Here is a 127,747-nt window from a genome sequence, read left to right as displayed (position 1 = left end):
GTCATGCCATCCCGTTCTGCCGCCTCGGCGTCTCTCCTAACATCGGAACTCTTGTCCTTCTGTTGCCCAACCTCACTGGCCAAGGTGGTAAAAATCCCCTCATAAGTCATCGTATACTTGCATGACGGAGAGCAACAAGCCTTTGACAAGTTGAAAATATCGATCCGACAGGTCAAAACAATCACCATTGTTGTTGCAGCAATAGGTTTGTAGAAAGTTAAATATGATGGAGGAGAAAAATAATTGTGGGATTATGAAGGAGAATGGCACGATGCATTATATACATTAGATGCAGAATCAAATCCAAATCATGGTTGCTCTCTGTGGAAGCAAAGGAGTTGTGCAACGAAAGAGGGAATAGCTCTCGGCCATAGAATTTGGTTGGTAGAGAATTTTCTTCGATTTTCGGTGGTTTCTGAAGAAGGTTTCAACTTGTGTTGGCTTGTTTCTAAATCCAAATTTTTTTACTGATATCTCCGAAAGTTGAGAAGACGGTAAGCTAGGAACATGATTTACCGGTTGACGAGATGAAGACTTCGCGATGTCCTACAAAACCAAGAATGTTAGTACCGAACTAAGGAAGGGGTCCCGGCGTTAACTTTCCGACGTTCAAGTCAGTCCTCGGTTCAGTGGAGAAAAATAATAGAAATGAACAGTAGCATAAAGCGCGTAGAATAACGAAGCATTGTTTACCTTCGTTTGTGGATGAAGAACCTCTTTTATAGTGCGATTATAGCCTCTGTGCACGTATCCCAAAGTATATGTATGTTTTTCAAAGCATCAATTAGGAAAAGACAAGTCAAAAAATGTCTCTTGACACATTTCCTTAAGCGAGCACATAAATTTCTGATGTGATAGGCTAGAAGATTCTAAAATACTATTTGCTTACTAGACATTCTTTGTTATCGGTGGCACAAACGTCTAAAAGAGTACGATAAGATATGTATATGAGTCCCGCTATAGGCCGACCAAGGACCGCTCGGCAAGGACGTCACCAACTAGGCCGTATTGAACAGAACTATCGACTTGTTCCTCACTTGGGTTTACTATTGTCGGAGAGGCACATTATACCCAATCGGACCTATGGTCTGATCGAGCAGGGCGATGAACTGGATAACTTAGTATTTAGCTTTGGACCTCGGCTGCGAGTTGTGGAGGCCGACTGCTCGGATGGTTCGGTAGGCCTTGCACGTCCAACCGGCTCTAAGGCCCGCTCGACCACTCACAATTCGTTGTTTCATAGTCCACTTAATCCTGCGACTTTGACCGTTTAACTTTGACCTCCACATCAATCAGTCTTCATTGTTTTGTCTGATTTTTAGAGGTGTTCATCTTTATCACCATATCAATTATCCTTATTAAAAGAAAAAGTAAAAAAAAAATCCTATTTTATATTTATTCTTATAACAATATGGATATCTATTTAATTATGATAAAAATTAAAAAGATCTTTAATTCTATTTATTCTTTCATTATGTTATTTTTTTAATAATAAAATATGATTTCTTTCACCTGATTTTTTTTTTACTTGGGAAGAAAAAGTACTTGAATTAGTTTATTCCTAGCCAATGATAGTCCTAATATGAAGATCGCTTAATGTGCATAATATATAGGTGAATTTAAAATAATGAAAGTGAATTTAGTAAGTCTTAGGATGAATGAACATCTAATTTTGCAAAACTTATTGGGACATTTTAAAAGATAAAACATCTAACTTTATAATCTCTTTTGTTAAATACGAAACTATTTTATTGTATTTTCTTTTTATAACTATGTAAAGTTCTTGTCCGAACAAGTTATCTTTGAAAAGTCATATTTTAAAGTCATCTGATGTTGCATAAAATAAAGTCATATTTTAAAATATTCATAATATGCATGAGTTATTCGTAATATGCACAAAATGGATCATATTTGAAACTTAATCAATTTAAGGTTATATGATCAAGGGAAATTGGAAAGTCGGAGATGGGGTGATTACTGACAGGATGAATATCTCAATCTTGTAAAATAAAATAAACAAGGAAGGAGTCCCTGACATTAGTCCTCCAACACTCAAGTTAGAATCAGGAAGAGAGAATGAGTAATCAAGAAATAGATAAATCTTATCTTTCCTCATAACTTGGAGTATCCTTTTATATCTTTCTTTGTGATCGTTTATCTGTCCTTATTTAATAATATTAATTGTCAGAGGAAGATTTCTTTGTCTTGACTTCCGTGCATTAATGATAAATGGAGTGTTCTTCTTTGTCTTGACTTCTTCATATTTAATGATAGACAAAGTATTCTTTTTTATTTCTCGTCTCCTTCTGTGTAATGTCATTCTTTGCGTTAGACGGGTGGTCCGAGCGGCTCGTTTTCTTGCCAACCGAAACAACCAGCTACAAGTTTATCCATTCGTCCGACCGGCCCATGATGTCCATTCGTCCGACCGACCCATGATGTCCATTCGTCCAACCGACCGAGTGATTCGCTTGGCCACTCCTTTGTAACGATTAAGTTTTGACTGCAAGAAATTCATCCCTATTGTAGCAACTAATTGGGCAAATTTGAAGTCATTGAAAATGAAGTAGTGTTAATCTACTATTGTAGGGTGTTGGATGTAGAACAATGGGAACGACAAAACTAGATTAATTTGCAAAATGTTGCAAGTCCTAATCTTGGAAGCACAAAAAAGCAAAAGGAAGTTGAGAGTTGACATCGTGAAGGGCAATGACAACACATAGTAATGAACAAAAGGTTAAAGCCATATAATTTTGTGTAAACAAAGTAAAGATATGTGGAGGTTGATTTTACTGTGAGCAAATCATCTGACGCTTATGCTTCCATCAAATTACTTGAAGATGAATTGGCCAAAGCACAAACGGATATGAACCAAAAAGTCCTACAGATTACAGCAAGGTGTAAGACATGGCACGTAGATTGTAGGAAAGATATGTGGTTCATGATGCTTCTGATGATGTGCTCTTTGGCAATGTAGAGCATGTTTATTAGAATTGTATTGAGAATATAAATAAAAAAGTCTTGAATAAATGAAATGACAATTCTCTATTTTTTGTATTTGTGTTTGTTTATTTTAGTGTTGAACCCTACATGTTAGTGCCAATGATATGTGATTTGGGATGATATGTACGACTTTGTATGATATTGAAACAATTGAAACAAAAGTGCTACAGTTCATGAGATTTGCTAATTGGATTTCAGTCTTGTAGAACTCTGTCATTCAATAATAAGATTTCAAGGAACAAGACACACTTTTATGCTTCCGAGCAACAATTGGCTAAAAGAGAATAATTAGAAAAATGATGATAGTTGGGAAATATGAAACCCAATGAAAAAATCACAAAGAAGAGAGAAAAGCATTCGGGAGCTATGATTCTTCATCAAATTAGAAGAAGAAAAATGTACCTCGGGACAAAGCCTGGTCTGGGCTGCTGGCGAGCCACGGCGATCACGAACTTGGGACCGGCTTGGACGGGAAGGAGAGAAGATGGCGGTCGCCAAAGGCAGAGCCAAGTGAAACGCTACCTGGGTTGTAGCCCGGGATTATTTTCTGTAAATTCCTTATTACCATGTATTCTTCTCTTTTAATTTAACCTGGGGCCCATTTTTTTAACTTCACAGCCCGGGTGGCATCCAAATCCAACGAAGAGACCAGGAAAAATATAATAAAATCCTTTTTTCACATCTATCCGATTCCTGCATCCAAATCCAACGAAGTGTCCCTCTTTCTCACATCCCCGCTTGTTCTTGCTCTTCACGTTCCGCTCCTCTCTCGATTAGTCGATTGACTGCTTGCCCGGGCTGCAACATCCTCAAGGAAGTCATCTCCCTCTTCATCGAGAACCCCCACATCTTGTCCTCCCTCCTCCTCATCTCTCTCTTTGCCAACTCCCTCTTCTTTTTCGCCTTTGAGTTTTCCACCTTCTCCCTCTTCGCTAGCAATTTCGCCGCTTTAGCTACCAGTCCACCACTAACCCCAAGAGCCCTGCCTACTATGAACTCCTCTATCGGTCAGGTAAAAATTTTCTTGAAGAAAAATTTGACTTTAGGACTTTTTCTATCTGCTGTATTGTATTTATTGCATCTCTGTTTTCTTATTCTAGTTTGGAATTTCTTTGTTTTTCCTCCATGAATTGATATCTGGTTACAATTTGTTCATTTAATGCTATTTTTTATTTGGTCATTCTCCATTATTAACATGACTTTTTATCTGGTTATCTACAATTTGTTGATTAGTCCAGCATATAAATAGACTAGATTGAAACTTGATTGCCAAATTTTTTTAGAAACACAAGGATATCTACTATAATTCAGCATAATGCTTTAAATTTTGATTGAGGGTCTCAAGTTTGCCCATATGTTCACATTTGCAGAAAGGAGGCAAGCAGAGGCTGCTCGTATCAGGGAGAAATACCCTGATAAAATTCCTGTAAGTAATTCATGTTATTGTTTTTTAAATAACAGTAGTTTCCACTGTCTCATGCTAATTGTTTGTATGCTATAGGTGATTGTGGAGAAAGCTGAGAGAAGTGACATACCAGACATTGACAAAAAGAAGTTAGTTATTTCTAACACATGCTTCCTAGGATTTTGATAACAAATACAAACTTTTTCCTATTTGCTTGCTTTATTATTTATTCGTTTATCTGTCAAGCAGCTTTATTTAGAATAGATGTGTGTTTTTAAAGGTTTTTCTACATGATTTGAATTGCATGTGATTGTTTTATTATTTTATGAATAATCATCTTTTCTATCATATTTCAATATGGAAAGTCCTCCACGCGATCAAGTCCTTACTAGCACTGAAATGAATGATTTGCTTCTATTTAGCTAAATGTTCCATTTCCTTTTATTATGTGAAGCTAATAAATGAATATCTACATTGAAATTATGACATCTTGTTGATTCCATACATTGGTACATTTCCTTAACAGTTTGATTTTTTTTTCTCTGCTTCTCTCTGACATTGTCTAAATTGCATATTGATATGTAACACAAGTTTATTTTCACTCATGTTGCAAGAAAAAAACAATGCTAGATTGATTGCCAAATGTGATAAAAAGACCACGTGTGTTACCTCTTGTTATTACTAGTTAGTAGAGTTTTTAATCCTTTTATAATCCTCTTAGGAGTATGCCACCGTGGTTGCTTTGCTGTATCTTGTAATAAATGAGTTTTTGTACTTTTTAATTCAATAAATAATGTTGGGTTTTTAGCTACTACTATTGTTGTTTAATCTAGGTAGGTGAAGGTGAGATTTATACTAGAAATTGTATTAGAAATAGTTCTTTAAGATTCATGATATTCTAAGCTAGTCATGTCAATGTTTATTTGTGTTAGGTTATGTTTGTTGGGTTTTTCGGACCGCGAAAACCGCTTTTTCGCGTAGCGAAAACCCCGAAACCCCCGCCACATAGATTCGTGCGAAGAAAAATGAAAACAAAATACGAGTATGAGTTTACAAACTCTAGATCTACACTAGATAAGAGCGTTACCCTCGATGCGATGCCCTTCGCTATCCCGCTAGTCCAACGGTTTGCCGGATCTCGAGATTATCAAAGTAGACAACCCTCTAGAAGTATCCACACGAACACAAGAAGGAGATCACCAAACTAAAGTATGCTAGCACCTTAGTAGGGTTCGGCAAGATGAGGAGAGGAAGAGCAAGAAGAGAGAGCACTAGGAGGAAGAAGATGTGAATGAATACAATTGAATGAAAAATTCATTCTTTCCCATCAAAAGTGGCCGGCCACATTCATGGAGTTGTAACCCCCATTTTTGCATTAAGTGTGGCCATTAAAGAGATTTGTAACCTCCATGAGGTGGCACACACATGTGCTAAACATGATGATGTGGCACCTCATCATTGGTCACTTTAATGCCAAGTCACAAATGATGTGGCATAAAGTCAAGTCAAACTTGACTCTTCCTCTTCCTCTCAAGTCAAGTCAAACTTGACTTAATCTCTCTCATGGTTGATCTAATCCAACCATTTAATTCAAGCCAATTTAATATAATGAATCTAATTCATTTAATTAAATTGATTCAATGAGTCATAATCTAAATTAGACTCATTGAACACATGAATCAACTTGAGTCCAACTCAATTAGCCCAATTAGGATTACTCTTAATCCAATTTGATTCATCAAATGAATCTAATCCTCTTGGTTCATCATATGAACCTAATCTCCATTTAATTATCCTTAGTGTGTGACCTTATAGGTTCTTGTAACGTTGACAATGCCCCTAAACCCATTTAGGAGCATAAGTAATGAGCGGTATCTAGCAACACATCATTACTACCCAAGTTACAAGAATGTTGAGATCCAAGATCACCTTGTGACTACTAATTGTGATTCCTCACAAAATATGACAAGTGTCCTTCTATCCTAGACATCTAGATTGATCAATGTGAGGCATAGACCATGTCATCCTCTGACCAATCTAAATCTTGAACTCCAAGTAGACTCACTAAATCAAATGAGCTCAATATCTCATATTGACTCATTTGGGCATGGCCATGCACTTCGTGGTCTCACTCTATCAAGAATATCGATGTCTCTCCCGTCATATAGGAGGGATAGATTCCATCTACATCACTCACATCCCTCTGCATAATTCGTTACATACCCAGTAATCGCCTTTATAGTCCATCCAGTTACGGGTGACGTTTGACGAAACCAAAGTACATAGCTCCTTATGTAGGGATCCATGGTGACTTCAGGTCTAAGGACTAGTAGTCATACTAATAGCCACATGAGAAAGTATATGACACTCATATAACGATCCATGATACTTTCTCATGGCGGGTCATTCAGTATACATTCTCCAATGCATACTCATGTATCAACTTGATATCTCCATATCCATGACTTGTGAGATCAAGTCATCGAGTTGACCTACATGCTGGTCTCGTCGCATTAACATTGTCCCTAAATGTTAATACTCGACTAGGAATAATTAAGAGTAGTGTTCCCTATATCATCTCACTATCGGTTCAACTAATCGATTGATATAGGTGAGAACCTTCTACTCAAGGACGCTATTATACTTAGTTTATTTGGCACCAATACAAGTAAGTATAATAACCAAAACAAATGCCTTTATTTATATAAGAATATGATACAACAAGTCCATAATACAATCATCAAATGATTGACTCTAGGGATCTAACTAACAATGTTAATGTCAAATCAAGAGAGAAAAAGGAAGCATTCTTTAAGCCAAGAATTGATAATCCTTTATCATCCGAGAGGACCAAGACTAATACATCCATTCCTAATGAGGAGTTCGAACCTTCTTCTAAATCTCAAAGAGTTGAGTTTGATGAAACTTCACTTGAACGAGATCCTGGATTGCGTATTTCAATGTGGCGACATCTAGTTAATTATCGTGATGAAATTAGGCGACCTTATATTAAAATGGGCCCATATCAACCTAAATTGTAAGAGTACCCATGATCTGAATCAGGAAATCAACATCGTCGATTTCAATATACATGGTTTAAAAAATTTCCATAGTTGGAGTGTTCTTCTTCAAAGGATGCAACATTTTGTTTTCCATGTTATCTTTTTGAATTAAGTGAAGCACAACAATCTGCATTTACTGTTGAAGGGTTTAAAAGTTGGAAACATGTTAATGATGGAGCCAAGTGTGCCTTTTTATCTCACATGGGAAGTTCTAACTCGGTGCATAATAAATCTGTAAAATTTGTTGTTGATGTGATGAATGTAACTCAACATATAGATAAAGTTATGAATCAAGAATTTTCTGAACAGATTCGGAAGAATCGATTAAGGCTTGCAGCAACAAGTGAGAGCGTTCGTTGGCTTAGTTTGCAAGCATGTGGATTGAGAGGTCATGATGAAGATTTAGATTCCTAAAATCGTGGTAATTTCATTGAGATGGTAAAACTTTTGGGAAAATGGAATGCTAGTATTGGCGATGTTATCTTAGAGAAAGCTCCGGGAAATGCAAAGTATACCTCACTAGATGTTCAAAAAGAAATTTCACATATTATTGGTAACAGTCAAAAATAAAATCCGTGATGAAATTGGAGATTCTAAGTTTTGTATTTTGGTGGATGAAGCGAAGGATGTATCTAATAAAGAACAGATGACTATAATTATGAGATTTGTTGATGTCCATGGCTTTTTATGGGAGCGTTTTTTTTTTCAAATTGTGCATGTTCATGACACCATAGCTGCAACGCTTAAGAAAAAAATATGTGTTGTCCTCATTAGATATAATCTAGAAATACATAATATGCAAGGTCAAGGGTATGATGGTGCTAGCAATATGTCTGGTTCTTTTAATGGATTGCAAGCTTTATTTCTTAAAGATTGCCCCTATGCATATTATGTGCATTGTTTTGCCCACCGACTCCAACTAGCGTTAGTTGCAGCCACTGAAAATGAGATCTCTATATGGCTTTTCTTTTTGAATATGACGACTATTGTTAATCTTGTTACATCTGCTGCCAAACGCAATGCCGATATACAATCTGCTCAAGTTAATGAAATTGCACATTCTGTTGTTGCTGGTGAACGTGAGACTGGGCGAGGAGCTAATCAGATTGATACTTTGCATCGAGCAGGAACTACTCGTTGGATCTCCCATTTTGAATCTATTTGTGACTTAATAGATAAGTATAATGCAACTATTAATGTGCTTAAAAACATTGTCACTGATGGTTCCTCTACTTCGATGCGTGGGGAAGCTGGCGGTTCCTTAAAAGTGATGAAGTCTTTTGATTTCATTTTTATTTTACATTTGATGCATAAAATTATGGGGATCACAGATTTACTTTGTCGTGCCTTGCAACAAAAATATCTTGATATCATAAATGAAATGGATTTGGTCTCTACAACTAAAGCACTTCTTCTGACATTGAGAAATGATGGTTTTGATATTCTTCTTTCATATGTCAAATCATTTTGCACAAGATTAGATATTGATATACCAGACATGAGTGCTCATTATAAGCATTCTAGTCGTTCATGTCGACAAAGGGATACCATCACATTTAAGCATCACTTTCATTACGATATATTTAATATTCCAATAGATTTTCAATTGGAAGAGTTAAATTCTAGATTCGGTGATAAGATAGTAGAACTTCTTATGCTTAGCTCTGCCTTAGATCCAAAAGATAATTTTAATTGGTTCAACATTGATAAGATTTGTACTCTTGTCGAGAAGTATTATCCTAAGGACTTCACTGAATAGGAAATGCATAATTTGAGATGTCAACTACAACATTATGAGCTCGATGTGGTTTGTCATAAAAAATTTCAAAAAATGTCCACTATCTCAGAATTGTGCCAAGGGTTATTTGAAACAAAAAAAAATTGCAATAATATAATTTGATTGACAAGTTGATTCGTCTAGTTTTAACTTTGCATATTTCTACGGCAACTACAGAGCGTGCATTTTTGGCTATGAAGCATATGAAAACAGTTCTTCGTAATAGAATGGGAGAGGATTTTCTGACAGATTCTATGATTATTCACATTGAGAGGGAGTTTGTTGCAATTATTGATTCAGATTCTATAATTGATGAATATTATACTTTGAAGAATCGTATATCACAACTTCAATAATATGTGTATGTATATATGGATCATAAAATGATTTTTTTACTTTGTGACTTATTTGTACTAATTAATTTTTTTCGACTTTTATTTAGGAAGTTGATGGCATGAAAGTTCTTCAACTGGAACTCCAGCTGGAGCGACAATTCAAGTAATCTTTTAGCTACTTAGATACTTTGTCTCTTGTAGTTCAAATCATATATATCTAAAACGTACCAAACTATGCTTTAACAATTTTTAACAATGCGATTGAGATTAATGTACCACAGTCCTAGTTTTTGCCCATGAAGGCAACATCTGATTCGCTTCTAGTGCAGGTATAATTTTTTTTTACTTGGATATACATTTAAGAAAGTAAAATCACGACCAAGCGGCTTTTTAACTCTAATTAGTTTTTCATTAGCTAGCAATTTGTTTGATTAATTTTGCTTCTCAACTTATAGGTGGCAAACTTCCTTTCCCGTTTCAAGTCCATACCTAGTATTGTTGACCTTGACAACTTAAAGGTTTCTGGTGATGTTTGGTTTGGTTCAAGAATAGCGTTGAAGGTATTCTTCCTAGATTTGGTTTATCTATTATCTGTTTTTCACTTGACAAATTAGGCATGTGTTTCATATGGAGTCTATTTTAATTTCTTTTTTATTCTTAAAATTCAAAATTTTAATAGATACTCTATATATTATAGTTGCACATTGATTTCCTTTCATTTCTTTTGTTGGCACATAATCACAAAATACTATGAAGAAGTACTATATGCTTCATTTTATCGGGCAATCAACGACCATGAAGACCTCTAAGCATCAACTAATTATTTATTCCTAATAGTATATTGGTGTTTTGTTATATTTTGGTTTTCTATCCATTTTAAATATAATTTTCTTTTGCAAAACTCAAGAAGAAACATCAAAGAGATTCCCTTTGCAGAACTTGACTTTGGCCACTCAACCTTTCAAAACTTTTTATTTGTTTATGTTTGTTACACTTCTAATATTTTGTATTAATGAGGTTAGTTTAGTTTACCTTTTCATGCTATTGAACTTTATACTGCTAACAAATTGACTAGTGCTCTCGTGTTTTATAGGGTTCGATCGACAAATACTTTGAGGTCATCATTGTTGATGCAGCTCACAATATCATTATCCACAACGACCTAAGGATTAATTCTAGAGTTATCATTTAGCTTACTTTCAGGGTACCTTTTGTCTAGAATTGATGTGATTTCAACTCAGTTTTAGTTACCTATTTGATGTGCTTGTCTAGCCCCATAAATTAGCGATTCTACTCAACTTGTATCCTTTGATAATTTGCATTCTGATATAATTTTTAATATCTATTATTTTTCTATAGGTTTGTTTGACAAATGAGTTTTTTTTATGAATTAAGTAAAAGATATAAGTTATATTGTTATATTTGTCTTCTAAAAAATATCAAATTATTTTTTTTTATGAATTAAGTAAAAGATATAAGTTATATTGTTCTATTTGTCTTGTAAAAAATATTTTTTGAAATTTTTTTGTGTGATAATATTACAGTTTTAATATTTATTTTTTAAAATATTAAGAAAATTAACGATGACAATTTAATTTCATCACTAGATTTGGTGACGGATATTAAATTTCATTGCAAAATTTAATGACGAAATTAAACTTGCTTCACAAAATGCATTAGCGATAAAATTTTTTACGATTGATAATTTCGATTTCAATTTCAAATTTTTAGCCCGGGTAGTTTAAAATTCTGGCTCCAGCATTGGCGATCACCGTTGGGTAGAAGATTGCGATTAGGGTTGGTGTGCGGATTTTTGGTGGCGGTGCGATGCAATAAAAAGAGAAAAGAAAGAAGAACTATTGTTGCAGCATAGTTTGGTACAAAATTACAAATTTATCCTTACTATTTGAATAAATCCATCCATCTTAAAATAGACCACAAACTTCATCTTAGAGAAAACATTAAGAAATATAAATTTCACTTCATCTATGAAAATAAGCACAGATAAGCATTCTATGAAGACAATACTATCCATGAAAATAGTCAAATAACTATGTTCGACTATTTTTTAAAAAAATAATTTTTAAAGACAACACTATAGTCTTAGAACCCAAAATATGCACATAGATAACAATTTAATAAAACTATTGTTTATTAACATGTAAGCAACGCTAATTGACAACGGTTGATTAACATTGTTGTCGTATGTCAAATAAAGATTTTTCATAGACAACAGTTTTAAAAAATCGTTGTCTGTGTATGTCAAAGACAACGATTTTTTAAAAATTGTTGTCTTTTTTCAAAAAACATGGTCAACAACAACAGTTTTCAATAAAACTGTTGTTAAATGAAAAAAAAGACAATAGTTTTTCAAAAAATCGTTGTCTATTAGGTGTGGTTGAATCACAAATTTCTTGTAATGGCGCCTCATCCGAGGAAAATCTCCGGTCTCTATCCGCTCGACTCCTTTCTTCTGGGGAGCCCATGATAGCGCTCGGTCGAAAGGGACTAGCGTATTACGTGCGTCCTCATAAGAGCCGATCGGTCTCCTATTTGGCTCCCGAGTGGAAAGTTGATCTGTTCGATCTCCTCTTTCAGCCTGTCGACCTGCTTTAGATGCAGCAGGCTCATGCGTTGGCCAATCAGGCAACGCCTATTGCTGTTGCTCCAATATTTTCGTCACTCAAGCTTGTATTAGTGCATCGATATCCTCTTGCGTCAGCGTCACTGTTGTGAGTCGTCCAACGTCTTCCATCTTTTTATTCGGATGCAGGCTATGTTCCCACAAACGGTGCCAAAATGATCATGTCTGAATGAGGAAAGCTGGAAAGCCGAGGATGAGGTGACTACTGACGGGATGAAGACCTCAATCCTGCAAAACAAAATCAAATCAGGGAAGGGCCCTAACATTGGCCCTCCGATGCTCAAGTTAGAATTAGGAAGAGAGAATGAGTAATCAAGAAATAGATAAATCTTACCTTTCTTCATATCTAGAATACTCTTTTATACCTTTCTTTGTGATCGTTTATTTACCCTTATTTAATGATATTAATTACCAGAAGAAGACTTCTTTGTCTTGACTTCAGTGCATTAATAATAGATGGAGTGTATTTTTTTATCTTGACTTCTTCATATTTAATGATAGACGGAGTGTTCTTTTTTGTTTTCTCGTCTCCTCATATGTAATGTCATTTCTTGCGTCGGACGAACGATCCAAGCGGCTCGTTTTCCTGCCGACCGAAACAACTGACTATGGGTTTGTCCATTCGTCCGACTGACTCACGATGTCCATTCATCCGATCCGCTGGGTGATCTGCTCGGCCACTCCTTTGTCGGCCGAGTGAAAGAAATGATTTTTATTTTTTTACAACAGAACAAAATCAGAGTTTTATTTTTGTTAAATTAATTTTAGAATATTTGAAAAACATAAAAAAAAAGGAACAATTTTGAACTTTTTTATAACCATACGAGGAAACAACGAACAACACGGTTCCATTTTACTTTCGATTCTTTGGTCCTTTCCTACCTAAAACGTAAGCTTAATTCAAATATAAGTCACAATCGCCAACCATCTAGGATTAGATTTCAGCTATAGTACATTTATAAAAATATTCATTCTAAATGAGACGCACAACTAAAAAAATATTAAATTTCTTAACCATATGTCATGAGTATTTTTTTATTAATATTAATAATTGATAAAAAAAAATTCTGTAAAATTGAACCATTTATCTTAAGATTAGTCAATAAATTTAACTGCATTTATCTGTAATTAAAATATAAGTCATTTGAATATGCATTGGTGCCCGGACAATGGCGTAAGCTAGGAGGATGCTTTCTTAGTTTTACCCGATGGAGTTTCAGATTTAGTAAATTAATGGATAATTTTTTTAACTAAAGTTAGACTTGTCAACTACGATTAATTAACATAAATTGGAAAATAAAATCAACAAAAACACCATTTAATAATTTCTTGGCAATTTGAGATTACGAATTAATAAAAAAGCAAAATATCAAGAAAGAGATATCTAAAAATATTCCTAAATTATCTTACACATATATCTACGTGAATCTGTGCGCCACATTTCGACTTCTTCTATCGTCCGCCCCCGCGAGTCCCGATCTCGTTCTTCAAGCCCTTGTGGTCGCCATTTGCCTCAGGTGTTCACCGACGTCAATCCTTTCTCTCTCCCAGGTGACTTGTTTTCTTCCTCTCTAGTCGATGCTTTTTTGGGTTTAGATTTTGGGTTTTTTTCTTTCTCAACCGGGAACACCGAGAATGGATCTTCCGATCATTAGAACAAACCCTTGCTGTCTCCATCTCCTTCATGATATTCGCCGATGCAGATCCTTTTGTCTCCCAGGTGCTTTTTTTCCCCATGTTTGATGCATTGCCCTTCTCTATTTTTGATTTGCCTTTTTTTCTTATATTTTCCCAAGCAAGAATAACCAGAAATTTCGTATTTCAATGATTAGTTCAACTAGTGATGTTTAGTGCGAGGCTTATAATAGGGTGTCCATGTTAGTCCCTGTCCTGCAGTCAAACAATGAACGATATGTCTTTCGTGAACAGATCGAGCAGAGTGTATGTAGATGTATGGAAATTATGGGAAACCAATCGATGATTATTTCTTGACATTGAAACTCGGTTGAAGTTGTGCGATGATGCAGTTTAGTTGTAGCACTTGAGTATTAATTTTTTTAGATTGGATGTGGGTCGAGATAGGTATAGGCTGCGGTTCTTCAAGTAGGTATTAGTTACTTCTTCTCATAAAGCTTAATAATAAGCGAATTTCTCCATTATGCTCTTATCTCTATAATTTCCTCCCCAGGAATCATAATAGTAAGATCCCTCTTTGCATACATAAGACTCTTCTTTATCACAATCCCAAATTGCACAAGTATCGATCTTCATTGTCTCATCTTTATAATTGTTTTTTTTAAATAATCCATGAATTAAAAAAGCATTGTAATTAATTGCATTAATGACGAATATGATTTACAAATAATTAATCTATTTTTTTGTATTTAAAAATGTATTATTCATAATTAAAATTGAAACTTGTCTAATGATTATAAGATTACTAAATTTACGCCAATAAGTATAAGGAGTATTGTTTTTTAGTACTATGGAGCATAGTTCAAAATTTTGTTCCGTGCCGGGTGGAACGGATGCACCGAAATCGACACCGAACTAACGAAGATTTCGTCGCGTCCTGCATCACTCGTAGGAGGAGTCGTGCTCGTGACAACATGAGCAGCGTCACGAGACGCTTCTGGTGCCGCCGGAAGCTTTGCAGGGCACCTAAACATTGCGAGCGCTTGAGGCGTCGCGATGCGACGTTTTTGGCGGCGTCGAAAGCGTCCCGTGATGCTTCCGGCGCCGTCGGAATAGACTTGACCACGGCTCGGAATCGACGGTTCGAGGTTCGGAATCGACGGTTCGAGGTTCGGAACCGTCAGTTCGGAACCGCCGGTTCGACGATTCCAGGCAGGTCGACCCTTAACCTTAACCATCCAAGACGGTTACGGTTCACAGTTCAAAACCGCCGGTTCACGGTTCGCCACGGTTCAAGATTATTATATTAAAAAAATTAAAAATTACAAATTACAAATTGCAAATTAAAATTTATTGGAAAAAAGGGCTTGCACTTATTTAAGTTGCACGTATCCTCTTAGGGGAATCAAAGTTCACGTAGTTCTTTTACATTGTCACTCACTTCCATTTCCCGTTCCTATCGTATTTGTTCCTTCAGTATCAAAATCTTCAACTTCATCATCTGAAAGTTGCATTCCTTGGATTCTTTTCTCCGCTCTGTCCAATCGTCCAGTAATGCTTGGGCTTCCAATGAGTTGGGAGATAAAGTTGATCGTCGTTCATCTAATATATTGCCGCTGACACTGAACGTCTGCTCCACAGCAACAGTTACACTGGACAAACTAAAATTTCTTTGGTGATCACGGAGAGGACGGGAAAGCTTTGAGTCTTCTGTGACCACCACTTTAAGATATCGAAATTTTCGCTATCTGCTTCATTAAAATCAAAAGAAATCGTAAAATAATTCTCAAGTTCCTACATGGAACTTAAGGATCCTCGTGGACGTTTTGTCTGTTCTTTTAATAAAAGTTGTGTTTTTGTAAGTTTTAAATTACTACTAGTAGTTTGTTGTATTTCAGAAATATTAATTTGTATTACATATTTTGCATAATATTGATTATAAATATCATATAAATAAATTCTAACATTATATATAATATTAACTGAATCAGGAAAAGAAGAATCTTTAATTGGAATTAAAGCGTCATAATATAAAGTTAACATTTTTTGTAAAACTTCTAATTTAAATATAGGATCTAAAGCAAATGTAATTAAATAAATTTCAAGAATAAAATAAATTTTCCCCCATTTAATTTTCATAACTAAGATGCAAGGAGATAAAGATTCATTATTAATATATCCATTTAAAACTAATACTATATTAGAAAATTTTTCTAAAACTAATTGAGCAGTGGGATAATAAATACCGGAAAGTTGTTCGGTTGCATCATTAAATACTTTTAAAATTTCACAAATACTACTACAAATATTCCATTGTTGTGAAAATAAATATATATTAGTATTAGTATTTTGTGCAAAAAATGAATATAATAATTCTTTATATTCAAATGAATCTTGTAATAATTGGTATGTTGAATTCCAATGTGTTGGTACATCACGTGGAAATTTTTTAGGTCTCATTCCATTAGTTTTACAAAATCTATCCCATTATTTCATTATAGATGGATGAGACCATAAATAAGAAATTGCAGTTCTAATTGGTTTAATATAACTTTATAAAAATTTTAATCCATCTTGAACACATAAATTTAAAACATGACATACACAACAAATATGAAAAAATAAACCGCCAATAATATATTGACAAACAAATTTTAGATCATCTATACAAGCGCTATTGGAACTAGCATTATTTAATGATATTAAAAATATTTTATGAGTTAAGTCATATTCTTCTAAAATTAAGCATAATAATTGTGCGATGTTATGAGCATTATGTGATTCATCAAAAACTCTATAAGCTAACAATTTTTTTGGGGGATTCCAAGAGTTATCGATCCAATGGCAAGTCACACCCATATATGAATGTGTTTGCCAATGATCACTCCAAATATCGGAACATAAATAAACTTTATTATCTAATTTTCTAAATTCATCAATTAAATTATTTTATCCTTGTTTTACTAATTTTTTAATTGTACGAGTAAGTGTAGTTCTAGAAACACGTTTAACACATAGATTAAAAGATTCTTTACAAAAATCTTCAAATGTGCATTTAGATCCAAAACTAAAAGAAAGATGTTCTATGGAAACAAATTTAGCTAATAATTCTCTTAATTTATTATCTGAATATAAAAATAAACTGGAATCGGTACTACTGCTAGTTGAAGAAAATCTTGATAATTGTGTTTGAGAACGGTCGAGTCCATATTCTGTCAGGTGCTTTGTTTCTACATGTCATTTTAATGATTCATAGCCACCGCTGACTTGGAATTTGTAGGAAGCATTGTAGTGCTTACATTTTGCACGCATTTCTCCCGACGGGAGAGTGACCTTCTCAAAATGTTTAGTGAAAATAGAAGACTTTAGAAGAGGAAGTTCCCGAACCTTAGAAGTAATTGCATCGGTATTTCCTTGTGTTTCGGGTGTCGGATTCATAAGATGCTCGATCTCATCATTGGTGGATTGAATGTTGGGGTCCTCCTCCCGCGTATTCATTATTTCCTTTCCCTTCCGAGCTCAAGATGATGCATCTCCGCGGCCTCCTTCCATTGTAATAGAAAATTGGAAACGAAAGCGTGTAGAGAATACGAAATTGAGATTAAGAGTAGAGAAGATGTGTGTGAAAATGATGAAATGAGCTCTTTATTTATAGAGTTTTGATAGTAACGGACACTAAATCATAGCCATTGATAAAAAAACAGTCAAATGATCCTAACCGTTGAAAAAAATACCTAAACCCCCCCCCTCCCCTCCCCCAACGGCTAGGAACCGTCGGTTAACCGCCGGTTCAAGCCGTTTAAAAAAAAAGGTTGAATCGGCGGGCCGAACTGGTGGTCCGCTGGTTTTGCACCAAAAGAACCGGAACCAGTCCGGCAAGTTACCAGGTCGGTTCCGTTTCGACCTGGCGAACTGGGTTAACGGGCAACAGGCTTGTTGACCCGGTTACGGGTCCGAGCCTAGTCCAGGCCAGACTCGGTCGGGTCTATGTCGGAAGCGCCTCTAGTGCCGCAGGAGGTGTCACTGAATGCCTCCGGCGTCGTCGGAGGCATCCGTGGGCCGTCGGAGGCGTCGCGGGCGCCGGGGTAGTTGCAGGTGTCGGGCGTGATCAAACAATTCTCACTCCCACTTAATTGTGATATTTTAAAGAGACTTTCATGAACCCTAATTAAATTATCCCAATAAAATATAAAAAATATATTTAAAATTTTAAATAGATTAATAAATTTTATTAAATAATATTCTGAAATTGTTTTTACTATTTTAAAAATTCTTAAAAATTCTAAAAAAAATTTAAATGTTTTATAAAAATTATAATAAATCAAATTTATATTCTTATATATATATTAATTATTTTATATTTTTTTACTGTTTTAATGTTTAATTGATATTCTAATTTTTTTACTATTTTAAATATATAGTATTTAAATTATTAATTAATTAAATAAACAAATAATTAATTTATATGATTATTATATATAAAATAGTATTTTGTATTAATTTATATAATTATGATTATTTAATCTGGATATTGGAAAATTATAAAGGTTATCTAAGTAAAATAGTACAAGAAGCATTGCTTCCATTTGATTGTGATGTAAAAGGTTATCTAAGTCACTCCTTTTAGTAAGGTAACATATTATGATATTATGATGTATCAATTTTAATTCAAGTTATTTATACATCAATTGTTTTTTTAAAGAAAATTATATTTAATTATTTTTTATAACAATATTAAGTTGTTTAATAATGGAGAACTTATATAAAATCAGTATATACCTTATTTTTAAATTATACACAATAAATATATTTATCTATAATTACTATATATAAATAAAAAAAATATCGAAACTATATCGGCATGATACGATATGATATCGAAATCGTATCGTTCCGGTCTAGGACTAAAATCTCGATACGGATCAAAATTTTAAACCTTACTATGGAGAACTATTGTCCTTATCCACTTTCTCGCTTATTGTAAAATAGTAGTACTTTCTTGTACAACTATATCCTATATCTATTTTTAAAATTATGATTTCTCTTTTAATGTTTCACAAATCACAAATAAGTTAACATGATTTGTGGATAGATTACACAACAAATAAGCTTATCACATCTCTTAGCTCTATGACTTTGAGGGATATTCCTTAGTATAAAGGGCTTTTGGGTAAATAGTCATTATTAAAGGGCAGACCGATGCACGAAGCTCTCACTATGTGGGGTACCGGGTAAGGATCCATTGTATGCAGCCTTACCTTGCTTTTTGCAAGATGCTGTTTCTAGGATTTGAACCCGTGACCTTTTGATCACAAAGCAACAACTTTACCATTGCGTCAAGGTTCCCTTTCGTAAATAGTCACTATTAATAGGAACAATTTTATTGTGTGCTTCATAATACACTTTTTCATTTTCGAAGTTTTAATTTTTTTTGGTAAAAAAGTGTCAAACTTTTAGAAAAATCTATTTATAATGTTGTGTCTTCAATCATTAATGACAACATCATTATTTCATCTAGCTAAATATAAATTTTATCATCCTTATTTCGTCTAGCTGAATAATAGCATGTCAAATTTTGCATGGTTGACATGCCCACTATTTTATCAATGAAAATATAGCTCTCAAGGTAATTTTAAGATTTTAAAAGTCATATAGACAAACATTTTCAAATAATATAGATGGAAGAAAATGTATAATTTAATAAAAGGGAATATCGATCCCAAACAAAGTATTGACAATAACTTTCAAGCTCTTATCATTTTGGATAGTGCCACTTTTAAGACATTTGCACAAGTTTAAAACAATGAAAGATAATTTAGAAAAAAAAATAGAGTGAATTAAATTATTCTCACCAATATCAATCTATCATATAAAATGGGTTTTGTGCAAATAATCTTTACTAATATGGAAAATTCATTCAACCACCCTTAGTATTATTTCTTCTGTTTAAACTTTAAATTTCTAAAATTTTAGAAAAAACTTATGGAATTTAAAGTTTGAATCATTTTATTCTTAATTACTAATAAAAACATGTTTAATCAATCTTGCCAATTATTAGCACGGGAGTTTCACGTGTTTGCCATATCAGTATTAAATGAAGTTGTTCCAAAGAAATTCAAAATTATAGAAAATATTTTATTTTTTTTGAAACATTGAAAATAATTTTGAAGGCTAAGGGATTAAATCACATTTTCCCTCGCAAATAATATTGTATGATGTGATTATATTAAGATTAATTAGTTCAACATTATTTTTGTATTTCTTGGATGGGTGACATTGGCACAGGGGAGAAGATCCAGTGAAAGAATGTGGCATGAGGTTTTGTGTTTTAGAAGCACCGTCACCCCACTTGCCATGATGTCTCACCGACGGTCTCTCAAATGCGTTATCCCAACTAAACGGGTTCCCGCGTGTTGTGTTAAGGGAACACCAGACTTGCCAATGCCATTCGATCGCCGTTGGTCCAATCCGAGGAGGAGAAAGGGGGAGTTTCATCATTCTTTGAAGCCTGTTCGACGATGGATCCAAGGCGAGGGTTGCAATCATTTTGATTGCCACTCCAAAGGTACTATTTCAGATATCATACATAAAAAGGACCCTCCTTATTTATGTTAGTTGAGCCTTAAATTCTTGTTCTAGAGTAATGTTATTTTGATACTTAGGGTATGTTGTTGCCATTTAAAATGAGGACGAGTCATACCTATCCAAGAATACACTTCTTATGGTGATTCTTGTTGATCACTTCTTGAGTTCTTGAACAAGAAGAAAATAAACCAATTATTTTATTCTATAAAACTTGGGTACAATCTTTATTGGGAATTTATTGAAGAATTGAATAATTTGATTCATATTTGTATTGTTGTTTGTGGAAATCTTTTCATCTTAAAGCCAAATTATTGCCTATTTCAGCCTCGTGACTTGTAATGTTTCTTGTTTCCCAAAATCTATCAAGACTTTAGAGGGCTTGGTATATCTCAATATGTTGCTTGAGAGAAACCCCATTAAGACTAGATTTTTTCCCCCAAAGATCTGAGTTAACTCATTGTTACATTAGATCTTAATTTGATCGTCAAGACTTGAGTATTGTGATTATTCTGATTGCCACTCCAAAGGCACGTTTTCAGACCTCATACATTGAACTGAACCCTCCATAAGTTAGTTCTCTAAATTCTTGTTCTAGTTTAATACTTTCTTGTTAGTTAGGTCATGTTGTTGCTATCTCAAATCATAGTTATTTAAGGCATGAGGTGTCTAAAAGCATATAAGTGTTGTGGGGCCTAAGGTGCAATACACAAAGTGAGACGCATGCCTTACTAAAGTAAGGCACTCTAGATATAAATTTTTACAATTCAAACATGTATAGGGAATTTGTACTAAAATATTTCACTAACAAAACTATAATGGATAAAATATTATACACTAATGTAAATATAAAATTCACTAGTAAATAAATACGTTATACACATAATTCAATTTTTTAAAAAACTTCAAATATCTAAATCATTTAAATCTTTATCATCTTTCTCAATCATATCATTATCATCATCACGGGATGTTTCAAATTTGTATAATTGAATTTTTATCGGTTTCGTAAGATCAAACGCCTTAAGTGCGCTCGGTTCCTCTCACAAGGAGCACGCTTAAGGCGATGAGGCGCAAGATGCTCGCCTAGCTGCGCCTTGAGCCTAGGCACAACAAGGTGAGCACTTTTAATAACTATGTCTCAAATGAAAACCGCTAGTATCTGTTGAATAAAATACTTCTTTATTGTTATTCTTATTAATGACATCTTAAATTTTTTAAAAGAAGAAAACGGATTAGATATTTGATTGATTAGAAATTGTGATGAATTCCTCTCTTTTAGATTGTTAATTAAGAATGATGCTATTTACATGTTTATGGTGTTCTTCCATAGCTTAGCCAATTTGCTTCTTCAATTGTATTACCTGGATGTTTTGGCCTGCCAATTCAAGTGCCCAGTCAGTTCTCATGCCTCTTGAATGCTTCTTCCCGCTTGCTTGGCTGGTCAGATTGAGTCTTCCTTTTTTTCCAATTGGGTATATGGGTTTCTCCTCTTATCATATCAGTCATATTCCCAAAAGAAGATGATCAATGTTTTGTTCATTTAGGAAACTTTAGGATGAACAATCAAGTTAAATATCTCTTTCTTTCCACCTGTTTTTTCTGTTCAAGTATTTAGCAGAAAGGATTGGATGTAAAGTATCTTTCCTCTCCTCTCCTCATCTGAAGTAATCAAGTTTTTAAATCCTTACATTTCCTTCCAACTCTCCACCTACCTCCCCTATAATTAAATAATAGATAAAATTTGGTAAACTAGGCACATATAGGTATTGTTAAAAAAAGAAAAGAGTGATTATGCCACTCAGTTCACTGACCTAGTTGACCAATTCCCCTATTGTGTCATCTGAATTTGTCTAAATAGATCGATCTTGCTCAATTGAGCAAATCCCTGTATGTTTAATACTCAAGCCATGAAGCGTGAAACAATGTTAAAAAATATGACATAATCAAACTCTCAAATACATGACACTCATACCTCTCATAAAATTAAAGTTAGTACTGAGTAGACTTTCACAATATTTGTACCAAATGCCTACATTCTTTACATACTCGGGATGAAGTTACCATCAATATACATGGGTTTGTAGAGGTGTTGGAAGGATTTGGTTCTCTCGTCGCCCCAGTTGAGCTGGTCCCACCATGATCTCTCACACATGATCTCTTTCAGCCCATCAGCAACCAATGTAAGCATCGTAAGTTTGGGGCAATCTTCCACCGCAATAGTCTTCAACGATGGGAAATTTAATGTTTGTTCCCCATCACTCAAACTCTTCAATTCTGGTAGCCGCCGTATCACCATTGTGTGGAGATGAGGGAAGATTGTTATAACTCTCTCCCCACTACCATTTCCCTGTCCCTCCAATTTGATCAATCTATCTATTGCCCTGCAATCCTCAATTTTTAGTGCAAGAAGAGTATTAGGGAACCTAGCCCGCCAGACCAGCTTTGCTTTTGGGAGACTCGAAAGTCGAAGCTCTTGTAGAGGTAGAAGAATAGGCTGAAGATTGCCAATTACTACCTCTTCTAGCTCACTCATTGCATGAAGCTGGATACGAGCTAGTCTGGGCATAGTTTCCGCATGAAAATCCATGGATGGGATATTGAACATCGTCAAATCTTGACACCCTTCTATATGGAGCCAATGTGTGAATGCTGCCAGTCTTGGAGAGTCACAGAGGTTTTGAAGAGCAGCAAGCGTGCTGACTGTGATCCCAATGACTTTTAATCTCTTCAAGCTTTCCAGCTCTTCGAAACTAACACCTCCTTCCAAAGTGTGTCCTTCCCTCCACCCACTGTAGCTGTCCACCATGTTAAGCCATTGCAATTCTCGAAGACTGGAGATTAGTTGGTCAGGAATGATTCTCAAAGATGTCGTGGATGACAATGTCAAATGTCTGAGATTTACTAACGCAGCCATCTCCTTAGGTAAAGAAGTAATCCTAGTTCTGGATAGTTCAAGAAAGTGTAGTTGCACCAGATTACCAATGCTTACCGGGAGCTCCTCTATAGGAGTCTCTCGCAAATCAAGGATTTTGAGGTGAGGCATGTGCAAGAAGAAGCCATTTGGAATCGTGTTGAGAAGTTTGTTAAACTGAAGATCCAGAAAAATCAAATCAGGACATTGAGGTGCTTTTGGGAGGTCGCTGATTTTGTTGCCCCCAAGTGATATTCTCTCTGCAGCTTGCCATTTCTCAGCTACCGGAGCTTCTTCAACCAACTCCCTATCCAGCACCAACCATTTGTTCTCCTTCTTCCCGCACTCACGTTCCACCCACAATATCATGGCCCGGGTCATGGGATGCATCGTGAAGTAGTCATCATGAACCCTTACGGTTACAGATGCTGCATGTAGTATGCCAAGTAGAAACTGTGTCTTGTTGTCAGCATCCATTAGATTCTGCACATTATCAATAATCCCTTCACCTTGCCACAAATTCCTAAGGTTATGCTTGCTGATCCAACATCCTTGTTTGACTAATGCACCATAGGAGGCGCAAACTCGCAAGTTGTCACTAGATAGACGATCATAGCTTAGTTTCAGGATAGAAAAAACATTATTTGTCATACCAGGAAGTTGGTGTGGTGTGTCCTTCATGATGGTCAAGGCATGCATCCACTCTTCCAAAGTCTTTTTTGGTGCCATTGCTTGTGCCAGGATAATGAGAGCTGCAGGTAAGCCGCCACATTCTTTGACTAAAGCTCTCGCCATGACCAGTATAATCACGTTGGTGTCAATGACATCCATCCTTGCGCTATTTCTGAAGAGATTCCAGGCTGCCTCCTCTTCTAAGCATTCCACTTTAATCATCTTCTCTGTGCCCATATGACTGCAAGTGTCTTCTGTTCGGGTTGTGAATATGATCTTGCACTTTGATGGAAGCTCAGGAAGTGGAATTCCAACAACCTGATAATTTAGCGGCTCCCATAAATTATCAAGTAACAATATGAAGTTCAACTTCCTCAGGACTCTATATAATTTGGCTGCTCTGTCTCTGTGTGTGGCCTCATCCTGCCATGTCAAACCCAGTCGGTTGAATAAAGACCTATGGAGTTCCTCCATCTTATAGTCTATTGATAGCTCAAGGAAGATAACCACATCTACCTCTGTTTCACTCGTTTCACTCAGGAAATCATTGTTGAGTCTTCTCAAGAGTGCCGTCTTGCCCACACCGCCCATTCCGTGGATGCCAATCACACTCAAACTTTCATCTTTGGCATGGCATCGAAGCTCCTCGAAGACCTTGTCCATGCCAATTGTTTTGGGGATTGGCATCTTGATGGAGTGGATAAGATTCTGGTTATCTGCGAGCTTAGTGAACTCTGCACTTTGTTTGAGCTCTCTGATTGTTGCAAGTGTTGCTTCAGCTCTGTTTCTGAGGGGATAGATAGAACAAACGTTGAGTGGGAAACTGCACAAACACTTGATCTTTTGATTGTATTTTCCCTCTATTGACTTGGCTTCATCTTCCATGTGTTGCACAGAGCTGAGCCACCCAAGCACTTCGCTCCTGGGAGTCAGGCCATCCCTTTTTGCTGCCTCAATGTCTCTCCTGACATCAGAACTCTTGTCCTTGAGTTGGCCAACCTCACTGACCAAGGAGCTAAAGGTCCCCTCATAGGTCATGATATAATTGCATGACTGAGAGCAACAAGCCTTCAACAAGTTGAAAATATCCATCAGGCAACTCGTGGAAATAGATTCCATTGTAGTTGTTGCAGCAATAGGTTTGGAGAAAGTTAAGTATGATGCAGGAGAAAAATAATTATGGTATTGTGAAGACAGAGAATGATGCATGGCATTATATATAGTAGATGCAGAATCAAATCCAAATCATGATTGCTCTCTGTTGAAGCAAAGGAGTTGGGCAAAGAGAGAGGGATTGCTCTTGAAGAGAGCAAAGTAAAGGAAAAAAGCTAGTATTGTGCAAAGAGAGAGGGCATAGCTCTTGAAGAGAGCAAAGTAAAGAAAAAAAAGCTTGTACTAGTGATGGTATTTGGTTGGTAGAGAATTTTCTTCGATTTTCTGTGGTTTCTAAAGAAGGTTTCAATTTTTATTGGTTGCTTCTAAAACTAAAGAAGAGGGTGTTGATTAGCCTTATTAAAAGAAAAAGTAAAAAAAGATATTATTTTGAACATGGTTTAAAGTGTCGTACCGAGACGGTCGAAACGGGCGAAACATCTTGTTCTGCCCTGCGACCGGCACGACTCGGCACCAAACCCGCGACAGCTACAACGTGTTGCACGACCCCATGGTCGCAACAGAGGGGTCGCTCGACCCCGCACAGCAGTGGAGGGGTCGCATAACCCTTTCGTTGTTGCCGCGGAGGTGTCGCGCGACCTGCGGTTGCTACAGAGGAGTCACACGACCACCGCGATCGCATCGGACGAGTCACTCGATCCCCGTGACCATGGCTGAGGGGTCGCACAACCCCGCCGTGGCAACGCCGAAGTCGCGCGAGCTCGCGAGTGATGTCGGATTTTGGATTTTTTTTAATTAAACTTAGGTTAATTATTTTAATCAACTCCTAGCTATGATCGAGATAATTTAAAGAGACTTTATTAAACCCTAATAAAATTATCTAATTAATTTTATATTTCATTTATTTTAATTTAAAAATTATGATAAAATTTTTATTTATTTATTTATCTATGTTCATATCTTTTCCTTTTTTTAAAAAATTATTTTTAATATTATTTATTTTTTAAATATTTATGTTAAATATTTTATTTTTTAATTAATATATTTTATATTTAAAAAATACCGAAGCTATATCGGCACGGCACGATACGGTTTCGAAATTTTAAACTTTGATTTTGAATTTGTTCTTATAACAATATGGATATCCCGTTAATTAAAATAAAAATAAAAAAGAACATTGCTTTAATTCTATCTATTCTTCCATTAGGTGTTCGCTTAGAGATTACCCATAAATATAACTTACAATTTGATTAAATAGTGCAATATTTGATCAAAACAATTTCTGATGCAGAAAAGTAATATCTATGTAAACAAGTGTTTGAAAACCACCAAAGTTTTGGACATGACTAGAGGATGCATTACACAAATTTGTATCATACACAAGTTAATAATCCTGTATAAATATGCTTTTTCAGTGGGATGAGTATTGAGTCGTGTACTTTAGTCATGGCATTCTTAGATTAATGGATCTTCCTTGCTATCTAGTAGAGATTAATATATCTTGGATACTTTATACTTCAATTTGTAGTATTATCTTCTTTTGTTCTTTGTAATTTAACAATTAGAAAGCAAGTTATATATATATTTTTTGCAAAAACCTTTATTAATCGTTGAAATGTTTGATATTATAAAATGTGTTTTTTTGTTTCTTTGCTTAGACTATTTTATGCTTATTTCATACAATATCCTGGGAGATAATAATGCTTCCAAACATGGTGAACTTTATCATAACATTCCTTTGGATATCATGAATTGGAACTCAAGGAAGAGGTTCATCTTCCATGAAATTGATAGTTTGAATGGCGATTTACTGTGCCTTCAAGTGAGTCCCCTATAACTTCATTCATTTAAATTTTGTCCATTAATTGCCTTTCAAAATAAGGTTACCTTCTCATGTTTTCAGGAAGTAGATAATTATGAAGATATCTCAGCATATTTGAAGAGAAAAGGTTATATTGGTCATTATAAGGTAAAAATATCCTCTAACCAATGAGGGATTCAATCATCTGCAATGATTAACTATAACACGCCATAAGCTCATGTGCTTGCTTCATAGCCTAACATTTAGCCTAACAAATGAGGGGTTTTGTAAAAATATTTTGCATTTAAATAAGTGATAGAATTCACATTTTCAATAGGATTCTGTCCACCAACACATACTTGTCCAAATTCACCCTTACAAAGTTTGGAATGTAAAGCAAGGGAAGTGTGGTTGCTTTATGGTTGTAACTTGCCTTAAATAAGTCATTTGTACTTTCAACAATCAGATGCCTTTTGGTGGAATTGGTTGGCTTCTTCGCAAGAACATAAGTGTGTTTAGCATGGAGCATACCTGGGATGGGTTACCTCTTAGGAAACTCCTACCCTAGAGTGACATTCCACCACCGGACAAAACCATATGGTTGATAATATCAAATGTTGGTCAAACCGGATGATTCCTCCATGTTGCTATGTCTATGTCATGTGTTATGTAAAGCTTTTAATAATGTAAAATTCTTCATAAGAAATCATAGATGCATATTTGAATGTCAGCGTCGCACTGGATGGGCTAAGGATGGATGTGCTCTTTTCTGGAAAGCTGAGAGGTGCCAAAATTTTGTTTTATTCTTCTGCTTTTATTGAACCTTATATCAATTCTTGTTATGGTTGATTTACTGCAGGTTTAAATTACTTGAGGCAGACAACATCGAGTTTAGGTCTTTTGGCCTTCGTGATAATGTGGCCCAACTCCTTGTTTTCGAGGTAATTATGCAACAAGTAGGAAAAGAAGACTTTTCCTATTAGAACCTGTACATTCTATCTTTAACTGTCCCTATACAAATAAAGTCATACATATGCAGGAGACATGTATCTTATTAGAACCTGTTATCTTATATATTTGGAGCATATTGTTTTTTATTTATTAGAGAGCTAACAACATTTTTTTTCTGAAATTTTTGGTGGAAAAAGGTTTGATTAGCAACTGACGCAAATAGCTTAAGTGCATGACCTAGTTAAATAAAAGAAAAACAGAGCAATGAGACATACATTCTTAATTCTTTTCTTTAATTTTTTGCTGCTTGTTGAAACCAAATATATAAGATATAATTTTAGTAATAAGAAAAGAATAGAAGGAATAATTAAAATGGATTAACATGAAATTCACTTAGGAGTTTTAGATATCTTAGATCTATTATTGAATAGAGATATTGTGAAGATTCTATGATTCAACAATGAGAAAATATTGATATTTGATGTAGATATCCTTAATAAGGTAAAGAGTGGGAGACTAAAACATAGAGGAGCTTTGGCAATTTTGTGTCTACACCTTATGCCCGGTAAAGCAATTTTCATATTTTACGGATCGAGTGCCAAACAATTAGAAACCAATATGGATAAAATTTAATGAATTTAAGATAAATGGGAAAATTATTACAAAGAGAAAAATTTAAAAAAAAAACTTTTATCCAGGAACATTTTGTATGGTCCAATAGATGAGAAATGATAGAGAATAAGTTAATATTGTATTGACATGTTCAATGTTCAAAGGGCAGTAGCTGATTTTCTGGTTAAACAAATTGAAACAATTAGTGTTGAAAGTGTAAGAGATAAAGGAAGATAAAAAAAAACTCTATTTAAAATATTAAGTGGTTAATTGATTTAAATATTATTAAATATTGACTATGCAAAATAAAGTTCAACTGAGAGAATATCCATTTACTGATTTCCAATAGTTGGGACTCCATGATGATGATTTTTCTCTCCACAAAAAATGTCGGTATAATTTTCTTCAGCAATTTTAATATATTACTTCTTTTCTTTATCGCCCATTAAGTAATACCTGTAAATTGTACTCAGCTGTGCTCTTCTAGAATAGTGAAACAACTTTTTTCCCCCTCTAATCTTCATATCTTTGAGTTTTTTTTGGCTTTATGTATGCTTTTATCTTTGAGCTCTTTGAGAAACCTAAATGGAGAATTGAGTTTGCTTTTCCATGCTTCAAGCCATGTCACATGTGATATATTCTGTGGCATAGGTTTTTTTGGATATAACGATGCAAGAGCCTCCATGCTTGCTATTTTGTCTCTGAACTCCGTTTGCTATAGGCAGTTATCAAAAGGTAATCCAAGGAGATTAGTAGTTGGAAACATCCATGTGCTGTTTAACCCAAAGCGTGGAGATATTAAGCTGGGACAGGTTCGTGATTTAAAATTTTAAGATCTACCTATAAAAAATTTCCTGGATGTGTTCTTTTATCTTTTCACTACTATTATGTGTTTGGGGTTTTATAATTTTTATTTCCGACTTTCCTAGTCCTTGTTTTTAAAGTTTCTTTAGATGCTACATGGCACTTGATTTTTAGTAAGAAAGGAAACAAGAGAAACAAGATCTATTCTAACATCTCGTTTATTGTTGTAAATCAACAAGCTTGAATTCTTAAATGTGTGGAAAGAAATACTATCGGATTAAAACTTGCATTCTATTAAATGCTATTAGGGAGGAGGAGGAGAGCTGGGAGAGAAAAAAAATGCTGATACGAGTTCATCAACCTCCAAGAGTAGCAAGATTTATGACAGAAAAAGAGAAGAGAATATCAAATATAATACAATGATTTTATATTCTTTGACATTCGTTCACCTACAACCATGGTTGCATGGAGTTTCTGTTGTTTATCTGCAGAGAGAAGAATTTACTAGCTCCATTGTAAATATACTTGTTGTCCGGGGCATAAATGAGTGGAAGTATTTGGAATACCCATAGCCTATAATTTACTGAAAGCTGGAGAAAAAGAAGTCAGATTCCATTAGTTAAGAGATTCTTTGTTGTTGCACGCCTTCCATTCTCCCTCTCCTATGCCTTTTCCCTTTGTTTTTTTCTTGTGTTCCTCTTCCTTCATTTCATGTCGTTTCTTCTTTAGCTTTATCTCTTCTATTAAAAAGCCAATTGTCCTCCGAGTCTCTCTTCTTCTCTTCCTTGTTACTTCACAAAGATGATGGTTTGATCAATCCAAGGAGGAAAGAAATAATAAGTAATAACTGCAGTCAGCATGATTTATTGCAATTTGCAAGCAACATGCATAGAAGCTATGAAGATGAGAGATTTATCATCAAAAGCACTGGAGGGAGAGACAACATCCTAGACAATAAGACAAAACATTGGTATGGCATGAGATTGGGACATCAACAAATAATCAGTAGTGCACATGACAGAGAGAGTCCTCAAGGGATATTCCAAAATTTTCAGCTCGTAGGAAAGTGATCAATCTTTATATTTATATACTTATTACTACTCCATATTCATTTGTCTTATCCCAAATGCAACACATGAAATTGATGTGATAATGTTATCTTAGATAGGATTTGCACTCGACCTCCTGCTTTGATTGGCTTGCTACTTATCTCAAAAACTTGAGCTGTTAGGAAAGAGACCAATCTTTTCATCTATGTACTTGATAACATGTGGGGACTTTGGCGACAAGAAAAAGTCATGTATTGTTGTTTGAGAACTGTTACATCAATGGTAACTGGATGAACCAGAGTTGATCCCACTTTCCTTTAATTGAACAAAGTAAGTTTGACCACAGCTACCGTTTTTGTGCATACAATCACAATCATACTTTAACTAAGCCCTACTTTTGAATGAATAATTATACAGTAACATTCTAAGTCCATCTTTATGATGATTTCCTCCATAAGATTTTACTTCTTTTCCATTTAAGATTTTCAAGCTTCTTATTGTTTCTTCAGATCTATAGATTTTTATTGAAGGCAACTCAGCTTTCAGAGAAATGGGGTGGAATTCCTGTTGTACTTGCTGGTGATTTTAACAGCACACCCAAAGTATGGTCAGCTGATTTTTTATATAATGCTATGCTGATATGGTTTATCTCTCCATACTTCTGCATTATATTCTCCTTTTGAGGGCTAATGATATACTCGAGATTATTGTCAAGATGAATCCAACTAAATATCATACCAGTTATTGGCAGTCTTGAGCTACCCTTTCAGTGCACGTAACCAATGGAACATGACAATTCTTCAAGTGCTTGTGAACTTATTAACTTAGGTTTTTCATAGTTGCTTATAGAAGCATGAAAAGAAATCCATTATTCTAATGGGATTGGGAGCTGCTGACCTTTTCTCTCTTCATATTAACAGAGTGCAATCTATGACTTTTTGTTGACATCCAAGGTAAATCAGTAATTTGTTGCTCATAGAATAAAATGCCGTTTTCATCTTGGGAAATTGTAATTGAGAGAAAACAAGAGTTCTGCAGCTGAAGGTTGACATGCGCAACAGAAGAAAATTTCTAGAGCAGAATAATTTCCAGTTCGCTTCATGCAATTTGTCTGCGTAAGTACAAGCTTTTATGTTAAATAAAAGTATATCTCATTTTTCTTTGAGCAAAAATCAAGAGAACATCAACTTGGGAATAATAAAAAAGGTACCCTTGTTTTAGAAATCACCAAATGGCTGCCCTTTAATTATTGTCTATCCAAAATACCCTTATCTTGTGACCTCCACCTTCATCCCTATCACCTTCCCACATCTGAAAACATTGCTCCCATCGTGTCCAGAGTTGTCATCCTCACTGGCTATGCAGGTGTCATCCACTGCCTAACTCCTTGGCGAGTTCACCCTCAACACCTCACACGATTATTGTGGCAAAAGACGAATACGCTCGCCCCCAGCGTCTCCGCCAATCCGTCCTAGGGCCAACACGGAAGAGGTAAATCACGGGCGGCTACTAGTCTTTGGAATAGTGACTAGCACATAAGGGAGGCATTTACCTCGGCTTTGCTGAGATTCGAACCCTAGACCTTATTGTGACAACACCTCATGCGCTAGCCACTAGACCCATCCGAAAAGACCACCTCACATGATCATGACATCATAGAATGGTGGCTGCCTGACCTTCACCCAATCTAACTGAGACAAACTGAAGCAGCATCAAGGCTCTCAGTCTTTGGCAATTGTATCTTCTTCGTTGTTCAGGTTGGACAGATTCTTCTTGCGAAGGCATAGAGGTATGCACAAGTGCTCTGGAAGATGGTGACAATCTAATTGGGTGGGGGTGGAGAGCTGCTTTCAAGCTTCAACAAAGACAATGTTCAGGAGATGGGGATAACGTTGGAGGTGGAGGTAGAAGATAACAGTATTTGGGGTAGACAAATGTTAAGGGGCGCTTCTTGTTGTTTTTGAAAATAGGGATGCCCTTTTGATTTTTTTTTCCCCCAAAATTTGGGGCATTCTCTTGATTTTCCCAAAATAGTGATGCCCATTTGATCATCTTTAGTTTTTGTTGCAGTCTAAATTATTATTGGACTGGTAAGGAGTTGGCAAATGGTTCACCTCATTCCCTAATTACACATGACTTGAATCTGCAAAGCTCTTATGCTACTATCAAGGTTCATTCTTCTTAATCTCTCTTATTTTTTCCCCCCTCCATCCTATATTTCTGTCAGAATTTGCACGCTGTTTGCAGAGTACTGCAATGACGAGAGATTATCTAGGTGAACCACTAGCCACTAGCTACCACTCCAAGTTTCTTGGAACTGTTGACTATATCTGGTGAATTCATCTCTTTCTCAGCATTCTACTCTCAAGTTCATATTTCTGTTTTGATAAGTTGCTCTTAATCTAGGTACTCAACTGGACTTACTTGTACCAGAGTTCTGGATACACTGCCCTTGGACACGCTGAGAATGCTTGGTGGTCTACCTTGCCAGGTATAATAGAACAAAACTTAAGTGTCACTTTCTTTCAATTGTGAAGGGAGTGCTCCCAAGTTTGTTTGAATAAATTGTGTCAGTAATTAGATTGTCTGATGACACTAAATGCATCTTGAATCCATTCCTTTTTCAGGATATTGGAAGTGACCACTTATCCCTTGTAGCTGAGTTGGTGTTCACAGAAAGCAAAGAAATAGAAATACGATCGACCGATGAAAGCAGCAATGATGAAGGCACTGTTACCTCCAAAGTCAATTTAAAATGATACTAGGTATTAACTTAAGATGTATGTTGGTGTTGATCCTAGGTATTCAGCAGCAACCTAGGAACCATGGATTATAATTGATAGTTCTGTAAGGAAACAATTCAAATTGAAGATCACGGCCAATGCGGGTTTTACGAACAAGGTTGGGCTTCAAGTACAACTATTCAAGTGCTAACTCAAGGATCTTCCAATACGTATTTCGTTTTTTTATTTTTCATGTTAGGTTTGCTGTACATAAATTATGTTGAAATTATTATGTACAAACCTTTTTAAAATTTAATCTGAATCGCTTATAATTTGTTGGAACTATTTCAGAATTCCTTTGGCTTGCTATCAATTGCCACTTAACGTTGTGTATTAATCCTTTTGTCTTCTTTATCTTGAGCAATATTCAGGTTGTAAAGTTGGATTATCATAGAGATGTTAGTGTAAAATAGAAATAAAAGGATACTTCGGTGGTGCATGAAGTTTCTAATGCAGAGTCCTGGAAAAGAATCGCATTGGATTTATTGTATGTAGTTTTATTTTGCTATATGCTAATGCTCTAATATCTCAGAATTTCAAATGCTACATAAATATGTAATACAAGATTATTAGAAAGGATACAATAACAATGCAGTAATATCTCATAATTTCATCTCGTACCATTCAATTCAAGTGGAAATGCACATTCTTTACAATATGTCTAAAAAAGCACAAGTAGTTTGCTTGGCCGATGAAAATATAACAAAGTAATAATGGCAAATTACTGAACCAGTTAGTTGAAGTTCTTGAATATTCAAATCAGGTAGTTGAAGTTCTTGAATATTCAAATCACATACCTAAAATTAAAAAAATGATGAAATCATGCACTCAATATCAATTTTACCCCTCCTATTGATTATAAATATAATGTGTTAAATTAATATTTGAGGGTATAAATATAATTAGGAGAACTAGATGAACATATAAGATCTGGTTTCATGACATTTCAAACTTTCTAGATTTATCAGTCGATTTTGGTTGAAATATACTAATGGACCTAGAGAGTTTAAAAGGATATAGAATCATGTCATATGTGTACATCTAGTTCTCTTAATTATATTTATGTCCTCAAATATCAATTTGACATAATATATTAAGAATAATAATTTTTTGAACACAAATCGAGTTTTTTAATCGATTCGTGTTCAAAAAATTGTTACTTTCAATATGGTGTATCTCAATGATGTTTGAGAGCATGAATAATCAAAAGAATTAAACGAGGACATAAGATCTAATTTCATGGCATTTCAATCTTTTTAGGTCCATCAGTAATTTTTAATTGAAGTTGATCAAAATTGGTTGATGGATCTAAAGAGCTTAGAATGACATGAAATTATATTTTATGTGCTTATCTAGTTCTCCTGATTATATTCATACCTTAAAACATCATTGTGATATACCATATTGAGAGCAACAATTTTTTAAACATGAATCGATTAAAAAATTCAATTTGTGTTTAAAAAATAACTGCTCTCAATATAATGTGTCAAATTTATGTTTAAGAATATAAATATAATCAGGAGAACTAGACAAACACATAGAGTATAGTTTCATATTATTTTAAATTCTCTAAATCCATCAATCGATTTCAGCTAAAATCAACTAATGGACCTAGAGAGCTCGGAATCAATTTAATAACTACATTAAGAGTAATGATCCTTTAAACACAAAATGATTTTTTTAATCAATTATTACATTATATCAATCGATTCAAGATATAATCATGCGGATGAACATAATCTCAATCGATTGTTATAGTAATTAAAGAAAACGGTATTGGATATGTGGTTTCGTCATTTTGAAACTTGAATAAGTCGAGACGGTAAAACTTCAACGGCATAGTTTAGTAATTTACCGAATTAATAAACAAACCAACCTATTCATGTTGGCTCATTTGAACCCTTTTTTAAATATTGCAGGTTTTTTATTTATCTTTTATTCATATAAAATTAAAGAAAATAAGTCGGGACGGTAAAAATATGCAATAAACAAGTAAATTTGATTGGTAGAAGAGATTAATTTATTTAGAGCGGAAGGTGCGGATAATAGAGAGAGGTAAAAATAATACTAATCAAGGAAATAAAATAATTCTGATTTAATGAAGATAAAAAAAAAACACGAAGATTCATGAGTCAATTTCGTGTTGGGACATCTACCATAAAGGATTTATATAAAAAGGGAAATTGTAGAGAGAGCCTCATAAGAGTTTGAAAATCATATGTTAAGCTTTTGGGATTTCTTAGAGAGCACAAGTGAACTGCAACGATAAAAATAAAGAGTATTCAAAGGATTGTGAGCATTGTTGAGTTTCTCTTGTCCCATGTTTCATAGCATTTAAATTGAGCTCGATAAACTTCATATAATTATTCTATCTTAATCCAATCGACTCAACTTTACTTTAACTGACTGAAATATAAACATTGAAAGTCTTATCTATCAATGACTATTTTTAGTTGAGTCACCAACAGATGCCATGTTTAGTTGACTCAAATAAGCTTCGATGTAATCAACTTCATAGATTATTAGGAACCTATTGTTCCTTAGTCGACGGCGCCATAACTCAAACAAGGCAGCGCTCAATGATGCTGCCTAAATACGCTAATCTAGATTTTAAGTCATCTAAATCTCATCATCTTTTAGGTCTTCCTTTGTCATAGTTATGCATTGCTTAAGAGTCCTCCTCCATTGGAAGTCGTCCAAACTTATTTCACTTGTCATCCTTTGCTAAGTCGCTTATTTAACCAACCTTCTACCAAATTACTTTGTAGTTCACTTTCATGTCAAGTCTTCAGTCCTTGGAAATACATCCATACTTTACTAGGTCACTTATAGAGCTCTCCTTGTTTCAAGTCATCAAATCTTCTTGACTCATCAATTACTCATGCTCCTCCTCGTCCTAGAGTTCATCTTGCTAAAATTGTTTATCCTTTAGCTATCTCATACCGTGCTTCATATCTTACCTCTTAGTCCATCTCATATTAGGCATTCAAGTCATTGAACCAACTTGATCCCACTAAATCATCCATGTAGTACAATCTAGTAAATCCAGACTCCCATCGATTGACACAGTTGGTACATACGGTTGCTCCAATAGTAAATCTATGCTACTTTAGTGCATACAAAGTAGTAATATATGCAATTCTAACTTAAGCCATTTATTCAAACACATTAAAAAATTTTATTTACACACGAGCACTTAGAACTCGATTTTATCAACACAAGATATGGTTGTCATCTTGAGATTGTTGTCTTCGTCTTCATCATCGATCTTGTCCATTAACCTTCAAGTTTCCATGGGGATATTTGAAGCCACGGTTAGAAACATGAATAAAATAAAGAGGTGGAGATAAAGAAATTTTATTATGTATGAATTATTAGTTTTATATTAGAAGTCTCTTGGTTTTATTGTTAGTTTAAATTATGACATATGTATTGATGTTGTAAATATATACATAGAGAGAGACTCTCTCAGCATGGATGCATAAGGATGGTGTAAATCCAGGACCCAAATTGTATTGAACTAAGGTTAACTCATGTGCGAGCACAACCTATGAACATCAAATGCCGAACCGGTTGAGACAAGATTTGTCCAAGTGAATAAACTAACGTTTTACCACCGAATCTCTTTTTTCTACCTGTTAAAAAGGTAACGGCAGCATTAATATGAAATTAATAGCGATTCCGTAATGTCTCAATATTAATGACGACATTAAACTCATTAATGGTGACTTCATCTCGGCATTAATGACGATATTAAACTCATTAATAATGATTCTGTAACGTCTCGACATTAATGAAAACATTAAATTCAGTAATGGTGACATTAAACCCAGCATTAAATGGCCATAATTTAGTTATTCATTTCAGACAAGTTGAGGACTTCTATATAATTAAGGAGACTGGATCTTGAGTAAATGATAGAGAGTAATTGAAGATAAGCGAAAGAGAAAGCGAGAAGAAGAGTAGGAAGCGAATCTTTGTCCACCCATGTTCTCCCACAAAATTCTCTCAGTAGTGCATTCGTTCAGCTGAACTATTCATGATAGCATTCAGGTGCATTCTCAGTTCGCCATGAACAACAAGTGTTTGGTTGCGTGCGTGGTTTTGTCGTTGTATCCTGAGAACAGACGATCCGAGAAAATCTCGAAGCACAACCAGAGGTGGGGTGAATCTGTTTCAAGAAAATTATGTTGAACGCAGGCCTCAATATCTTTGTCAGTGAATTCTATTACCAACTCGGCGATCAACTCCGAATTCTACTACGTACCGCATCAATTCCGTAACTCGGATCACTAGAAACTTGGCAGAACCAGCCCCGTTGACCGTCTAAAATTATCCGCTCAAATCATCTCAATAGATAGGTTAGAATTAATTTTATATAATTTTAATTTAGTATTTTTCTCCAAATTTCTCCAGTAATCAATTGTCCAACAGCTACAAGGGACGAAATTGTAAATTCCAAACAAAGAACCAATAGAGGCGAACTTCAGTGACAACCAACACCTACACTCAGGACTAATTTGATATACTTCGGCGACGATTAAGAAGTAAGATGTAATTTATCAATTCTCAAGGGGGGAAACGAAAATATTTAACTATAATTTTCTCAATGTAAAATGTAAGCCATCTGAACATCGTGATCCGACCGATTTCCGCTCAGTTTGACCAAATTCGGCAATAATATCGAGCCGAACCGGTCAAAATCAGATCAAATTGAGCTCTAAACCGGAACTGCCGACCGGTTTTTTCTAGATAGATAAATACAGAAGCAAGCACCAAGACAAGCATTGACTTTGACCATGCTCGCCAAGACAGCACCAGTCCTTCGTCCATGCTCTCTGTTTGTAATGCGCGCGGGTTCGCCGCTGCCACGCCGGCGATTCCGCCCTTGTCGGAGGGGCGCGTCGCCTCATGCGCGCATTGCACTACAGCGCGTATTTGTTGGTGCCCACGAGGACTCTTCTAACTTGTATGCTTCGGTTGATTCCTTCCTCTTTTGTCGCACAGCCGTTCTTTTTAGCATTTCCTTCTCTGATCTTATCCGCTGCCCGGCTATCTTAGGGTGTTTGTTTCTTCTTGTTTTTATAACAGCTAAAAATCCTTCTTTTTGGTCTTCTCTGATTTAGGGTTCCTGTCACGCCCATAAATATTCCATCTTTAAGGTACCTTTGGATCAATTTTCCTTGCCAAGTTTGATCCTTTTGCGTTAGAATTAGCGCACTAAGTACGATTGTTTGTTTGTTTTCCTTTTCTCTAGTTTTTGTTGTGGTGACTTCTCAAAGATGGGAGTAGCTGAGGTATCGGAACTCACCGGGGGAGCCGAGAGGATCCCTAAGGAGGCAAAGAAGATCCTGTACGAGTTGGCTTCGAAATGGAGCAACGTCGCGGATTCCCGGGCGTTGGAGGTGGTGCAACTCGAGGGTGCGATGACGAACGCGGTGTACCAGGTCAACTGGCCAACCATGTCCAAGGACGGCGTCTCGCAGAAAGTGCTGGTTCGGATTTACGGTGAGGGGGTGGACGCCTTCTTTGATCGTGAGGGCGAGATCCGGACGTTCGAGTGCATGTCGCGGCACGGGCAGGGACCGTTGCTCCTTGGGCGTTTTGCAAACGGCCGGGTCGAAGAATTCATCAACGCTCGCGTATGTGCTTCATGCTCTTAAAAATCCCCCCTTTAATGATTACCGTTTTTGCTAATTAATATATGAAAAATCAAAAAATATTTTGATTGATGCTTTATGCATTTCCTGGTGGCATCAAAGTTTGAGAATCCGTATTATAATTCGGACATAGTTTGTGATGTTTTCAATCCTTTTGCATTAATGTCCATTAGACGTTCGTATTCTCTTGCACGGTTTCCAAGTAAAATGCGATTTTTACCTGTAAATTTTTTTGAGTATACTTGTTATAGTTCTTATCCAACCTCAAATAATCGTGACCAACAAAGGTTGATGATGATGACAACCACGAACTGCTGATTATTGTTCAATCAGATGGAATTTCTTTATGAAATTGTTCCTTGTGATGTCGTTGAGGCATCTGGTTCGTTATTTAAAGCATGATTCTTGATTCCTTCTTCCAGCTTCTATGAATTCTGTTTCCCAGCATACTATAGCTATGCATACTTGTATCTTCTACATGCATCTATTTATCTGTTCCTAGCTCACATTGGTCCTTTAGTTTTACTAAAGAAAATATAACTTGTTTCAACAGGAGGATACTAAATTTTTGTATGCAATGCCAAGATTAAGGCCATAGAGAGCTAAAGAAGGAAAAGTAGGGACCTGAGTCAAAATGTAAAAGAACATCCTTAAAATGATTCATTAGTGGTATATACCATGGGCCCTAACACATAATTAAGGGACATAATTTCAGATAACCAGCCTTTACAGCTTGAAGGTAACATATTTTTCAATTTAAAGAGAGATAGAATCTCAGCCAACTATCACAATAAATTCACCACCATTGCTTTAATCTCATTCAGCTACTAGATACATGATTAAGACAGCCAGATCATCAATATTCCAATGGTGCACCCGGTGCCCTCCATTGGGCTCTATTGACGACAATATCACAATTAATATTTAAATTAACTAAATCATTTTTTATTACTTGGTTTTTATGAGTAATAAACTTAAATTTACTCCTTTTTTTCTACAATTTGTAGAACTGAAATCATGCTATAAGTTTTATGCTTCCAGTAGATAGGAACAGAATAAAGCATAAGGTGCAAAGCAAGATGTCCAAAGTAACATCTAAGCACTGAAGTTTTTTAATAGGAAGTAAATCATTTAAGAAGAAAGGTAATGAAAGTAGGAAATACTTGGTGAATAACACCACTAGTGCTAATGATTTGCCTGTTCAAGAAATATTGTGAAGCATGATTCCACAACATAGATATTCAATTTTCTGGAACTTGTCCTCCATAGTACACATTCCAATTCCAACAGATTCATTGTTACATGGATTGATTCTCTGGCGGTATGTTTTTGTTTTGGCAATCTAATTGTCTTGGATTTCTGTTCAAGATTAAAATAAAAAAGTTGCTAGAGCATTAGAAGTCTTTATGGTTGGAAATTCATCTTTAATTTTAGGTTCCTTTTCTTAAGAAAAAATCCTCATATAATGTAGCAGATCATTTTGATTTTCTTCTGTAATTTTGATGAATGTAGACTTTCCTTGGTTTATAAGAGCACCAGATTCAACTTTATCTGTATTCTTCTCTAGTGAGGTGTTTTAGCCTCACTGTCATTTCCAGTTTTTTTTTTTTCTAATTAGAAACTATCTGACTGATCTGTTCTTAATGTATACATCCAAGTAGATGTACAAGAATACAACTTAGTTTGTATGCAAGGTGTGCTGCAACCTTTGATTGATTTTTCACTGTTTTTTAAATGCATCATGGGACATAAGTTTCTGAGACATTCGGTCAGTGGACCAATTGTCGAATAATAGTAAAGTCAATTTTTTGCAACATGCTTTGCTTTGTTTTGCTTATTCATGTTACTTCTCATGTATCAACATCATCATCCTCATCCCAACTATCTGGGGGCGGGTACATGAATATTTTCATCCCCATTGGACTCTATGCAAGGCTCTAACATATATTATCCTCAGCTATACTGTGATACACAATTTCCATAGTTCAAGAAATTCCTTGTCTTGCAAATTTTTGACTATTTATATCTTGTCAACTTTATAGATTGGAACCCCTCTGGATTAATTGTCTGAGTATAGTGATGATAAGAAATATAGCTTTACTGCACACAAGGAAAACCATATTTTTTAAAAAGTAACATTGTCATCTCAGAATTCAGTAAAGAAACCTGTTAATTGTTTTTTTTAAAAAAAAAGAATAAGAAACTGAAGAATATCTTCTTCATACATGGTTAATTTTTTTAATAGATAAGTTTCAGTTTATACATAATTTGCATATGTCCATTTTTTTGTATTCAGACACTTTCTGCAGCTGACCTTCGGGACCCCAATGTGTCTTCTCTGATAGCCTCAAAATTAAAGGAGTTCCATGATCTCAGCATGCCTGGTCCAAGGAAAGTCTCCTTATGGGAAAGATTAAGGTAAATCGTAGTTGTTTGGGTAATGTCAAGTTATTTGGTGGTTTTGAAGCTAGAGTGTAGCTCATATTTTATTGTCAGAAATTGGCTTAAAGGAGCTATCAGATTGTGCTCACCTGAAGAAATTAAAGAATTTCAGTTGGATAAACTTGCTGATGAGATAAAGATGTTGGAAAAGATACTGTCTGCAGAAGATCAAAGTATTGGGTTTTGCCATAATGATCTCCAATATGGCAATATCATGATGGATGAAGAGTTCAAACAAATGACAATCATTGTAAGTTATCTTTGTGGCCTTATTTTTTGAGATGATACCTATTATTGTTTGGTCTCTGCTAAACTTGTCATTTTCCTCAGACTTCTACTGAGCTGTTTATGGAAGGGTATCCAGCCCAGTTATTAGATTTTATTTTTTTTGGTGTTATCATTATCTTACACTCTTACTAACCTTGCAATTAAAAATAACTTAAGAAGTCTTCTGTTTAATGTGGAGATGAGATCTTGTTTCTTGGTTCTCTTGTCCAGTATGTCTTGGCTTTTGTGATTAGCTCAGATCTCTTGGCATTTTGATTCAATCTCCCTACTTACTCTTCTTTTCTGTCGAGCATTTCTAAGCATGCAAAATTTTGCTTTCTAATTCCCGTCTTTCCTTTTTGTTGTAGGACTACGAATATGCAAGTTTTAACCCTGTCGCATATGATCTTGCCAATCATTTCTGTGAGATGGCTGCTGATTACCATACACAAACACCTCACATTTTGGATTTCAACAAGTACCCAGGTTGCTGATTGTTGTGATATATGTTTCCATATAGTCTTATTATTGAGGTTTATACCCATGATATTCTTTCTTGTAAAACAGATGTTGAGGAGCGAAAAAGATTTGTTCAGACATATCTAACTTCTTCAGGTAATATATAGGATATCATGACAAACATTCTCACCCTAGTGGAGTCAGAAGCACCATGACTGAAGCATGGATTAAATACCTTTTTTTTCTTCTCTTTGTTCAATTATCACAATTCCAGGTGACAAGTTGATTGAGGCTGAAGTCGAGACAATGCTGCAGCTTATCGAGAAATATGCTCTTGCCAGTCATCTTCTTTGGGGCCTCTGGGGGATTATATCCGTAGGCTTGCTGTCTTCTGTTTACCTTCTACAATCTCTTTATTCAATACCATTGCCAAGTTGATTAATGCTCATTCCTTTCACCTATAGGAACGCCTTAACGAAATCGACTTCGAGTACAAGGAATACGCAAGGCAGAGATTTCAGCAATATTGGTTGGTGAAACCTGAAGTATTAGGATCCAACTGAATTGTTTCTTATATAATCTACCTATTCTGCCATGTGATATAGGCAAATGTTATGAAAACTGCAAATGCCGCAAAAGGAAACCTATCTCTTCTATGATTAGAGTTTAATTTAGTTTGTGCAAGTGAAGAAATAATACTGAGTAAAGAAAATAATACTAAACTATCTTATTTATACTTCGCCTTTCAATAATGACCATATTAAAGTGGCTTCCTCGAGTATCAGCAGCAGAGGCATTCAAATATCCTGAAAATTCAGTCAAGGAGGAAAACAAAGAAAGTTGATCACTAAGTAGCTCATAGCAACATGAGTCACGAGTCCTTTATTACAAATAAACTGTCCGTAATCCTTCTCTTATTGACAAAGAATTAACAGTCACCACAAAGAATGGTTGTAAAAGAATTCGGTATACACTTGGACTCGTAATCACACATGAACAATTTACGAACTAAGTAAAACTTGAATCAAAAAATGATATCGGGTTTATATGACTTTGTGCTGCTAGTTTGAGGCGAGCTAGAGGCTGAAAATCTGTGTAAATTGTAGTTCTCAGGCCCTGAGACAGGCTGCTGTGGATATATGGCCGGTGCGATGTTCAGCAGCGGAAGTGGTGGTACATTGTACTTGATATCATCAGTGCTAAAACTGATAGAAAAGAAATGCATTAATCCCATGATTACAAATTGATGGGTATATGCAGAAAATAAAATTTCTAGATTAGCCTAAGATGGCGGCAAATGAAAGGAACCCTTTACTTTTGTGTATTCATTTAACAATCCTGCAGTCCTAGTATTCTTAATCTAGGAAATATACCTCAATCTTCTGTGAAATTGATCATCATCACTTGAGTTATTGAATGTTTGTAGAAGGGAGTTCTGCAAGGGGTTTATGGACCAAGGAGTAGGAGCTGGTGGTTCATCAGAGAAATATCTTCTCCTAATCAACTGAGACCAACATGATCTAATAATCAATAATCAATTGGAATGAAATAGCCACCAAAATCAACAGAACAATACAAACCACACGAAAGAACTTAATAACAGCTTCCTTATCATATCTGGCTTCTTTAGCAGCCTGCGGATGTGAATACAATTAGAATAGTTGTTCCATATAGTTAAAATGCAGACTAAACAGTTGAATTCCCTTATTTCTCACAAACAACAATAGAAGAGCACATATTAATTTTTTTTTAAAACACTAGAATTAGTGAAAGAAATTGAGTATTCTTCACAGTGACATTTGAAGATAAATGTTCGGAGAGGAATACTTTCGCCAGTATAAGGTCTAAACTATTTACGATACTTTCAATGAAATACTAGAGATGTAACTTCCTAGTTCAAGATTGAAAGCCTTCGAGTGATTGCTTTTCGCATCAACAACTGGTATTGTGTTTTCATGTAACTTCCAATTGGTCAGGTTTGGCTTAGTTATTTTTATATGTTTGACAAAGAGTTTAAATTAGATTTGATATGTATTTCAAGTGAGTAAGACCTTGAAATAGTGCACATGGAGTTCGTGAAGGTTAATGACTTGGTGCATTATAACTTTGATTCACAGTGAACCAACTCCGTAATAAAACTAATTACAATGATCAAAACTAGAAAGGAAGCCTAAAATTCTCATGGAGTATTGAATTATTGCAAGGATTCTGAGATACTTTTCTTACTGTTAAGAGGCCAGAAATTCCAGGAAAGCTATCAGTCAATGGAAGTTCTTCACTAGGAGGGAGAAACCCTTGCTTCTCAACCCAATGACGAGCAACATCAACAAGATTGCCACCACTCGCCCTCATTCTCTCTTTGGCAACAATGTCGTTCTTGTTAGCAATAACAAGATAAGGAACAGGAAGTCCTCCAGGACCACCAGATCCTGGAGCTGAAAATGTACCATTTGCTGCAATCTCGGCAGCCCACTTTTGCAAATTGGTCTTTGTCCTCCTTTGGGAGAGATCATGAACAAATATAACGCCTACGAAGGAAATTAAGTAAAAATTGTCTTCTTTCATGGATTCTCAGTAAATCATAGAGCAAGTTAATTCAAACAACATAAAAGATGCGGCATCTTACATGAAACTATGAGTTACCTTTATTACTATTTACTATTATATATTATGTAATATTAAACATTAATGACAGAAATTTGTCAGATAGTCTGTCATGATCAAGTAAGTTTTAATTAATATATTGGTGGTTCAAAAAATTTGCTTTCTACAATAGGAGATTTTCCAGAAAAATAAACTGTCAAAGTTACTGAAATATCAGTTGGATACTAATTAAATTATTATTTTCAAGTCATCAGCGATTCAAATAGCTTTTCTTTTTTTATATTCATGACGGATTTAATGAGATTTTGGGCCAAATGTATGTATTATGACGCTAAAGAAGTTTTTGTCTGAAAAATAATAATATATGATAGATGAAAAGAATGCAAGTCCTGATTCCAGTATCATGTATGTTCCATCTTACAAGAGTTAAAGAATCTGAATAACTAAAATAAAGCATACATCGTAGAAGATAGGTACTAAAGGTCCTAGAAAAAAAAATCCCACAAACTTGTGGTAGATATGTGCCTACAGGCAATCAAAGTATATTTCTTATTTAACATCCTATGCCATCAGCTTGTAAATTGGTAATATGATATTAGCAAATTCCCAGGTTGCCCCCTATGAAATACTCACCTAGGTCAATTTTTGTTCCACTAGAATACCTAAAGCTATGTACTTTAAAGTTTAAACCAATTGTAAAGACAATGAACTAAATCTGCTAGTTATTTCAACTTTAATTATCTGAACATACAACAGATCGAAGTACAATCATTCAATGTTCAAATACAGACTAATCATTATCACCATCAAACTGTGATCTGAACAATTGTGTTCATATATCAACCTATAACCATTAATGGAATGCGAAGAAATCCCTATCCCTTAAATGTTTGACTACTTGTGCATTTTGTATGGAAACATGGCAAAGAAGCACCAAGCATTTATAAGAAATTCTTTCATTAAATCACCACTCTACCAGAATTAACATGCTGCCAACCATTCCATTCGTGTCATTCACACAGATATTTCTCTCATGAAGTCAATGATGTCAAAAGTGAAATTCAGTACTAGATAAACTAAATGAAAAGGCATAAGTACCATTAATTTCTCTATAGAAAAGAGATCGACAATCCTTGTAGCGTTCATGCCCTGAGACATCCCACAGCTCGATAAAAAAATCTCTTTGTGAATCCACATTTAAGCTATTGGAGGAACTACTAGCACTTCCATATGAAATATGCTGGTAAGATAACACTAGATTTATAAGCAAACAATGACAGAAACAACATACCCTAAGAGAAACAGAGCTTAAACAATGAGTTACCTTGATACCAACTGTACAACCAACTGTTTGAGAAGGTCGAGAAATTGAAGCACCTTTCAAGATTAGGTGTACTAGGGATGTCTTTCCAACGCCTAACACAAGATTGAATATCACACTCAAGTGGTTAACAACAAGAACTATCCATAATAACCACACTCCACATGCAAAACTCCTAAAAGTTAAAAGGTTATGGTATAAGTGCATGAATATATATATATATATATATATAGCAGTCTACCACAGGATTGAAGTTCACACTTACGTGGTTAACTACAACAGGTACCCAGACATAATTGCAATTCATAGACACGACTTGTATAAGTGCATGAAGATATATACATTAATTTGCAATGCAAGGTTTTCGAAATCATTTGAAAAACTAAATAAAGAAAAAGAAACTGATCAGGCTTCAAGTCATTAACAAAAATGAATGGCGTGTTTCTCCTAATCATTGGGCATTTGAAACAATTCCCAATAATGAAGCTTAGAATTACAATCTTACTGAACTCATGATGATTCTAAAAGAATGTTTCAGTTCTTATAACAACTAGATTCATCCAGAAAAGGAAATAATTAGTTATCTAAAAAGCCTCTGATTGGGTTATTTTTGTACTTTACTGAAATGCATACCAAAGTGAATCTTAATTTTTGATAAGTCAAGTATTTATTAGGCCATGATACCTTGTCAGCAAAAGCTAGCAACCATATCTTGTCAGATCAGTTTCACAAACTTCTTGAGATGAATCACCACTTTTTAATTTCGAAAAGTTGGTCTACAAATGCATATATACACAGCAGATGGGGTTCATTTAGGTCATTAACCTTAATGTCATACCAATAGTATTCGGCTCAAATCATAACAATACAAAAAATATCTAGAGAAAACAAACAATGAATTGGAATATACATTGACAAATAAGGGAAGAAATCTAATCGTTTATCTCAAAACCATTCGCTCTAAAAAGAGTTAATGACTAAAAGTCTTAAAGACTCGGAAAAAAGAGCAAAGAAGAAAACATACGAAAACAACTACCGCATAATGTTTATTTCTTCAATCACCATTAGCAAATTGGTATAAAATGGTAAAAAGACCATCTACAGGAGGGGATCTGTTTCAGAAATGAAGTACCTGAATCGCCAACTACAAGAACACGGACCTGCCCAAGAGGAGGGCCGCTGTTGTACTCCCAGCTACTGTTCTCCCTCTCCCTCTGCCTCCAAAACATGGTAGTTGCGCACAGATCCTTGGATCAGAATAAACACCTCCTCAGCTAGGGGCAAGCAGAATCAAGATCGACTTCCTGCAGATCGAAGACGGAGAGGACCGGTTGCAACGTCACCTCGCCAAATTGAGCATCATCATCCAGGAACGCCAACAAATTAAAAGACTCAAAATCACAACGAGAAAAGCATCGGCGTTCGATCGCGATCCAGCAGGAAATGCAACCGTACGCACCTTCTAGGATCAAAAAGGCATGACGATGGAGAGCCCGAGAGCTAAAGCAATCGTGAGTTTGAGAGATATTTGGCTTAATTTTTCCTGATTATTATTATTTTTTTTTCTTTTGATCCATTTCATTCATTTGGTTTTCCACTCACGCGAGTAAAAACAGAGACGGTGCAAGAACACGCATAGGTGTGAGATGGGCTGGGCCTCCGTGGCATTTTATTAGGAAGTCGAGGCACGGGCATATTCTATTGTAAATAATAATAATAATAATAATAAACTAATAGATAAGTTATCATTATTATTATCAGTTCATGATTGTGATTAAAATTTAGTCCTAATTAATTATCATCCCTTCCTAATTTTATCGTCCTCTTAAATTATAATTTGAGGCAGAACATAGAGTCAAAATCCACCTGTAATAAATAAATAATTAGACAGCTTAACATTGAGCGGGGACGACCTCCAGTCAATCATCCCAACTCAAATTATAATATAAGAGGACGATGAATCTAGGAAAGAATTACAATCAATTATGATTAGATCATTGTCACAATCCGACTATAATTATAAGTGGTTTATTTTTTAATGTATTTTTTTTTTTTTTTATAGATTAAGAGATTTGGGGTCTCGAGGTACCCCTTAGTGGTTATTTTAAAAGGTGATGATCAAGGGATAGGATTTGTGCTCACGTTGGTTCAAAATATATATAATTAAATTAATTAATTAGTTAAAATAATTCATTAAATTAAATAAATAAACTTGAAGATAATTTCATAGTTAATATTCATGAAAAAGAATAATAAATGATTCATGAACAATATTTATTGAGAATAAAAACATAAAAGTTCATTAACTCTACCGTCCCATCATTTATTTACTGGAGGAAATGTGACTCTACTGATTGCTATATGTATAGGTGTTTATCTTAATAAATCTTAATATTAATTTTTAATAGTTATAAATATATTGTTGGATGTCTTATCTCTTCATGCTATCTCTTTTCAGAGAATATGATAACGTTTTGAGGGAATGCTAAGGGGACGACTTGGACTCCAATTTATATGAGAAAATCAATCTAATATTAATTTTATTTTTTAAAAATTAGTTTCTATTTTTAAATCAAAATAGCATTTATTAAAAGTGAAAAAAAATCTATTCACTTTTATTAATCTAAAACAAAAAATATTTTAATTTCTCCTATAATTTAGATTTGCTATGAGAGATATTTGCAACAGAATTTTTTATTAAAATTTACATATGAAATTTTTTAATAAATAAAAATGAACATTTCAAATGGAACTTTTGATTTATGCTAATTTGAAATGAAAAAATATTTTTTTACGTTACTCGTGAATAGTTAATAATTTAAACGTATTTATATTCATAGTTTTCTTCTTATTAGAAAAACGAATAACAAATTAGGGAAATGTGAAGCATACTGATCAAAAATAAGAAATTGATGATTTAAAAAAAATAGAATGATAAACGAACAAGATATTTATGAATAAGTATGATATTTGTATGGATAAAAACTTATTTATATTTTATTGGATCAAAGTTCATTGAATTTATCCGGTAGACAAATTAAGAAAAGACCAAGATTAGTCGGGAAATAAAAACAAACAAACTCAATTTAAATTTGATAAAAAAAATTAATAAATAAATTTTAAAAGGCTCAATAAAATAGATGATCCAGAGTACATCTCAGATTATTTCTCCCTTTTTCCAGATCGCTAAACAAGGTAACATTGTGCCTAAATTTAAGACATGAAAAATAAGTCCAACGTCCGACACATTCCAAATATAGTAAGAATGTCAACGGCCCCCTAGATCCTCCTTTCCCTCGTAACAATCCAAATCTAATCCCTCAACTCCATGCCAACACTAGCAACCCACCTTCATCCCAAACCTCTGGTGGCCAACCTCCCTTGTCGCTTCCTCTTCCTCGCTATTTAAGCAGCTACCTTCTTCCTCCCATTGCTCCATCTTGGGTCACCAACAATGGCCCTCTCCTCTTAGGCTTCACCTCTCCCCTTCTATTTCGAACGCAGATAGATCATAGCTAGAAAGAAATAGCTAGGGGAAGAGGAGGAAACCACCATGGAGTCATCAAGGCCAAAGCTCCTCTTCCTCTGCTTCATCTTCTTGGCCTCCGCTGCCTCCACCACCGCCCACATCGCCGAGTACGATGAGTACTGGGAGAAGAAGGCGGCGCTGGCCCGCGCCGCGTCCCAAGCCGCCTACAACCCCAACCCCGAGTCCGTCGCCAACACCTTCAATGCCGATGTCCACAGGTATGATGATTGTTTTTAGATTTTTCCATTAACACAGAGGATTTTTATTTTTAATTTTAATTTTGGTTAATTTCGAATCGGAAGGGAGATGGATAAGGCGGAGGTGGAGCATGCGAGCACGAACAGCACGAGGAGAGGGCTGCGCGGGAGGAAGAAGAAGGGCGGGCCGTGCGTGGCGACGAACCCGATCGACCGGTGCTGGAGGTGCCGCGGCGATTGGAACAAGAACCGGAAGCGGCTGGCGAAGTGCGCGAGGGGGTTCGGGCGGCACACCACCGGCGGGCTGGCCGGGCGGTTCTACGTCGTGACCGACCCGAGGGACGACGACATGGTGAACCCGCGGAAGGGAACTCTGCGGTGGGGCGTGATCCAGAACCGGCCGCTCTGGATCATCTTCGCCAAGGACATGATCATCCGCCTCAGCGAGGAGCTGATCGTGAACAGCAACAAGACGATCGACGGCCGCGGAGTCAACGTCCGCATCGCCAACGGCGCCGGCATCACCATCCAGTACATCCACAACGTCATCCTCCACAGCCTCCACATCCAGGACATCACGCAGGGGAACGGCGGCTTGATCCGCGACTCCGAGACGCACTACGGCCTCCGCACCCGCAGCGACGGCGACGGCATCTCCATCTTCGGCTCCACCAACATCTGGGTCGACCACGTCTCCATGTCCAACTGCGGCGACGGCCTCATCGACGCCATCATGGGCTCCACCGCCATCACCATCTCCAACTCCCACTTCACCCAGCACAACGATGTACGGACACAAACACAATTCATCGAATCGACCACAAACTAACAAAATCTCTGCTTCAGGTGATGCTGTTTGGAGCTAGCGATGCTTACTCGCCCGATGCGCTCATGCAGATCACCGTCGCCTTCAACCACTTCGGGAGAGGTCTCGTTCAGAGAATGCCAAGGTACGTATTTCTCGATCGATCGTCTTGCTCGATATATATGATCACAATTCACAAATTAATGTTCTCTGAAATAATACCGTCGGCGAAGCAGATGCCGGTGGGGATTCGTCCACGTCGTGAACAACGACTACACCCACTGGCTGATGTACGCGATCGGCGGCAGCAAGCACCCCACCATTCTCAGCCAAGGGAACCGATTCTTCGCTCCACCAAACATCCATGCCAAAGAGGTAATTAATTAATTAATTAAGAAACAAATACCTGCAGCCTCATTTTCTAAACTCGATCGTTGCAGGTGACGAAGAGAGAGTACTCGCCGGACAACGTCTGGAAGGACTGGAGCTGGAGGTCGGAAGGTGACCTGATGCGGAACGGGGCGTTCTTCGTGCCGTCGGGAAGGGACCCGGACAAGTCGACGTTCGACCAAAAGGATCTGATCAAGGCGAAGCCGGGAACGTTCGTGGCCAGGCTCACGCGCTACTCGGGCTCCCTGGACTGCGTCCGAGGCCAGCCCTGCTAAATGCATGCATCATATAATTTTAATTGTAAAACTTGTAATTGATATTTAAATGATAATTGATTTCAAAGCAAATATTTTATTACGTAAGTTAATTATCAATGAATAGAACATATATAAGACGTCTGCAAAACCATGCAACCTCCGGTTATAATTATAAAAAAGAGAGATTATTTTTTCTTAAACAGATAGAGTGCGACCATCCACTCGTTCCCGTTGTTATATCCAAAAAGCTCCGCGACTGAGATGAAGAAGGTCCTCCAATATGCCGTCCATTTAGTAGCTGAGTCCTTGCCGTAAGTAGCTTCAAAAATTGGCCTTATAGAGTTCAAATTGCAGTCCATTCTTTTAAGCCACTGTTCGCTGTAAATAAATGTTTTTTTCATATTAAGAAACGCAAATGAAGAATTAGTTCGCTGTATTTTGATCTTATAATCACCTAACCCAAATGAACTATTGGTGAATTAACACTTATGCATTGATACTGGAGGATCAAAATGTGTCATAACAACAACCAAGTTTGCAGCTTGGTAGAAATCATATCATGTCATTGTAGAAAAGCCAAAACGGATGAAGCCAATGATAGTAAACACAGAATAGTTGGAAAAATAAAAACTGCAACTAAAGGATATGTTAAATGGGAATGAGTAGAAATATATAAAATCTACCTCCAGAATGCAATGTCTACCATGAAATCCCCAAGCTGGCACTCCTAGACAAACTCTCAGAACCAAGCACTAAAGCACTAAGAGAATAATTAAGCCATGCAATATTTAGTGTGTTTTGGTTTGGGGCTATCACTACCCTTTTATATAAATCCTTAGCCCTCTCAAATAGGTTTTACCAGTTTGAGAGCCAGTTTAAAGGGTTGCCGTCATCTTTACTTTGGACTACAGTTCGATCAATTCAATTCCGTTGTCAAGCTCAGGTTAGATGGCCGTTTTCAATTAACTTTCTTTTTCCTTTTTCTATATATGAATGTCGAGGCTAAAAAAATATCCAGTGAATATCTAAAATTTTTTAGTTTTAAATTTTTTTAGCTTGAACACTATAATTCAATCCTTAAATCCTAAAGGTAAAATCTAATCGGCTTAACAACGGAGCTAAAAAAATAAACAAAAAAAATAAAAAATATTATTAGGCACCCTAAATATATACACTCTGAGCACCTAATTTTTTCAAGCTTGAAGACTATGACCCACTTCCAAAACCCTAAGGTAATATATATATATCGAATTTGTTAAAATAAAGCACAATTTAACTTTTTTTATATTTTTTAAGCTCCCAATTATGTTAATGAGATTTTAGCTTTAGGGTTTAGAGGTTGGATTATAGTATTAAGAGCAAAAAAAAAAAAACCAACCCGAAAAAATGTTTGAGGTTTGGACGGAGTATGCGCGGTAAGGTCCTTAAGGTAACATTATTAATATAAAATTTTGATATCATGTAGACTCGTCCGGATTGGACTCGGGGCGCCTAGAATTGATCCAGGCGCCCGTGTGTGAATGAGTCCATGTGCCTCGATTCTTCTCTTAAGTTTTATTTTTTGTTTTTTGTTTTGAGGTATATTATATGTATTTAAGGTTCAAAATTTTAAAATTTAGAAGTTGGATTATAATAGATTTGAGTCAATAAGATTTTCCCTTTAGGGTTCAGATTTCTCTTTTGGGTTATAGTGTTCAAGATTAAAAATTTTAGATACTCACAGGGTATATTATATGTATTTAGGGTTTAAGATTTTAAAATTTAAGGGTTCGATTATAATGGGTGCTAATAAGATTTTCCTCTAAGTCTTCCCTCTTGGGTTATAGTGTTCAAGATAAATAATTTTAGGTACTCATGAGGTATAATATATATATTTGGGATGTTTTAAGAAATTTATAATTCTTAAAAAAAAATTTAAAAAAAAAAGAGTCGGGCGCCTGGATTTGATCCAGGCGCCCCGACTAAAAATTTAAAAAAAGAAAACAACTCGAGGCGCCTGGATTAATTTCAGGCGCCTCGAAAAATTTGTTGCGAACCGTCCTGCAGTGATGTGATCAAATCAGAGAAGATGGAAAAAGAAGGGGGATGGAAGCTCTTGCTGTAAGAAGAGAAACAGACCTTCGATAACTTTGAGCACTTCCATACTAATCATTAGAGCTTCAAGAAAAATAATAAGTGGGTCAAGAAGAACTTATTGAGTCTTATGCATCATTTCTCTATACTAATCATTCAAAACACTTTACTAATGACAAGCGAGTAAATTTATTTAAGAGATGGACTCATGAACACTTGTACGAACCTGGTTTGAACATTGGTATTCTTTGTCGCATCATTGTCAAATTACACCACCTAAAATGTTTGTCAAATTTCAGGTGATCACCTACAATGTCTGGCTCAAAGAAAATGAAAAACATGCAAACAGAAATTCCCTATTTATATAGGCTCATCGTTAAACATTCAGCACTTCCATATATTGTACTGCATATAAGGGAATCAATCTTCTGAGTAGGCATATAATAGTTATTATTCTTGATTCTGGATCACTTCATATATCCAAAAATTTATTCCAGACATTAGTTTTGGTTTTAATAATTAATTAGCACCATTTTCAATTCATGACATGAGGTCAACATCTAACCAGACATTCCCAAATGGACCTTCCCAGGATGTGAAGTCAGAGATAAACTATGAAGTCAGAGATATTAGAAAATGAGCTGTTGAACTAAAATCTTAGGATCCTAAAATAATGACAGGCATTTTCAGTATGAATATTTAATAATTTCTTGAATGACAGTGGGCAAAGGCTCACAGTATTACATGCACCGTGATGCTTGTTACTTGCTTTCAAAAGAATAGTGAAATCAAAGTTTTAAGCTTAACCGTACCTTGTCCTTGCATAATGTGACCCATTGACGAGCCAATGGTTTAGCACAGTGACATCATCCTACAAAGTGAGATAAAGGTTAAAACGTTATAAGTTATCCCTGGGTTAGTTATATAGTTTGTGATCAAAATTCCATTCCGGTTATTAATTGGTAATGGCTGCAACTTAAGATTTCAGCATTGTAGGATGACTTAATGTTTTTCTAGTCAAATTAACCATGTATCTACACTGCAGATCAAAATTATATCTTTTGAGTGTAGGTGGACCAGCAATTCTGATCCTCCTGTTTGTTTTGGTAAAAGCAATCCAATTAATAACTGTGAAGGGAAACTATGGGATATTTCATATAGTAACATCTCTTAGAAATAACTAATTATAATGAGAGGAAAAAAACCTACTTTGAACTCCTCCACCTCCTCCTCCTCCTCCTCCTTGATGGAGGAAATCCATGTTGAAACATCACTAGGGGGATGACTCTGTCATAGTGAAGAAGTCCATATTGAAGAGCGTCAAGGAGGAAGATGTTATGATGTGTGGCATTTCAGAGGAGGATTTGCTGAATGGAGGAACACCACTATCAAGGAATTTGGTTTCTTGCTCTCTAAGGACTCTTGCAAATTTTAAGTTGTTGATGTTGTGTACAAGCAAAAGGAGTACCAGATCTAGAAGAGAAAAAACAAAATTTGGAAAAATAAGATTTCAAGATGGTGAAAGGGAAAGGTTGAAGAGGAAAAAAACTAGGTTTTATGGAGGAAGGGGAGGCCATGGTGACATATTAAATTTGCACCCTCCTCTTGAGGGAATTGAAGAGGGATAAAAAAACCCATTATGATACGAAGTTCAGAAAATATTGTATTATCCATTAGAAATACAAAACATGTATTTATATTCCTTAAGACATAAATAGTTCTAAAACTTAGACATAAGACTAGGTATGTCTTAAACTAAGTTGCATATAATATTTTAAATATGCTAAAATTGTGCAGCATGGTATTAATTTATTTTCTTTGTCTGTGGTCATTCACTAATTTACAAGGAAAACTTCTTAAATGCTATTAATGCACATGAAATTTTACTAGTTTCCTTCCCATTGATGTTTTGAGAATTAGGTGAGTGGTTGACACCTTTTTTCTTATTGAATCGGCTGTTCAACCGGATGAATTGAGGATTTATACACCAATGCTTAAGTCTAGACAGGTAGTGGTGGTTGTTATTTTTTTTTGGTTGATCTGGTCGGGCAAGACCTGTTCCAATAGCATTGCTTAACGGTTATAATCTTGTGGAAACATTTCTTTCTAGGTTGGTGTCCGTTAATCAAGCAGTCTAGTAACACCATCTATTCAAAGGAAATAAAGTAACATGAAACAAATTTCCTTTAATATTAGCAAAAGGAAAATATTGGTATAAAATCCAGATTTGTGTATGTGAAGGAATTAACCTGAAAATAGAGAAGTAGGTCTGCTGAAGGCATGGTTCCTCCGGTGAAGAAGTATCTTGTAATCCAGTCATCTTCATTTTTATCCTGAGTTAAGAGGGAACATTCAGGACATGACATGAAGGCTTTGGGACAAAAAAAAAACTTAGAATGCAAATAGCATTCAGCAGCAACACAGAAAATGGTTCTTTCATGTGATTAAGAAACCAAAAATATACAAACATGAAAATGATGAAATAAACATGTGAGGAATTTGATTTAAAGCAGAGTGATATTTGGTAATCTTCAAAGACTAGTCATCACAGAATGCCGAAACAAACACCAACTAATACACAAAAAGGAGTAAAGAGTACCTCAAAGTGATAAGCAAATGTTTTATGACAAAAGTGATGAATGAAAAACAAGCTATCTTCCTTCATCCACAATGATATCTTCTTAAGAAGTTCCTTATAGTTCTTCATATGCTGCAGGAATTAATGCAACAATTAACTAGTTTCAATGGGGAAAAGAAAACTAGTTAGATTACCTCAAACATTTCTATTGAGACAATTCGGTCGAACGAAGCTTCCATTTCAAAATTGCTGATGTCGGCAACAATTATTTCTACATTGGGAAGCTCAAGGTGCCTAAAGATAGTTTGGTGTAAATTTCAACTTTCATGCACAAAACTATGCATACAATTCATACAATATACTTTCATTACTTTAGAAATGACATTAACCTATCAAATCAATGGAAACTGAGAATTTCAAATTAGAGATAAAAATCAATAGAAAACAAGTAGAGCAAAAAAAAAAAAAAAAAAAAAGAAAAAGAGCTTACCTACACTGCTCTTCTATGTAAGCTTTCTGAGTAGATGAGTTGCATATTCCTGTGACCTTGCAGTTTTTGTATCTCTTTGCAACATATATTGAAAAGGAACCCCAGCCACATCCTATGTCAAGAATTTTTTGGCCATCTTTCAGTTGAGCTCTTTCACAATACAATTCTAACATTGCATTTTCGGCATCTTCCAATTTGCTTGTTTTGTCCTTGAAGTAACAACAGCTGCAACCAATGGGGAATTTAGAATTTCTAGCAACATACAGGAGTAATCAGCTATGTAAAGGAAAATAATTAAGGATCAAATGTACATATTATCAACCAGTGCTGTAATGTGTGTGACCACATTAAAGGAGGGGAAGATAAAGAACAGGGACTAGAAGACCAGTTATTGGTGAGATCGCTATCCAGAACTAATTGTCTAAGTTTGACTTGACCTTCACATTATCGATGTGGTGGATTCATGTTTGATAAATAATATGGATATATCAAATAAAGTTTAAAAAGAAGAAAAGAAAACTATAATACTTAAGTACTAAAGTTCAGACTGTGTTTTATTTAGGATGGTAGAGTTTTATCTTGTATGGACATAAGTTATAAAAAACTAACAATATTATTTTAATTCATCTCAACTAGTGTTGTAGCATGCATTGGGGTATCGAGTGTTGGCATGATATGATATTGACTGACACGATTGGCACAGTGAAAGAAGAGATATAGTAGTGCCAAGTGTCAAGTAGTATTACCCGTAATTTATCGAAACAATGCATTTTGACCAACCACTCGATACTGTACGAAATTTTAATACATGCTTTTAAACATTCCAAGATCTACTCAAATGAGCTTTAATTCTATATTACCCTTCTGCTTAGCCTGCTTACTTTCAAATATAAGCGTCAATTGAAACTTTGTCAAATTGAGAGTAAAACTAGATAGAATCAATTGAATTCTTGTAAAATTAGATTGATTTGGAGAAACTTAGCTGATCTAACCAATTTTCCCCCTGCCATAGCTTGAACTGTAACTAAAATAAATTTGAGCAAAAGATAGTCTTTGTCACTCATTTGAATTCTGGCTTAAATCACTCAACGTTGTTGACAGCCAACCTTTCTGTTGCTTACGAGCCTACTAGTTAGACTAACCACCTCATTGGCCTCTCTCTTGGCTAATATTAATCCACAAAGGTTATTACCAATAATGCAATACCTCTCTCAATCAATAGTAGCCTTAAAACCCCATCCCTACTACATATTACTAATTTAGTGAATATTAACAACTTTATGCTAATATATCTTAGTAATTATTTTGATATATTATAACAGAGTCAGATATCACTAAACTGGTAATAATAATAATATTTGTGATTATGATGATTTTTTTTTGCTAATAATTAATTTGCTAATTCTACTATTTGTTGTTCAAAATATGTTGTCTGTAATGATGTATTAATGAAACACAATATACATTTTCATTATGATTAAAAACCGTTTGCTATCTCAAATATAGAATTATTTTATCTTTACTTTTATGGTTTTTTTCTTAACAATTCAATCTCTATGCTACCAATTTGATACAATGACACATTCTTTGATCATCTGATCCTAACACTGATATTGATTTGACAAGCATGATACATTCATATATACATAAAAAACAACTAAGTATGAAGATGAGCAACAAAAACTCATTAAATATTTTTCAACATAAATAGAGTCAAAATGAGTATTAAATTAGAGGTATTACTCATTTAGATATGTAGAAAGATCATCGTTCAGCTTTAGCACCATGTGGTGTAGGGCTTTAGAGAATGGACAGTTAAAAAACTGTTTTGGATGATAAACCATAAACTTTTAAAAAAGAAGCAGAGTATCAGAAACAATGGAATAAATCAATGAAGGTGTACTCCCCATCAGGCAGAAAATTCTAGTTCTGATTTACTGCTGATATCATCCTAGGACATCAAGTGGCCCTGTGTTGGAGTGTATACTAAAAGTCTAGCTTTTGTATAAACATTTATAAGAATCACATTGGTCAAGTGTCTACATTTGTATATACCAAATGTAGATGTTCAATTAATTTATATTGTAGATAACATAGTGTGTGGTGTCACACACAGAAGATCATGTTATCGGTTCTTTATAAATTAAAAACAGTAGCTCACGACCAAGATGGAAAGGAACAAACCATTGGAAGGTCGTAGTGTAATTAGGTATTAGTTTATCTTAACTATATAATTACACTAGTACACTTAGAGTGTATTGAGCAAGACCATTTAGGGGTCGTTTCTTTTATACTGACTTTATAAAGGAACAAAAGACCTCAGTTATTATGGAAGTGTGTGCTCTTAATCCTAATATAATAACAAGCATATATATTTGATATTTATTTCTTTAATTTATCAATGGGTGATATTTAGTTCGATAAATCAATAAGCCCGATAAGTTGGGAAATGATATCACTTATAGTGTGTGTTGTTGATTATAGAAGGAAACTGTGTCCTAGTGATCTAGGTTGATAATGTCCCCAAGAGGAGCTCATAAAGATTGTCATGTTAAACCCTGCAGGTGGACTTAGTCCGACATGACGATAAGGTTGAGTGGTACTACTCTTGGACTAAGATATTAATTAAATGAGTTGTCAGTAACTCACTTAATTAGTGGACATTCGACATCTTAAACACAGGGAGACTAACACACTCATAATAAGAAGGAGCCCAAAAATGTAATTTGGGATTGGTGCGGTAGTTCAATAATAGTTCTTTAGTGGAATGAATTATTATTGATGGAATTAAGTTGTGTGTTCGGGGCGAACACGGGAAGCTTAATTTCATCGGGAGACCAAAATCAATTCCTCCTCTCGGTCCCTATCGTAGCCTCTTGTATATAGAGATTTATACCCACCACATACCCACCTTCTTACCCAATGGGGCCGGCCAAGCTAGCTTGGAACCCAAGCTAGGGCCGGCCAGCCAAAGCTTGGAGCCCAAGCTTAGGTGGTCGACCACATCAATAAAGGGATTTTTATTAAAATTATTTCTTATGTGGATATCATGATTTTAAAAGAGAGTTTGAAATTTAAATCTTTCCTTTTATAGTTTTCTACAAAAGATTAAGAAAAGATTTGAAATCTTTCCTTATTTGTAGATTGAAAGGAGATTTTAATTTTGAGAAAACTTTCTTTTTTAACCATGATCATAATTTAAAAGAGAGTTTTAAAAATTAAATATTCTCTTTTATTAGTTTCTACAAAAGATTAAGAAAAGATTTGATATCTTTCCTTATTTGTAGATTGAAAAGAGATTTTAATTTTTAGAGATAACTTTCCTTTTTGAAAATTATCCACATGTTTAAAAGAAAGATTTTAATTTATAAAATTTTCTTTTTATAATCCACCATGAAGGGAAAAATTATTGGAGAAATTGTTTATAAATTTTCGGAAACAAATTAGGAAGTTTTAATTTTTGTTTTAATTAAAACTCTCCTTGTTTTGGGGAAATAAGTGGCCGGCCATTGAAATTGAAAAAAGGAATTGTTTTTAAATCAATTAAAATTTCTTTTTCATGGCAAAGGAATTAAGGAAGTTTTTATTAAAATTTCCTTATTTGCCAAGACCAAAAAATATAAAAGAGGGGGTAGAAGTGCCTTCATGGCTAACAACTCTATTCTTTTCTTCCTCTCTTTTTCTCCTTGGTGTGGCCGGCCCTTAGAGGTTCTCCCTCTCCTCCTCTCTTCTTCTCTAGTGGCCGGTTTTATCCCCTCTTGGAGCTCTTGATGGTGGTCGGTTCAAGCTAGGAGAAGGAGAGAAAGGAGGTTTTGTTTCTTGCATCCCTTGGAGCTTGGTGGTGGTGGCCGGACCTCTACTTCTCATGGAGAATTCTTGGTGGCCGAATCTAGCTTGGAGAAGAAGGAGCTTGGTGGTTCTCGTCTCGGAAGATCGTTGCCCACACAACGTCTGAGATAAGAAGAGGAATACGGTAGAAGATCAAGAGGTTATTTTGCTTACAAAGAAAGGTATAACTAGTAATTGTTTTCCGCATCATACTAGTTTTTCTTTGTATAGTTATTTATGGAAATACCAAACACAAGAGGCATATGATTCTAGAGTTTTCGAAATAGTTTTTTCGAGTTTGTGTTTTCTTCTTTTTCAAATTTGTGATTCGATTGTTCTTTTTGGTTAACCTAGAGTTATTTAAGGAAATAAATATTAGCTTTCCTTAAAAGACTTTGCCTAGGCGGTGGTGGTTGCTCCCATATCCAAGAAGGTCATGTGTCTTGCCATGCAGTCCTGGAAGTCAATTTTGGAAATTAATATTTATGGAATTAATAACTTAGGTAGATTTGAATCAATAGTGTTAAGTTCCGCTTGCGATTCAAATCTAAACCATTAAGAACAGATAAGTTAAATTTGGAATTAATGATGTTAAGTTCCGTCTGTGATTCCTAATTTAACTTCTAAAGAACACAATAGGTTATTTAATGAAAGGTTCGACACTTGTACAAAAAAATTTTGTACAATGGAACCGGTACGTTTTCTTAGGACTAACCAACACCCTGATGCTTTAAAAATTGGTCTTCTTGTTAAATTTGAAGTAGAAAAGCTATAGCTTAGAGAAATGACCAACCTGTACTTTAAATTCTGTCCAAGCACCAACTTGAAAAATGAGGTGGGTAACTCATAGTGTTGGGATTTGGCTTTATCAGTTTCCACAGCTATAGGCATATCTTCAAGAGCTGTTGAAGATATACAAGATCAGAACATTACCACAACTGACAAATGAAACTACTTATATAGTAAATTAGTGGAAACAGTGCAACTTAAGAAAGACAAAAAGGTAGTCTGAGTAGTCTGTCATGATCAGGTCAGTTATAAATAAGTACCATGGTGAATAGGGTGGTTTGAGTTTACAAAAAAAAAAACAACCAGAATGCAAGGGCCTCTTGCAACAGATTGCACTTTGGATGTGTTCATTGCATCACAAAAATCGTATATTTCTAGGTGAAACAACGATGGAAGACACATATTCAAGGAGACAACACATTTCACACAGAACTCTGAATCTAAGACTAGAGCACTAAAATTGTGCTAGGAGAACGAAAATGGAGATGACTAAAGAAACTAGTAAAGTATTGATGGAAATAGAATCAATACAAGAACAAAAACATAATAATTCACTAGCTCAAGTGGGAAAGATACAATGGAGAGAGCCAATGCTACACCTTTAGCTATGCTAAAAGAAAATCTCACTAAACTGCAGAAAGTTTGAATGATATAGAATTCATACTTTGACAGACCACAATCAATTTTTTTTTTTTTGAACAATTCTACTTCACAAAATCAAATCTTCAAAGTTCTCTTGAAGGTAAGAACAGAAACGAATATTTTGGAAATCAGAACATCAAAAAAATTTGGGAAATGTTCGAAATTTTCGCTCTTGCAGTCCAAGACGACGACGGCTGAATTACATGATTAAAACGAAATGAAGTGATAAGGCCAGCAGCAAGCATGGGCTTGAGCCTTACCCTGCTTGAACCGGAGGAGTTCCGCTAGCTGGAGCTCGGCGGAGGGTTGGTAGCCGAGGCGGAGGCGGCCTGCGAGGAGTAGCCGCGTCAGCCTCCTGACCAATGCATCCGGGAGGAGGTTTCTCTCCAGCGCAGCCAGCCCCGCCCGCACCGCTGCTTCGTAGGGCATCCGAACTATCGCCTCCATACTCTCTCTCTCTCTCTCTCTCTCTCTTCTCGAGCTCTCGTCCCCTTTCTTAACTCTAAGCACCGACAGGCACGGCACCGCACCGCACCGCACCGGACCATTTCGGTGTCGTGGGCGCCACAGCTCGTGCACGTGATATTTATAACATGGCTTGATTTGAATTGATTGCACTTTTAAAATGTGCTCCTCGAAGTTTAGCAATTACCATTCTTAAATTTTTTTTATCCTTTGGATTAAGTAAAAACTTGGGAATAGTTAACTTTGATTTAGAGTTATGATTCTCGCATCGAAACTCCTCAGCGAAAACTCAGCGCGACTGAGTTGGCACCTTGCGTGGCTATGTCCACGTTAGCGAACCCCACATTAAAATTTCGCGGACATGACTTCCTCTTTCACGCTTGTTCTCTAACTCTCCTCCTCCTCCTCCTCCTCCTTCCTCTTTCGCTATGGATCCTGCCCCACGGGGTTATCTCGGCTGGTAAAGGCGTGGAAGTTTGCCACTGAGAACATGGGTTCGAGTCCGAAGGGCAACGGGGATTTATTCCCTATCCCTGTGCAAAAAAAGTCTCGGCCCACTGCGTACTTGCCACCGAGCTACCGTGATTTACCTCCCTCGTGATGACCCTGGGCAGGGTGCGGCGGGGGCCCTGAGGGCGAGAGTTTCGCCTTTTTGCCACTCTTTCGCTATGGATCCTGCTGTGCCCTAACTCTAGCTCCCGAGCCGCTTCTTCCTTCCCCTTCGAGAAGAGAGGAGCGAAGCCTGTCCCCTTCGTGCCCTACTCCTCCTTCCTCTTTCGCGAAAGATCCCGTCGTGCCCTAACTCTAGCTCCCGAGCTGCTTCTTCCTTCCCCTTCGAGAAGAGAGGAGTGAAGACCGTCCCCTTCGTGCCCTAACTTCTTCGGTCGCAGCCTTGCGTTCTCCTTTCTCTTCCTCCCAGTGAGGCGAGCCACTTCTTCCCTCCCGTTCTCGAAGAGAGGATCGAAGCCCGTCCATCCAAAAAAATACAGTGAGGTTTATTTTCGCAATTCGTATTTTTGCTTCATTTGCATGCCCTAACTCCTTCTTCCCTCTCCCTTCCCTTTTGCGTTTTTGCTTCATTTGCATTTCTCCCTCCCCTGCCCTAACTCCTTCTTCTTCTTCCCTATCCCTTCCAAGGAGTCGAAGCCCTCACCTAGCTACGGGGTCAAGTTATAGCACCAGTAGACAAGGAGCTCTGAGTTTGAGCACCAACAAGTTATAACACATCAAGTTTTGTGGTGGTGTGTGAAATCAGGCTTGGCACTACTTTGTCGGTCGCAACTTTGGTAACCCACTTTTTCTTTTCATATCTGCACTTCTCCAATTCGATTTCAACAATCGATTTTGTGCTTGATTAAAAAAATAACAAAATTGAAGGGGATTTGATTTTTACATCCGCTGATCGCTAGATTTCCAGCCTAAATAGCTTAACTATATGCTCTTTTTTTGTTAATGCTTATAAGTGATTTTTTTTTTTTTGAATTTTATTTCTGATTCTAATAAGTTAGTCTACTGTTTGCTTGAATTTTGTTCATGCTCATAGTTGTATGCTTGCAATTAGTCTACTATTTGCAAATTATATGAACCGGGTGAAGAATTGAAGGTCATTTAGGTATATATTTTTTTTAGCTTTTTTTTTTGTTTTTCTCAACTTTGTTTCATGTTTTTTGATTTTGTCTATGTTTTTTATTTATTTTTGGGCTTGCATTTTTTTTTAATAAATGTAGGTGAAGAAAGTATCATGAAAGAAGGAAAAATTGATTCAAATGAGATAACGGATAATAATGACCACGTAGATCAAGACCCATCTCCATCTAGTGTAAATGAAGTCAAGCTCCCTGAGATTGGAATGACTTTTTTATCTGAAGAAGAAGTTCATACTTTTTATAATTCCTATGCTTAGAATATTGGTTTCAGTATTTGCAAATTAGGTGGTAGAAATGGAGATGATGGAAAGCAAAAATATTTCTCTATTGGATGTGCCAAAAATGATAGAAAAGTATCTCAAGCAAAAAATGTTTTATACCCTCGACTTTCTACTAAGACGAATTGCAAAGCTAAGATTAATGTTGTTATTCGAAATGATGGAAACTTTGTGATAACTAGTGTATGCCTTGATCATAATCATATCTTGAGTCCTGGAAAGTCATGACAGTTTAGATGTAATAAAGTATTGGATTCAGCTACAAAGGGAAAATTAGAGTTAAATGATTAAGCTGGAATAACTTTAAACAAAAGTTTTCAATTATTTGTAGTTGAGACTGGAGGCTACGAGAATTTAGCATTTGATGAGAGAAAGTGTAGAAATTATATTTCATAAGCTAGAAGGTCGAGGTTAGGGGATGGAGATGCTAAAGCTTTGAGTAATTATTTTTGTCGCATGCAAAGTATGAACTCAAACTTTTTTTATGTGCTTGATTTAGATGGGGAATCTCGAATAAGAAATATTTTTTGGGTAGATGCAAGATGTAGGGCTACGTATGAATACCTTTCTAATGTCATGACTTTTGATACAACCTATTTGACTAATAGTTATGACATGCCATTTGCTCCATTTATTGGGATGAATCATCATGGTCAATCTATTTTGCTAGGATGTGGATTATTATCAAGTGAAGACTTATCAACTTTCATATGGTTGTTCAATCTTGGTTAACATGTATGCTTGGACATGCTCCAAAGGCTATAATCACATACCAATGTCAGGCCATGACAATTGTAATTGAAGAGGTATTTTTGACTTCTCATCATCGTCTGTGTCTTTAGCATATCATGAAAAAACTTCCAGCAAAATTAGGTGGTCATGCTCAATACAAAACGATAAAGAAACAATTGAAGAACATTGTTTATAACTTGCTTATAGTTGATGAGTGTGATGAAAATTGGTTGAAAATGATTGAGGAGTTTAATTTGGAGAACAATGATTGGTTGAAATCTTTGCATAAAGAACGGAATAGGTGGATACCTATATATGTTAAAGATAAGTTTTGGACAGGTATGGCCACATCTCAAAGAAGTGAAAGTATGAACATATTTTTTGATGACTACATTCATTCTAAAACATCCTTGAAGCAATTTGTTGAGCAGTATGATAGTGCTTTGAAGAAGAAGATTTAGAATGAAAAGTATTTAGATTTTATTTCTTTTAATTCTATCATGACAGTTATTTTTGGTTATCCTATTGAAAGATAATTTCAAAATTTTTACACAAACAACTTATTTAAGTTGTTCCAAGATGAAATAAGAGGATTGATGTTTTGCAATGCCTCTTTGTTGAAAGAAGAAGGGACAACTTTAGTATTTGAAGTAGTAGAAACTATGTTGGGAAAGAATGGAGAACTTGTAAGAGAAGTTTCCTTTAGGGTACATTATACGGATTTACATTGCCAATTGAAATATGTGTGCCGTCTATTTGAGTTTCATGGAATTTTATGTAGGTATGTGAACAATGTGTTGATAAGAATGAAGGTGATTGAGATTCCTATGAATTATATTATAAATCGATGACGCAAAGATATTAAGCGTGGGTATCAAAGTATCAGTAGCATCTATGATGATTATGGTTGTGGTGGAGAAATACATCAGTATAATATTCTCACTCCATTGATACAACTTGGCGCAAAAAATGACAACAGTTGTTCTGTTTTAGTGGAAATTTTGAAAGACACGAAGGAAATAGTGATTGCTATTGTTCTTGACCATTCAAGGGCTGAACAATTGAAAGAAGTATCTACATCCGGTGCAAAAGCGATACATTCTCCATTAAAAGTAAGATCTCGAGGTCATCCACTCACAAAGAGAAAACAATCTAAGATTGAACAAATTTTGAAGAAATCAATTGCAAAGGCCCGAAAGAAGGTAAATGATGCATATAATAGATACCTAAAATAATTGTGTGATCTTATTTTAGCTAGTTTAATTTTTTTTTCTACGATATATGACGGGTTGAAATCACTGCAAGGAGTTGTTGGTTCTGAAGTTTGTTATGAAACTACTGTATGACGTGCATTATGGATTGGTGGCTGAGCTCATCATAAGTAACTGTGGTGTATCTCAATTTGATGTCATTGTTGTTGCATGTGGCAGGTGTTTCCTTTCCTTGTGACAGATTATAATTATTTATGCAACATTGCTTGGAATGATTTTTAATGTTTCTGCTTTTTGGATGCCATACTCTCTTCATGGATTTGACAGTATTATCCACCACAGTGGAAAACATACTAATAAAATGATGATATGTAATTGACATCAACAACCTTATTTCGAGTTTTGTAGAGCTTGTACCTTAAGCCAATACACCTTTTGTTCGTTGAGTTATTTCTATGTGTTCATTGTGCTTTCCAAGTGTAGTTAAAGATTTTGTGCATTCATATTGATATTGCTTGTAGTCTAAGTCAATATCAATTTGCATATTGTGTGCAATCATATATTTCCCATTTGCAAGTATTTGGCAGTGTTATACACTGCCTATCTCATTACTATATATTAGTTAAATTTTACTTTGTTATATGTTATATTTTATGGATCATCATAATGTATATTTTTGTACTTAGATATGTAATTTTATGCTGAAGTTATACACGTTTTACTTCCAACCTTGTAGTGGTGGAACAATTGCTGGGCTTTCTCTGGGATCAAACCAGATGCTTTATTTTATGTATGATCGGCATGCTGAAATCTTTTGTCCAACTAGTTTAACTGGCAGGATGAGTTCAGTTTGATTCTACAAATTTACTCTGCAGAACTAATAGACCAGACTGTTCACCCTCTCAGTTTGACTGGCCAACTGGCGCAATACTTACTCCCTGGAGATATATAGACATATTTTTATGTAACAGGCACACAATTATAGTCTATAAATTACAAGTTGCCAGTGAATGATTATACTGATTCCTTAAGTATATTGAATCATTGTAAAAATATTATTTTCTAGCCATCATTTTTAATATAGAAACTGATATCTATAGTTAAATATCACTGATAATTCTTCCAGTTAAATGTTGGTTTCTGTTTTCCTTTTGCATAATTGCTATCCTCTAGCCGACTCTTTCAATTTGCAGCTCACAATCCTGAGTGAAATTCTGCTGGAGCTACTATGATATATAAAGGGTTGAATCTGCTGCAGGGAGTTGCTGGTTCTGAAGCTTTTTCTAAAGCTGTTGTATGACCCACATGCTGATTTAGAACTTGAATTGATGGCTGAGCTCATATGTACCTGAAGCCTAGTTCATTGTTATTTTTTTTGGTATAATTGCTGAGCTCATATGTATAAATATCTGAAGTCTTTTTAGATTTAGAGATATTTTGATGGAATTAGCATAGCTTACTTATAATGTGAAACAATTATTCTAGCTTCTATGGAATTGGCATAGCTTCTTTGGAATTGGTAATTTTTATTTAGCATAATTTCTATTAGCTAATATTCATTCTAATTTCTATGGAATTGGTGGCCGGTAAGTTTCTAAAGCTTCCACATCTAAACATACTTAGAAAAGCTGATGATATCTTCCAAGAGAAAGGTTCATTCATTTAGTGTATATAGTGCCTTTGTAGTATGTTGCAAAACAAAGCTAATGCTTCTATGAGTAGAAGATAGCATATAGTGCCTTTAGATCATTGATGCAGAAGACTACATCACAAAGAACAACAGAGAAATAACAATAGGAAACTGAAAAAAAGAATCATAGCTGAAAAATTAAGGAGGGAAAGTAGGCGTCTAAAACATATTAGCCAACACAAAAATGAAACCAAAAGGCAAATCATTTCGTTGTCACGCCATCTTCTCCTTATGGGCTCATCTCTTGATTCATATATTATGAAAATAAAATCAGTGTATAGTTATCAAACTGGTAACCCTTCCTTTAAGATAATTGCAGATTATCAGTGCATTCAATGAATGAAAGTGCAGCTTTACATTCTTAAGAAACTGTTGCATCAAACAAGCCCTTCCATAGAGATGTTGTCCAGGAAGATCTTATCATAGTGGATAGTTATCGATCTCCTTCAAGTAATTAGCATCCACTGTGAAAACATGATGGTTCTACTACTTCACCTAGGTAAAGTTTTTCCTTGGATGATTTCTAAAACGAACCACAATATTAGTATAAACATCACATAAATTATACAATATGTCTTTTTCTCAAATCAATGGCATCACATAGATATCATCAATGAAAAGTAAACTTTACTAGCCAGAAAGAGCAAAACAGAGAGGGCTAATAGAAGTAAAGAAGATAGAGACGGTTTTCTTTTTAGGTGACCAAATATTTATTGAAATAAAAACATTTCAATTAGAGATAAACTAAGTTTGCGTCTAGAATTATAAACATTTAGCCAATTATATTACAACACAAACATTACTTAATACTAACTAAACATATGAACTAACAACTCAATTTGGATTACGGCTAAGAGAATCAAGTTCACCATTACTAATATCCAAATGAATTTTGGTACATTGATTATTCTTGGATTATGTCCATGAGAAACATGGTGTTCACTTTCAATTTTGTAGGATGAACTAGTATCCGTTGTCACCCACTTTTGCCATCCATATTGCCCACATCTGTAATAGTATCTTCCAGGATTTTTAGTTGATTTAGAAACACGCACCATGGTTCTTTCTCCGCATTCCCTACATGTTACATGTTGAAATCTCGTATTGTCGATATTGTTGTAACTTGATTCAGCCATGAAATAACAACCTAATAAAAAGGTAAATCATTAATGCCTTTTGGCTATTAGCAATCACAAGGAGCAGTGAATTTGAAGGTAAATCCACATATTCAAATATTATGTCCAATTCATAACATAAATGCTGAACTACTTTGTTTAGAGTTTATATTGAAGAAAAAACTTTCATTTCACATTATTACCAAAGATATATTTTTTCCTTTAATATTGATAAATCTGTAGCATTTTTCAAGAACCTAGGCATTTTAAGAACCTGAACATTTTAAGAAGCTAAACTTGAACATTATAAGAACATGAACCTAAACATTTTAAGAACTTGAACATTATAAGAACCTAAATATTTTCTTTCTGCTGCTTGATGCACAAATCCCACCTACCAGTAAAACTCAAAGACACTCCATAACTAAACAAATAGATAGGTTCTTCAAGAACCTGAACATTTTAATCTCACCTACCAAACCATGGAAGTGTCGAAGAAGAAGAAGAAACAGAATAGAAGTTGATTACCTCAAAGAGTGCTCAAACTCAAAGCTCCCTGTCTACTGGTGCTATAACTTGACCCCGTAGCTAGGTGAGGGCTTCGACTCCTTGGAAGGGATAGGGAAGAAGAAGAAGGAGTTAGGACAAGGGAGGGAGAAACACAAATGAAGCAAAAACGCAAAAGGGAAGGGAGAGGGAAGAAGGAGTTAGGGCATGCAAATGAAGCAAAAATGCGAACTACGAACATAAACCTCACTGTTTTTTTTGGATGGACATGCTTCGATCCTCTCTTCGAGAATGGGAGGGAAGAAGCGGCTCACCTCACTGGGAGGAAGAGAAAGGAGAACGCGAGGCTGCGACCGAAGAAGCTAGGGCACGAAGGGGACGGTCTTCGCTCCTCTCTTCTCGAAGGGGAAGGAAGAAGCGGCTCGGGAGCTAGAGTTATGGCACGCCAGGATCTTTCGCGAAAGAGGAAGGAGGAGTAGAGCACGAAGGGGACGGGCTTCGCTCCTCTCTTCTCGAAGGGGAAGGAAGAAGCGGCTCGGGAGCTAGAGTTAGGGCACGACAGGATCCATCGTGAAAGAGGAAGGAGGAGGAGGAGAGTTAGGGCACGGGCGTGAAAGAGGAAGCCATGCCCGTGAAATTTTTATGTGGGGTTCACTGACGTGGACGTGGCCACACAAGGTGCCAACTCAGTCGCGATGAGTTTTCGCTGAGGAGTTTCGCTGTGAGAATCATAACTCCTTTGATTTATTTGCATAATAGAAAATCAGACCGTCTTTCGAATTTGAAAAACAAAAAAGGGGCTAAACTGATAATAGGAAGAAGGGGGTAATTTCAAATTTACCTGAATTTCCAATCTGTTCGCTGAAGGCATGGGAGAGAAACACGTTTCCCTTAAAATAACCACACAAAAGTAGGCAGACGCCTAAAAAGTTTTAAAATGCTATATATATATATATATATATATATATATATATATATATATATCAGTATTGATATTATACGCGCCCTCTTTTGCGCTCTTGTGCGCGTCAAAGCCAGGTGGATATATTTTTTTTCCACCTCTCATATTTTTTAACCACGTCATTTTATTTTTTCCTTTCCTTTTCTAAAACCTAACTTTTCCTCGACCTCGCCTCTGTGTTCCCCGCCACGCCGTTTCCTCGCCTCGCCTCTGTGTTCCCCGCGACGCCGTGCTCTGCGATCCTCGCTCGCGACGCACCTAACTTTTCCTCGGCTCGCCTCGCCTCTGTGTTCCTCAGCGTTCCTCGCCGCGACGCCGTGCTCTACGTTTCCCGTTGCCGCGAGGCTGTGCTCTACGATCCTCGCTCGCAACGCCAACCCTACAGCCATCTATCGTTGCTGCTGTCGTCGTTTGTCGAGAGCCGCCGACGCCGACCCGTCGCCACGAGGCCATCCCTACCACCGTCCCTCTCTGTGAGAACCCTCCCTATTTTTGCTATTTGCATTTTAAGTTTCCTTCCTGAATCATCCCCTAATCACTCTGTTGAAACAATCCAACCAGCTAGCATCGACTTTTGCATTGTGATGTTGCTTGTACTCAGTTAACCATCATTCTCCTGCGACATTAGGTTTCTAAATCCCTTCTTTGTTGTTGCCTTGAGCAATGCGATTATAGGTCTAGCAGTGATTGATAACTATGATTATGCATTTTTTTTCCTGTATTTAGTTGCTTTTTGAGCTACTATCAATTTCATTGTCACTCTTTCCATCTTGTGGTACTTTGATAGGTTACCTTTTGTCCAATTTTGAACATATTGCTACCCAATTCTTTTCTATTTCTCTTTTCTTGTACTTAAATTGTATTTGGCTGTTAATTGGACTCATGACTACTATTTCCATCCGTTTACCTTTGACAATACGTACTCTGGATTTATTGGTCTGGGAAATAGAAGTGTACAATCTAGTTTTTGCCGGTCACTGTCTAATTTTTGTTTCTGTTTGGCTTCTTCTGGAAAAGAATCCAAAGGTCAGCTTCAGAATTTTCTTCTTGGGTGGCTTTTACATAATGCCAACTAAATCTAATTACTTCCATGTGGAAAATAAAGGGGCTTATGATATTTTTTTAAATATACAAATCAGTATTCTTATCACTCACCGTTATGGACACCATTATGCTACTAAGACATTTAGATCAAAGGAATTCTCATCTTAGTGAATGCATTCTATAATATAGCAAGTATAAATACTAGTGTCCCTAGTATATAAAGCACATAATTGTATTCATTACAGTATCCTTGATTTATTGCTTATTTGCAAAGATATAATGCATCCATTCTACTTCCCATTGTCCATGGTTATCATTATAGTTGTAAAACTTTTGCCATTGTTAACCTATTTGATTTGTTTCTATGCTGGATGTATACAGACACTAGATCTTCATAATTATAATTTTTCTCTCTTCTATTTGTTTCTTTGATGCTGAATGTAAATATTTTTCATTGTCAATGACCACCACATGAGAACACTGTGATGTTAGATTACTAACTAATTTTTAACTATTCTACCAAACAGTATACTTGTTTTATGGTACTTATCAAACCTTCACAATCCAGCAACATCCATTTTCTTATGTCTATTTGATTTAGAATGTTTTTGTGACTATATGGTGATATGCAGAACTTCACTTCATCTAAATCTGAAATTCCTCAACAATGGAAGAACATAATCAGCTATACATTCCCCAAGTTGCAGATGATCGAAAGCCAAAATATGGGATGGAATTCTCATCAGTAGAGGAGGCATTTTCATTCTATAATCAATATGCACGAGAATCTGGATTTAGTGCAAGGATAAATAATAACAAGAAAAATAAGATGACAAATGAAGTTGTCTGGAAAACATTTGTATGCTTTAAAGAAGGATATACAAATGATCAACGAAATAAACAAACAAAAGGTGATCTACGGACGAGGGAAAGAGCACGTGGCGAAATTAGAACTGGTTGTAAGTCAAAGATTTCACTTGTCAAGAAATAAACTGGACCTAATTGGGTTGTCACTAACTTTATGGAAGGTCATAATCATCCACTTTCGACTCCTTCAAAAGTGCATTTGCTACGCTCACATCGTAATGTTTCGACAGCAAAGAAAGCATTGACTCAACAGTTTTCAGAGGCCAATGTGCCAACTTGTCAACAAATGCGATTATTAGAGATAGAGTATGGAGGGCCTGAGCTGGTAGGTTGCACAGAAAGAGATATTAGAAACTTTGAGAAACAATTAAGGGATGAACAAAAGGGTATCGATGCTGAAACACTAATCGAGTTATTTGCATATGAGAAAGAGAAGAATTCAGCTTTTTTCTTTGATTACGAGACTGATTCAGATAACAGATTTAGTAGGTATTTTTGGGCGGATCATGTATCAAGGACGGCATACAATGTATTTGGTGATGTAGTTGTATTTGATACAACATATAACACTAACAAATATGGGTTAATTTTTGCACCATTTGTAGGAGTTAATCATCATCATCAGACAATTATTTTTGGTTGCGGCTTTATAAGTGATGAGAAAACTGAGTCTTTTGTTTGGCTGTTTAACAAATTCATGGAAGCTATGCCTAAAGGTGTACCAAATGTGATCATCACTGATCAAGATCCTGCTATAACGAAATCAATTGCTGAAGTTTTCCCTCAGACAGTGCATCGATATTGTTTGTGGCACATACTGAACAAATTTCCAGATAAATTAGACCCTTTGACTTTTCGTGAATACTACCAAAGCATAAAGAATGTCATTGGAAATTCTACCACACCTGATGAATTTGAGAATTCATGGGAAGAAGTTATCAAGTGTGCTAACTTGGAGAAAAATGATTGGTTGTCTTCGATGTATGAATTGCGACACAAGTGGGTGCCAGCATATTTTAGTCATATATTTTGTGCTGGAATGTCAAGTAGTCAAAGATCTGAAGGTTCACATGCATTTTTCAAGAGGTATGTTTTAAATAAGAATTCATTGATGGATTTTATAATCCGTTTCAATAGGGCACTGAGACACCAAAGACATAATGAGTTAGTTGCTGACCATATTGATATGAATGAGCTTCCCAGGATTAAGATAAACTGGCCAATGGAAACTCAAATGGTTAAGTTGTACACAAAAAAGAAATGGGTAGAGTTTCAAAGTGAAATAAGTGAGATCCATGGTTATTATGTGCAACAAGCATCTACGGGAGTTGACTCAGTGGTTTATCATGTGATGAAATTTCAAAGTAATTCTTCCTCCAAACCAAGGGTGCTTACGCATGACAAACAGAATGACAACATATTCTGTAGCTGTAGGAAATTTGAGTTCGATGGCATTCCATGCAGGCATATGTTAGCCTTTTTTCGTATCAATCAAGTGTTTCATTTGCCAGATAAATATATACTCAAACGATGGACACGAGATGCAAAGGTTGGAGCAATACATGCTTTGGGTAAGCAAAATTTCATTGATGATCCAGAAAGGGTTTTGATGTCAAGACACTCAAGGTTATCCATTAAAGCTTCAGTATTAATTGATGATGCATCTTTGACTGATGAGGGGGCAAACTTCTTGGATGAACAATTTGATTATATCTACAGCAAAATTCAAGAGATGAATACTAGTAAAACATGCGACAATGGGGGTCAAAAGAGGAAATCCATGGATAGATCTCATAATATTATTGATTCTTCTTTAGTAAGAACAAAGGGATGTGGGAAGAGACTAAAATCATCAAAGGAGAAGTCAACTTCAAAGTCCCGGTTATGTCGTGGATGTGGGCATCGAGGTGTGTCACATGACAAACGCAATTGTCCAAGTTTACAACAAGGGTATGTGTAGATTAATTCTATATATAGTTGTATGGTAATTTTATTTGCTAATCAATTATTTTTATTAAATTTGTAAATATAACGATGTGTTGATTGTCAGATCAACTATAGATAATCATCATAACAGCGATGATGACACATATGAAGAAGAATTGGCATCTATAGCTGGTACTATCAAAGTTTTTTTTATAAAATTATAGTAGTTGATTGATTGAGATATTGAAAGTAATAATTGTCTTTATTGTTGTAGGTTCAAACAATATGCACTAGGATAAAACTTTTGTAGATTCAATAACAAGTATGAGGCTGACGATGGTATTCTTCTTCAATGCTTTGCTTGTTATCTTCTCATTAGAGCATAGGGTTCCTACCGTTTAACAAAATTAGTTTTAAAATACTAATATTCAAAATTTATATATTTATACATTGGCATCCAATTTACTTTAAACAACAGTAGTTTTCTGCATTTTTGTATGCATATTTTTTTTTTGTAAATGGTAAATGCATTGTTCCACTATATATGTATATTTTTTTTCAAATGGATAAATGCATTATTTTATTACTGAAAACATGTGTATTTTTTTAGCTATTACACTTATGTTAGCTGGATTTATGCTTATGAATGCTCTCATTAACATTTGAGTGAACATTTTGTCCCTCAGGTCCTGATAATCTAGATAACTTGAGGAAGTTTGCAAAGCAATTCTAGAGACGATCACTTGAAGCTGCAGCATCTAAAGGTGGAGAAAATGATGATATCCCAGATCTAATGCTTGGAGAGACATTTGAGTCGGCTGCTTAATCTTGACGATGAATTTTTTATATATATTTCATATCATTTTTGGAAGCTTTAATTAAATGTTGCAATGATGGACAATTTTTTTTATCTGTTGGTGTTAATCTTTATCGCTTACTTTGAATTTTGATTGTAAATTGTAAATTGTAAATTCATTTATTCCCATATGCATAAGACAGTTACAATACATGAGTACTGTATTTACATCTCTTTGGTTTCTTGAGAAAAGGATCATATACAACAGACATGCATAAATTTCAAACAAAAATGCATTTCAATATCAACATCCACTACATTTTCAACCTACAATGTCATCATTCTTATTCCTTGGTAGCCAGCCTGTTTGCTCATTGAAACCAAGTCTTGAATGCCAAGATCAAGTGTGGGCAGTCATCGATGTTGCGAGTGGAAAAGCGTAAGCTCTGCTTCAACAAATCTTGAGAATCTGATAATGGAATGGTAGATATTATTCTCAGTCCTCTCCCGAATTCTGTGACTCATTCCAGCCATCTCGACATTACCTCCAGCACTTTCACTGATGGGTCCATAAGCATCAATTGCTAGGCCAGTAGCAATAGTGCTCAACATGCCTAATGCAGCAACAGCCATAGCATACATGGCAGCAAGACTGAAGCTAACAAATATGTTGATAGCGATTGCGAAAATGGGAATGATGATAGATTTGTATTCGAGAGCAAGCCGAAAGATAACATTGGTGGCAGCTCCAGTTAGACATGAATCAGCAACATCTTGAACCGGACTGTAAAATGAGAATAAGTACAAGGCATTATGTGTGAACTGTAAACAATGCCGAGCATTTAAGCTACAAAAGCACCCTTGCTATTGGCGTATACCAAAAAGTGCATGCAAGAGTAGATTGGAGATTAAAAAATAGACGTGCAACACCATATGGTAAAAAAAAAAAACTTACAGATCATGTTTTGGTAAGTATCAATTTTGAAGGATGTCTTTTTGGTAGAATGTTCAATAATGTTGATACTTGAATAGAGGAATGGGAACATTTATTTTTACCTATAGGCGTTGCTTGTGTACGTAGTATTCAGTGACATCCAATCACCAAGCCAGTCCATAACCCAATTGCCACACAGAAAAACAACTGCCTGTTCATCTCCAATAATTAGTATATTGAGAAACATAAAAAGCATCTGAGAACTGATTGATAAATGGAATAAAAAGCTTACCAGTTCTTAACCTGTTTTTGCTCGCTAAAGTTGAAAATAGTGAAAGATGATGGGAGGACCGCCCAAGTAACAATGGCAATGCCAATAGCCATGAGTGCAGTGGAGATGATGAGCTGCTTCTTCAAAGCAGGCTCAATCTCTTCTGTAGCCTTTGTCTCAAAGAAGTCAGTTGCGAAGAGAAAAGAAGTCAGTTGCGAAGAGAGTAGTTATCAGGCAAACTATGATAGCCATAGAACTAATTATGAGCAAAGGATAGCACATTGTAGTGAAATAAAGGTCGACCCCGAATGAAGAAATAGAGGCAACAACTAGTGCAATAGATGTTGATTCGGCATATTAGCCAAAAAGGTCAGATCCCATTCTGGCAATGTCACCAACATTGTCTGCTATCACCTGTAAGTTGTACAAAGGCGAAAGGATTAGAATGGGCATTTAGTAGCAAAACTGCTCTTACAGTACAATGTGTTGGGCAAACGCATGTGAAACATTTTGTGCATCGAACACAACGGTTAGCATGAGAAGCAAGGAAAAAAGGAAAAGCTGGATTTCTAGGGTCATCTTTGGGGATGTTCCTTTCGACCTTACCGACGAGATCAGCACCAACATCGACAACTTTTGTGTAAATACCACCACCCACTATGCCAAAAAGAGCCATGGAAGAGCCACCCAGACCATAACTAATAATGGATCGGCGAGCGAGGAACACCGAGGCTCTTGACAAACGACGACGGCAGCAACGAGGGACGGCCTCGCGCCAACGGGAAACGTAGAGCACGGCGTCGCGGCGAGGAACGCCGAGGAACACAGAGGCGAGGCGAGCCGAGGCGAGGCGAGCGAGGAGAGGAAAAGTTAGGTGCGTCGCGAGCGAGGATCGCAGAGCACGGCGTCGCGGGGAACACAGAGGCGAGGTGAGGAAACGGCGTGGCGGGGAACACAGAGGCGAGGGCGAGGAAAAGTTAGGTTTTAGAAAAGGAAAGGAAAAAATAAAATGACGTGGTTAAAAAATATGAGAGGTGGGAAAAAAATATATCCACCTGGCTTTGACGCGCACAGGAGCGCAAAAGAGGGCGCGTATAATATCAATACTGATATATATATATATATATATTTAATTACATAAATATCTGTATATTAAAATTATAAATATCAGCAACCTCTATATTTAGTAATAGACTAAAGAGTTTGATTTAATAATATTAATAATTCATATCGCTGATAATTTTAATTTGTTTCCAGTATATAAACTTAAAACACAGTTACAAAATTGTTTATCCTTTTCATTTTTTCCTGTGAATATATATTTTTATTAATTATTAAACTAAAATATAAAATATATCCAGTATATTATAATTTGAAACCAAGTCTATTAATATTAAGCTTATGGGATAATTCCTAATTTAGTCCCTCCTTATTTGACGTAGTCCCGATTTCATCCTTAATTTTTCAATTGATCAAATTTAATCCTCCAATTTTTGAACGTTTTCTCAAATTGATCCTTCCGTCCAAATCCCTGTTAAAATAGACGGAATGACTTGTTTAACCAGTGGAAGTGACCAGTTGCTTTTATTCTTACGCTATTTCCCTAATTCTGGAGTTGCCCTAAAAATCGCAAAGACTCACGCGTTGTTCATCGATGTAAGGAGAGGTGATGTATTTTTGCTACTATTGTCATTCTTTCTCCTCTCTACTTCCATTTCACCCTCCAATAGGTCTCCCCTCCCCTCCCCTCCCACCTCTCTTTGTTATTTTAATTTTAGCTTATCATTCATACAAATACAACTACGCAAGTACACTTAGATCAAAAACTCCTCCTTTGGTACATCCTTACTGGAGATTTTGGAGCAACTGCGACAAGTTAGGGCAACTTTTGTTGTGTTTGCTCTTCACGATAGGTATGCTCCTCCAATTCTGTAACATAGAAAACAAAAGGTTTCCGACAATGACATTTCCAAACTTCGTTTGTTGAGATTATGTAAAATATAAACTTCATTCACTCAATTTGTATTTGAATGAAATTGAATTTGTAAATGATTCTAGTCATGTGGCAAAAGGCGATTCGCTCGCCCCCAGCGCCCCCCGCCAACCCGTCCCTATGCCAATACGGAGGAGGTAATCACGGGTGGCTACTAGCCATTAGTGCAAATGGCCAAGACATGGGGGAGGTTTAAATGATTCTAGTCATGCTCAATGATATGAAGGGTAAAGTAATTCCATTATTTTCTTTTCCAAGCAGAGAGATAAAAAGCTAGTGAAGAACTCAAGCTAAGCTTCCATACATTGTAGAGTATTTTTATTCTCCGTGAAGTAGATTTGTTGATGTCACACTCGCTCTCCCCTTATTTAATGACTCAACGTAGTAAAATTTGCTTTGATCACACTCCAAATTATGGTAAAATATACACAAATGAAGTACTTAATGTTTTGCTAATTTACTATGTCATAATTTTCATTAATTCATTAAGTTATTAATTATTAATTGTTCATATTTTTCTAGGACTTTGTGGTGAACCAGATTTCCTTATAATTAAGTTTTAGTATAATAGGGAGATGAAATCTACTCTTCATGATAAAAAAATATATCGGTGGACAATTCGATTATTTTGACTATGTTGATAGGGATATTTTAGGGATGATTGAATTGTGGGGCTATGCCGAGGATATAGGCTATAAAGGCAAGCAATCTATCAAATTTTAGCATAAATTTGGAGAAACATTGAAAGATGGAAGAAATTTGGAAAATGACACAGATGTTTTGGATATTATTCCCCATATTCCTAGTAATTATGAGGTTGAAATATACATTGAACAGAATGATGGTCAGACGAGGTTGGGGAGCATACTGATTAGGATGGAGAAAGATGTCAAGGAATCTGAGATAGATAATATCAACAAAGATGTTGATGAATTTGAAGAAAGTGATTATGATTTTGATGAAAATGATAGGTTGTTTGAAACTTTTATGGATTATGATGCAGGAGTCAGTAAAGAGAAAAACATGACTAGTGATGGACACATTTATGATGAGTTACGTTACTTCATATGATTGTGGCAAAAGACGAATACGCTCTCCCCCAGCGCCCCCGCCAACCCGTCCCAAGGTCAACACGGAGGAGGTAAATCACAGGCGGCTACTAGCCTTTGGAAAAGTGACTAGCACATAAGGAAGGTATTTACCTCGGCTTTGTCGAGATTCGAACCCCAGACCTCATTGTGGCAACATCTCATGTACTAGCCACTAGACCCATCTGAGGGGACGAGTTGCTTCATATGATGCAACAACATGAAGGGGATGTTGATTGTGTGAATGATGATGGTTTTGGAAATCCATTAACTTCTAATGATGATGATGAAATACGAGATTTTCCTATTTATGATAAAAATACTGATTCCGAAAACCCACAATTGAAGCTTGGGCTGATTTTTAATTCGAAGAAAGAAGTAAAATTTGCAATTGAGAGTTATTGCATCAAAAAAGGAATGTTAGTTATGTTTGTAAAGAATGATGGCAAGAGGCTTAGAGCAAAATGTTGAAACAATGATTGTGGATGCAAGAGAGAAATCAATAATTGAAATATTTGAAGCAATCAGAAATTTGTTGATGCGGCGGTTTCAGTTAAATCGTGAGAAGGCTGAAAAATGGAATACAAGAAACTGTCCAAGGATAAGAGCTATCTTAGCTAAAATTTCTTTAGAGGCTATTAAACTTATTCCTATGAAATCATATGATATGCACTTCCAAATTAAGGCAACAAACAGTCAAGAGCAGCACATAGTGGACATTTCTACAAATTCTTGCAGTTGTAGACAATGGGATTTGACAGGTATTCCATGCAAGCATGCATTATGTGCACTTTGGTGTAAACATGAAGACGTTGAGGCTTTTGTTAGTCACTACTACAAGACTGAAGCTTACAAGAAATATTATTCAAGATCAATAATGTCGATTAATGTGCCTGATTTGTGGCCAGATTGTCTGTTTCCACCTCCACTTCCTCCAGTTAATAATAAGAATAAAGCTGGAAAACCGACCAAATTGAGAAGAAGAGAACCTGACGAACCTCCAGCAAAATGTCATACCAAATTGAAAGCTCCACATAGACAAAACAAATGCAAAAGATGTGGCCATTTAGGTCATAATCAAAGGGCTTGTACAGATGACAGAAACACACAACAAGAGGCAAATTCATAGCAAAGTAGTGTCCAACCAACAAACATCGATTCGGTACACAATACAAGGGAGAAATTACAAGTTAGTTAAAAACATTCTATGAAAATAGTTTCTTAAAGTTTTGTTAACAATTGTAAAATTGAATACAGGTGAAGAAACCAAATAGAATTGAGATACAGATTGGAGGGAGCTCGAACACCTTATCTAATGTGAATGTAAGTTTACTTAGTTTCATTTTATGCTTTTGCTTCCATGTATTAAACTATTAAACATATTGTTGAAATGAATTTAGGTGGATCAATCTACCATCATTCAAACACCAGTGTTTGTCAAAGGTGGTAGAAATTACATCACAATCTCCAGACTTCGATCGATATCAAGTGATTTAAGAAGACAAGTTCAATCAATGTCTCAACCAGTGTCAAAGCTTAGGTCTGGCCCAAATATCTCGAAGAAGAGAATAACTTCATCACAGTCTTCTGTCATCAAGAAATGATCATTGCTTGTTATATGAATTTTGGATTTTTACTTTTGGTGCTGGTGGTTGTTGTGTATTGATACTGGTGGATATTTTGGTGCTTATGGTTGTACGATATTTTAGTGTTGGAGTTTATGTTTTGGAATGATGAATATATGTTTTGGTGAGTACTTTACATGGGGAACTTGCCCATTATTAGTTTTCTTCTAACCTCTTTTGTATAAAGGTAAAATGAATCTTTTAACACACATAGACTACTTCTCGATTCAAGCAATAAAATGTTAGCACATTAGCTTTATACAAACCCATTTTATTTAAATTCATCAAGAAGCATATCTCACTTTGCACGTGCTATGGCAGAGAGAACCTATCGCATAGCCTTCTGGTTTATTTGTTTAAAATACAAAAAAAATTCATTTCTATGGTAATTAAAAGTTTTAAAAAAACCATATCACTTGCATATTTCCTAAGATAAAAAAGACCATTAAATATTAAAACCATAACTAATAGATCATTCAGTTAGGTAATAAGTGATACAACACAAAGGGTTAATATCTGAAAACAACATTAACTAATAATACAATTGAGTAGTAGCAATAACAAGTTCCATCATCATCACAAGTGCAAGGATTCAAATATCGTATCCATCTCTTCGTATATCTTCGCAACTCTTGCTGTATGATCGCGATTCTCACGTTTTAACTCTAGTTGAGCATCTTGTAGCTTAGCAATTTTTTTCAGATTCATTAGGTGTTGTACTTGAACTTGAACTAGAATTTGAAGTTGAAGTCAAAGAATTGTTGTTACTGAAAGCAAATGAAGCAGTTGCGGGTTGTTTCGACTGTCTTTAAAAATGCACCATAAGCTTTCTCTGCCTCTTCTCTGCTCCAATATGATTTGTGTAAAGCACCACTAAATTTATTCACTTCATTATGTGTTTCTGCCCAACTATCATAAATATCAGGTTTACGTCCAACAAATACAACATATGTTTTGCCCTACATCATAAATATATTTAAAAGAACATTATTTCCAATGAGAGAAAGTATAAATTGCGTTAAAAGATTAAAATTTTCAAAAGGCTCACCATTTTAACACGAGTCACCTTAACAAGTTCAACTATGTCTGCATAATATAATCAATACATAGTTAAAATTTTTAAATGTAAACATAAAAGCTACAATAAAATAATAGCCAAAATTACTTCACAGTGCTTAGTGAGAGAGTATATCTGTATATGGCATCGTGATCAAACTTCCAACTGTACAAACTTTTAAAGCTTCCCTTTTGCACTTCGAAAACAAAATAACATGACTAGCATATTTTTTTTCTTTTGCAAAGTGGGGCACAGAAATTGAATCGGTGTAGCCTCGTGAGAAGATTGGACAGAGTAAATCTTTTTGAGAAAAATGAGAGAAAGTGAAACTCAGTGAGATTAAATTCTACCAAGTGCCTATAGCAATCAATCATTGACGAAACTCGGTGACAGATGAATGATAAGCTTGACGAAACTCGGTGACAAATGAACGACAAGCTAAAATTAAAATAACAAAGAGAAAATGGTGGAAGGAGAGGGGAGATCTGTTGAAGGGTGAAATGGAATCAGAGAGGAGAAAGAATGGCAACAGCAGTAAAAATATGCTATCTCTCCTGAAATCGCTGAACAAGGCGTTAGTATCTCCTTCTAGGTCATCTCCAGAATGGGGAAATAACGCAACAATAAAAGCAACACATAGGTCACTTCCACCGGTTAAACAAGTTTTCCCGTCTATTTTAACGGGGATTTGGACGGAAAGATCAATTTGGAAAAACGTTCAAAAATTGAAGGACTAAATTTGATCAATTGAAAAATTAAGGACAAAATTAACACCACGTCAAATAATGAAGAACTAAATTGAGAATTAACCCTTAAGCTTATTAAATTTTTATATTAGCTAGAAGAAGGATAAATAAAGATAAAAGATATCTTAATTTGAGAGGATATGCATTTAGATTTTAAAAGCAAATTATCTTTAAGAATAATGTATTTTTTTGAATTACACATCATCATATTCATATCTATATTTAGCAAATTTTCCGATGATATAATTACTAAATACAGTTAGAGAAGTCGTTTTTCCGGTAACTCTGAACACGATAAATAGACTCCACAGCCACTTCCCGCTCAAAATCCACCGCGCGCCGAGTTAATCATAAACCAAAATGGCTGCCGGAACTTCATCGTGGCTCGACAACATCGCACCCGAGATCGCAAGCAAGCTCCATTCCGACGTCGAAGCCGTCGCCCGATTCGCCACCGACTACGGCGGCATCATCAGTGCCGCGCCTCCGGCGGCCGTGTTCCGCCCCTCTTCACCGGAGGACATCGCGGCGCTCATCCGTTGCGCGAACGGCGCTGACTCCCCGTTCTCCGTCGCTGCCCGCGGCAACGGGCACTCCACCCACGGGCAGGCCTTCGCGCCCGGCGGCGTGGCCATCGACATGGCGGAGCTCCGCGGCGGAGGGCAGCGGATCCGTGTGTCGGCGGAGGAGTCGTACGTCGACGCCGGCGGGGAGCAGCTCTGGATCGACGTGCTGGAAGAGACGCTGAGCCACGGAATGTCGATGCGGTCGTGGGTGGACTACTTATACTTGACGGTCGGCGGCACGCTGTCGAACGCCGGTGTCGGCGGCATGGTTTTCCAGCACGGGCCGATGGTCTCCAGCGTGCTCGAGTTAGACGTCATCACCGGAAAGGGTGAGATGCTAACGTGCTCTCCGAAGTTGCACTCAGACTTATTCAACGGAGTCCTCGGCGGACTCGGCCAGTTGGGCGTCATCACCCGAGCTCGGATCAGTCTCCGCCCAACGCCGGCGAAGGTCCGATGGCTGAGGCTGTTCTACACCGACTTCGACAGCTTGACAAGGTAATTAATAGCAATTATCATTATTTTTATATAATTATCGTAATATATTATTATTCCATATATTACTTTGATCAAAAGATCTTCGAATCCTAAAAATAGTCTTTTGTAAAAAATAAAACAAAAATCATGGACAATGGATTCTTTTTCAGAACCTCGTATATTAATTATCGCTTGAATCGGACCAAACTAAATATTTGTTAGGTCAAGCTATTATTCTCTTATTCCCTCGAATCTATGGAATGGAGTAAGACATCAATTTTTCAATACGATCAACTATGTTTATGGCATAATTGGCTCCTTTGAAAAGCATTGGCGCATGCGTAAACGAGCTGCTCTGTCAACTGAGCTATAGCCCTTGTTATAGATATCTTAATATATAGACAATTTTTTGTCAAGTTAGATATTTCATAATTCCACATGATAACTCTCTGATTTATTTATTTTATTTAAATTTAACAGAAAGAAATTAATATTACTTGAAAATCTATTCTATCTATAATCTCCACAGCACTGCCCTTTTTTTATATTACTTTGATAATATTACCATATTTATCAATTATTTTATCTCTGTGTTTCAACACAAGTGACCAAGAGTTCCTGATCTCGCTGAGAGACAAAGTCGGGTTCGACTACGTGGAGGGGCAGGTCCTCCTGAACCACCAGCAAGTCGACGACCCCAACTTCTTCTCCATCAAAGAAGCCGAGAGAATCAACCAGCTCACTGCCGAGTTCAACGCAATGTACCTCTTGGAAGTAGCCGTGTTCTTCGACTCTACGTCCTTGGTGGATCAGGTACAATATCATATTCTAAATGTATTAAGGAAGATCTAATTAGTCCTTTAATTAACAACTCCATGTGTTGTGTATATAATCTGATGATCGATCACAGAAAGTCGAGGGCTTGCTGAAACAGCTGAGCTTTGTCCCTGGCTTTGCCTTCAGTAAGGACGTGAGCCATCTTGAATTCCTGAACAGAGTCTACACCGAGGAGGAACATAGAAAAAGCTCCATGGCCGTCGACCCCAGCAAAATCCGCCATCCATGGCTCAATCTCTTCGTGCCCAAGTCCAGAATCCGAGACTTTCAGACTGGAGCCGAAGGGATCCTCCAAAACATTAACCCTACGGGCGTTGTATTACTCTACCCCATGAACAGGAATAGGTATATACAATATCTTCCTCCATAGTTAATCAATTAGTTAATTAGCCAGAGTATGCATGCTAATTAATTACTTGCAGGTGGAATGAGAACATGACTGTCGTAGTCCCTGATGAGGACGTCTTCTATAGTGTAGAGTTTCTTTGGACTTCCACAGAGGAGGACTGGAAGAACCTTGAGGCCGGTAACAATGAAATATTAGGGTTTTGCCATCGACAGGGCGTCCAAGCAAAGCAGTATTTAGCTCATTATAAATCGCGAACCGATTGGATGGAACACTTTGGAGAAGTTAAGTGGAAAAGGTTTATGCAGTTGAAGCAGACATATGACCCAAAGGCACTACTGTCACCAGAACAACATATATTTACTAATTAAGTAAATTGAACATCAAACTAAGCACGTAATTAATGCATGCAAAGCAGTCAGCAATTATATATCTATACACGCTGTGTACGTGTAATTAATTATGATACATATAAATAATTTTTCTTATTGCATGTGTATTAATCCTAACGTAAACAAACAAGTAGTTTACTCCGGAAAAAACAATCAAATTGGAACATTTTCTTAGCACTATTGATCGAATTATTATAAGTTATATTTTAAAATATATATAAAAAGAGTAAAATAATATACATTATAAATGTAATAAATTTTTAAAATATTTTACATTTAAAATTAAAATATAAATTTTCAAATAATTTTCAAGTTTAAGAGTAAATTTTTTTTAAAAAAAAATAACTTTAATATAAATAAAAATATACTAATTTTTGAATAAAAAATGATCATATATGTCAAGACTAATAACACTACAATACTCGTTAGAGCTAATCTTAATGGCCTAGGATGAGATTTAATTTTAACTAATTAAAAGGTAGCATTCTTCTATCTCTCACGCATGGGCACTCATCTCCTCTCTATTTCTTGACCTCTTCAATAGAAATATCTTGGTGTATCTTTAAGATTTCATACTTTATTTATTTTATTTGTGTGTGTTCTAATTGTCCAAGTAAAGTGAAAATATTGCATATTGTATTTTACTAGTCTACAAAATCAGTCATTAAAATTCAAAGATACATATTAGAAATAACTAATCAATACATCGATCCATTATCTACAATGCCCTCTCATAGTCGGTCAAATACAATTATGCAATTAAAGAATAAAGTATATATTTATAAGAAATATTCCTGAGATATAACTATAAAAGATCAATAAATAATAAGTCACTCTTTTTATGTATGCAAATGCAAGTCCCATAAGTCTATTCATACAAGATCCGGTCAGCAACAGGAAATCTTGACAAAATCTGATAGAATCTCTCGAGGATATCTAAACATATGACTGAGCAAATTTAGTACTCCTTCAAGTTGCAATCAGCTATCAAGTAAGGTGCTAGGTCAGGCCAAAGTCCAACTAAAGTATTCTTATATGATGCATTATTGTCAATTATGAAAAACAAATGAAGATTCAAAAATCAAGTAAGGACTGTTTGCATCTTTTGTGATCATATTTCTCATTACGTGGTGGCTACGTACTAGATAAGATTTATTTTGAACAGTTGATGTTATTTCATTTTCTCGGTAGATCTCATGCGACAAGGTGTGGATTCTGAAGAGGATCTTTTTAATTGACAGGAGAAAAATTGACATTTGACAAAAGATAGAATTCTCTATAAATTTCACGTTTTAATTTAATAAGCAAAGTGGGGATTCATTAATTATTAATTGCATGCAAGATACACGTTGACTTACTTAGATATTTAATATAATTAAAAGTCATATAAATTTTGGAAATGGAACAACAAATCTTAAGAACAATATTGTAGATCGAACCAAAGATTGCGCGTGATCTTTGAGAAAGATGAGTGGGTTTTTTTATTCAGCCATTATATCGTTATAATTCAATCGTTTTACTAAAGACAAGTTTACTTTTATTTAGAAAGTTAACAGAGGCAAAAAATGACTTGTGTTTTTGATTTTTTTTTTAAAGATATCTATATTTTTTATTTTAAATAAATTATCGGGTATAATCTTTATCAGATTACACGTTAATTAGTGCATCTTTTTTTTGTTAGGGTTTAGTACGTGAAACTCGTATACATATAATTATATAATTCAATTATTATATAAAAAAAAATGGGTTGAATTTATGTTTTTTTTTTTTTACTTCAAAATGGATTATTAGAAACATTCAATGGCATACGTACCCCACAAGCTTCAAGCATTTAAGCCACGTTAGCCGTCCCATATAGACAAATATGTACAAGTATGAATACTATTAAAAATAAAAAAAAAAAGAATATTTTTTTAGAAAAAATAAAAGTTAGTCGTGTTACATATATAGATAGATCAATTTAAAAAAAACACAAAAAAAAAACAAAATGAGTTTGTCGCATATCATGCATGGACTTTGCTTGTTAATAGTTATAAACCAACTAAGAGAGGACGAAGTCAATATTGAGGAAGTCTCCCATGGCGTGAAGCATCCTTATTAGTTTGTTGGAGACTTTAAAGTCTCTATCAACTGAGCAAATTCTCCTCTCTAATTTCGTGAAACAAACAAGAAAATAAATGATCAATTACATTTTCATTATTAATTAAAAATGAACCGGCCTATTAAATCGTTGAATAATGGTAATTAAGTTGAATTGAAAACAATGAATTAGAAAATTGCTCATTAGAACACAAATGACATATGACAAGCAACAATTTGTGTTGAATTGTTGAACTATATGCTTCTAATTACATCATTCATTTTTGACTATTTTTGAGTCACTTTCTAAATAAAAATACGTATTCGGTTCAATCGTTAGAAATAAAAGAGTACACAGCATGTAATCTTATATGTGAAAATCGATAATAGACTTTGGATATTATCCAAAGTAATAGATAAATATTTACCGAAGTAGACGTACGTGAAGTAAAAGGGTTATTATTTTACTTCGGCACATGATTACCGAAGTCTATCATGTTGGTGCAATCTTAGGTCAAGGTTGACCTGGTTGACCTGACTCGAGTTGTGTTTTGATGTTTGACGATGTTTGACGAGAAGAGAGTTGTATTCTTGATGTTTGACAAGAATAGGTGTTTGGGAGATTGTAGGTGCAACCTTAGGTCAAGGTTGACCTGGTTGACCTGATTGGAGAAAAGTCCAAGCAGGTAGTTTGGCACGCGGAAAGTCCAAGCAGGGAGCTTGGCACGAGGGAAAGTCCTGGTGAGTGAAGCCAGGCAGTGGGAAAGTCCTAACTGGGATGTTAGGCAGTGTGGAAAGTCCTGGTGAGTGAAGCCAGGCAGTGGGAAAGTCCTAACTGGGATGTTAGGCAGTTGGAAAGTCCTGGTAAGTGAAGCCAGGCAGTGGGAAAGTCCTAACTGGGATGTTAGGCAGTTGGAAAGTCCTGGTGAGTGAAGCCAGGCAGTGAGAAAGTCCTAAATGGGATGTTAGGCAGTGTGAAAACCCTAGTGAGTGAAGCTAGGTGAAAGTCCTGGTGAGTGAACCCAGCCAGGTAGAAATCCAGATGAATCAAGGTTGACTAGACACCTGGTGTTGGGAAGTCCAGGTAGGTCAAAGGAGTGACTGGATACTTAGCACAAGGAAATCTAGATGGGTCAAGGGTGACCGGACATCTGGTGGAAGTTCAAGTGGGTCATGGAGGATCAGACACTTGGCACGAGACGGTAAATCTAAGTGGGCCAAGGTTGACCAAACACTTGGCATGAGAAGAAAAGTCCAAGTGGGTCAAAAGGTTGACCAGACACTTGGTGAAGAAGTCCCAGCATGTCAAGGTTGATAGGATGCTAGGCACGAGGAGTCCCAACAGGTCACGATTGACCGGATGTTGGGTTTGGGAGCCCTAGACTTGACTCTAGCAAGCAAGGGTTGGTCAATTTGATCAAGTGATAAAATTAGAAGAAGCCCGATCGGTCTACGGACCGATCGAAGGTTCCCGATCGGTCTGTGGACCAATCAGGATGTTTCTGATCGGTCCATGGACCGATCAGGGACGGAACAGAAGCGAACCGATCAGGATGTTGCCTGAACGGTCCACAGACCGATCAGGGTTCTAGCCGTTGTGACGCAACGGCTAGTTTCTTCGCTGTTTCTTCTTCGCAGGTATAAGGAGACGAGGGCATCTTCTGTGCAGAACTCTCTTTTCTTTTTCCTCCTTAGAACTTCTGTTCTGCTGCTGAAGTTTCAGCTTCGACTGAGCTTTGTTGAGCTCACTTCCGAAGCCCCGCGTGAGCTTCTTTCGGCTGAGCTGCTTGTTGGCATTCGTCCGTGAAGTTGTTGCTTCCAGGACTTCAGTCGACGACAAGAAGGCAAGCTTGTATTGTTACATTCATTGTATTTACTTCTTGTATTCTATCTTGCTGTTGCGAGTTATTGTGGCGAGGTTTCTCCACCCACAAGGAGTATCTATTAGCCGGGTTTCCGGGGACTCATCCACCGACGGATTGGTAGGCTTCGTCCACCTTACGGACACGCCGAGGAGTAGGAGCCCTAATCTCCGAACCTCGTTACATCCTTGTGTTAAGGTTTGGTTTCTTCTCTTTCGTTTCTTTGTATTTTCCGCTGCGCTAACACGTTTTGTAGAAAGAAACGACGATTGGGGTCGGCTATTCACACCCCCCCTCTCTAGCCGAGTACGAACGATCCTAACAAGTGGTATCAGAGCGAGGCCGCTCTTCGACGGATCAACACCCGGGGGAGCACGGGCTAGAGATGGATCTCTATGGAGAAGATGTCACGATTCAACCCTTCTACGAGTCTCACGACAACTTCACATATTGGAAGGTAAGGATGATGTATTTTCTTAGGACTAATATGTTAAATTGGTTTTGTGTACAAGAAGGGTTTTCCCCTCCGATGGATGAGGAAGGAAAACCTATCAAGAAGAAGGAGTGGACGAAAGAGCAAATCCGACAATCCGAAATCAATGACGAGGTAACAAAAATTATTGAATTTGCTTTACCTAATAATGTTTTGTGCAAGATAGATAGGTACAACAACGCCAAGGAATTGTGGAACAATTTGGCAAAATTTCATGAAAAGGAGCCTAGTGAGCCAAGTAGCTCACATCATGGAGGAAGCGAATTGGGAGTTGAGGGCTACTCAACATCCAAGGAAGAAGAGGAGGAGAGCTCTTGTTCAAGATCGGAGCAAGAAGAGGCATCTACCTCCGGAAGGGATGAAGAAGAAAGCTCATCTACATCCACAACCCTAGGTAACTCAAACACTGTGATTTCAAGCAAAATACACATAATGTGTTTTGAGTGTAGGAAGTTTGGGCACTACAAGAGTAAGTGTCCAAAGAGGGTTAGAAAGACTCCACCGGCACCAAAGGTCAAGGAAGCCGGAGTCCCGACATGCAAGAGCAAGAAGCACGTGGTGTGCTTCCAATGCAAGCAACGGGGACACTATAGGAGTCAATGTCCAAGGGGGAGGCAACCTCACAAGGATAAGAGGCCAAACACATGTAAAGGGGGAGCTAAGGCAAACCCTAAGGTAACATTTAAAGCTCATTCTTGCAATTCTAGTAGGATGCATACTAGTAGTCTTATTGCCATTGTCAATAATGATAAGCATGATAACACTAGAAATCGATACATGTGCTTAGGAGCCAAGCATGTTAGCCTAGATAAGAACAATTCTAGAAATGCTAACCCTAGAATTAACTCATCTAAGGCTAAGGAAAATCTAGATAGAAATCCCAAATCATCTAGACACATGCCTAGGAATACCTCAAAGAAAAATGATAAATCAAAACTTGAGGTATTAGAGAAAGAAAATCAAGTCTTGAGGTCAAGACTTGACTCTCTAGAAAAGGCTCTTAAGGATTTGACTCTAGGGTCTAGGGGTCAAAAACCCAAAACCAAGGACAAGAAAGGTTTGGGTCACAAACCTAAGTCCCAATTGGTCAAGCCCACTTATCATAATGTTTCATTCGATTATGGAACAAAACCTAGGGCTAGGAAGACCATTACCAAGGTCACAAGGGGAGTCACCCCTATAGTTGACCTTGATGAGACCCAAATGACCAAGGGTTTAAAGCCTAAGAGGGTCATTAGGAGGGTTGCTAGGGAAGTTATCCCTAGTGAATATTTAGTGAACCCAATGAGCTCTAATAGGTATTGGGTTCCTAGGAGCATCTTCTCTACCCCATAGATAGGTTAGAGAGTGTCAACTCCGATTAGAAGGGTAGTTAACCCAACTTTGAGGAAATTAACATTCAAGGAGCATTTTCAAGGTTTTGAGAACTTTTGAAAATGAAATGGAATTATCATTTACTCCTTTGAAGAGTTAAATGTGCCTAAAAGATTGGAAATTTCATTTTTAATCTCAATTGGCACAATTTGGGAAAATCTAGAGAACTCTCGAGGAAAAATGAAACATGCCAAGTTTTGAGGATAAATTTGATCTTTAAGTGGCATGAATTAATCTAGAGTTCAAGAAGTGTCAAAATTAGGATTTTGGCATTTTGGGGCAATCTAGGATTAAATGTGAAGTTAGCCAAGTGGTTAAGGATACTTAGATAGGTAATCTAGGTATATTTATTTATGCTAAATCTTGTCATGATTGTTTGCCTTCACATGTCATGACATCATGTTTAGTTTTATTATCATTTGAAATGTCATGATAATGCTTAGGCTAGTTTTTATGTCATGTTTATTTAAGTTTCAAACTTTATGCCATGACATCATGACATTGGCATATGTTTTCATTTATGATACCATTTTATGCCATGTCATCATCTCTTGCATTAATAATCAATTGAATTGATTTAAGGATGAAAAACACATTTTGATATTGAGATCAAATTTGTGTTTAGAAAATGCATGAGACCTTAGTCTAAGATACCTAAACCCATATCTCACATCAAAATTGCCATGGATGTGTTTGATACACTTTAGATGTGTGTGAGATATTAGGATCATGAATTAGGATCAAGGTGCATAGTTCTTGTACCTAGATGAGCCTAATTCAAGAAATGGAGGATCATAGGGAAAGCTTGTGTACAAGTCATGTACATTTAGCCCTAAGATTATGGTCCTAAATTAAAAGGTTTAAAATCATTTTGAAATTGATTTGGAAAACCTTGATGAAGCCATCTTAGTGATTGCATTCATCATTGAACATTGTGATACAAAGTTGAGTTAAACTTGAACTATTTCAAAGTTTTTGAACTTTGTATCAAGATTGAAAAATGGAAGTTATTTTCATAGAAAACTATTTTTCCATGATAGTATATGTTATGAGGAATGTATCCTCAAAATTTCACAATTTTTCGAATTTTCTGAAATTTTCTAGGAGTTTCTGAATTTCGGGAAGGAAATTTCAGAAATCTCCTGTCAGAGTCTGGATCGGTCCGGGGACCGATCCAGGGAAATCTGATCGGTCTGCGGACCGATCCAGATTGTGGATCGGTCTGCAGACCGATCCAGAAGATCCGGAGAGCTTGGTGCGATGCGGTGAAGGCCTGATCGGTCCGGTGACCGATCGGTGACGATCCAATGCGATCAATGAAGGGTCTGGGGACCGATCCAGGGGGCTTTTTGATCGGTCTGAGGACCGATCAGTGCGTGCCAGTTTCTGATTTTCAGCATGTGTCTGAAATTTCAGTTTTTGGGAGTTGAGTTTCGGGTTTCTAAAGGTTTGAAACTCTCCAAGACATTGTTGGTGCAATGGTCAAGGGGGAGTTGACCTTTAGGGGGAGTTTTTACTCCTTAAGACTTTTGAGGATTAGTGACATGGGATTGTCACTAAATTGAGTGTTGAGTTTAGTTTCAAGGGGGAAATTAAGGGTTTCAATGAAAGGTATGGGACTTTCATTAGGAAGAAACTCTTGACCTTGATTCTCTCTTTTTGATGTGTGTCAAAAAGGGGGAGAGATGTCCCAAGGGGGAGAGTGTAGGTTTTGGAAGACTGTTCAAGGAAGAACATTGGAAAACCTAAGTTAGGTTATCGGGTTAACCTAACTTGATTTTGGATTTTGACATGGGAAGATTGTTGGTGCAATCTTAGGTCAAGGTCGACCTAGTTGAGTTGTATTTTGATGTTTGACGAGAAGAGAGTTGTATTCTTGATGTTTGACAAGAATAGGTGTTTGGGAGATTGTAGGTGCAACCTTAGGTCAAGGTTGACCGGTTGACTGATTAGGGAAAAGTCCAAGTAGCTTGGCACGGGAAAGTCCAAGCGGGGAGCTTGGCACGAGGAAAGTCCCGGTGAGTGAAGCCGGGTAGGGAAAGTCCTAGCTGGATGTTAGGCGGTGTGGAAAGTCCCGGTGAGTGAAGCGGCGGTGGGAAAGTCCTAACTGGATGTTAGGCAGTGGAAAGTCCCAGTGAGTGAAGCAGGCGGTGGGAAAGTCCTAACGGGATGTTAGGCGGTTGGAAAGTCTCGGTGAAGCCTGACTGGGAAAGTCCTAACGGGATGTTAGGCGGTTGAAAGTCCCGTGAGTGAAGCCGGGGCGGTGAGAAAGTCCTAAATGGGATGTTAGGCGGTGAAAACCCTAGTGAGTGAAGCTAGGTGAAAGTCACGGTGAGTGAACCCAGGAAAATCCGGATGGATCGGGGATGATCGGACTTCGGTGTTGGAAAGTCCAAGTAGGTCGGGAGTGATCGGATACTTGGCACGAAGAGAAAATCCAGATGGATCGGGGATGATCGGACATCCGGTGTGGAAAGTCTAAGTGGGTCAAAGGGATTGACCGGACACTTAGCGGGAGTGCTAGCAGGTCAAGGGTGACGGATGCTAGGCATGATGTACCAACAGTCAGGTTGACCGGATGTTGGTGTGGAAGCCTTAGGTTTAGGGTCGAGAAGTTTGGATCGGGCTGCAGACCGATCCAGATGGCTCCCGATCGGTCCGGTGACCGATCAGGATCGATCCCGTTCGATGGTTACGATGGGTCAGGCCGATCGAGAGGAGATCGACAAACTAGCAGAGAAGAGAAGCATGATCGGTCTACGGACCGATCGAGAGGTTCCCTGATCGGTCCAGCGGAGGTTGCCTGATCGGTCCATGGACCGATCAGGACGAACTGATCGGTAAGCTTCTCTGATCGGTCGTGGAGACCGATCAGACCTGATCGGTCCACGCACTAGCCGTTGTACGCAACGGCTAGTTTCTTCGCCGTTTCTTCTCTTCGCGGTATAAGGAGACGAGGCATCTTCCGGCAGAACTCTCTTTTCTTTTCCTCCTTAGAACTTCGTTCTGCTGCTGAAGTTTTAGCTTCGACCGAGCTTTGTTGAGCTCACTTCCGAAGCTTCTTCGATGAGCTGCTTGTTGGCATTCGTCCGTGAAGTTGTTGCTTCCAGGACTTCAGTCGACAACAAGAAGGCAAGCTTGTATTGTTACATTCATTGTATTTACTTCTTGTATTCCTTGTATTCTATCTTGCTGTTGCGAGTTATTGTGGCGAGATTTCTCCACCCACAAGGAGTATCTATTAGCCGGGTTTCCGGGGACTCATCCACCGACGGATTGGTAGGCTTCGTCCACCTTACGGACACGCCGAGGAGTAGGAGCCCTAATCTCCGAACCTCGTTACATCCTTGTGTTAAGGTTTGGTTTCTTCTCTTTCGTTTCTTTGTATTTTCCGCTGCGCTAACACGTTTTGTAGAAAGAAACGACGATTGGGGTCGGCTATTCACACGCCCCCCTCTCTAGCCGAGTACGAACGATCCTATCATATCACCGGTCCAAAACCGGTTCAAAATCAGACCGGTTTCGAAGTAAAAAACCTTTATTACTTCATCAAGACCAATAAAATTACCGAAGTAATTGAGGATATATTACTGCATAGATAACATTGTCTAACGAAGTGTAAAGAAGGTACGACTTCACAATTGTTTATATTATGGTGTAGTAAATAGTTAATATTACTTCTGTATATTTTAGCTTGATCGAAGTAATTGTTATTGTAATACTTCATCGTAGTATGGAAGTAGGAAAGCATATTTTACTACACTTCAACAATTTACGTTAACGCAGTAATACATACGAACGACTTCAACAATTTTAATCAGTGACAAAGTAAATAGTTTCTTTAACTACGACAACATTTAAATATACCGAAGTCTTATGTATTGTATTACTTCATCATTTTTACTTATAGTATCGAAGTAGTTGACTATATTTTATTACAATACAAATTTAATTGACAAAAGTGTATATCAAATATTTTGCTATAACACAATAATTTTCATCACCAAAATTGAACAAATATATCACAAATATCTGTCAAATACAATTCAAAAGTGTATTCATAAAAGAAATGTTTAAGCATAACCTAAAAACTTTTGTATCCATAAATCTCTAAATACAATCTAAACTTTATATCATAGCCTACACTTAGGCACCCACATAGAAATAGACAAATTCGCTCCATTCACTTCTGACTTCATCATACTGAGATTGATTGTAATACTGTTTGTTCTTTGATGCTGCAAACTGAATCATTAACAAAAATTTGAGGATCAATGAAAAATAACTTAATATTTTATAAATAAAATATTTCATAAAGAAGAAATTCACCTTTCTTTCCAATTGTGGATATTCATCTAAGACTATCTCTTTCATATATCGCATCACACAATATCCACATTTAACACCACCATTTTGTTTAAGATTACCCTAATGAAATTGAAAATGTCATGCAAGAAGTCACAATCCAAATAATAAGAATTATTAATTGATGTCTAAATATATAGTCACAATACATACTGTCAATTGTTTAAAACCTGGTCCTTTTGAAATACCCCTTGATGCATTGTATATCTTGACCCCACTACATTGTAAAAATAGAAAATTAGTTTTTTAACCTATAATGAATTGAATGCATTCAAAATTAGCATAAGTTACGACTTACTTGGTCACAATAGTTTGCCAAGCATGATCTCGGTTCCTGTTACTCAAAGAGTCCAATAAATATATCATATTCTTATCTTCATTAATTATAGTCAAGATCCAATGGTACCTGCACAAAAAAAATATAACATTGACTAGCATGTAGTAGGAAAAAATAAATAATTAAAATCTTACCCGGTGTTATATGGGATGAAGCATATGCTATCTCTGTTTGATGCTCCCAACTGAGCAGCAATATGTTGTGATAATTTACTACCATCTTCACCCACACCGCATGTAGGTATGTGACCAGGATCCACAAATGACACATACTCAGCTCTATTTTCTTTCTTCATGTATTTGTAAAGGTAACTGCAAGGTAATGGCAAAGTAATGAAAAATCTAAATATACCCTATGTAAACCAAAGCAAAAGCATGTGAACAAATATTGTGAACAAAGCAAAGCATGTGAACAAATATTGTATTTAACATATAACATACCCCATGTAAACCAAAATGTGTCTGGCACCTATCTCTTTCATCTCCATAAAGCATACGATATCTTCTCTTAGCAACCATACACTTTTAGGACGTCCAAACATAGCTTCATCAAATTCTATGTGTATGCTCTCATCTTTAGGCATCAATCTGATAACATACGAGTAGATATACTTGCATGCCATCGGTAAAGTTTTCTCAATTTCCTTGTACTTGTCCTGATCACCATGAACATCCGAAGGAGCAAATGATAGATGTTGTACATTCTTCTTGAACAAGATGGACAGTTAAGTGAAGCATGATATCGAAGAAAGATGGGGGAAAATATTGCTCCAATAAGCAGAGTGTAACAACCAAGTCAGATTGTAGCTTATCTAACTTGGCTACATCTATAACCTTGCAACAAATATCTTTGAAGAAAAAGCATAATCTTATGATGACATATCTAACATGTTTTGGCAGTGCATCACGTATGACTATTGGCAAGAAATGCTGCATTAAAACATGACAATCATGGGATTTCAAGCAAGTCAACTTCAACTGATCCATGCACACAATATTATTCATGTTCGAAGAGAAACCTTCTGGAACTTTTATATCCTTTAATGACTTGCACACTTGCAACTTTTCTTTTTTTTGTGAATGAGCACGCAGCAAGAGGAAGATATGTTCTTTTCTCCCCAACTATAGGTGTTAATTCAGGTCTAATTCCCATCTTAACCATGTCCAACCTAGCTGTCACATTATCCTTGGTTTTTCCTTTAACATTCATCAAAGTATTAATGAGGGATTCAAAGACATTTTTCTCGATATGCATAACATCAAGACAATGCCTTACATGCAGGTGTTTCCAGTAAGGAATATTAAAAAAGATTGACTTCTTCTTCCAACATTTTCTAAAATTTGTCACTCCTAAATCTTTTTCTTCTATATTGACTTCCAACTTATTAGCCTTTGCATTCTTTATTTTCCCTTTCACACTTATCTTCTTTCCAAACTCACACCTTATGTCAGAAAGTTTGTCAAACAACTTAATCCCAGATAATGGTCTAGCTGCTTCTCCAAGTTCCTCCATGCCATTAAACTCCTTCATTTGCCTACGATATGGATGAAACCGTGATAGGAATCTTCTATGGCCAGCAAATGACATTTTCTTCTCATTTTCCAAGTGTCTTGCATAAGTATCTACTCCGCATATTGGACATGCATAATAACCATGTGTAGTACATCCACTAAGGTTACCATATGCAGGAAAGTCATTGATGGTCCATAATAAGACTGCTTTAAGAGTGAAGAACTGCCTGCGATAAGCATCATAGACTCCATCAACTCCTTCCCACAATCGTTGCAAATCTTCAACTAGCACCTCCAGATAGACATCAATATCATTTCCAGGCTGCTTAGGCCCTGAAATGAGCATAGTTAGCATGATGTATTTCCTCTTCATACACATATTTGGAGGTAAATTATAGTTGACCAACATGATTGGCCAACAACTGTACCGACTGCTAAGGTTGCTATGAGGATTAATGCCATCAGCTGCAAGTGCTAGGCGAAGATTTCTTGGCTCACTTTCAAAGTCAGGCCACATATGATCCACCAACTTCCATGATGGTGAATCAACTGGATGACGTAACTGACCAACAACTCTTGTAGAATCTGCATGCCATGTTAAATTTCTCGAGGTCTCTAAAGATTTAAACATGTGCTTAAATCTTGGAATGGGAGGGAAATACCAAACCACCTTAGCAAGAACACCTTTCTTCTCAACCTTGTTTTTGTTTAGCTTCCACCGTGACAAACCACATCTAGGGCAACTTATGCAGTTTCCATATTGCTTCCTATAAAGAATACAATCATTTGAACAAGCATGAATATTTTCATGAGTCAACGCTAAACAACTCAAAGTCTTTTTTACATCATACATTGAGGATGGTAGATTGTAATCATTTGGTAGCATATCCCCAAAATCTAATAGTAGATCCGAAAATAGAGCATCAGTCATTCCATGCCTTGCTTTGGTATTGTACAGTTTCACAAGTGCACTCAATTTTGTGTAACGTTAACATCCCTTGTATAATGGTTTCTCCGATTCTTCTAAAAATTTCATAAATTCTTCAGGATTTTCTGTATAGTTATCATACGCTGCCTCACACATATGAGCAGTTTCAAAGTTGTCATAATAATTATTAATTGGCTCCTGATTGACACTCCCTTTGACGTTATCATTTTTGGTAGGCTCACCATGCCAAATCCAATTCATATAATTTTGACTAAAACCATGGAAATAAAGATGCTCTAAAATAGACTTAACCGGTCCTTTTTTAAGATTGATACATTTGCAACAAGGACAATGAATATCATTGGGGTCAATATTGGGATTCTGTAAACAATCTCTAATAAACTGTTCCACACCCTCCTCATACTGCTTAGACCTTCTATCCAAATATATCCAGGATTTATTCATTTCAATCAAGAAAAATCTACAAACAAAGAAAATCTGAATATATTAAAGTGAATAAACAAAAGTTAAAAAAATACTGCATGTAGTTCAAAAATGTAGAATCCATGCAATTTTAATTTGTAAAATCTAATGCAAGAAATCATATAGTGACAAAAATCATATAGTGACACTCAATTCCAGAAGTCATGTGACACACAAAAATAAAATTAAAACACACAAAAATCAGATAGTGACACAGATTTTGATTACATCTTCCTCAATAAATATATAAGATACAATTACAGCAAAGAAACAGATTTTGTTTATATAATTCTGTCATTTACTAATGTAACCGCAAGTTCTTTTCAGATAAATATAAGCTTCAATAAAATTAGGAAATCAACTCTCAGAAAATATAAAGAGTAAGATTAATCAGACTATTTAGGAAGTCAATTATACAAAATATTTCCATAAACAAGTAAATTTTGTCAGATTTTAATCAACTCTCAGAAACATGCACGCAAAGACAAGGCATGCACATAGAGACAAGACACCCCACACTCCAAAACATACACACAAAGACAAGACACCCTTTATTTTATGTTTTTATTTTTATTTTTTACTTCGATAGGAACATATAATTGCATATACTCTTTTAAAGTTGAGATAGACACAAATTGTAAAAAGGAATAAGGCATGAAGTGATTTTGTCTCCAAACACAAGCCCAAAGTCACAGAGGTTGTGAAACAATGGAACAACAATCTCTCATCAAATGATGGACCTAGAAAAGCAAGGTATAGGAGGAACTAATTGCATGCACGTGCTCAAGGGGCTATGAATGTTAACAATCAAAAAGGTTAGTATAGTTCAAATGTAAGCGTGGTGTGTGGTAAAAGAATTCCTCTATATATTCTTATACGCTTTTCATATATCTTTTGAAGGATGCCTTGCATTGTCTAGCTCAATTTGTAGTTACAGATGAGAGGATTGCTTGAATATGTAATAACTTTTAGCAACAAAATTCTTTAAATCAAATTCGCTCACTAAACAACTGCAGTGTACTAGATCTCTTTCTTTTCCTCACTGCATTGCAAACAAACAAACAAACTATACCAAACTTTCAAAGATGGACCACCTGCATTGCACAAGACTTCTCTAATGATTAAGATGTGACTTTAAATGAATTTTCTACCATTCTAATGTATCAACAATGACACTACACAATTATGACACTCAATTTATAAATTGTAAGTGTTAGCTAGAAGAATCATATCAGAATATCCTATGTATGCATTGCAATCTTGTACCAAATTGACAACTTAAATGATTTAGGAAGATAGTCTAGTCAATGGAAGCAAAGGTCCAAACTTGATCAAAATCCGATTGTAAAACTAATTAAATGGTTTAGGCAAGGCAACAAACATCAGTAACAGAGTGTAACAACCAAAATGTCAATTGAGTGATAGATTTATGGAAAACTAGAAGAAACCATAGGGAGGAGATGCCATAAACTATAGGGAAGGAGATGCCCTAGAGTAGGAGATGTTAGAAACCATAGGGTAGAAAACCAACCTGGTTGACGAGCTGATGGGGCTGAAGGATCGGATCGGTTAGAGACGGCGACCTCAAACTCGGCAGTTGTCTCTTCTTCCCGTGGCCAAGAAACCTCAAAGAGGAAGACACGGCGCTGCAAGAAAAGGAACGAAGGGGGTGGGATAGGGAAGACGCGCGTGACCGAAAGGGAGGGTTAGGGCGGTGAAGAAAGCACTTCCTCTTCTTCCCGTGACAAAGGCGATGATGAAACCTAGCACTGTCGATCGGGGCGGCGGTGAAGAGGTTTTCGTGAACAAAAACGCTAAGTTATAACTTAGCGTATAATTTATTAATAAATTATTAGGATTTTATTACATGATTAATTGAAAAATTAATAAACTGATTAATTTATTAATAAATAGAAAAATGTTTTAATCGGTTGAGAGTTATTACTTCAGCACATAAACATATGAATTTTATTTTGAGACTTATTACTTCAACAAATATATATTATGAAGTAAAATATCAATAAAAATTAGTAGTGAGACCTACGATTTTTAATCTATAAAGTCTAAAATAAAATATACTTCATTAAATTTATTATCGAAGTAGATTATTATATATTACTTCGTATTTATAAATCACCGAAGTAACTTGTGTAGAAGTCTATACCCGATTTTCACATAGTGTTAGCTCATCATTAAGTACTTTGTCTTCTCATAATTATTGTATTAATTAATATCGGATTCCAAGTTCCAGTTGTTTAAACTAATAGATAAAGAGGGAAGAAATAGAATAAAGAATAATTTTTTATCTATTATTTAAAATAAATAGACTTATTTATAAAAATTATCTAAATAATAATAGAAATATTAAATATTATATATAATAATAATCATAGTAATAAGTATAATAAATTTAAAAATATTAGTTTTATTTTATGATTCATGTCAATTTTGATTGTGATGTCAAATATAATAAATATTAATTGAGTAAAATCAATTCGAGATTATTTTCTATTATTGTCGTTACCCCCGATAAACTCAACAGGAATGACTGAACGTTGAGTTTGAGTGTTAATTTGGTGAAACATTGTCTAGATAATGACTTGGTAAATATATCAGTAATTTGATTTTCAGTAGAGATGTAAAAAAACTGAAATTTGTCAAGCCTCCACACACTCACGAACAAATAAAAATCAATCTCTTCATGCTCTGTACGAACATGAAAAACAGGATTTGTCGTAAGATAAGTTGTTCCAATATTATCACACCAAATTTTAGACGTAGCAATTTGAGAAAAGTGTAATTCCAAAAAAAAGATACTGTAGCAAAATAATTTTTAACGTCGCATTAGCTATAGCTTTATATTCAGCTTCAGTACTTGAGAGAGAGAGATTGTAGGTTACTTCTTTGAAAGTCAATAAACAAGATTTCGCCTAAGAAATATGACATATCCACTAGTAGAACGTCTATTTTCGGGAGATCCAGCCCAATCTCCATCAATGTAGGCAATCAACTCTCGTGAGGACTAACGATATAAAAGAAAATAATGTAGAATAATACCTTTGAGATATCAAAGAATTATCTTAAAACCTTTCTGTAGGGACTTACAAAAATGTTTGATACTCTCCACACCAATCAGAATGAAGGAAGAGTATTTTATGATCAAAATAACGTTCAACATGCTTTTGAAAACAATAAGAAATATCGAAGATATCATATTTTCTTTTCAGAGTAAATATTCAAGTGAACTTACTAAAGTTATCAATAAAAATAACATAGTAAAGAAAACCCTGATTAGTAAAAATAAGAGCAGAACCCCATACATCAGAGTAATTAATTTCCAAAGGAAAGCTAGAATTGCGAGTAGAAGATACAAAAGGTAGTTTATGAGATTTCACTTTCATACAAGCTTCACATAAATGAGATGATGACGCTAAAGAAGTTGTAAACCAAAATGATTAATAATATCCTAAACAAGACGTGCATGCCAAGAGAATTTATCTGTGCATTCCCCAACAAAGGTTTTGAGAGAGGTGAGCTGAATATGATAAGACTATTTTTAGTGTCCCTTTGGAGTAAAATAATTCCTATCGCGAGATCCTTCACAAGACAATGATGAGGATGAAATTCAAAAAATACATTATTATCAAAAGTAAATTGACGTACGGAAAATAAATTTTTAATGATAGAAGAAATATGAAAAGTGTTACGCATGCTAAAGTATGACCACATGAATGGAAGGATGTGTTTCCAATGTGAGTAATTTGTAAACATGAGCCATTGTCTATTTGTACCACGCCAGGTCCATGATATGGCAAATCTTCTATAAGAATATCATACTCTGGTGTAACATGATGAGTCATTCCAGAATATGGATGTCATCCTGAGGTTTCAAGAATCGATGATGTTGCATTAGGAGGGATAGAGAATAAGAATGCTCCAGAATGAGATGTTTGAGAACTAGATTGCCAAGATGATGGAGAGTTGATTTGATGATACAAGTCCTACTAAAAAATTTGAGTTATATCTTTTATAATAATTTTGAGCATAATTACCATAGTTGAAGTAAATATGATAACGACCTCGACTTCGACCTTTGAAACTTCCAATACGATTTTGATGAGCATGTTGGGGAGGAGGCTGATTATGTTGATCAAGTTGTGTAGTTTTGCTAATCATGTGTACCGATAAAGACAGAAAATCTGATATTCTTTGAAATTATATTTATAGAAGCCTTTCATGAGAGGATAACATACCATGAAGAGTTTCGAGTGGCACTTGATCCATGCGAGCCATCACACTGAGAAAAAAGCTATCATATTGAGAAATCAAACCTACAAGAACATGCATTAAGAGTTCTGGATCAGAGACAAGATGTCCAATTGCAGTTAGGTCGTTGGCAATGGTCTTGACTGATTGCATATAATCATTGATAGAGACATCTCCTCGTTGCATAAACTGTAATTGTAAACGAAGATGGAGGACCTGTGCTTGAGAGTGGGATGCAAAAGAATAATCAAGAATTTCCCAAAATTGACAAGAAGTGTTGAGCCTAATGAGCATAGAAAGTATAGACTCAATAATTGATGAGAATAACCAAGTCAAGACTAATTGATCTTTTTAAAATCAAATAGTATAAGATAAATCATCTTTTCGAAGTGAAGATGAAGTACCATCAACATGATCAAGTAAATCAAAAACACAAAGTAAAAAAAAAGAAATTACAATTTTCATAGTAAATAGTTATCATGATCAAGTTTAAAGAAAAAGAGGAAAATATATGAAAAGGAAAATACGTATTTTATGATGATGCAGGGATCTTAATAGAACTTAAAGAAGATAATTTTTTTTGCATTGTTTTTTTTTTTTTTGCTCATTCTCTACTTTTTTTCCCATTTTTTTCCTCTTTCGTTATTTGTTTTTTTTTAATAAAACAGAGAAGTAAAACACAAAAACAAAGGCCAAAAAACACATGAAGAAATAAATAAAATGAGCAAATAATAACTCTGTCTTACTATGATTCATGTTACCAAAGTTATTGTCATCGAAGGAAAAGAATTGTTGAAGAAAGGAGAAGAAATGAAGCTACTGTTGAAGCTACTATTGCTATCGTCGAAGTTTTCATGTTACCGTATTGTAGACGATAATATCAAACTAACATGTAAAAACTCTTATAGCTACTGTAATAAAAATTCGGAAGAAGAAAATTGGAAGGAAGAGAAGATGACTCTGATACTATGTTTAAACTAATAGATAAAGAAAAGAAATAAAATAGAAAATAATTCTTTGATCTGTTATTTAGGTTGTCTAAACAATAATGGAAAAAATTAAATGTGATATACAATAATAAGCATAGTTGATGCGACGATAAAGGGGACCCACTAAGTGTGGGTCAGAGGGTGGAGAAAGTAGCTAACGAAAAAGTCAAAGTCAAGGAGATCAACGCTAGAGAAACCACGGGCTCACCAAAAGTAGGTCGAGCGACAGTCGACGTCAACAGCGATTAAAAAATACCCTCCTCAAACTTTCAAGTCTAAAATAGCAACAATAAAATAAAATAAAATAATAGAAAAGAAAAGAAAGAAGACTCAGCGATTTGACTTGGTTACAACCAAGAATGTTGTTAATCCAAGGCGGTTGAAAAAACGCACTACGAATCTCCTTCACTCTATCAGCTCGCAGGCCGGGATACAATAACGGCACCAAGGCCGAATACACTCTCGGCTCGCAGGCCGGCATATAGACATAGTATGATACCTGAACGACGGCTGCTCGAAGGGTGGCGACAGCTGCCAAGAGGTGTCGGCGGCTACGGCAGTGGCTGTCAGAGGTGACGGCGCTAGACGCCGGAGGCGTTGGCCACTGCTAGAAGAGGCGACACCTGCCGCCGGAGACGTCGCCAGAAGAGGAGGCAGTACTGGACGCCGGAAGAGGCTGTGGTGGTCGCTATACACGACGGCGGTGGCCGCCGGACTCGGCGGCGGCAGCAAAGGCCACTGGACGCTGCGGCTGTGTGCGGCGCTGAGAGGATGAGGGGAGGAGTTGCGGCTGGCGGCGAGGCCAGTCCCGTGGCGGCAGCGGCTGTGAAGCCCAGAAGTGAACACACCAAGTCACACCCCCTTTCCTTCTTCTTGGCGTCGGCGTCGGCAGAGGGGGGACACAGCGAGAGTGGCAGCTCGCCAGCGACGAAGGAGTAGGCGGTGTCTAAAATTGCAGCCCAATATCATAGATATATTTCCGCCAATTGATAATGAAAATGCATAGGTATAAGGAATTCTGAAGCTATGATCCCCAATACGCATAGTTCCATATTTCAACTTCTTGTTTGCAGTAGTTGTTGAATTTATCCCATTGAAATTTACCACAAAAGTGTTATCCTCAATAGAAAGCGGTGGGATAGATACCTGATCAATACAGCAGGTAGTGGCGCCTGTATCTAAAATTGCGTTAACCTTGAACTTTTCTACTCCTTGTATATCAATTTCTACTATCAAATTAAAGAGACCATTTGATCGCCTTCTTGGCTGTTCAGCCTGTTCCATAGAGAAGACCTTTTCTCGTCCTGAATCAATTAAGACATATGCTCCTTCTTCGTCTTCCTCTTCCTCAATCTCGTTATCATTTAAGGGCTTGCTAGGTTGTCCCAGAGACTGGCTAAGCCTCTTCTTCAAATTTGTATTTTCAAGTTCAAGTAAGTCAATTTTTAAACGCAATTCTTCATTTTCTGCATCTACCTCCATTTTATCAGCATCTGTTTGGCGGATTAACTCTGCCTCCTTCAGTTTAAACTCCTGCTTTATTGCCTCTATCTGAAGGTCAGATATCGTCTTGACTGTCTGGACCTCTTGATTTAATCGATCAATTTCTGATTTGGCCCATGAGATGTAATTTTGCTGCTCCTGTATAAGGTTAGTTGGAGAAAATGGAATAGAAACAGACCTTTCCACGGGTATTGTGGTGTCAAAGTAGTTGCTTGTACACATACCACAAGATGTGATCTTGCATACCCCACAATGCATCCTGTGTTTTCGCATTGTCTCTCTTTTACAACCGCTGCATCTTTGGTATTCTGGGGGTATTTCACCATTTACTTCCCAAATATGGTTGCAATCATGTTGTATCTTTGAGATACGAACCATGGGTTGCCATCCGCCACTTTTGCCTATCATATAAGTATTTGTTTGTTCTATGAAGACAAATAAGGTTTCATGGAGTAAAGAATTGACCTGAAGATCTTCTCTTCTGATACGCTATAAATGGCATCAGACATATCATCTCCTTCTTGAACTGATAGAATTTCATAATCATTAGGTAATTCCAGACCTTCAAATATGGCCACCCTCTTGATATTTTTGTACTCCTTTGGGCATTCTCTTGCAAAGTGCCCTTCTTCTCCACAAAGAAAGCATTTGCACTTCTTGTTTCTGACTAAGTGTTTGCGTTTTTCTATTCTTGCATGGGATTGGTGTGGCTTTCCTTTGTATGTTGTTGATTTTCGTACTCCATACTTCTTCTTGGGATTATCATAATATCCCAGTATTGGTATTTGCGAGCAGAAAGAGAGGTCCTTTAATGATCTGCTAAATGTAGCCTTTTTGCATTCTTCTTCCAGGAACTTATATGAAAACATAACTCGAGGATGAACTCCCATTGTGTTGCCCTGGTATTTTTCTTCAAAAGCTTCCTTTAATCTTCTTCCAAGATCACCTGGTAGCTTAAGCCAGAACTTCTCCGATAATTCTGGTCCGGTAAATAGCCTCCCTGTTTTCGCTGCCAAGGTCATATATTCATTCATGAATGGTAAAATATCTTTTACCTGATTGCATGTTAATCTTTCAAGATCTCTATATGCTCGATCTTGCATTTCAGTTGAGCCTTGAAAAGGATCCTCCAGTAAAAATACCCTTCTGATTTGGGAAATAATGTTCTGGGTACCGTTTCTCACATCACTTGAATTAACAAGCTCTTGATATTCATGTGGGTAGTTCATTCTCCACTGGATCCACGTAAGTCTCTCTAACTCCCCCAATAAATTCTCTATGAAATCCGCTTTGTCTTGAGTATCCGTGAAATTTTGTAAGGCCACCACATTTCTTGTAATTGCTTCCCACCTGAGAAAAACATCCTCAACCCTATTTAATTGAGTAGGAAGTACTAGAAGTACACCAGTTTGTTGGTGGGCAGTTGGCAAATTCCACCACTCTGAAGTTTCTTTTCGTTTAAATACCCCTTTTGGTTCTGCAGGACGGCCAAAGCTTACTGGTTCTTCCTTTGGCGCCGGCTGGGGTCTGTTGGGAGGATATCCTACAGGATTCATTGTTGTATCTACATGTGGTCGATAATTTGACACTGCTTCCTGAGAGTAAATTTGCTCCTGTAATTTGGATATCTGCGGGTAATCAATTACCCATTCCGCATCATCTGTAGTAGTAGCTGCTGCAATTATCTCCTTCCCACCACCTTTCGCGAAAGGATTGATGAATTCCTCGTCATCATCATTTGCTGCTGGTGTGTCCTGTAATGCTAAATATTGTAGATATTGGAAGTAATCATCATCATCATCATCAGATTCAGCAATATTTTCCTCAGAAAGGACACATAAGAAATTAGAAGAGGATGAGGAACTTGAAGCATTCGGGTCATCTATATCAAGCAGGGCTTGTAATTGCCTTCTGTATTCTCGGGAATCACGGAGCATACGTCTAGTAGTTGCAATGCTATGTGCCCATGTTCCTTCTGTCAGTTGACAATAGGCCTGATCTTCATAAAATTTATGATCTTCAATAGCAGTTAACCTTGCTTGGTGTTGTATTTGTCTGATTTCCTCCTCAATTGCCTCTGTAGTTTTTAAGCGAATTTCCAAAGGATCTTTACCTTTCTTTGTTGCTGCTGGTATTGGTTCCGGGTCAGGTATTGATTGGAGGTGATAGTCTGTATCATCACAACAATACTGACAGCCTGTGCATAAAGGATTTGCCAAGTACCTGGAGCATATTTGGCTTGTTGAGCCAAACCCTTGATCAGCCCTTGTAGTATTAGCCAGCTCAGCTACTTCCCGTACAGGAGGTATGGTAATTCTTTCCAAGATTATTTGCGCAATGCATTCTTGCTGATCTAAAAATATATCATTGTCAGTTGCATTATAAACAATAATTTTTAGTTCACCTCTGTAATCACCATCAATAACTCCTCCCATTATCATTAGTCCCCTCATAGCTGCACTAGATCTTGGGGCTATCCTTGCATATGTTCCTTTTGGTACTTGAATGCAGATACTAGTAGCCATCATAGATCTTGATCGTGCTGCAATTTCTTGTGGATAACTTATAGCTAAATCATATCCAGCTGATCCTTCTGTCCTTCTTTGAGGTAATACCGCTAAAGAAGAGATTCTTTTGACCAACAGTTCTTCTTCTGGCCTTGTCACTGTAATACGACTAGCCATCCTTTGGACTGCTCTTTGAGTATTATACTGTCGTCTGTGAGCTTGACGGTATTCTCTGATTTGATCTTCAAAGACCCTGGCCTTGTCACTGTTGTAGTTACAGGTGGGTCTTGTGCTCTTGTTCTTGTCATCATTGTTTCTTTACTCTGGCCTGTTCTTCTTCCAGAATAGCAAATGGATCAGTAAAAACCCTTAGTTTACCTTTGGATTCTTTTGGCTTCTCTTGTATAGATAGGGTTTTTATTCTATCCGTTAAGCTCTGGATCAGGTAAGGTTGTCTCTTGTTGAGAATTTGAGCTCACAGCTATCTTATCCTTAATTTTCTTGATTCTTTCTTCAAGGGATTCCAACTTTTCTAGAATACTTACTAGGAGTTGGATCTGTGTATTTGCTTGCTTAATGATGGCTGTGCTACTACTTGTTGCTCCTTTGTATTCTGCTGGTTTGCAGAACCCGAGGGCTGGTGCTTCTATTCCTTCAGTCACTCTTACGGCTTCTTTATAAGAATTTGTTGCCTGAGCGTTGATGTAGCTCATGTAGTGGACCACGTCTCCACTCTTTTTAACAATGATTCAACCTGTGTCAACTTCTTCTGTAAATTTTCTGAAATTTTGAACACTTGTTGTTCTGTTAGCTTTGGTTGTTCTGCAACAATACTTTTTAACTGTCTTTCAGAAAGAGGCCGATTTTCTATAATCTCTTGTGTAAGATTTTCTAAGGCCCTTCTTAATTCCTTGTTTTCCTTCCTGATTTCTTCAAGTTGTTCTTGGATTATTTTGAAATTTTTAAGATGTATTCTACAGGATAAGCAAACTCTGTCGTATATTACTGATAAGTTATGAGCAAGTTCTCTTTTTGTTGGTTGTTCTTTGTTTTGAGCTAAGTCAAGGTATTCTAAGTTTGAGGTATGAGATTTTATATACCATTCCTGAATCTTTTCTTCCCAACGTCTTGACATAAGACACTATTATAACTGTTCCCTATAATTTATCTTACTTAAGAATTGAGGCTTACAGCTTAGAGGGTTCTAAGAGTTTTCTTGCTCACACAGGTGTGCCCTTGGATTTATATTGGCATCCCTTGCCTTTGCTTCCAAGTTAGGACCTGTTCTTTTGCAATCCACCCGTCGTTCCCTGGTCGCCTTATCACCACAAATTTTAGTTTGATAAATATTAGGGCCAAGTTATTCAGATACTACATCAGTTCATGTTTTCGCTATAACTGATCAACAGTTGCAATTCACTAGACATGCCCTTAAGCTTTGTTATAACTGATCAACAGTTGTAATTCACTAGGCTTAAGTTTTAAAGAAAGATATCCTTTATAGCTTTGGGAATACAAGATTTTTGGAGGGATATTAAAAATTACTCATCCTTTCCCCTAAAATACCCTGATAAGGTTTACTCAGCCATAACAACCTTTAGAACAAGCTCTGATACCAAAATGAAGCGTGCTTCTTTTCAAGCAAAATAGATAATGTACAAAGAGAAATACAAGACTAAATTGCAAGAAAAGGGACTTACTTAAACACTCTTAGGCAAGCCTTAAGTCTTAAAGTAGAACTTGAACCGTTGTGCGGTGCGTGTTCTGCAATGAGCTATTGAAGAGAATTTATAGAGAAGATGAGAGTGAATCGGGTGCTCATTGGGCCCCATCGGTCATTCACTTGTCATTTCCCTAGTTCTCTTTACACACAAGCCTATATGCTTGGAAGGTTGGGGAGGAATTCTCATATGGAAGCCAATGAAATTTGATTCAAAGTCCGCAGAACAAATTAGTGCATACGCAAGTGGGAAGTTTTCACCTCCTAAGTCTACTATAGATGCAGAGATCTATGCTGAGATGAATAGCTTAAATAGCTTTAAAATCTACTACCTGGACAAAGAAGAACTTCTTATCAGGACCGACTGCCAGGCCATCATAAGTTTCTTCAACAAGTCATCACAAAATAAACCATCCAGAGTTCGCTGGATCGCGTTTACTGACTTTATTACGGGCCTTGGAATTCCGGTCCAATTCCAACATATTGAGGGTAAAGACAATACTCTTTCTGACGCATTATCTCGTTTGGTTTATGTAATAACAGGTCCATGGAGCCCAACAAACGAAGACGAATTAATACTAGCACAGATAGAGGATTCAACACAACAACTCAAAATCCGGCCCAATGGTCAAGCAGCACATTGCTTGAAGGACCTTATGAATTTTTGGGTCAATACCAAGAAGTCTCAGGAGAATCCGGCCCAAGAACATGCACACCAAGAGAAGAAGATGCGCGAAAACATCTGGCGGACATCGAATGGACTACAGCAAAGAGGCTTATCAATAGCCTGTGGGAACTGTCAATTTGCAAATTGAGAATTTATTTAAGCCTTGAAAAGGATCCTCAATTGAGCGACGGGCGGCGGTAAAGGATCCTCCAGTAAAAATACCCTTCTGATTTGGGAAATAATGTGGTTATCTACAAATTTCCTCAATTGATGAAAATGAAGCTGCGAGCCCAACACGAACCCCCTCCTCTTTGTGCTCTCCGGCGGCGGTAAAGCTCCAGCACCAAGAAAACTCCTCCCTCGATCGTGAACAGTGTCCCCTTTATAACCAACAACCCTATTGATGCCAAATGACCACAATGCCCCTCCCTTCTTCCCTAATTACTCCTATATCCTAATGCTACATCCGGATCACGAGCCTCCCCTTCAAGTTTAGTCGAAGGAGGCGCGAGTCCGACTGACTGGACAGTCTATCACAAAGGCTGAATCAATCCTCCATAATCAAGTCAACTCACAGAACTCATCGTACATGCCACGCGAATGATCGCTATAATAATGGTGTCGCATGAGATGGCAACGATGCCGAGCGAATCAAGTCGACAACCGACCCGATGCCAAGCAAACGACAAAACATCAAACGAGCATCAAAACAACAAACGAGCGACGAGTGCAATGATAGTAGACCGAGCGAATGGGCAATGCTAAGCGCGCGCCCACGAAAGTGACAACCAGTCGATCATAAAATGCTAACCGGGCAAACGGGCGGGCGATGCCGAACGGGCGACCGAAAACGTGACTACTAGTCGATCATAAGATGCTGACTCGACAATCGAGTAGTGCAGAGTAGGACGGTGCCAAGCGCGCGACCGCGAAGATATCGACCGGGTGATCAGAAGGATGTCGATCAGGTGGATAGACGCTGGGCGAACTATGCCGAGCGTGCGACCGTAAAAATGTCGGCCACTCGACCATAAGATGCTGACTAGACCGTCGCGAGAATGTCAAGTGTTTGACCAAGTAATTTAAATGTGGTCGAACAGACGACTGAGCGATACCGATCGGATGACTGAGAGTGCTAAATGGGCAGCCCAAAGAATGTCGACCGAGCGGCCATCAAATGTCGATCGGATTGCCGTAAAATGCGATCGGGAGACCGAGCGAGAGGCAAATCAAAGCTGGGCAGGCATGGAGCCTGAAAAACTAAGCGAGAGCATAACCCGTGAAATTAAGTGCATAAAGATGAAACTCGTGAGCCGAACGGGAGCATCGCCCATGAACCAAAATGTAGCCCATGTGAGTCGAAGGTGCCTGGAAGCGAAGGTCGTGAGCCGAACGAGGGAAATAGATGCTCGCACAGACTGTGCGACCCCGAACGAAAGAGATAGAATATTTGAAAACTGGCCCGAGACCAGTGACGATCACTCAACCCCGAACGGGGGAGATAGAATATCTGAAGCTGGTCCGAGACCAGTGAAGAACGCTCGACCCCGAACGAGGGAGATAAATTCTCTGATAAGCTCGACCCCGAACGGGGGAGATAGATGCTCGCAAAGACCACTCAATCCTGAACGAGAGAGATAGAAGATATGATGTGCGGATCCACGATCGGTGAAGGCTGCTCGACCCCAAACGAGAGGGATAGAATATCTGAAACTGGTCCGAGATCAGTGACGAATGCTCGACCCCAAACGGGGAAGATAAAATATCTGAAGCTGGTCCGAGACCAGTAACGAACGCTTGACCCCGAACGGAGGAGATAAAATATATGATAAGCTGGTCTGAGACCAGCCAAGACCACTCGACCCCGAACGAGGGAGATAGATGCTCTGATAAGCTGATCCGAGACTAGTAATAATCGCTCAACCCCGAACAGGGGAGATGAAATAACTGATAAGTTGGTCCGTGAAGACGGGGGTTTAATGTCGCCGCTCGACGGTCTTCAAGCCGGGGTTTTTATAGTCGCCGGTTCGACTCTAGAGTTTAACGTCGTCGCTCGACGGTCTTCAAGCCGGGGTTTTTATAGTCGCCGATTCGACTCTAGAGTTTAACGTCGCCGCTCGACGGTTTTCAAGCGGGGGTTTTTATAGTCGCCGGTTCGACTCTAGAGTTTAACGTCGCCGCTCGACGGTCTTCAAGCCGAGATTTTTATAGTCGCCGATTCGACTCTAGAGTTTAACGTCGCCGCTCGACGGTTTTCAACAATGAGCTTGCAACTCAGATAATATACGCTCGGCCGATCGGCACGGGGTCTTCGACATCGAGCCGATGACTCGGATAACATACGCCCGACCGATCAGCACGGGGTCTTCGACATCGAGCCGATGACTCCGATAATATACGCCCGGCCGATCGGCACGGGGTCTTCGTCAACGAGCTCGGGGCTCGGATAATGTACACCCGGCCGATCGGTGCGGGGTTTTCATCATCGAGTCGATAGCTCGGATAATATACTCCCGGCCGATCGGCGCAGGGTCTTCGTCATCGAGCCAACGACTCGGATAATATACGCCCGGTCGATCGACGGCGGTGTCTTTAACATCGAGCCGATGACTCGAATAATATACGCCCGGCCGATCGGCACGGGGTCTTCGACATCGAGCCGATAGCTCGAATAACATATGCCCGATCGATCGGCACGACATCTTCGTCAACAAGCTCGGGGCTCGGATAATGTACACCCGGCCGATCGACGCAGGGTTTTCGTCATTGAGTCGATAGCTCAGTTAATATACACCCGGTCGAATGGTGCGGGATCTTCGTTATCGAGCCGACAACTCGAATAATATACGCCCGGCCAATCGACGCGGGATCCTCAATCGAGGAACTACGGCAAATCATATAACTGAAAGAGGAAAGATAATGCAAAAACTAACCAAGGTCATGAGGATGGTAGACTTTTCCGGCGTCGTCCATCTTCACGTTCCCAACCAGGTGTGTTCCCACAGACGGCGCCAATTTGATCCTGTCGAGAAGCTGAGAAGACGAACCTGCCGGTGTGACATGTCTGGAAGGTTGACCGCATCTCCATGACCCGATTGATGATCTGTCCTCTATGTTGACCAAGTCGTCCGATATCTTCTGGTCAACAACACCTGCAACCAGTGATTGGGTTACCCCGATCCCTGGTACCTCGATGCTCGAGGTAGGTCCCGCGAACATATGAGCATCCACATAATAATAGGACAACAAAATAAGTACAAAATGAATACGAAGACGTACCCTGGCCCCGGGGGGGGCGCCGTCGATGGATGGGTGAGCTGATCAAGTCGTCGCTCGGCTCTGGGTAGCAGATAAATATTTGCAAGGCAACGCACGATCTGACTACAATCTCGGCTCGCAGGCCGGAGCACCACAGCGGCACGAAAGCCGAACACTCAATCGGCTCGCAGGCCGGGATACAATAACGGAACGAAGGCCAAATACACTCTCGGCTCGCAAGCCGGCATATAGACATAGTACGATACCTAAACGACGGCTGCTCGAAGGGTAGCGACAGCCGCCAGAAGGTGTCGGCGGCTACGGCAGTGGCTGTCGGAGGCGCTGGCCACTGCTAGAAGAGGCGACACCTGCCGCCGGAGACGTCGCCAGAAGAGGAGGCAGTACTGGACGCCGGAAGAGGCTGCGGTGGTCGCTATACACGACGGCGGTGGCTGCCGGACTCGGCGGCGGCAAAGGCCGCTGGACGCTGCGGCTGTGAGCGGTGCTGAGAGGATGAGGGGAGGAGTGGCGGCTGGCGGCGAGGCCAGTCCCGTGGCGGCAGCGGCTGTGAAGCCCAGAAGTGAACACACCAAGTCGCGCCCCCTTTCCTTCCTCTTGGCGTCAGCGTCGGCAGAGGGGGGAGGCAGCGAGAGTGGCAGCTCGCCAACGACGAAGGAGTAGGCGGTGTCAGCGACCAGGTCGCGGTGGCGCGGAGCAAGGGTCGATGGCGACGAAGCTGCGAGCCCAACGCGAACCCCCTCCTCTTTGTTCTCTCCGGCAGCGGTAAAGCTCCAGCACCAAGAAAACTCCTCCCTCGATCGTGAACAGTGTCCCCTTTATAACCAACAACCCTATTGATGCCAAATGACCACAATGCCCCTCCCTTCTTCACTAATTACTCCTATATCCTAATGCTACATCCGGATCATACACCAATGTTCAAGTCTAGACAGGCAGTGGTGGTTGTTTTTTTTTTTGGTTGATCTGGTCGGGCAAGACCTGTTCCAATAGCATTGCTTAACGGTTATAATCTTGTGGAAACATTTCTTTCTAGGTTGGTGTCCGTTAATCAAGCAGTCTAGTAACACCATCTATTCAAAGGAAATAAAGTAACATGAAACAAATTTCCTTTAATATTAGCAAAAGGAAAATATTGGTATAAAATCCAGATTTGTGTATGTGAAGGAATTAACCTGAAAATAGAGAAGTAGGTCTGCTGAAGGCATGGTTCCTCCGGTGAAGAAGTATCTTGTAATCCAGTCATCTTCATTTTTATCCTGAGTTAAGAGGGAACATTCAGGACATGACATGAAGGCTTTGGGACAAAAAAAAAACTTAGAATGCAAATAGCATTCAGCAGCAACACAGAAAATGGTTCTTTCATGTGATTAAGAAACCAAAAATATACAAACATGAAAATGATGAAATAAACATGTGAGGAATTTGATTTAAAGCAGAGTATTATTTGGTAATCTTCAAAGACTAGTCATCACAGAATGCCGAAACAAACACCAACTAATACACAAAAAGGAGTAAAGAGTACCTCAAAGTGATAAGCAAATGTTTTATGACAAAAGTGATGAATGAAAAACAAGCTATCTTCCTTCATCCACAATGATATCTTCTTAAGAAGTTCCTTATAGTTCTTCATATGCTGCAGGAATTAATGCAACAATTAACTAGTTTCAATGGGGAAAAGAAACTAGTTAGATTACCTCAAACATTTCTATTGAGACAATTCGGTCGAACGAAGCTTCCATTTCAAAATTGCTGATGTCAGCAACAATTATTTCTACATTGGGAAGCTCAAGGTGCCTAAAGATAGTTTGGTGTAAATTTCAACTTTCATGCACAAAACTATGCATACAATATACTTTCATTACTTTAGAAATGACATCAACCTATCAAATCAATGGAAACTGAGAATTTCAAATTAGAGATAAAAATCAATAGAAAACAAGTAGAGCAAAAAAAAAAAAAAGAAGAGCTTACCTACACTGCTCTTCTATGTAAGCTTTCTGAGTAGATGAGTTGCATATTCCTGTGACCTTGCAGTTTTTGTATCTCTTTGCAACATATATTGAAAAGGAACCCCAGCCACATCCTATGTCAAGAATTTTTTGGCCATCTTTCAGTTGAGCTCTTTCACAATACAATTCTAACATTGCATTTTCGGCATCTTCCAATTTGCTTGTTTTGTCCTTGAAGTAACAACAGCTGCAACCAATGGGGAATTTAGAATTTCTAGCAACATACAGGAGTAATCAGCTATGTAAAGGAAAATAATTAAGGATCAAATGTAAATATTATCAACCAGTGCTGTAATGTGTGTGACCACATTAAAGGAGGGGAAGATAAAGAACAGAGGACTAGAAGACCAGTTACTGGTGAGATCGCTATCCAGAACTAATTGTCTAAGTTTGACTTGACCTTCACATTATCGATGTGGTGGATTCATGTTTGATAAATAATATGGATATATCAAATAAAGTTTAAAAAGAAGAAAATAAAACAATAATACTTAAGTACAAAAGTTCAGACTGTGTTTTATTTAGGATGGTAGAGTTTTATCTTGTATGGACATAAGTTATAAAAAACTAACAATATTATTTTAATCCATCTCAACTAGTGTTGTAGCATGCATTGGGGTATCGAGTGTTGGCATGATATGATATTGACTGACACGATTGACACAGCGAAAGAAGAGATATAGTAGTGCCAAGTGTCAAGTAGTATTACTCGTTATTTATCGAAACAATGCATTTTGACCAACCACTCGATACTGTACGAAATTATAATACATGCTTTTAAACATTCCAAGATCTACTCAAATGAGCTTTAATTCTATATTACCCTTTTGCTTAGCTTCCTTACTTTCAAATATAAGCGTCAATTGAAACTTTGTCAAATTGAGAGTAAAACTAGATAGAATCAATTGAATTCTTGTAAAATTAGATTAATTTGGAGAAACTTAGCTGATCTAACCAATTTTCCCCCTGCCATAGCTTGAACTGTAACTAAAATAAATTTGAGCAAAAGATAGTCTTTGTCACTCATTTGAATTCTGGCTTAAATCACTCAACCTTGTTGACAACCAACCTTTCTGTTGCTTACGAGCCTACTAGTTAGACTAACCACCTCATTGGACTCTCTCTTGGCTAATATTAATCCACAAAGGTTATTATCAATAATGCAATACCTCTCTCAATCAATAGTAGCCTTAAAACCCCATCCCTACATATTACTAATTTAGTGAATATTAACAACTTTATGCTAATAAAAAACAAAGGGCATCCCGGTGCACGAAGTTCCCGCTATGCAGGGTCCCAGGGAAGGATTCATTGTACGCAGTCTTACCCTGCTTTTTGCAAGAGGTTGTTTCCAGGATTCGAACCCGTGACCTTTTGGTCACAAAGCAACAACTTTACCGTTGCGCCAAGACTCCCCTTCTAACTTTATGCTAATATATCTTAGTAATTATTTTGATATATTATAACAGAGTCAGATATCACTAAACTGGTAATAATAATAATATTTGTGATTATGATGATTTTTTTTGCTAATAATTAATTTGCTAATTCTACTATTTGTTGTTCAAAATATGTTATCTGTAATGATGTATTAATGAAACACAATATACATTTTCATTATGATTAAAAACCATTTGCTATCTCAAATATAGAATTATTTTATCTTTACTTTTATGGTTTTTTTCTTAACAATTCAATCTCTATGCTACCAATTTGATACAATGACACATTCTTTGATCATCTGATCCTAACACTGATATTGATTTGACGAGCATGATACATTCATATATACATAAAAACAACTAAGTATGAAGATGAGCAACAAAAACTCATTAAATATTTTTCAACATAAATAGAGTCAAAATGAGTATTAAATTAGAGGTATTAGTCATTTAGATATGTAGAAAGATCATTGTTCAGCTTTAGCACCATCTAGTGGACTTTAGAGAATGGACAGTTACAAAACTGTTTTGGATGATAAACCATAAAATTTTAAAAAAGAAGCAGAGTATCAGAAACAATGGAATAAATCAATGAAGGTGTACACCCCATCAGGCAGAAAATTCTAGTTCTGATTTACTGCTGATATCATCCTAGGACATCCAGTGGCTCTGATGCTTTAAAAATTGGCCTTCTTGTTAAATTTGAAGTAGAAAAGCTATAGCTTAAAGAAATGACCAACCTGTACTTTAAATTCTGTCCAAGCACCAACTTGAAAAATGAGGTGGGTAACTCATAGTGTTGGGATTTGGCTTTATCAGTTTCCACAGCTATAGGCATATCTTCAAGAGCTGTTGAAGATATACAAGATCAGAACATTACCACAACTGACAAATGAAACTACTTATATAGTAAATTAGTGGAAACAGTGCAACTTAAGAAAGACAAAAAGGTAGTCTGAGTAGTCTGTCATGATCAGGTCAGTTATAAATAAGTACCATGATGAATAGGGTGGTTTGAGTTTAAAAAAAAAAACAACCAGAATGCAAGGGCCTCTTGCAACAGATTGCACTTTGGATGTGTTCATTGCATCACAAAAATCGTATATTTCTAGGTGAAACAACGATGGAATACACATATTCAAGGAGACAACACATTTCACACAGAACTCTGAATCTAAGACTAGAGCACTAAAATTGTGCTAGGAGAATGAAAATGGAGATGACTAAAGAAACTAGTAAAGTATTGATGGAAATAGAATCAATACAAGATCAAAAACATAATAATTCACTAGCTCAAGTGGGAAAGATACAATGGAGAGAGCCAATGCTACACCTTTAGCTATGCTAAAAGAAAACCTCACTAAACTGCAGAAAGTTTGAATGATATAGAATTCATACTTTGACAAACCAGAATCAATTTTTTTTTTTTTTGAACAATTCTACTTCACAAAATCATATCTTCAAAGTTCTCTTGAAGGGAAGAACAGAAACGAATATTTTAGAAATCAGGACATCAAAAAAAATTGGGAAATGTTCGAAATTTTCGCTCTTGCAGTCCAAGACTACGACGGCTGAATTACATGATCAAAACGCGAAATGAAGTGATTAGGCCAGCAGCAGGCATGGGCTTGAGCCTTACCCTGCTTGAACCGGAGGAGTTCCGCTAGCTGGAGCTCGGCGGAGGGTTGATAGCCGAGGCGGAGGCGGCCTGCGAGGAGTAGCCGCGTCAGCCTCCTGACCAATGCATCCGGGAGGAGGTTTCTCTCCAGCGCAGCCAGCCCCGCCCGAACCGCCGCTTCGTAGGGCATCCGAACTATCGCCTCCATGCGCTCTCTCTCTCTCCTCAAGCTCTCGTCCCCCTTCTTAGCTCTAAGTAACCCCACGGGAAGGGGTGGTTACGTTTTCAGCTGAGAGGAATCATAGAGATGTCAAGGTATAAATCTGTGGGGTCGAATCATAGAGATGTCAAGGTATAAATCTATGAACCCTGTATATCTCATCCTATTCATCACTTGCTCTCTTGGTTACCATTATTTATCTCATTCGTAATGACCTTGGGTTAAGGAGTGAGCGATTTCATCTTTTGTAGTTTCTTAGCTCTAAGCAACCCCACGGATTATCTGAGATGGTAAGTGATGTTTACGTTGCTGAGAACGCGAGGTCAAATCACATAGATGTCGGCTCATAAATCTTCGAACCCTGTGTACCTCACTCTACCCACCATTTGCACTCTCGGTTATCATGATTTATCTCCCTTGCGATGACCTTGGGTTTGGTGTGGTGAGGGCATTGGGGCAAGCGATTTCACCTTTTGCAACCTTCTTAGCTCTAAGCAAATCCCACGAGGTTATCCGAGATGATAAGTGGTGGTTACATTTACAGCTAAAAACGCGGGGTTGAACTATAAGGATGTCGGAGTGTAAATCTCCAAACCATGTGCACCTCATCCCACTCACCACTTGCTCTCTCGGCTACCGTGATTTACTTCCCTCGTGATGGCCTTGGGTTGGGGGCGGCGAGGACGTTGGGGGCGAGGGATTTCACTTTTTGTAACACCTTCTTAGTTCTAAGCAAACCCCAAGGGGTTATCCGTGTTTGCAGCTGAGAACACGGATCGAACCATAGGAATGTCGGGCGTAAATCTCTGAACCATGTGTACCTCACCCCACTCACCACTTACTCTCTTGGCACCCGTAATTTACTTCTACTGCAAAAAAGGAAAAATCGCTCGTCCCAGCGTCCTCGTCGCACCGAACCCAAGGTCATCACAAGGGAGGTAAAGTAGCCGAGAACGATGTGGTGGGTGGGATGAATTACATAGAGTCAGAAGATTTACACTCTAATATCCCTATGATTTACCTCTCTCATGACATCCTTAGGTTGTGTGTTACGGAACGTTGGAACAACCGAATTAAGGGTGCTCTGGTTATGACGTTATTACCCATTGACTTAGGTGTCAGGTTCGAGCCCCCACTTGCACATGCTCTTATCAATTTAAGTTTCTATTTTTGGCACTGTTGACTGAGGTGCCACATTCGAACCCTTTATCAACTCATTATTACGTGGTACTGAGGCTCCAAAAAAAAAATCTTTTCGGGGGGTTTCTGAGATATGGAGTCGCGGAGTGATAGGCCCAGTCATATTAAAAAGTTTATCCTATCTTAATTTTTTATTTTTTCTATATTAATTCTGGGATGAATTGACGGAAGACACTGAAAAGAATGTATTCACTTTTTTAGTACCGTGTTAATTTCACTTTTTGCCACCTTATTAGCTGCCGCTAGGGGCGAACGATTTGACGGTTTGCAGCATCTTCTTAGCTCTAAGCACCGACAGGCACGGCACCGCACCGTACCATTTCGGTGTGGTGGGCGCCACAGCTCGTGCACGTGATATTTATAGCTGTGCTTGATATTTGAATTGATTGCACTTTTGAAATGTACCCCCTCCAAGTTTAGCAATTACCATTCTCATGGTTTATTTTTATCCTTTGGATTAAGTAAAAACTTGGGAATAGTTGCTTTGATTTATTTGCATAATAGAACACCAGGACCGTCTTTCGGATTTGAAAAACAAGGAAGGGCTAAACTGATAATAGGAAGAAGGGGTTAATTTCAATTGTACCCGAATTCCCAATCTGCTCGCCGAAGTCATGGGCGAGAAACACGTTCCCCTTAGAATAACCATACAAAAGTAGGCAGACGCCTAAAAAGTTTAAAAATGTTTTAAAATTAAAAATATATATGTATTTAATTACATAAATATCTGTATATTAAAATTATAAATATCAGCAACCTCTATATTTAGTAATCGACTAAAGAGTTTGATTTAATAATATTAATAATTCATATTCGCTGATAATATTAATTTTTTCCAGTATATAAACTTAAAACATAGTTACAAAATTGTTTATCCTTTTCATTTTTTCCTGTGAATATATATTTTTAATAATTATTAAATTTGATGCAGATATCTGTGGGCTCAAAAGGAATTAGGAAAAAACAAGAGAGGAATTTTTGTCATTTCATATTTTGAGGGTTTTGATATTAAAAAAGACACGGTTCATCAAAGGGAAAAGGAGGAGAAAAAGGGGACTAAATTGGAGGACGCCATCACTCCCGGCGGCACACCGACCCCGCCCTCGATGTCGCTCCTCCTCATCGTCTCCGACGGCGATCACCTCCGGCTAGCGAGATTGTCCCTGCTCTTCTCTCCCTCCTCCTCGTCTTCGATCCAGGCCGCAGTTGGCTGAGGCACGTTGTCGCTGCGAGGGATGCACGCTCTGCCCTCCTCCTTCACTAGCCGCCATTGTTGTTGGTCGAGGATGCATGGGACAGCCGCAGCCTCCCCCCCCCCTCGCAGACGCTAACACCGCCAAGGAGGATCGCCTCCGCCTCCAACGGGTGCCGCCGTTGATGTCTCCAACGGGCGTCACCGTCTCCTGCAGGTGCCGCCTCCTCCGGCAGTCGCCGCCACTGTTGCCCCCAGTGGTCGCTGTCACCCTCCGGGCAGCTATCGCTTCAGTGCCTAGGCTTCGTACTATTTGTCTGCTCCGACCTTCGAGTCGGGATGGTGTTCGGCTGTGAGCCGATGTGGTTCCGACCTTCGAGCCGCTGATATGTTCCTATTCCTTGGCTCTATGGGACCTCCGACCTTGTATTATCCCTAATTCTGCATCGACCCAATTCTCCATCCAGTCCGATCCCTCAAGCTATAGAAAGTCTCACTCCCGCGGGCCAAGGTACCGGGAGATTATCGCTCCCCCTTTTACATATGATATTCTTATTCGTCATTATATTTTATATCGAAAGAGGCTAACTTGAGACAGCTTATCATCTCTGCCCGCTGCTACGGGCCAAGCGTTACGACCAGTTCACCAGTCTACCAGAGAGCGCCCCCTCGGGCTAGGATACGGCATCGTACTCATCCTTTATTTACTTTATCATTCCACTATTCATTTAGCATATTTCTTATATATTATTGGGACCTACCTCTAGTATCTAGGTGTCAGGGATCGAGGCAACCCGGTCGTTGTCTACATGTAGCATTGACCGAAGGCTTTAGAACGACTTGGTCAACATAGGAGATAGCTCGGCATACTCTCCTCCTCCGGGGAATGGAGATGCGGTCAACATTCCAACCACATCATCACCGATGGTTCCGTCTTCTTAGATTCCTGACAGGATCATATTGGCGTCGTCTGTGGGAACTTCGCCTGATCTGGAACGTGAAGATGGACGACGCCGAAAAATTCTGCCATACTCATGACCTTGGTGGGTTTCAACGAACATATCATATTCTCCTCACTCCACAGGTATTCGGAAGTCGAGAAGTTGAGTTAGATCCTTTGCTAGTCGGCAGGTCAGTTTTTCCGTTATATTTTCTCTTTCGGTCATAGGATCTGTCATACTTCCCTGATCGAAGACTCCTATACCGATCGGTCGAGTTTACATTATATTAGAGCCACAGGATCAATGGTGAAGACCCTCATGCCGATCGATCGGGTTTATATTATATTAGAGTCATGGGCTCAATATCAAAGACTCCCGTGCTGATCGGCCAGGTTTACATTATATTAGAGTCACAGGCCAATGGCGAAGCCCCCCGTGCTGATCGGCCGGGTTTGAGTTATATTAGAGTCACGGGCTCTAGAAGTCAAGCGGTGACTATAAACCCTAGAAGTCGAGCGGCGACTATAAACCCTTGAGTCAGAGACTCCCGTGCCTATCGGGCGGGTTTGAGTTATATTATAGCCACGAGCTCTAAAAGTCGAGCGGCGACTATAAACCCTTGAGTCAGAGACTCCCATGCCGATCGACCGGTTTGAGTTATATTAGAGCCACGGGCTGTAGAAGCCGAGCGACGGCTATAAACCCTTGAGTCAGAGACTCCCGTCTTGATTAGCCGCGTTTGAGTTGTATTTGAGTCACGAGCTCAGCGTTAGAGACTCTCGTGTTGATCGGTCAGGGGTCGAGGTGCTGATCACGGATCAATATATCGGATCTTTTATCTCCCCCCGTTCGGGGTCGAGCGGTCTTCAGTGGTCACAGACCAACTTATCAGAGCGCCTATCTCCCCCGTTCGGGGTCGAGCGGTTTGCACTGGTCTCAGACCAGTTTATCAGAGCACTTATTTTTCCCATTCGGGGTCGAGCGGTCTTCACTGATCTCAGACCAGAATATTGGATCTCCTATCTCCCCCGTTCGGGGTCGAGCAGTCTTCACTGGTCACAGACCAGCATATCGGATCTCTTATGTCCCCCGTTCAGGGTCGAGCGGTCTTTACTGGTCTAGGACCAGCTTATCAGAGCACCTATCTCCCCTGTTCAAGGTCGAGCAGTTTTCATTGGTCTCGGACCAGCTTATCGGATCATGTATCTCCCCCATTCAGGGTCGAGCGGTCTTCACTGGTCTCGGACCAGCTTAGCGAATTCTCTTATCTCCCCCGTTCGGGGTCAAGCGGTCTTCATTGGTCACTGACTAGCTTATCAGAGCATCCATCTCCCCCAGTCGGGGTCGAGTTATCTCTAATGGTCGTGGACAGGAGTATGTCTACTGGTTTCAGATCAGAGTATCTCGTGGGCAATGCGCCCGCTCGGCTAACGACTTTCACTTCCATGCACCTTCAATTCCCAGGTGATGCGCCTGCTCGGCTAACAACTTTCGCTTCTGTGCGCCTTCGATTCCAGGGCTACACTTCCGTTCAGCTCACGGGTGATGCGCCCACTCGGCTAACGACTTTCGCTTCCGGGCACATGATTTCACGAGTTATGCTCCCACTCGATTTTCGGGCTCTACTCTCGCTCGGTGCTTCGTAGCTTGTGCGGTATATGCCCGGGCGCTCACTTGGTGTCCGCCCGATCGCCTGCTTGGCATCCGCTCAGTACTATTTTTCGCCGCTCGGTCGACACTTGCCTCGCTTGTTGCTTTGTCGGTACTTGTCCCCTTTGACGCTCATTCAGTAGTATTTTTTATCGCTCATCATTGCTATTGCTCATTCGATTGGCATCGCTATTGTTACTCGCTCGACACCATTTTCGTTTTTCGATCGGCATTATAGATATGGGCTTGATATTTTACGACAAACCCAGCAATCTAACTCTGTACTCAGGGGTGATTCAGTCTTCTGCTATAGACTATCCAGTAGGTCGGACTCGCGCCTCCTTCGACTAAACTTGAAGAGAAGGCTTGTAATGCGGATATATCTTTGGACTCAAAAAGAATTAGGAGAAAAGAGAGGGGCATTTTAGTCATTTCATATTTTAAGGGTTTTGGTATTAAAGGGGGCACTATTTATCAGAGAAAAGGGGGGGGAGGGGCTGGATTGGAGGTCGCCGTCACTCCCGGCTGCACGCCGACCCCGCCCTCGACGTCGTTCCTCCTCATCGTCTCCGGCACTGATCACCTCCGGCTGGCGAGATTGTCCTTGCTCTTCACTCCCTTCTCCTCATCTTCGATCAAGGCCACAATTGGCTGAGGCACGTCGTCGCCGCGAGGGATACACGTCCTGCCCTCCTCCTTCACTAGCCGCCATTGTCGTTGGTCAAGGATGCACGGGACAACCGCAGCCTTCCCCGCCCCCTCACCGATTCTGACGTCGCCGAGGAGGATCACCTCCGCCTCCAGCGGGCGCTGTCTCTAGCGGGCACCGCCGCCTCCTCCCGCAGCTATCGTCACTGTCTCCAACGGGCGCCGCCTCCTCTGGCAGCCGTCGCCACTGTCGCCCCCAGCAATCGCCGTCACCCTCCGGGCAACGGCCGCTTGAGTGCTTAGGCTTCGTACTATTTGTTTGCTCCAGCCTTCGAGTTGGGATGGTGTTCGGCCTGTGAGCCAATGTGGTTCCGACCTTCGAGCCGCTGATATGTTCCTATTCCTTGGCTCCGTGGGACCTCCAACCTTGTATTACCCCCAGTTCTGCGTTGACTCAGTTCTCCATCCAGTCCGATCCCTCAGGCTATAGAAAGTCCCGTCCCCGCGGGCCAAGGTACCGGGAGGTTATCGCTCCCCCTTTTACATATGATATTTCTATTCGTCATTATATTTTATATCGAATGAGGCTAACCTGAGACAGCTTATCATCTCTGCCTACTACTACAGGCCAAGCGTTACGACAAGTTCACCGTTCTACCACTATATGAAAATCGAGTATAGACTTCGCCATAGGTTACTTCGGCAATTTATAAATACGAAGTAATATATGATAATGAACTTCGATAATAAATTTAATGAAGTCAATTTCATTTTAGACTTCATAGATTAAAAATAATGTGCTCACTACTAATTTTTATTAATATTTTACTTCATATTATATATTTGATGAAGTAATAAGTTTTAAAATAAAATTCATATGTTTACATACCGAAGTAATATGTCTAAATCTATTAAAACATTTTTCTATTTATTAATAAATTAATAAATTTATTGTTTTTAAACTATTCATTTGATAAAACTCTATTAACTTAGGATTTTTTCCCTCGCATAAGTCTATCTTCGCCGCCCCAACTCAGCCGAGCGCTCATCACCTTTGTCACAGGAAGAAGAGGCGGCAAGTGATTTTTTCACCGCCTCGACCTTTCCTTTCGGTCGCACGCGTCTTCCCTCTCCCACCCCTTCTTTCCTTTCCCTGCAGCATCGTGTCTTCGTTTTTGAGGTTTCCTGGCCACAGGAAGAAGAGGCAACCACTACTAGAAAAAAAAAGTCTATAATGACACTTCCTTAATGATATTTATTTTAAAGTGTAGTTATAAACATTCTATAAGGACATTAATTAAAAATGATTAATTTTTTTAAAAAATTGTCATATTAGACCCCTTATAATAACATAGTTTATAAATGTCATTATATTACACAATTACACGTGTATAAACATATTTATCAACTTGTTCAACTTTTATAACCTAAACTTTATCTTCTCAATGCAGATCCTTTCCTTGCCTCTCCCTCTACATAGCAACATGATTTCTTCCCTCTCCATAAGACCTCCTTCTTTCTTTCCTATCCAGGGCAGCAAGGGTTCTTCCCTCTCCACAGCACCACCTTCTTTCTTTCCTCTCAATAGCAGTAAGGTTTCTTCCCTCTCTACAGCAAGCAAGGAAGAGGGAAGCCCGAGATATCAAGTTCCTCCTCCTGATTCTGTACTTTTAAGGTTTAGGTGAAGTTTTTCTTATAGTGGATTGATGTCTCATTTGATCCTGATTTCTCCCTATTCTCTAATGCCTTTATTTTGGGGGTTGTAATATTGTTTGTTAGGGTTTTTGGAATCATTCACTACGATGGATTTGGCATCTCCGAACCATCTGGAGTTTGATTATTTGCTGAAGTTGTTGCTTATTGGCGATTCTAGTGTTGTTAAAAGCAGTCATCTTCTTAGATTCACTTCGGACTTCCTAGACCACGCGGAAGTCGCTGATCTGACGACGGGGAATGACGGGGAGCAAGTAGTCGGTGTCATTTAAATCAACAGAATACATTTCACGACGACGACAGCGTCGAAGACTATTTACAAAGGCGACGAAGTCTTCGATTGTGGCTCGCCCTACTAAACTGGTAGAAGAATTCTACACAGTTTACTTTGAAGTTGAACTGCTATCCCTCTTTGATTTCTTCTCTACATTAGGGATTCGTAGACTACTGGTGGAAGCCACTGGTTTAAATCAAGTACCACTTGCCCACCTCTGTAATCGCAGCGTTGCGGATCATGGATCTGTAAAAAGGCTCGCTCTACTAAATTGGTAGTAAATTGGATGTACAAAGTGAAGAACTACAAACTTTAGTTTTCTTAGAAAGATCAAAAGAAGAGAAGATGAATCTATAACTTTGAGAAGTTACAGGAAATAAAATACTATAGGGAAAGATAGATGTGGTTGTTGACTATAGGACTTTATCAAGTCTATCTGCTGGAAACTTCATTTTACAAAACCAGTTGGCTTCACACTTTCACTGGTGCAAAACTTTGGGACATCACAGAAAGATTGCAGCCACGTTGGCCCAACTTTTATTTCGAATTTGGGCACTAATCTAGTGATAAAAAAAAACCTTTATCAAATATGATCATGCACACAACCCATTTTAAACTTGGGCAGCTGTTGCATTCTTCAAATAATGATGAATGGATTTCAACAATTTGCTAAATGGGTTCTTGGAACTCTTCTCTTATCAAGTAGTTTCTTGTTGGTGCATTGGAACTCTTCTCTTATCAAGTAGTTTCTTATCAAATAATTAATATCTGGGACTACATTGGATATATAATACTTCCTCTGCTGGAGCATAGATAACAATCTATGGGCAATTGATCACTAAAAAAAGATACTCCCACAAATAAGGATAAAAACATTTTGTATCATGTTATGTTTATGGAAGATATAAAAATGGAGCAACAATTGAGAATTTTTAAGTGTTGTCAAAGTTGACTCAATCCATTTTCAAAAGAAGTATAATCTCCTTTCTTTACTTGCTCTCACAAACTAAATTAAGTTACAGATACTGCTACAACATTAGGTTTACATAGAAAATTTTAATGGATCACCCAGGAGAGGTAACCTAGGATTCCATTATTATCTATATTACTATTAATAAGGGGAATCAATAAATTTCAGCATTATTTTAAGAACAAGAGAAGACAATAAAAAAGAGCATCTTTAAAGTTCTGACATCTATTGTAGCATAAGACAAAAGATAAAAGATAAGACATTGGAAATCAGAAAGGAACATATCTATATCTTAAAGATTCAATCAACAAAGAGAATAAAAAAAAAGTGTAGCAGATAAAAAGTGAAATTAGGTTTCCAACATCTACTCCCTAAGATATCCCTAAGAGATAAAAGGATAAATACCTAGGAAAAGAGTAAACATCTAACATTTTACACTATTAAGAGGGAGATGCAAAGAAAGA

General features: G+C 37.3%; 9 protein-coding genes, 2 long non-coding RNA genes and 1 pseudogene across 18 annotated transcripts; 7 read left to right on the top strand and 5 right to left on the bottom strand.

The window, feature by feature from the left end:
- The first annotated feature begins 8,116 nt into the window (after positions 1 to 8,116).
- LOC122044064 (zinc finger MYM-type protein 1-like) lies at positions 8,117 to 9,229 on the top strand. Its single transcript, XM_042604612.1, has one exon. It carries the CDS (start codon positions 8,117 to 8,119, stop codon positions 9,227 to 9,229), a length of 1,113 nt encoding a protein of 370 aa, XP_042460546.1.
- Positions 9,230 to 13,661: 4,432 nt separating this feature from the next.
- Positions 13,662 to 33,427, top strand: LOC121987390 (carbon catabolite repressor protein 4 homolog 3-like). 3 transcript variants are annotated; one of them, XR_006113562.1, is made up of 14 exons: positions 13,662 to 13,946; positions 20,147 to 20,426; positions 26,801 to 26,964; positions 27,046 to 27,111; positions 27,675 to 27,727; positions 27,803 to 27,884; positions 29,232 to 29,318; positions 30,869 to 30,961; positions 31,280 to 31,312; positions 31,398 to 31,474; positions 32,430 to 32,529; positions 32,607 to 32,692; positions 32,793 to 32,850; positions 32,987 to 33,427. XR_006113562.1 is itself a non-coding variant. In XM_042541208.1 (14 exons), the coding sequence occupies exons 1-14, from the start codon at positions 13,911 to 13,913 to the stop codon at positions 33,116 to 33,118; spliced, it is 1,374 nt and encodes a 457-aa protein (XP_042397142.1). In that variant the 5' UTR covers positions 13,665 to 13,910; the 3' UTR covers positions 33,119 to 33,427. The 3 variants fall into 3 exon arrangements, 2 of the variants coding, with proteins under 2 accessions (XP_042397146.1, XP_042397142.1); XM_042541208.1 differs by having other exon boundaries at positions 13,665 to 13,946; positions 32,766 to 32,850; XM_042541212.1 differs by lacking the exon at positions 20,147 to 20,426 and having other exon boundaries at positions 13,663 to 13,946; positions 32,766 to 32,850.
- Positions 33,428 to 37,920: 4,493 nt separating this feature from the next.
- LOC121987361 (probable choline kinase 2) lies at positions 37,921 to 42,654 on the top strand. Its single transcript, XM_042541197.1, has 9 exons — positions 37,921 to 38,111; positions 38,269 to 38,304; positions 38,400 to 38,784; positions 41,099 to 41,220; positions 41,299 to 41,494; positions 41,880 to 41,997; positions 42,079 to 42,126; positions 42,245 to 42,345; positions 42,435 to 42,654. Exons 1-9 carry the CDS (start codon positions 37,942 to 37,944, stop codon positions 42,531 to 42,533), a joined length of 1,275 nt encoding a protein of 424 aa, XP_042397131.1. The 5' UTR covers positions 37,921 to 37,941; the 3' UTR covers positions 42,534 to 42,654.
- A 136-nt stretch (positions 42,655 to 42,790) lies between these two features.
- LOC121987372 (small GTPase LIP1-like) lies at positions 42,791 to 47,490 on the bottom strand. 2 transcript variants are annotated; one of them, XM_042541203.1, is made up of 7 exons: positions 47,028 to 47,490; positions 45,899 to 45,990; positions 45,673 to 45,814; positions 44,197 to 44,498; positions 43,551 to 43,604; positions 43,344 to 43,474; positions 42,791 to 43,169 (listed from the first exon to the last, which is right to left on the bottom strand). In XM_042541203.1, exons 1-7 carry the CDS (start codon positions 47,122 to 47,124, stop codon positions 42,995 to 42,997), a joined length of 993 nt encoding a protein of 330 aa, XP_042397137.1. In that variant the 5' UTR covers positions 47,125 to 47,490; the 3' UTR covers positions 42,791 to 42,994. The 2 variants fall into 2 exon arrangements, with proteins under 2 accessions (XP_042397137.1, XP_042397134.1); XM_042541200.1 differs by having other exon boundaries at positions 42,791 to 43,175; positions 47,028 to 47,489.
- A 1,958-nt stretch (positions 47,491 to 49,448) lies between these two features.
- LOC122044053 (pectate lyase-like) lies at positions 49,449 to 51,164 on the top strand. Its single transcript, XM_042604600.1, has 5 exons — positions 49,449 to 49,642; positions 49,727 to 50,408; positions 50,468 to 50,571; positions 50,663 to 50,801; positions 50,867 to 51,164. Exons 1-5 carry the CDS (start codon positions 49,449 to 49,451, stop codon positions 51,089 to 51,091), a joined length of 1,344 nt encoding a protein of 447 aa, XP_042460534.1. The 3' UTR covers positions 51,092 to 51,164.
- On the bottom strand, positions 51,148 to 62,027 carry LOC121987335 ((S)-coclaurine N-methyltransferase-like). 3 transcript variants are annotated; one of them, XM_042541188.1, is made up of 9 exons: positions 61,734 to 62,026; positions 60,836 to 60,944; positions 56,215 to 56,439; positions 55,919 to 56,018; positions 55,746 to 55,856; positions 55,396 to 55,479; positions 53,959 to 54,017; positions 53,373 to 53,422; positions 51,210 to 51,451 (listed from the first exon to the last, which is right to left on the bottom strand). In XM_042541188.1, the coding sequence occupies exons 1-9, from the start codon at positions 61,918 to 61,920 to the stop codon at positions 51,417 to 51,419; spliced, it is 960 nt and encodes a 319-aa protein (XP_042397122.1). In that variant the 5' UTR covers positions 61,921 to 62,026; the 3' UTR covers positions 51,210 to 51,416. The 3 variants fall into 3 exon arrangements, with proteins under 3 accessions (XP_042397117.1, XP_042397122.1, XP_042397126.1); XM_042541183.1 differs by lacking the exon at positions 53,373 to 53,422 and having other exon boundaries at positions 51,148 to 51,451; positions 61,734 to 62,027; XM_042541192.1 differs by lacking the exons at positions 51,210 to 51,451; positions 53,373 to 53,422; positions 53,959 to 54,017 and adding an exon at positions 55,112 to 55,201 and having other exon boundaries at positions 61,734 to 62,025.
- Positions 62,028 to 67,607: 5,580 nt separating this feature from the next.
- On the bottom strand, positions 67,608 to 69,748 carry LOC121987323. Of its 2 annotated transcripts, none has more exons than XR_006113502.1 (3): positions 69,368 to 69,748; positions 69,139 to 69,218; positions 67,608 to 68,642 (listed from the first exon to the last, which is right to left on the bottom strand). It is a non-coding gene; the product is annotated as an uncharacterized LOC121987323 (long non-coding RNA). The 2 variants fall into 2 exon arrangements; XR_006113494.1 differs by having other exon boundaries at positions 69,432 to 69,746.
- Positions 69,749 to 75,125: 5,377 nt separating this feature from the next.
- LOC122044043 lies at positions 75,126 to 77,631 on the bottom strand (annotated as a pseudogene).
- Positions 77,632 to 79,439: 1,808 nt separating this feature from the next.
- LOC122044034 lies at positions 79,440 to 80,601 on the top strand. Its single transcript, XM_042604583.1, has 3 exons — positions 79,440 to 80,114; positions 80,255 to 80,320; positions 80,398 to 80,601. Exons 1-3 carry the CDS (start codon positions 79,440 to 79,442, stop codon positions 80,599 to 80,601), a joined length of 945 nt encoding a protein of 314 aa, XP_042460517.1.
- A 2,184-nt stretch (positions 80,602 to 82,785) lies between these two features.
- LOC122044023 (cytokinin dehydrogenase 10-like) lies at positions 82,786 to 85,022 on the top strand. The gene is made up of 4 exons (XM_042604574.1): positions 82,786 to 83,489; positions 84,074 to 84,281; positions 84,379 to 84,650; positions 84,728 to 85,022. The coding sequence occupies exons 1-4, from the start codon at positions 82,786 to 82,788 to the stop codon at positions 85,020 to 85,022; spliced, it is 1,479 nt and encodes a 492-aa protein (XP_042460508.1).
- Positions 85,023 to 94,904: 9,882 nt separating this feature from the next.
- Positions 94,905 to 118,762, bottom strand: LOC121987311 ((S)-coclaurine N-methyltransferase-like). Its single transcript, XM_042541173.1, has 11 exons — positions 118,497 to 118,762; positions 117,598 to 117,706; positions 115,378 to 115,602; positions 115,101 to 115,200; positions 114,929 to 115,039; positions 114,579 to 114,662; positions 95,994 to 96,208; positions 95,688 to 95,864; positions 95,370 to 95,622; positions 95,181 to 95,279; positions 94,905 to 95,096 (listed from the first exon to the last, which is right to left on the bottom strand). Exons 1-9 carry the CDS (start codon positions 118,681 to 118,683, stop codon positions 95,511 to 95,513), a joined length of 1,320 nt encoding a protein of 439 aa, XP_042397107.1. The 5' UTR covers positions 118,684 to 118,762; the 3' UTR covers positions 94,905 to 95,096; positions 95,181 to 95,279; positions 95,370 to 95,510.
- A 6,987-nt stretch (positions 118,763 to 125,749) lies between these two features.
- On the top strand, positions 125,750 to 126,670 carry LOC121987298. Of its 2 annotated transcripts, none has more exons than XR_006113480.1 (2): positions 125,750 to 126,001; positions 126,106 to 126,670. It is a non-coding gene; the product is annotated as an uncharacterized LOC121987298 (long non-coding RNA). The 2 variants fall into 2 exon arrangements; XR_006113482.1 differs by having other exon boundaries at positions 125,750 to 126,007.
- The last annotated feature ends 1,077 nt before the right edge of the window (positions 126,671 to 127,747 follow it).

This window comes from Zingiber officinale, chromosome 1B, assembly GCF_018446385.1.
Source record: "Zingiber officinale cultivar Zhangliang chromosome 1B, Zo_v1.1, whole genome shotgun sequence".
Lineage (NCBI taxonomy): Eukaryota > Viridiplantae > Streptophyta > Magnoliopsida > Zingiberales > Zingiberaceae > Zingiber > Zingiber officinale.
The sequence above is the reverse complement of the archived record's forward strand: the minus strand, read 5'-3'. Positions and strand labels throughout refer to the sequence as shown.

Excerpts from the sequence above, each read along its gene's own strand:
- LOC122044064 (XM_042604612.1), top strand. The coding sequence starts at position 8,117 with ATGACTATAATTATGAGATTTGTTGATGTCCATGGCTTTTTATGGGAG.
- LOC121987390 (XM_042541208.1), top strand. The coding sequence starts at position 13,911 with ATGATATTCGCCGATGCAGATCCTTTTGTCTCCCAG. Across the intron at positions 27,728-27,802 it reads CTTTTCTGGAAAGCTGAGAG|GTTTAAATTACTTGAGGCAG; the intron begins GTGCCAAAATTT and ends GATTTACTGCAG. Across the intron at positions 29,319-30,868 it reads GAGATATTAAGCTGGGACAG|ATCTATAGATTTTTATTGAA; the intron begins GTTCGTGATTTA and ends TTGTTTCTTCAG.
- LOC121987361 (XM_042541197.1), top strand. The coding sequence starts at position 37,942 with ATGCTCGCCAAGACAGCACCAGTCCTTCGTCCATGCTCTCTGTTTGTA. Across the intron at positions 38,112-38,268 it reads CACGAGGACTCTTCTAACTT|GGTTCCTGTCACGCCCATAA; the intron begins GTATGCTTCGGT and ends TCTCTGATTTAG. Across the intron at positions 38,305-38,399 it reads ATAAATATTCCATCTTTAAG|TTTTTGTTGTGGTGACTTCT; the intron begins GTACCTTTGGAT and ends CCTTTTCTCTAG.
- LOC121987372 (XM_042541200.1), bottom strand. The coding sequence starts at position 47,124 with ATGTTTTGGAGGCAGAGGGAGAGGGAGAACAGTAGCTGGGAGTACAAC. Across the intron at positions 45,991-47,027 it reads TCTTGTAGTTGGCGATTCAG|GCGTTGGAAAGACATCCCTA; the intron begins GTACTTCATTTC and ends ATCTTGTGTTAG. Across the intron at positions 43,475-43,550 it reads TTATTAAGTTCTTTCGTGTG|TTGATTAGGAGAAGATATTT; the intron begins GTTTGTATTGTT and ends TGTTGGTCTCAG.
- LOC122044053 (XM_042604600.1), top strand. The coding sequence starts at position 49,449 with ATGGAGTCATCAAGGCCAAAGCTCCTCTTCCTCTGCTTCATCTTCTTG. Across the intron at positions 50,409-50,467 it reads ACTTCACCCAGCACAACGAT|GTGATGCTGTTTGGAGCTAG; the intron begins GTACGGACACAA and ends TCTCTGCTTCAG. Across the intron at positions 50,802-50,866 it reads CAAACATCCATGCCAAAGAG|GTGACGAAGAGAGAGTACTC; the intron begins GTAATTAATTAA and ends CGATCGTTGCAG.
- LOC121987335 (XM_042541183.1), bottom strand. The coding sequence starts at position 61,920 with ATGGAGGCGATAGTTCGGATGCCCTACGAAGCAGCGGTGCGGGCGGGG. Across the intron at positions 60,945-61,733 it reads ACTCCTCCGGTTCAAGCAGG|CTCTTGAAGATATGCCTATA; the intron begins GTAAGGCTCAAG and ends TATCTTCAACAG. Across the intron at positions 51,452-53,958 it reads TCACATTATGCAAGGACAAG|CGAACAGTGGCTTAAAAGAA; the intron begins GTACGGTTAAGC and ends ATTTATTTACAG.
- LOC122044034 (XM_042604583.1), top strand. The coding sequence starts at position 79,440 with ATGGCAAGAGGCTTAGAGCAAAATGTTGAAACAATGATTGTGGATGCA. Across the intron at positions 80,115-80,254 it reads ACAGAAACACACAACAAGAG|GTGAAGAAACCAAATAGAAT; the intron begins GCAAATTCATAG and ends AATTGAATACAG. Across the intron at positions 80,321-80,397 it reads ACACCTTATCTAATGTGAAT|GTGGATCAATCTACCATCAT; the intron begins GTAAGTTTACTT and ends AAATGAATTTAG.
- LOC122044023 (XM_042604574.1), top strand. The coding sequence starts at position 82,786 with ATGGCTGCCGGAACTTCATCGTGGCTCGACAACATCGCACCCGAGATC. Across the intron at positions 83,490-84,073 it reads GACTTCGACAGCTTGACAAG|TGACCAAGAGTTCCTGATCT; the intron begins GTAATTAATAGC and ends TTTCAACACAAG. Across the intron at positions 84,651-84,727 it reads TACCCCATGAACAGGAATAG|GTGGAATGAGAACATGACTG; the intron begins GTATATACAATA and ends AATTACTTGCAG.
- LOC121987311 (XM_042541173.1), bottom strand. The coding sequence starts at position 118,683 with ATGGAGGCGATAGTTCGGATGCCCTACGAAGCGGCGGTTCGGGCGGGG. Across the intron at positions 115,040-115,100 it reads TCTCAATAGAAATGTTTGAG|CATATGAAGAACTATAAGGA; the intron begins GTAATCTAACTA and ends TAATTCCTGCAG. Across the intron at positions 114,663-114,928 it reads CATTTGCTTATCACTTTGAG|GATAAAAATGAAGATGACTG; the intron begins GTACTCTTTACT and ends CTCTTAACTCAG.